Below are 144179 nucleotides of genomic sequence, written 5' to 3' on the forward strand. Positions count from 1 at the left end.
GCAAGGAGAAGGGTGAGTGAGGGCCCCCACACAAAACAGCAGTGCTGTGCCAGGAACAAAGATCCCAAGTGGAGGTCAGCAGCACAAGTGGCTGTCACCACGTCAGCCCAGCACTCCAGAGGCTGAGCACTTCCAATTGCGATTCAAATCTGCCATGGAGTTCATAATGTTTATTTAGGCATTAAAAGCAATTTCCCAAGCACATGTCTGTCACATTTAGACACAAAAGGCTAGCCTGTAATTAGGACGTATATGACCTCACTTGCTTTAATTGGGAGAAGTCAGCATCCAATCCATTTCCCAGATAGAAGGAAACTGGCATTAGGAAGTTTGGTGTCAGCTGGTAAAACATACACAATACCTACTGTAATGGGCCCAATTCATCATCAGTCCCTTCACCATCAGGACTTTGTCAATGGTTTGCTCATCAATTTGTTCATGCACCAACACATGAGATCAAGAGACAGATACTGTGTCAGAGAGAATGATCACACAGCAGAAAAAAAAAAAAAAAAAAAAAAAAAAAAAAAAAAGGAAAAAACCAAAACAAAACAACAAAAAACCACAAAAAACAGGACTAGCAATTTCTGCTTTGGCAAGGCAGCAGGGTGAGCCCAGGGCCAAAGGCAAGGTTAGCCCAAGGGGCTGCTAACTTTGCACCTGCTTATGCAGGTCAGAATTTAGCCCACTAGGCTTTACTGGAATTTAATGCACAACACAAAGGAAATATTTAAGACTGAAAGAGCCCAGCAACAGCCAGTAGAGAGGAAAAGTCCATTTGTCATAGGAAAATGCAGCAAAGAACTCTGAATTCTGCTACACATATCCTGCTGCAGAGAAGGTACAATTTTGGCCCATTCGAGAGCTGACAGCCACACCTCTGCCTGCAGTGCACTGCTCCTGCCTGCGGGAGTGGCCAAGAGCCACCACCCACCCCAAGCACAGACAGACCCACCTCAGGGACAGACAGAGGTGGTGTCAGTCATTCCAAACAGAGACCCTCACCCTCCAAAGAGATCTGTGCTCAGGCCCACAATATCCTGTCTACCAATTTTTTCAAAACAGGGATGAGGGTGGGAAAAAGCTATTGTATATAAACTACACATAATTTCATTATTAATATTTTTTTACTGTGATAGGAACAGAGCTTGCAACTCTGCTACACCAAGAACTGGAGAAGTTCAAGAGATGGGGCAAAGAATGTGCGAAACAAGCTTTAGAAATGAGAGAGGGTCACCTTCATCACTAAGAGCCACTGAATGTCAAAACCATGTCCTCTGTGTTCCGGCAGAAGGACACAAAGATTTTCACACCTTTGAAAACAGATCCCAGGTCAGTCACTGCAGTTACTTTTGTTGGCTTTCCTGCTTCAGCTCCATGAAAAAAATCATCTCCATTCCCTCCACAATGAGCACCCGTGCTCTTCAACTAACAATATTATATCACCAGGAAAAAATATCGATTTTTAATGCCTCAGGAATTTCCAGTATTTAAAAATAAATATAGTAAAAGTCAGATAGAAAGAAAAATCAGCAGAGAGATAGACAGGTTTTTACACTGGTTTGGGATAAAAAACTTAGACCTCAGAACATTTTCCAGCGTTAAATATTTTTTTCCAATCTATATCAAAAAAGTACCAGCAGACTTCCACTTTTTTCTTTTTTCTCTGTCAGACCAGCTAAATACTTGGTCTTTCCTGGCTGACATATTTCACTGGGTCAACAGAAAACATAAAGGAAGTCAGACAACTATTTATGCACAAGGAAATGCATCAGGAAGGTGAAAATCAAGGAAAAAGACACCGAACTATGTCACATAATTAGCCTGAATTCTGTTCTTAGCACAGTTAATGCATTCTAGCACAAAGAAACTGGCTTCTAAAAGACACTCAAATGCTGCACTAGCTGTAGAAGGCCTCTTGCTTCCTTCCACTCCTAATTCCCTCCCTCATGCCTCTGCAAAATAACCTGCTTCTCCATATTCCTTCTGTTAGTTTCTGTCTGCTCTTGTCCTGCTTTGGTTTTCCTCTGGCATTCCAGCTCATGGGGGTCACCTCGTACTGGTGTCCCAGTCCCTCCGGAGTCCGTCTGGAAAGCCTGGCAAAGAGGAAGAGCTGCACGGGTTACTGCAGCGTGCCTGATCTGTATTCTGAGCCACAGCTGGGGGACAGACCCCAGCCAGCCTCCAGCCACAGCTCCAGGATACAGAGCCGGGCCAATGAGGGAGAGATGCTGGCTGCCTACTGTTTCCAGCAGACATAAAACGCAAGTCCCCGTGTGTGCTCCCAATAAAGAGGGGTTGGAGGGGTGGAATTAATAGCTGCTGAGCATATCGTGCGCAGGATTGATGGGTTAAATAAGTAACAAACACAAAAAGCATACAGAGCAAACATGCAAAGGGAGGCGGGAGGAAAGGAGCAGACACTGGCCTGGAGGGCCTCCTGGAGCCCCTCGGTGTCTTGGAACAGGCAGGGCAGCCCATGGCCACGGCACAGCCTCCCCAGGAGCCGCTGCCACTCCAGCTCCGCGCCAGCGCTTGCGAAAGCCATCGGCACCAGAGCCTCGAGCGCAGGGGCTGCTGCTGGTGGGGAGGGCAGGGATGGCATTGGGTGAGCCTTGCAGCCCACAAACGTGTGCCTGTACGCTGGGGGAGCCCCAAGGGCTTGGGGAGCGGGTGTCAGCCGCAGGAACGCAGTGCCTGGCATTGCACGTGGACAAGGAGTGGAGGAGAACATAATTTCTTTAAACTCATCTTGCATTCAGCCAGCTGCATATAAATTTCTCTCTATCTCATCAAGCTCTCACTGTTTGGCCTCCTCTGACTGATATTGGCTCATCATACTTAATCTAGGGTGAAATTTCCTCGTCTGAGCTAAATTACTCGCAGCCATCAAGGGAAACGATATTTATTTTTCGTGGGGCTAATGACCTGTCCCCCGGACCCACCCACTGATGGTTATTTACTAGGGCCCAGATGCTTGGGCTCAAAATGAGTGCTAATGTCAGCGGGGGCCATTCCTCATCCAGGGCTCTGATTGAATTGGAGCGATCCCATTGACATTGACTCGGTGACTTTTAAGGCCATTACCCTCAGCAAGAGATGAACCTCTCATCATTGCTCCAACACTGACAGCTGATTAGCGACAAATTACAAGCGGGAAGAACCTAAGACTTTGTTGGGTGAGGGAGGGGAGTAGGGAGAAAGCAGAGGGGGGATTTGGAGGAGGTGTGGGGAAAGCACGGAGTCAGGGAACTTGGAGCGAGGAGTACAGGTAAAGAAAAGAGTGGGAGGGGACAGCAACACCTAGAAGCTGATGCAGCTTTGGCTAGATGTAGAACAGGGCCCACAGCCAAAGGTTGCAGAGAGGCAAAGACACGTTGTGACTGCAGGGAGCCAGAGTCAGAGCAGGGCTGGGAGGAAGAACCTCCACTTCCAGTCAGTGTGTGAAGAACAGACAGCAGGGCCAAACATAGCTGGGGCAGGCAGACAGCTTGGTGGCAGCTGTGTGCCAGCTCTCAGGAATCACAGGTCCTGTGAAAACAGAAAAGCCTCCAGGAAAGGAAAAGCGAGAGCTGCCTGACAACTCTGACCTGCATTTCAGTTAAGGCCCTCATTCTCAGTGTTCAGACAGCGACACCAACACAACCAAAGGTAATGTCACAGTGACCTGTTTTGCCAAGCACACTGGTACCTGAGTTTCTCTTTTCACTGCTTTTATATAACAGAGGGATAAAGTTTTAATGACTCCAGGTCACACAGTTTTGCTTCTAACCACAGAAACACAGACACTTCAGCTGTCAAACATGGGAGCAGCCAGGAAATCACACGAGTCTCCTGTGCGGGCTCCCCAAACAGGGAACAGTGGGTAGGTGTTAGTTTTAAAGCTAACAGAGAAAGATACCACACCTTAAAGAAAATGTTACCCCCTCTGCATACAGATTTCATCTGGATGATTTGTGAAGCAGACTATACTCACCCCCTAAGTAAAAGGGAGTATTTTCAGTGACACCATTAATAATGGAGCTGTCCTGAAAGGCATTACAAGGAGGCTTGTTGCTCTGCAGTACTGCATAAGCAGGCTCACCACACTTTACAGCTCACAAAACACCAGGCCCCACACCAAAGAACAAGTGTCATGAAATACAGATGAAGAAAACGCTTGCAAGGCTGAACCGCCACAGTCACAACTGCCCTCTCTGAAATAAAACCTGGCTCTGGGTACTTGGCGAACAAATGCAGTGTGCCTAAGTGCAGCCTGTCGTCTGAGGTCTGAAACCCCAAACGCACCTTCAGCAGCGGTCACAGCAGTTTGAATCTCAGGCCTCAGCTGAGAGACCCCAAGCCTGTGGCTGGACCTCCCCTTGCTCCTGCTTTACAGCTGCATCCCACACCTGTTTGGCACTGCTTCCAAGGAAAGGCAGATAAAGCAGCTGCACTGGTCTCCCCCTCTATGCTCCACAGCAATTCTTAGAGTTGATCTTACAGGTCTCAAGAGCTCACTAGGAAAGGCAGCATACACTGACACCCTAAAACCCTCCTGGAGAGGAGCAATGAGCAGTGCATTGGACCGGCCGTACAAGTTACTGTGTTTTATGGCACCTGCCATCTCAGCTGTGCTCGTGCAGGTCTAAAGCTACTCCATTTCACTAGATGCAGATCCCTCACTGCAGAACTGATGGGGCTGCCATCAGGCTTTGGCTAGAGATGACAAGCTGACACATACTTTGATGCAGTGACCGACCAGCAACCCTACACAGTGCTCCTGTCGTGCAAGTCTGGACAGGACTCAATGGCCTTCCTCAGAACATCCTCTGAGGGAACGCAGGTTGGCTTTTTTGACAGGAGCATAAACTACAGCAAGCATATCGGGATGAAAGATGTGCTAAAGGATGAATGTCTGATCCTCATGGGAAGTTCCCTGGCTTTAAAAGATCCTAGTTGCAAAATTTCCACCTCAGAGAATGCTCCATGAGCTCATCACCCTCACTGAGGTTTTCCTCATACAGAGAACTCAGACTGCCACAGTTAAGCCTTCCTTTTACCTAATTCCCATCTGCCTATCCAGACCAGTCCATCAGTGTGCAGGAAACCCACCTGTCCCTTCAGCACTGGCCAGCCTGCTTTGAGAGGAAGCTCTGCCAAACCACCACCTCCCAGATCTGCAGCACTACCCTCTCCTGAAGCAGGACAACAGCAACTTGGAACACTCAATAGGAATAAACTTCAACGGACAGAAGGCTGGGTTTGATGAGCTCTTTTGGAAGGGAATGCAAAGAAAAGGTTCATCAGATTGCAATAATATTGAGCAGATGTGGTGTACAGGAATGCATATGGCTTCCACCCTAAGAAAATCTTTCTCCAAGAACAGGACAGAGGAGCTTTCCTCCTTAGAATTAATCTCCCCAGTAAATGCAGCATTGTAGGGGACCCATCATCTCCTAGAACAGGAATCTAGGTAACTGGAGCAAGTCTAGTTGTCACCTGGTTAAACAAAACACAATCCATTCACCAACTGTAGCATCACAATACTTGGGCAGCAAACTGCATCTCAGAGCTCACAAACAGTATAAAAGATCTCACATCGACCCTTTAAAAACCCTACACATTAAAAGGAAAAGATTACTTGCAACATGTTCTGAACAAGCCAAATGACACCTGCTAGTGGGAGGAGGTCTGCGCCAAGCTGCCAGGTAAAAGCAGCGTGTCTCTCCGGCTGTGGAGCACAGCAGGAAGCTGATGGAGTGCCTGGCTGCCTGCGTGTGCTGCACAGTTGCTGGGGTGGGTCTGTCCGACCACGCATCCAAACAGGCTAATGCTCCCCTTCCCAGCCTGATTGGTCAATTTAGGTGACATATTTTGGGCATCTCTGCTTACTCAGTGACTGCAACTTGTACCCCGTCCACAAATCCCCATCTGCAGCTACAGATGGCCCTGTTTCCCCCCCCCCTTCCTCCCGTCTCCATTGTGTAGAACAGCTCTTGGAGGCTGCAGAACAGAGGAAGGGATGCAGGATTGCTGTGCTCTGCCACACAAGCCAGACAGACATTAAATTCAACACAAGTAAGGAAACCCCAAACCTGCAAACTGTCCACTGTGCAGCCAAAAGTCCCTTTCTCCAGGTCTGCCTTGCATGCAAAGCACAGCCCAAGAGCAGCAGTTAAACACTGTAGTAGGATAAACCATGAAAAAATCCTGCTGAGTTTTTAACTGTGCAAACTTGATTCTTCCTTTAGTGTTTAATAATACTTTATGCCAAACTTCGCAAAATGTTCTCTTCTTCTGCATCTTATGAGGAACAGTAAGACTTACCCCAACCTGGGAATAGTTCCAAAGCCCGGAAGATCTGGCAAAATGCCACGAGGAAATCCACTTTTATTTCTCTTGCAAAATACCTACCTGCCTGTTCTTATGCTGCTTCATTCCTAACTTCATTTTCTACTTCACTATTAACAGTGACACAAGATAAAAAAGACCTGTTTCACCACTCATTTAGTCTCATTTCTCATAACCTCTAGTGAAACAGGACCCAGACCAGGGGAAATGAGCAGAGAGTAAAAACACAACTGTTTGTACATACACTCACCTCTTTCAAACCGCCGGCGCTGCAAGGAGGAGGGAATTTACCTGTACAATGCTACCTCATGCTGGGCTGTTGATGCTGTCAACCAAACTGTTCTCAAGCCCCAGGGCTTTTGTCTAGGAATGTGTTTGTTGTTATTCTTTTGCCTAGAAGAGTGATTGTGGTTATTTTTCCATGGTTATCATCACTGTTACCTTCAAATCAAACAAGCAAGGCCCCAGAGCCTAACCATGCTCCAGTTCTGCAAGAATTACAAGTGCTTTTACACTTCAGCTGAGGCAAAGTAAAGCCTTGTCCTCCTCCCTACATTGTCCAAGCGCCTTTTTGCCTTTGCTGTATTTCAGCCCTTTACACTACAAATACTTTTTTTTTTTTTTTTTTTTTTTTTTTTAGCCTGTATATTTCAAAGTTCTGTGCTTATAGAGGCCCACCTTAAGCAGAGTTAGTGCATTTATTTATTTATTTTACATTACCCCTAGTCTGAAAACACATTTCATATGATATTTGGCCAGCTGGGCCCAAAACTATTAATCCATTTTTAAAATGCAGACCATTTTGTTTTTAATCACACACTTTTATTTTGAGTTGGGTGCACTGTAATCCATGGAGTTCTGTAATTTTCCACTTCATTTATTTTGGATTTAATGAACTGGTAATAATGTATATTTCCAACTGAAATTACTGCCTGAAATGTGAAGCAAAAAGTCACAAAAGTAAAGAACTTGGGCAAGGAACGTTGCTGTCTGCAATTTTATGGAAATAAATTGAGCAACATTTTATTTTATTTAATGTTGAGCAAGATTAAGATCTGAAACTATAACAGAGTGAAAGCCATGGTTAAGTGCTGATTTTCTGTTTTCAAAAGCTTTTTAAAAATATTTTTAGTGCTTACCATTGTGTTAGGCTGAAGAAGTCTTGGTGCACATTTGCACAGCATCAGTTGGAGCCGTGATTTTTAACTGCAGAGGGCAAATCACCTCATTAGAGCCTCAGGTGTAATTCGCATTGCAATCAACCCAGGAAGACTCGGATGATCCACCTCCCAAATCAGGCTCTTATCCTCCACTTGGGCAGCTAGGCCAGAGGGGTGATTTTGGAAAGTTCTGAGCAAGAAGCTTTGAAAGATGCTTGAAAATTAAGCCACTTAATTAGATGTACAAATATGGGGCATTGTTTTGTACCTTGAAGTGCATTCTTTGATGGCTCCTAGATGCAAACCACTTTTCCTCTGCTCCAGAGGAGCAGGAATTTCATGCTAAGCAATAGCAACCAAAAATTTCACCTGTTAAATGTGCGTTTAGGTCCAATGTGTATTCTTCTGTGTGTGTATGCTCCATCTGGGCATGGACAAAGGACACCATCATGTTGTTATGCCTACAAAATCCTTTTTGGTTTGCCACAGAGGGCAAGGATCAGGTGTGTACAAAGTAGTCTTGCTTTGTGTGAAAACACGTGAAGCATCCTGGTTAATTTTAAAATAATCCGAAAAGTTGCATCTTCTTGCATAGCAGCTATTTAAATACAGCAATAGGTCCATGACCCCCACTCTCCATTCCTAGTCAGTGCCACAGAGTGCCAGAGAAGAGGCAGTGTTTCCAGCAGCAATCTGAGAAAAACATTTGAATGGTTAGCAGGCACAAGCCAAACATTGTGTTTGGAATGGTAATCCCAGCCGTGATCTAGCCCAGCCAGGATGTGTCATCTAAAGCTCGAGAGAAAACTTGGCAAAAAATCCCTAGGCTGTCTCTTTAATGGCAAAACTGCTTTTAAAGATGATTAGTTTAAAATATTAGTTTAAATGCTACATTCACAGTCCTGTTCTGCAAACTGTAAACAAAAGCTGATTACCCGAAGACATTTTCCTCTGTAATTAGGTTCACTCCTCAGTTTAAAAAAGCCCCACATAACTTGTAAGGAAAAACAGTCATGTGGTATATATCCCCTGCTCTCCTCAGAGCCTCTGAATAATGTGACTGCGCTAATTGGTACCCATTAGGGCAGGAATCAGAATCCCACTGCCCCAAACACGCTGCCTTTTCCTGATAATTACAGTGCTGGCAGACACCCCCCCAACAATTTCAGGGCTAATCACAGCGAATCCTGTATGTAGTGTGATGCTGCATTATTCAAAAAAGTAATGAAATTCCAGGAAACATCAGATGCAGCAGGTACACGAAGATAATTCTGTTTTTATAACCAATTTCAGTCAGATAAATACTAGAATCCTTTCCAATTTTCCCCCCATGAAACTAAAGTGTCACTGAGATTTACAGCCCCCTCAAGTTCTCTTTTCAGAGGAACATTCATTTACATAAACAGATAATCCCAGATAAAAATTTCCATTAGACAAAGGTGAAATGGATCAATTTTCTCTGCCAAGACAAATCTTAAATCTTGAACAGATAGGGTCATTATTACACCAGGCCCATTTCAGAAATAATGTGTTAAAAAAAAAAAAATCAGCCGATAGCAGCCATTTCCAGCTTTCCAATTATCTTTAAGAAAAGCTTATTCTGTGGACAATAAAGCACATTACTGCACAATATGATACAGTCCATAAAGATCACAATGTTTTATGAAAGGTTAAAGAAAGCTCAGCACATTTAGGGGAATGTCATAACCCACAAAGTCTTTCAAGACTTAACCAGATCCCTGCGCAGGCCGTGCCAGCGCTGTGCTGCAGGGGCGGCGCTGCCCTCCCGCCATCGCAGCGGCGCTTCTCGGGGGGCACCTGGAGATTGGGGGTCCATGTGCCGCCACACACAACAGATGGGCTGCCCCCAGCTCGTCTTCCCTCAGGAAAGAAGCGGATTACCTGTCCTTTCTCAGCGTGCTGGGGGAGGATGAGACGGTCGTTGATGACACTTAGCACACACACGGGGTCCCTCTGCAACTGTCCTCAGGACCAAAGGGCTCCTCTCAGCCCACAGGGACATCTGGCACACAAAGAAACATGGAATGAGGTCACTGTGCTGCCTCCTCCTGCTCCACCTCCACCCCAGGATGGGCTGGACACTAACGGAGCAGAGGCAGAACCCCAGCCTCTCCTCCCCACCACAGCCCCCTGCTCCCCACACCCTGCTGTGGCCTTCCCTGCAATGCCAGAGCAGAGCACCCAGCTGTGCAGCACTCCCCCGGCCCCAAGCTCCAGGGGGAAGGCCAGGCAGTTGGGGCAGGAACACCCTCCTGCAGCAGGGAGGCCACGCTGCCCTCCTGCACCACACAAGTTTGTCAGGTCCCTGGGAATGGAGTTTATGAGGGGCGACAGCAGCAAGGAGAAAGTGCCAGAAATCACTGCCTAATAGACACAGCAGTCAAAGCAAAACAAGCAGCAACTTACCTGACTCGATTTTTCATCCGATAGGAATCGGATTTATTTGCCATTTAACTAACTACCCTTTACAGACATCACAGGAGGAACAGGGAGAGGAGTGGTATAGGAGTGAGGGACACGTGGCTAGTGTCAGGAAACAAGGTCCCATCACAAGAAAGAACCTGCAAGAAGGCTTTATCCTGCTCGCTGCCAATTCCCATCCTGCAGATCCCTAAGCCTGCTCAGGAGTGCAGGCAATAAGGCTGAATAAATCCCTGGGAGAGATTTAGGCATCACAGGAACTTCAGAGCTGGGGATGTGCTGTCACTTGCTCTGAAGTAAGAGAAACAGGAAACGAGGCAACCAAAGGCACATCTGGATGTTCCTTTCCAAAACCTTACCCCTACCAGAGCATCAGGCAAAGTTATTTTCACTCCTTTGCTAAGAGCACCACGAGACCACAAGGTAAACCCAACAGTCTCCTGAGTGGGGACCTGGTTCAATGACTTTGTATGAGGTACTTTAATTCCTTTACTGTGATGGATCTTCTGGACCAAAAAACCCAGTGGGACAGAAGCTGCTTGGCATCATTTACCCTTACAGCAGCCAGCACCCAGGACCTCTGGCTTCTCTTCTCCCTGGCCATCACCAATAGATAATGCCAAAACTGTAAAGTAACAGTTCCTCTGTTCCTTCATTCCTCTGTGGAAAGAAGGCCACCATCTAGCTAAATGCAAAAAAGATGTGAAACTGCACAAGCAATTTTTTAACTTCTCCTCAAGAGTCTCCTGGTTCAGCCACCAAAACCAGAGACATACCAAATCTGAAAAGTCTAATGTTATGGAATCCCTATTTGCTGGTAAAACAAATTACCACATGAGCAGCAATGAAAAGTTCCTTCCTACATTGCTAAAAATGTGAGTACCTTTCGGTGACACCGAAGAAAAAATCCTGACAGGACACAGCTGAGCCATTGGCCTGTTCACTACAGCTCTATCAGCTCACCAGAGAGCTGGCAGCACCAATGCTAGATGGAACTGTGCAGGCTGCAAAGGATTAACACCACCCTGGTATCAGTTCTCATCAGATTTTTCAAGCCATGTTTGTGCTTCTATTTCTGTCCTACAGGAACATGACAGAAAGCCTGCTGTCACCTTCTACAGCTTGAAACTAATTGTAAACTATTAAAAGAATGACTCTGTGCAGAATTCTGAATGACTACTGGAATTTTAACCAAAAACCTTTTGTTTGAAAAAATTTCCTGTAAAGTAAATAAATGCCCCGGTGCCAAACTTAAATTAATCACAAGGACCACATCTGCTTTATCCTACCCCAGACAGCAGAGCCCATAAATGACAACACTTGTTTTCAACTTTCTAAACTCTCTTATCCCATGTGTAAGTAGAGGATCACTACAGCTCACAGAGCAGGCAAGAAGGAACAACGAAGATCAGAAGCTCATGACTATCAGCTCTCTCAGACACACACAAACACCCAGATTTTACTCTCTGTGGCAGATAAGAGGTGAAACATTTTCAAGAGGGTCAGTGTTTGACCTGCTAGTAGGTTTAGGCAGAGGAAAACAGATCTTCGACAGGCTACATGATTTAATGATCACTGCATAAAAGTCACTGTACAGGAAGGACTTGGGTTACCCAAAGAGGGATCACTGGATCACCTTTCAACTTGAGACTTGGTCCCAAACACTTCTAAATAAAACAAGATGACTGCTATAACCCAGAAAAAACCCCAACCAATCCAAACAGGATGTCCTACGAATCAAGACAACTGTGGCAGATCACTTTGGGGTCTCATTAGCCCCATCATGCAACCTTTCAGCTGAATTTTGAGTAGCTAAGGATGTAGAAATCACACAAAAAGAAAAATAATGTAGATGTTCAAAAGCGTCAGGCGATGTCATTAAAGCTGTCAGGAGCAGCAATCAGCATGGCTTCAATACACAGAATTTGCAGCTCACTATAAGACAGTACGTGGCTGACTTCATAATTTTATTAAATTGCTTTAATTTTGAGCCGAGAAAATCTTCCAAGTAGAGCCATACTTCCTTTAACTGCTACTGGAAACTTTTTTAATGTGTGGAAATACTTGCTACTGCCATCACTGGCATATCAGTCATAACATCTAATGGTGTGGAGATTGTTGCCTTATAAAATTCACAGCTGGGTAGCTACATGGCTCAAGGCTAAAACCTATTCTAAAATCCAGTATTTTAGGAGGGAGAATGTTTATTAAAACATTTTGCCCATTAAAAATATATGGCATATCATCGGTCATTCCATGTGATGCAGTGCCAGCCCTTTTTTAGGCAGTCCGCTTGGGACAACTGCTGAAAACCTGGCAAGCCTGTTTGACAAGTCCACATCTAATAACTTACTAGTCCTTCAAAAAAACCCCAAGCAACCAAACAAACAAACAAACAAACAAAAAAAAAACACAAACAACCCCCCCCCCCCCAAAAAAGCAATTCCAGCAGCCTGAACGAAACTCACCAGTGCCCCTGACATAGCATGCCCAGAACTCGCTCACACATAGAGTCACAGTTGGTCTCTTCACACTGACAGTCACAAACTGACATGCTTGCTTGATCTCCTCATGGCACAAGTTACACTGAAATAATAATGAGGCTGCAGGTTTTAGTTGGGGTTTTTATAGTTGTGTGGGGTTTTTTCTTTCTTTCTTTTTTTTTTTTTCTTTTTTAAATGAAATGTGGTAAAGAGAGAAATGTTGATAAATATTCTTTCAGCAACTCCAGGGGCATTTGGCATCTACTTCCATGAGCTGATGCATGCCTTAACTTGGAGAACACAAGGATAAATACTTTGAGGCTCAACAAAAAAACCAAGACTGCTGTCTCTTTGACCATTCCCCTAGCAGTACTCTGTAAGGAGAGCCACTGGCACTCCACAGGAAGCATCCCCCTTGTCCTGGGTGGATTTCCCTCTCCAGTGAAGGAGAGAAGTCAGACTGGAGTCAGCAGGATCACCCATGGAGGGACCAATCACCAACATGAGTGACCAAGTTCCTCAAGATTTCGAAGATCCCACCTTTGAAACAGCTGGCACATCAATCGTTAATTGAGAAAATGATCTGAAAAGCTCTGACAAAGTTGAAAGGACTCAGACACGGAGAGATGGATGTGCAGTCAAGGTCATCTGTTCTTCCTGGCTGTCGCTGCCTATCCTGCAGCTCCCACTCGCTCCAGCTGGCAGCTGCAGGTCTCACTGCGACCTGAGGAACCACAGCCCTTCCCAGCTGCCTGCAAGACATATTTCTGTTGGGATTTTGCTTCCTGCAGCAGCAGGACCAACAAGGCCAGGCAGCAACAAAGAGGTCTCTCTTCCCAAATCACTGACACGGGTTCTGGACAGCCCAGGCTGCCTGAACACAAGCAGGATGACACCTTCGATGTGAGGTGTCAGCAATGTTCAGTGTGGTCTTTGTCCCATCAAGCCCAGCCAGACCCCTCACAGGTGGCAGAGTTACCTGCTCTTCCTATTTGATGTGCAGTAGAGAGGGAGAAGCAGTTAAAGTCACTTTCCTACTGCAGGAGAGGCTCTTCTGGGAAGTTAACCCTGTGGCCCTGGGTCCTATGGTCCCAAGAAAGCACAGCCTGTCCAGTATGTCCTGGTTCTAGTCCCAGCCAAGTCTTTGCTTTGGACTAACTCTCCAGCAAAAAGAACACCATGTTTTATACTTGGAACAAAAATGTCATCACTGTTAACATCCTGGAAAATAACCCTGACCACATTGCACATCCCCTTGCAGGAAAAAGCACGGATACTGTTATTCATACATGTACTATACAAACGTTCCCAAAATGTCAGTCTTCTCTAAGGACCCTAAAGAGACTGAAAATTAAAGTGCAGTTCTGGGCAGGGAAGCAACTCTACTGAAAAGAGACAGAGAGAGAAAGAGAGCCCATAGCTGTTCCGAGCAGCCTTCCAAGTTCTATATATTAACTAAACCTATGCACCAAAGCCATGTTTTTAACTACTGTCAGCACTGCGGAGTCACTCCAGCAGCAATCGAGCAAGCTGTTCTGCCTCATGCCTCATCACAATTTCTCACACTCCGCATCAAAGCACCAACATTAGCAAATTCAGCTGCCCTTCAAACTCCCCGCTCCAGTCAGGAGGAAGCATCTGCAGCCATTCAACTCCTTGCGAGCCTGCTGAAAAAAGTCCCAGCTTGCCAGGAGTACCCAGAGTAGCCAAGCCCGATGGCTCTCCGTGGCACATGGCCCTAGGACAGGCAAGGGAGCTGAGAACAGCTCCACATCCCCACGCTGCTCTCGGATTCCCACTCCAAACCCCTCCCCGGCAGCATGGATCATCTGCAGGCTTTCAGGAGTCACTCCTGCCATTCGGCACGTCGGCGGGAATCAGATCTCAGTGGGCCAAGGGCACACTTCACATGCTGATCCGATCACTTCCCAGTGACACAGCACAGGCTGACACGACTGTGACTCCAGCACCGTGTCCTCTGCAGAGCGCAAAGCTTTCATTCCAGCAGTCACTCCGACGGCAGAACACCGTCAGAAGGCATCCATCAGCTTAGCAGACTGTAGGAAAACAGGAAGCAGAAGCAAGATGGGCTTTGGGCAAGAGCAGCAGAATTCTAACTCCTCACAGTTCAAATGTGCAAAGCACAGACAGGGAGTCCAATCGTTGCCTCATTTTTCCCAGAACATTGGGTTACTGTCATTGCAAGGTCACAGAGAAAGGAGGAGCAGAAGCAGAACAGAATTCTCGAGACTGGTCAAAGCCAAGTGCTCTGCAGCCACTTGTGGGACATGCTGGTGAGTTTTGTATGACTGATGAGATACAGTACACAGCAGGATTTGTGAAAGGAAATGGCAAGGAGGGTGCTACTGAAGAACAGAGGAAATTTCCAACAGATGCTTCTAAGACTGGAAAACAGTCTTCTGTGGACCTTGCTTAATGTTTCACAACTTTAAAAAATCAACACGTTAGCTTAAATATGTGGAAGTAATAGATTACACAGTCAAATAATTCGATGAAAAAAGGGAAAAAATAGGTAGGAAAGCAGGTTACCAATTCCCTTCCCTCCCTTCTCTGCAGAGAATTTTTAGTCCAAGTAATAGCTGAAAAGGAGAATTCCAGGTCTCCCAGCCCCACATGGAAATGGGACTGGGGCATCTACTAGCATGAAAAGTGGACAAACACAAGGCATTACAAAATAAGGGTTTAAAAGCAATTGCAGGACTTGTTATCCTGTACTTGGCCCTTCACTGACTTCCCAGCACATCCTAATACACAGCCTCCTCCACGGCACTTAAAAGTCTCAATGATTTAATGAAGCTAGACAGAGAATGAGGATAAAAGAGGCAAAATGGCCTATGTATCTTCAGAAGATCATGGAATTCCAATTTTAGTAATCAAAACAACTGAGGAAAACCTTTGCAGAGACTAAGTAGCAAGGGGAAAACTTCAGTGTGGCAGGCAGGTGACAATATCCATGGAGCAGTGAACCAAAAAAGACAATAATTTCCTCCCCATTTCCTGGATCTTTCTGGAGCATTTCTGGAGGCAAGGCAAACCTTCACTTTGATATCACCAATGCTCAAACTACACCAGTGCTACTTAGCAGAGATTGTGGCATTTAGCAACACAGACAGGAAAAAAACATGATTTGCATGTGTTTATCTTGGCAGATGACAAAAAAACAAGCCAAAAGGAAGTGCAGTGAGATCATCCCAAATGCCAATACCCAGACCTTGTTTGGGATTAAAGCAGTGCTTCATAGATCAGATTAAAAAGCACACTAAAAGTTTGGAAGGAGTTTTGGAAAAGGCCCAATTGATTTCAGCATAGAAATCCTCATCAGAGCCAAATGAGAACGTGTGTCTATGGTCCTACTTAGAACAACATTCAAATACCTGGAGATATCCATCAGCACCAGTGAGGCTTTACAGCAAAACCCACAGGATGACTTTACAGAAGGGCTGGTTTGACTTTTAAGTGCCTCAGAAACACAATCCCCTTTGGTGAATTCGCTGTCCAACTCCAACCAGGCGAGAGGAGCCTCAGACTTCCACAGGAACGGTCTGGTTCTTTCTTTAGCAAAGTCCCGAACCCATGTACTTCTCCAAAATTACCTAATGGACCAAAGTTGTCCTGGAGTTTCACCTTCATTATAAATACATCAACTAAGCTTACCCCACTAGAGAAACAAAACATCTCTAGTCAAAATAACTGTTCTCAAAATGCCTTCTCTCGTGGCATGAATTCCAGCTGTGATGAAATTTCATGGGCAGACTGGAGTTAAAGAGAACTTTAAATATGAGAAATAAAAACCCCAAATCTGATGTGCTTAAATTCAGGACTCCACAGAAAGGACTTTTTTTCCTCTACCATTTTTTTTTTCCCTCTACCAATTTCACTGGAAGCAGACTGTTGTGATAGGAAACACCACCCACATGATTAAGAATCTTTCCAAAGCAGCTTCTCTCTTTCCTGAAAATCCCTTAAGCTCTCAAAAAAAATTTTATTGTCCCCATACCACTTCCACCTTCAGAATGTATCCAGAAAAAAAAGCCATTTGTCAATTACTTCCAGTTCTTTCAGTTCAGGACTCTGTTATGCTGCACAATTGTTCACGTGCATCTGCTTAACGTGGAGGGATAAGATGTTGCTAAACTGGCAGCAGAACAGCGGGCTGGGCAGGAGAGGTGCCTTCTCCATTGTGCGCACAGGGCGGTTCTGCTGACGGCAAGGCCTCACACAGCAGGAATAAACCCAAATGCCATCCCGGCTCTTGCTATTGGCAGCGGTTCTCTTATCACCAAAGAGAATTTATCACACCACTGACAGATGCTGAGATTCAGAAGCTGGAGCTGAAAGCCAAAGGGATTGAGTCAAAAAACAAAAAAGCTCCCTGAAAAAAAAAACATGGAAGAAAAAAAAAAAAAGTAGGAAGAGTCCTACCAAACCAAGTCACTTCAGTGACATCACAGGGCATCTCTCCATGGAGAGAGGAAAGAGAGCCGAGCCCCCACACAGATGTCAGCAGGTCTGTCTGCAGCACTCCTGGAAGCTGCTCAGTGCTAAACCGAGGAGCTGCAGGAAACCACGGAGAACTTGGCCACAAAATTCCAAGGGGGGACAGTGGGAGAAGACCTTCAGGGAAGACAACCTTGAAATCAAGCTCTCTTGGTATTAAAGTCATTATCAAACACAAGATACTTGCATTCCTAGTGTTCCCTCATGAAGGGAATTGGTGGATCAGAGCTGTCCTGGCATTTCTATTTGCATACACACACAAACACACTCTCTTTCAAAGCCTTTTTGACTCCTACAAGGCTACAAGTCTTAGTTTTTTGTGTGTGACTCCACTGCCTACCAACATCCAGGAATCCATTGCACAGCTGCTGTGGCTACTTCCAAGAACTGGAGACAGGATTCCTGCGTTGTACACAACCAGGGGCTCCCGATGTCAAGCATGGCCCGGTGCACACAGACACTTCATGCACATGAACAGCTACATGGTCTCTGTGCCCATAAAACAATGCCTATACTTCATCCACCAGTTTAGTCAAATTGCTGGACACAGCATTCCAATATGTCCAACCTGCTTCCTGTCCCCGGGGAAAACACAATTGTTTTTCACAGGCAAAGAAACCCTGAGCTGTCCACCAGCACTGCTGTAGGCACAGTGCAAAGGAAGACACGCAGCGCCTTCCACCAACACTCCAAGGTGCATTCTCCTAACTAAGGCAGCCCCGGGCACTCATCTGACTTTTCCGGAAAACTCAGAGCAAGCTGAATTCTCCCACAGCAGCAGATTCCAACAGTGGGGAAAGGAGTCCCAGAGCACCTCCCGTTTCCTTACTTGTAACGTGGAAAGCCCCTGAACAAAACTCGGGAGGAGGCATTTTGCAGGGCGCTCCAGAAGAGGACCAAACTGGGAGCCACCCCGATACTCCCTGCAGGGGCGGCCCCGCAGCATGAGCCCAACTCTACGGAATGATGCTGAGGCTGACGGGGCAGCTGGCGGGCCCAGGTGAGGCGGCAGGACGGGCGGTAGCGTGGAGCAAGGCTGACACCTGCAGGGAGCAGCCGGGCATGAGCGGGGAGGATGCCCCGACCCCCATGTGCCTCGGGTCCTCCTGTCAGCCACCTCCTCCAGCTCCGCTGCACGGCCGGGACGGATGGGGAAAGCAGGGCGGAAAAAGCACTTTCAGTGACTCAAAACTCAGCACCGAGAATATTTCCACCCTTCCAGTTTTAAAATTGAACCCCTTTGGAGTTTTCTCACATTCTGCCATCAGCATTTATATCTATCTGGGATCATTGTTCTTCACCCCGTTGCTCCCTGGAAAACCAGATCATAAATGAAGCAGGGCAAAAACAGATCCTGGGGATCTCACACAGTCCGGCCAGGTTTCCTTACCAGCTCGGCTCTAGGTTTCCAGTGGCAGAGCCCCACACCTCTTGTTCCCTAAATAATTTTAATGTGGTGCAGACACACAGTAGCAGCTTGAGCTGGTGCCTCAGGAATGTCCCGGGTCAAAGGATTCCGTGGGCTGAGCCCCCAGAGTCTGGGAGCTTCCGAGCCATCTCAGAGCGCCTGGTCACCCGTCCAGAGCCACAGAGCCCCGAGCCCTTGGCCAGGCCCAGGGTCAGGTCACAGCTCCTTGCCGAGGGCGCCGGCGATTCCTGCACCCTGGGCACAACCTGCAGCTGCTCCCTGAGCTACCTGCTCTCAGCGTGCTCCTCAGCAGGCAGGGAGGGTGAACTGAGACAGGCTTGGCTCCTGGGCGACCTCCTCAGCCACCTCTCTGAAAGCCTTCCCTACCCTCTTATCTGGACAGCTGACTCCAGTCCCAACAGAAAAGTATGGAACCTCTCAAGCACATTCATCTTTTCGTCCCAATTAATCTCATCTGCCAGTAAAATTCGAGATCCGGTGTAGGAATTAGGGCAAGCTACTTCTTACCCAGGAGGGTCAATTTAGGTCAAAGCTACCTCGCACAGATGGCTAATTTCAATCTCTTACACATACAACACAATTGTTCAATAAACTCAAAATAAATAGCGTAAGTAATTAATTTAAAGCTGCCCTAATTGTTTCTCAATTTTCCCTATTAATTTAACCTATAACACTCCTCCTATCGGAACTTCAAAGCTCTAACTTAACAGCCAATTAAATCTTCTTTAAGAAAAAAAAATAAAAAATGTGCTGTCAGTGCTGATTTCTTCTGACTGAACCCCTTGAACCACTTGGGAGTTCATTTAAATTGCACCAGGCTTAGAAGCTAAGCACTTTTTGCAGGTATCATGTTCTCAGTAAGCTAATGAGACAATGGACAATTAAGATTAATTAAGGTTTTTAACTCCGTATCAACTTTCTGATCACCCTTTGGCTTGACAAAAGTGCTTGGATGCTGAAGCAAACAAGAAATCCCTGGGTCTGTCAGCGGGAGCTGGCAAGAGTGCACACAGTTTTCCCCCAGCTCACAGAGGTCCAGGGCTCTCTCCTCCTGCCACCACAGCTCCGGCTGAAGGTCTCCCCACAGAATGCGTTTTATCTGTGCTTCTTCCCTAAATTAGCCTTACTAACTTCATCAGCTTCAAGCTTGGGTGAATGAGAAATCCTGAACCAGAGAAGTAGTGTGGAACAGAAAAGAGAAACTAAGTAAAATAGAAATGAACCATTCCGAGTCAGACTCCAAATACATCCCAGGAAGTTGAAATACAAGCAAGTATCTTAAAGCTAAGCCTGTTCAATTATTATTGCGAACAGGATTCCTCAGGGAAACTCCAAGGTCCTGGGGTTACATGAGGGGGAAAAAGGTATCCAGCGCGCAGAGCAGCTGAGCAGGAGGAGGAGCTACCAGCAGGTCTGCAGGGGCAGGAGCAGCAGCACTCTAAGGACACTGACAGGAAGGAATCTCAATGAATGATTGATTGGTACAAATAATCAAGAGCTGCTGCTGACCTAATCCAACTTAATTTGGGGAACCAAATGGCGTAACACAAATCTGGAGGTCAGACAGCACAGCTGGTTCTGTTGAACACCTGGCATTGACTGTCAGTGTGGATCTTAAACTCCCATCATCTCCATCTTTTACTTCACACTACGCATCTCTGCCATGGGAAAACCCCACACACTCCTCACAGCATTTGGTTTAATGAGACCAAGCACATTTGCAGGGGCCTTCCCAGCACAGGACTGGCAGGGAGTGCTAAGTGAACCAGGATTACCCTGTGGAACACTTGTCTGCGACTTTGAAACCAAAAATCTTATTATACCTAGGGAATTACTGCTTTTCTCCCCCTACTTTTTTTTTTTTTTTTTTTTTTTTTTTTTTTTTTTTTTTTTTTTTTTAAGCAAAAAACTCATTAAAAGCAGCTGTACACAACAGACAACTTTTCGTATTGAGGCCATGCAAACTTTTGGAAGAATCTTCCTCACTAATAGGACCTTTTTGGTACTTCATAGAGTACACAGGGAAACACCTAAGATGCTAGTAATCGTGATCTCAATTAACCAGAGATTCCTCTTGCACAATGCAATTGCAATTCCCACAGGGAATAACACCCTTCTGTGTTGTTAGACCTGACAGGTGTGTTCCTGGCCTCTCTCACTGAGGTTTGCAGACTCAGGCCTACCTGAGAAGTAGAGAAGATTCCTGAGAGGAAGGCCTGACTGGCTCAAAGGCATGTCTGTTGTTTCAGAGGGCTGACGGGTACGGGCAGTCCCCATGGGTTCAGAGGCTCTGAGGAGTCCTGGAGGGCCCTGGAAGGTCTGATGCACCCCAAGGCTCGGAGGCATCCAAGGTACCTTAGGGGATCCCAGAAGTCTGAGGGGTACGGGAGGGACTGAGGCACCTCAGGGTGTCTCAGAGGGTTTGAGAGCTCTGAGGGGCCCCAAGGAGTTCTGGCAGGTGTGAGGCACCCCAGGGGTCTGAGGAGTCCAAGGCACCTCAGGGGATCCCAGAGCTCTGAGGTGCCCTATGGGGGTGCCAAAGGTCCGAGGGACTCCGAGGAGTCCAGGAGGTGCGAGGAGTCTGAGGCACCTCAGGGGGTTCCAGAGGCTCTGAGGGGCCCTGAAGGGTTCCAGAAGGTATGAGGGGTCCCAGAAGCCTGAAGCACCCCGGGTGATCCCAGAGATCTGAGGACGCAGGGGGTGTCCCAAAGGTCAGAAGGCTCTGAGGGTTCCCGGGAATCTGAGGCACCTTGGGGGGTCCCGGAGGTCTGAGGGCTTTGAGGGGTCTCGGGGGGTTGAGAGCCCTGAGGGATCCCGGGAAGCTGACGGCTCTGAGGGGTCCCGAAGGACTGAGGCACCCCGGGCGTTCCGGCGGCTCTGAGGCGTCCCGCAGATCCGAGGAGCCCAAGGCGCCCTGAAGGGACCCTGCGCCTCCCGGGCGCCACCTCGCGGTCATTTCCGGCACAGGACGAGGCGGAGCCGCGCAGTGACGCTATCGGTGGGCGCCGCTCGGTGACGCCATCACGGCCGTTCCCGGCGCCGCTCCCAGTCCCGATCCCGATCCCGGCCCCCGGCCCGTGAGGGCGGCTTGGGGCGGTCCGATGCGGCGGCAGGCAGGATGCACCAGAAGCTGCTACGCAGCGCGCACTACATCGAGCTGGGCAGCTACCAATACTGGCCGGTGCTGGTGCCCCGCGGCATCCGGCTGTACACGTACGAGCAGATCCCGGTGTTCCTGAAGGACAACCCCTACATCACCGATGGATACCGCGCCTACCTGCCCTCCCGCCTCTGCATCAAGAGGTGAGCGCGCCCCGCGGCCCCGGGCCTCCGCCGCCCCCGCCGCCGCTCACCGCCTGCCCCGCCTTGTGTCTCCTCTCCCTCAGCCTCTTCATCCTCTCCAACGAGACCGTCAACATCTGGAGCCACCTGCTCGGCTTCCTGCTCTTCTTCACGCTGGGCATCTACGACCTGACGGCCGTGCTGCCGGCGGCCGGCGCCTCCCGCGAGGATTTCGTCATCTGCTCCGTCTGCCTCTTCTGCTTCCAGGTGGGCGCCGGCTCCAGGGCGGTGTTGAACCCCTCCCGCTGTGCGGGCTCGGGTCGCTCCGGGGACAGCGCGGTTTGAGTGGCATCGCTCTTCCAGGTAAAAGCCGCTGTGGTCGGGTCGGATTTGACCTGGAATAAGCTGGGGAAAACTGAACACAGCTGGCATAGGAGAGAGTCAGTGGTAAACAAGTGCGTTTGTCCACGCAGTGTCTCAGAGCTTCCGCAGTTTCAGGGGGGGCCTGACGCGGCTCCAGGTGCCACCACGTGCTGCTGGAAAGGCCAAGCACCGGAGCATGGAGATCAGCCGTGGCCTGATGGCTGGGAAGGGCAGGAGGGCTAGTGGCCTGACTTCTTACTTGTCTGTAAAATACATGTTTCCACAGCAGACTTCCAAGGGCCACTGCAGTGCTTGTGAAGTGCGCTGTCCTTGAAAGAGCACAGAGGGCTAAAGGCACTGTTTGTGTTCTCTGCAGGGTACAGGATGACTTTGTACAGCCACAAGTGGGGAAAACTCCCTTGCTGGCTGAGAAAGCACTACTCTAGTGCTCCTCTGTGCTCCTGCAGAAGGTCACAGAGAACCAAACACTTCTCAGGGAAAGGATTTTAAGCCAGCCTAGGAGCAAACAAGCAGCCTGTGCATTAGGAGTTAAATTTCCATGTGTTCCCTCAGTAAAAGCACACAGTGGGTCCTGGGCAGTCAGGGCAGATTTGGGCTTTGGGCTCTGCCTGGGGCAGTTTGGCCTGGTGGAATTCATCCCCCCCGTACTGGTGCAGATGTGCCTCCCTGGAGCACTGTCAGCTCACTCGGCCTCACGAGCCCACTTTTCTTACTTGTGCAACTGGTTATCAAGGTTTGCAGTGTCCTGCTCCTCCTCCCTGCTGCCAGAGAAGCTTGGTGGCTGGCTGGCATAAAGGGATCACCAGTGCCTGCACCAAGGTGCACTGCACAACATGTCATGGGCCGGGCGCCTGCTCCAGCTGCAGAGCTGAAGCTTGCTGTGCTCCCTGTTCCTTTGTAAGGAATTAACCCTCCTCCTCTGGCCCTCTGTGTAGGTCTGTATGCTTTGCTCAGTAGGATATCACCTGTTCTGCTGTCACCGCTCTGAGAAGACCAGCCGGCGCTGGATGGCACTGGATTACGCGGGAATTTCCATCGGGATCCTGGGCTGCTACGTATCAGGGGTGTTCTATGCCTTCTATTGCAGTAATGTGAGTCAGGAGCACATGTCCTTGCAGGGTTTCATTTGTGCGGTCTCACTGTAGTTTCCGTGCTGGAGGAAGAGGGCTCGGTACAGGTGTCCAAATAGAACAGGAGGGAGGAGACAGGGATAGGAACTGGAACGCATCCCTCTGACCTCAGCAGAACTGAAGGGACAGGCAAATCCAGGTTTTCCTTTCCAACTGTTGATTGCACAAGCCTCAAGAAAATATTTAAATTTCTCTCAAGGCAGAGAAACTTTACAGGTCCTACCTGTACCCAGTGCCTGAGGCTGATCATAGGATGTTTCCCATCACAGGTACTTTATTCAAGCAGCGTTGTCCATGAGGTAGCTGCTATGAGGCAGAAACAACCTTGTTTTCCCTCCGTCTAATAGAAGATGAGTAAATGAGTTCCCTCTCAAGGCCTGCCGTGGACATGGCTGTCCAGGAGCTGAACTGGGCTGGTGAGGCACAGGTGCATTGAAAACATTTGGTGCAGGAAGTGCTTGGAATAAAGGATGTGGTGCCAGGTGTCCCCAAGCAATAGATTCCCTTCCCCTCAGCACCAGCTGACAAACACAGGGCCCTGCACAGAGACCCACCACTGGCAGGGACAGCTTGAGGTATCGCTGCGCTCAGCCACTGAAACTTTCTGTCTAGAGCTGACTTTTGCACTTCTTTTGATAAGAAACCCACAAACTTGCCTTTGTTTCTTTTTGCCCTCAGTACTGGCGCCAGGTGTATTTGATCACTGTGCTGGCCATGATCCTGGCAGTGTTTTTTGCTCAGATCCACCCCAGTTACCTCACACAGCAGTGGCACAGGCTGCGCTCCATCATCTTCTGCTCCGTGTCTGGCTACGGAATAATTCCCACCATCCACTGGGTTTGGCTCAATGGTGGTGTTGGTGCATCCATTGTACAGGTAAAAAGAAAAAAAAAAAGAAAAAAGGAAATGAGATTCCCTTTTGCATTTCACTTGCCATTTTCCTCTTACACTCGGGGAAACAACAGGGAAGCAGGAGGAGGTAAAATTCCTCTAAGGACAGAATTCTTTTAGTCGATATGATCCAAATGGGAACACAGAAATGGGTTGAGAGGGGGTAAACGGCTTGGGAAGCTTCATTCGGCTGTGCTGCCCTAAAGCTGCACGGTGAGAAGGAAAGCAAGGTCCAGGTGTGTCCATGCCTGGGCACAGAGCAGCCTGTGTGGGCAGACCACACCCTCACCAGGCAGGGGGCCAGGAGCTGAGGGGACTGTGGAACAGAAGGAGCCTGTCAGGCTGCGTGAGATCTCAGAGCTGTCCACCTCCACAGCTCCAAAGGGCAACCAGAAGACACTGGGATAGATGGGATGATTAGTTGTCTCCTCTTCTGTTCCCTAGGATGGCAGCAGAAATCAGCATTTACCTGCTCAGCCGTCTATCTCCTACACAATCCTCTAACAGCTCTTTCATGTTACTATTTTCCTGTTTGTTTCACCCCTTGAAATTACGCTATGAAAGCAGCAGCCCAGTACAGCTAAAGGCAGTCCAGAGTGCGCTGGTATGAACCACCCTGAAACATCATGGCAGTTACCCCAGGGACTGAAGGAAACACTTCCTTTTCATAGTCAGCACAAACTGCACATGCCTGCGCTGGCCTGGATGGATGACTGTCCCTTAGGGTGAGGGTTCAGCCTGGCCCAGAGCTGCTGCTGAATGTGGCAGAGCACCACTTGGAAATAGATGTGGCCTTTCTATAGGACATTTCACACTGGCCCTCTAAAAATCATATCAATAGCAGTTGTGCCCCCACACTACCCCATTTGGCTTCTGGGATAGCAGGATGGTGTCTACAGTACACGGTTTGTTTCCACACTTGAGAAAAATGGCCCACTTTTGGTAACAAAACATTCTGCTACCAAAATCCACCTGGTGACTGAATTGCTGGTTATTGACCACCCAGTGTGAGCAGTCTTAGCGGGCTCCGGTGCGGCAGCTGCAATCCCAGTGTAAGTGGGATGTGCAGTGCAGTGTCCCTCACCCTGGCTGTTCAGTGCAGGGTCAGGGGGTGGCAAGGGACCTTTCTCAGACAGGTGCTGTGTCTGCTATCAGCTGAACTGAATAGCTTGGGTGTAGGCTGGAATAAAAGGTTTCTTCCCACTCAGGCTCTCCCAGAGTTTGGCATGTGCATCCCCTTTGGATTTGTGCATAGCTGACCACAGGCAGAGAAGGAAGATTCAGTGTTGTCATACTTTCTCCTGCTTTATCTTTAGGTACATTTTTTTCTGTTTTTGCCTTCTAACAGAATAGGAGAGCTCCCTTTTCTTTTGCAGGAGTTTGCTCCGCGGGTATTTGTCATGTACTTCATCGCTGCTGTAGCTTTTCTCTTCTATATTTCCAAAGTTCCAGAAAGATACTTCCCAGGTAGGAAATTCTCTTCTGGCTGTTTTGTTTATTTTTCTGCAGTTAAGCTTCCTGCAATGTCACACTCCTTGCTGTGGGTCCTGAACTTCCGGGGAGAGGACAGGCTGACCGTGTTCCCTGTGCAGTGTTCCCATGCAGAGTAAAAGAGTGGGAGGAGACAGACAACTTCCATCAAGTTCGTTAAAGAACTTTCCCTGCCACCCCTCAAGGGCAGGGTATGGCGGAGCTCTGCAGGAGGCTGATTGCACTGCACGCGCTGTGGCCAAACTGAACAGCTGAACTCCATGCCCCTGTTCTCCCCCACAGGCCAGCTGAACTACCTCGGCTCGAGCCACCAGGTGTGGCACATCCTGGCAGTGGTGATGCTGTACTGGTGGCACCAGTCCACAGTGTACATCATGCAGTACCGACACAGCAAGCCCTGCCCCGAGTACAGCGCGGACTTGTGAGCCAAGGTACGGCTGTTGCCATCCTCGGGGAGCAGGATACTCTAACCACAGGCTTCAGGAATCCTGGCCTAAACCTCAGGTCGCTGCCCCAGAGTGGGTCCTGACCAGTGCAAATAAAAAGCAGGGATGTGATGCCAAGCACTCCACTCACCTCTGCTGCTGCACTGGATGAGGCTCTGTGGAGCTGCTGGGCCCTTGAGCAGTTTCAGGGCAGGCTGGACTTATCCCTTCCAGATCCCTTTCCAGCTCAGTGTCACAATCTTAGTAGCCTCAAACCATCAGGCTTTTGTCAGGTTTTCAGTCTGCTTAGCATTGATCTGGATGTTGTGGGAATCAGACGAGTTGCAGACGAGTACACATGCACAGCAATTTACCTCATTTCCCTGCTGTTTCAGAGGCAGCACAAGAGGATTCGTGACTCCAAGGGCCTGGACCTCATGTGATGAGCTGTACTGTCAAGGACTGAGGCAGTTCCTTTCCTGACTCCTGGACTGTTATCCCCTTGCTGGGACAAAGTGTTACTGCAAGCTTTGATAAACGCAGCGGCACTGCCTGGGATCTGAGGGGCATTTCCTCCTCAGCCAGTTCCTGCTCTGCAGTCAAGCACCAAACAGCAGAAAGCTCAGCTAACTTGGCATGCAGGATGTTTTGTTGCCTGGCAAACACAAACAGCTCAGCCAAGGGTACTCAGGCCTGGACAACAGGTTTTTGGATGGTGTGCACCATTAAGAGAACACTTCTGACAGTGTGCCTGTAAAATTGTAGGAACTGTGGGAGCCGGTCCTGGATCCAAACCGTAGCCCAGTGGGCTGTGCATCCTTCAGCCTTTGCATGGAAGATGTTTTTATGCTTCAGTGTTGGCACAGGAACATACGAACTGGAATTCAGTGGATTTGTATTCTGCTCTGGACGAGCTCTTTCCCATTCCCTTGAAGATCAGATCACATGACATCCAGCACACCTGGATCTTCATTGCGGATCTTAAAAACAGCCTCCCCCAACGGGGGTCGTGCCATTGCTTGACGAAATTTCGCTAGACCTCTTCAGTAATCCGGAATTGGTATTCCAAAATATTCTAGGAGTAGCACTAAGCCTCCATGTCCATGTTTGTTGCTGTTTTGCAATCAGTGAACCTTCTGGGGATGCAGATTCCTGACCTTTGGCCTTTCCATATGTGAAGGATGATACTGCATTCACAGACACTGCTGTCCAAAAGGGCTTGCTGCCATAATCCTGCCACAGTGCAAAGGCTGGCTGGAGTTTCAGGGTATGTCATGGAACCATCTCTTAAAAAATGAACACCAGGGAGCCATGAAATACTCTGGTTATTGCATAGCTGCAGCCCAGCAGAATTAAGCTCCAGGGGTGCCAGTCTTCCAAACAGCGTTGAAATCCTTTGAACTTCGGGTTAGAGGCAACGATGCTGTTGGGACTCATCCTGAGTGGCTGATGTCCTTGTGGAGAGGGCATCCCTGTAATCCACTGGGAGAGGCTGGCTCACTGCAGTGACTGCCTCAGGGCAGGCAGGCTCTGTTAGTTGCCTAAAGCTGCCTCTCCCTGGGTTAAGGCAGAGGAGCAGGACTTGTTTTCTGGTCAGGGTGTGCCAAGGAGACTTGTAATGGAGGTGGAAGCTTACAGATAAGCACCTGAACTCCTCGGGCATGGAGAGGGTAGGATACTAACTCCTCCTGATGTGCTGGACAGGGATGCTGTCTTTAGGTCAGAGGGTGGTTTTGGTGCTTTTTTATCGGTTTTATTAACTCCAGAGACAAATAGTGGCAAAACTGACTCTGCATTAATGATTCAGCTCGCAGACCTTTAAGCCTTTCAGTGTAAGCACTGATTTTTTTATGATTTTTTTTTTTTTTAACTTGACAACCAAGCAAGTTTCAAGTGCACTAATGACTACTCCTGAAGCCTGACAAGGAACTCGCAAGTATAAAAGTCTGTTTTCCCAGTGTTATGTGTACAGTAATACCTGAAGAATGTGTCTGTGCTCTGAAATAATACTGACTTTAGCATTCGCTAATGTATTTTTTAAATGGAAATTAACTACTCCAGCAGTTTTCACCAGATAAGGAAACTGATTGCCAAGCTGTGCATTTTTACCTGACACAATTTATCAAGCTGCATGATGGTCTTTGATGTACATACTGAACCTATAAATAAATTCCCGTCCATTGGCTTTTTCCTTGGAGTAACATCATTCCTGCATCTCATGCAGTGGAACAATAGATGTCGATGGCTCAGCCATGGAACTTGTGCCACATCCTGTGGGTTACAAAGACAGATTTTTGGGGGAGAATCTCTAGCTGAATTTGCTGACGAACTCAGATTTGCAACCTACTACCACTACTCATTATTAACAGAGTCCTGTTGCTGCTTTATCTGTTCTTGACCATTTTCATTCTTACTTCAGCTCACCCAAGAGTAAAATCAATACAAGGAGCATTCAAAAAACCTGCTCCAGTAAACAACTGCAGATAGGGGCTCACACCACATTATAGTTCAGTCCAGAAGTGCAGAACTCAGTCCACAGCAGTGGCATTGGGAACCATACATGACCTTTCTGCAGTAAGGCTTTAAGGAGTAGCACTGAACCCAAGGAATTCAAAATAACACATGATCCACAGATTTTTAACCAGTCGGACACAGCAAGATGACTGGACAGCAAATACAACTACTTCAAACACTTTTTAAGAGAGCCACAGGTGCTTACAGCTACAACATAATTCAGCAGCAGCAGCACTGCTTATATTGAGTAAATAAATGAAAGCCTACACATGAACACTTCACAATGCAGTGTGGAAGAGACCTGCAAAGACACTTAACAAGTTTTTTTATTTAACAACTCCAAGGATTTTATGATATACATCAGCTTCACAAAAAAAGTTAAAAGTTCTCGCTTTAGTAGTACACAAAAAAGCTTTAGAAACTCCAAGTCTAACAAGAAATGGAAGTGTAGTTCAGGCAAGTGCACTTAAAAGCTGAATGCCAGCAATTTTAAAATAGTATTTATGCTCTTTAATACTAGGTGATGCCTCAGTCGTAACTTTAGCCATACATACAATCTCTTTGATTTTCTTTCAAAATAAGCACTATGGAACAGTAACACAGCAGCCACCCTTGGTGCTTAACTCATATTCACTCAAGTCACAAACATGATTGTGGCTGCTGGGTTACCAAAACCACAGCAACTCCAAGGGGTATGTGATGTGTGCGAGCATGTGTATATTTTATATATACTTCTCATATATAAAAATACACGATATAGTATAAAAAACTCCAGATAAACTCTTATTCTCACAGTAGCAAATATATCAACTTATTTTCACAGTACTCGGTTTTACTAACTGGGACACCCAGAGTGATTATAAGCTTTTTCCTCCAACGCTGGTGCTCACAGAGCCCCCCACCACACACAGGGCAGCCAAAGCATTAATTATATTAATTACACACCTCAGGGCCCTTTGAGTCTGCAAACACAACTATCTGGTTTTTCTCTCCATCTCCACAACCATTAAGGGCTTCATAGTACCTTGGGACAGACGCTCTCTCCAGCAGCTGATCCTAGAAGGTCTGTGCTTCAGTCCCTCAGCATGCTGAAGGAGAAGCTGTAAAAATCCATTGGGATTTCTGTCTGGAAGCAAAGTGTCAACCCCTTACTTTGCCCTCTTGCTACCACAGGCAGCACATAAGTGTCTACTGCAGCAAAGGCTTTCCTGATTTTATGTTGTACTCCACATACCCTGAAAAAAGTCAAAGGATATCCCATTCTCTGACAGTCACACATTTAACCTCCTTTGAATAATGGAGAGTGGTTGAAAATAACCCCAAACTTGAGTTCAGTTGTGTATAAACTACATACACCAGGCAAAGTCGGCTTAGCGGGGTGCACCAATCTCCCATCGACCACGAGAAAGGATAAAATAACTCTAAAGAGAAAAAATTACATTTAAGGAAAAACCTGATTGGTGTCTCCAGTATGAAGAACCAGGTTTGTTAAGGCCATTAGGAGACAAATATCATGAGCCATAACTCGTGCCAGCTCTACAGAGTCACTGGGGTCTGCAGTTTGCCTTTGCCTTACCTCTCCCTTCAGCTTTGCTGTGCAGCAATGTAATTACATAGGAACCTTCTGCCAAAACTCCTGCAGCCCTCCTCAGCCTGGAGTCCCAGAGTAAATCAACCATACGTGAACACATCTCCTATTTTTAATTTACCTGATCACTTCTGCCCACACTGGGCCTGCCGGTGCCCAGCCTCCTCCCCACATGTCCAACAGCCCCCACTTCTCCCAGGCCCTGGAGCCAAGCCCCAGTGCCATGTGCATTGTTAACCCTTCCCATTGCTTTCCCACTGGGAAGGCAGCAACAGCGTGGCTTTGGTGGGGACCAGCCACATGTAGGACCACAGTTTTAATCTCATTTTGCGTCCACCCCAGTGCCCCATTTGTCATCTCACTCTGTTCCGAGAGCTCTTCAGGTAGCTAACAGCTCTGAAGGACATTGAGAAAGGCAGCTCCTAAGCATGCACAGAGGGAAAAAAAAAAAAAAAGAAGGGAAAAATACCTTTAACCTGAGTGTCAGAAATGCTACAAAAACTGGCATGTGCTTCTCACAGCCTTTGGCACCAAACAGGTGTGAAGAGCAGTAATAAAGCCCGGAAAGTCCTGTGTTGAAACATTTCTACTCAATCTCCCAAGGGCTTAACTTCTAAGCCTGGAAAAGGCACACTGAAGCAGGCACAGCTGGAATAGTCCACTTACACCCTGTGAGAAATGAAACTGATGAAGATAAAGGTAGCTATCTATACACCTATGAGGTCCATTCAGATTCCAGGGCTAAGGGAAGCGATCTCACATATAACCTAGGGGGCATTTCATCATACTGATCCCAAAGGAATCATGGGATTTGTCTTCAACGTGTTTTCAGTGAATATTATAAGGGACCAAATCCCACACCTCAGAGATCTCAGGATCACAGATCTCCTGTATATCCAGCAGGAGGCATTGGGTGAGGGGGGGAAAGCTCACAACCCTGAATATTTCATTTCATCTGTGATGGGGAGACATGAGGACACCTGGCCACAAACAGTGATGTCTTACATGTGCAAACACCAGCCTCAGACTCCAGTGGAGCAGGACACAGAGGTGAGACAAGCTGAGGAACCAGCTCCTTCCATGCCCCTGTAAGGATGGCCATGGAACCCAGGCATGGCTGTCCTGAAGGGCACTGTCACTGCAGGCGGTGTCCATGGGTTGGGACAAGCTGGGAGGCAGCAGAACTGTCCCACCTACACACACCACCAGCTTCTGCACCACAGGAGGCCAACCCTGTGCTCGGCAGTGTTCACACCTCCTCCCATCACCAGAGGCACCTCCCAGAGTTCCCTCAGCCTCCAAGGGCCTAGGTAGCAGGGCAGGAGTCCTGCCCAAAAGGCTCTGGGGTGAAATGCAGCTCAGTGGTCCGGCAGCCACCGGCTCCTGCTGGGACACAGCCGGGGCAGGGAGCATCTCCAAAGCTCAGTGCATTTAGCAAACCCTAAAAGAGCATTAGGTTTCAGTCAGTTCATAAAACTGTTGTGGTAAAAAACCAACAGGTTTGAGAGAATACACATTTTCTTTGCAATAAAAATCCAAGAGGAAAACAGACAGAAATCCCAATTGCTAATCAAATCAATGCAATGGTTGTACCTCACAGTCAACTCTGCAAGTCATCTGAAACACTCTGTATGTGCCCAAGGACAGCCCCTCTTCCAGCATGATGAGGAGTCTCCTAAGTGCTGCAATCCCAGCCATGTCCCTGCTGGCTCACTCCCCTACACATTCAGTCTTCTCACGGATCAGTAAATGACCTGCTTCTTTAGTTTTGACTCTACATTACCAGTTTGCTATTTTACATTAATGGCACTTACTAGAGGAAAAAAAAAATAATTGACCATTTAGGCACACAAAAAATAATCTGCCTTTCATCTCTGCAGCTGCATAGAAGTCTGAGAGGTCCCAAGCCACAGCTGTGCTCCACAATTCTGGGCCACAGACCCTTGAGGATGTGGCTGCTTTGTTCTTATGATTATTAAAAGTAATTTTCACCTAGGAAGCAAAGACTTGGCCATTTCCAGCACATGATCTGGATATCAGTATATCTTGGTTCTTAGGTGTGCTGAGACATGACAAAGCACCACAGTTCATCAGCCCCCTGTACATATGGAAAACATTTTCCATGTGCTCCCTGGAAAGGAGGAGAGCTCCACCTCCACCGAGGCATGTGGCAGAGGGAAGGAAAGGCAACACCAAAGTGCACAATGACAGTATGTCCCAGGGTCCCAAGTCAGGGATTCATATCCAATTCCTCATTTCATTCTGGGAGCCATCTTCCGTAAGGAAACAACATTCCTGATTTTTTTTTTTTTCATTTTCTCAAGAAGGCCCAAATCAGAATTAGCCATTACTTGCAATTCCATCATGCACACAGACCGCTGCCTCCTCAGCCTGAACAAGCTGTACAACCCAGGCCCCTGGCATTTTAACCACATAAATTACTCCGCTAAATCTTTATTAAGGGACTTGGAGAGGTGGAGTGGGGGAAAACCCATTGGAAGCCTCTACTGTTTAGAAGGGAATGGAGCTGCTCCAAAGGGATCTAACTCCAGTGCCTGCTGCGGTTGGCCCTGTGTGCTCTGCACGACCAGCTCTGTGAAGGGCACCGCACCAAAGTCATCTGTTTTCAGCCCATCCCCACCATGAACAGCCCCGTGCAAGGAGCTCTGCCTCGGCCTGCCACCCACGACTACTGCGCCGTGCTCCCCGCAGCTGTCCCCAAAGCCCTGGTGCTGGGCATGGCGCATCAGGTCCGGCGGGTGGAAGGGTTTGGCTCCAAAAGGATCCAGTAGGGTCTCGTCTGTCTGTAGAGGGTTGGCTCGATCCTTGCTGTCAGACAAGGCCACACTGATGTTCTCCTTGGAGTCTGAGATGGTCAGGAACTCGTTGCTGCTCTGGGAGTCCCTGCGGCCGGCCTTCCTGTGCCGGCGGGCACGCTCCGGGGTGCGGTAGCTGGGTTTCAGCCCCTTCTTGGTGGTGGTGGGGGTGCCGTGATGGCGCTTCCCGTTGTTCTTGGACACCTCCTGCTTCATGCGCCTCTGGCGGGAAGAGAGTTTCTGCAGGTTCCGCTGCTGCTTCACCTTCTGATGCTGCTGGCTCCCCGTGATCTCCTCGAACGGAACCAGCCCAAACAGGTCCTCCCTACTCCCAGCAGACTTGGGGAGAAGGGACGGCTGAAATGGAGTGCAACCGAAGATATCCACGCTCCGTGGAGAGGTGGGGGAGAGCAGAGCCTCCATCCCTGACCCCTGCCCATCTTGCTGGGGCACTTTTTTGCTGAAAGGAGCTTTTATGAAAACATCGAAGTCATCCTGTTCTTGGCTTTTCCCAGCCACTTGAGAAGAAACGTTTTTGTCCATCTCCTCCCTTGCCTGAGGCTGCAGAGTGAAAAAGGGCACAGCTCCAAACACATCAAATTCTTGGCCAGAGTTGATCAGAGCGCTTGGCACCTCAGGCGGTGACATAGGCACTGAACTGGTCTCTGTGATTTCACTGCTGCCCATACCATCTCTGAATCGAGTGCTCAGGAGCCCTTGCGCATATTTTTGCTTGGTTCGGTCACAATCAGAATCAGAGCTCTGCTTTTCTTCCTCCTCTTCTTCCGCCTCTTCCTCAGAATCCATGAGGAGAGGTCGGTGGCCTAAGTTCTCTGGTTCTGTATCATTGTCATCATTGAAGTCTCCATTCTCTCCATGCAAGACTTCTTCATCCTCCTGTTCTTCTTCTTCCTCACTGCTCTTGGGAGAAGGAGGATCAGACTCAAAATCACTCTCTGACTCCTCACCAACTTTTGTCACGTGTCCCTCTGCACTTTTCCTCCCCGCTCGGGGATCTCTAAATGCATGGCTCAGTTTTCCAGCCTTTGTTGGGGTCCCTAAGTTAGCTCCTTGATTGCTGGCTGAGTTATCCAATTGTCTTCCAGGGGAACCTGCAGGTCCAAAGAAAAAAGCAAATGAAAACTTAAAAACATACAACAGCAAAACTTACTCCACGCACCCCGCAGCCACACATCCCAGCAGATGATGCAAACATAATCAAATGCAAAAAATCAAATCTGACATTTCAAACAACACTCATAAAATCAACAGCCAGAGCTGCCAGCTTTACTTCTAAAGCACAAGGTGGCTGGAAATACAGTACCAGTATTTAGGGGGCATACCAAAGGGCTAATGGACACAGCTGATCTCTAGAGATAGCTTTTCAAACCCAGTCATTATACAGCCACTTTTCTCTGGGAAAACAGGAGACAGAAGGATTTAAATACTTTAATTTTCTATATTATATTTTTTTAAGCTATTTTTGTAAGTGCTTCTGCTTTGATAGTCTGCTCTGACAAACAATGCTCTAGTTGCAAGAGCAGCTCTTTCAACTTCTGCAGGAACTGAGGCACAACAGCTCTTGTTTTTCCTCATGTCTGAGAGCAACGCTTGCTGCTCTGTGTCTAAATGCAACCTGTCAGCTCAGCTTCTCGATGGCAAGGAAATCTATCTACTCACTTTCCTCTGCCAGCTTTCTCCCCACTATTCACTGACAGCTAGAACTGAGAGAACAATTCACTGATGAGTCTTTTGTGGTGTAGTTGCCTTGGGAACACTGGAAGCAGTAAAAATTTTGCAGCAGTACAAAAAAAGAGATGGCAGGAGCAGGCAGAGCAGGGGAAGCTACACAGTGGCACTGGCACCACTCCCCAGAGCAGGGGAGGCTACACAGTGGCACTGGCACCGCCCTCGTCACTAAGCAAATCCATTTTCTCCCTGTGTCAGAGCCCCGTGATGTGGAGAGATGCTTACAGGAGTGTAACTGACTTGGATTTCTACTAGAAGAGAAGGAACAGGAGGAAAATCAAAACACTCAAGTCTCCACTGGGTAAAGCACATTCTTCCTTGAGATGTCCTCTTGGCAACAGATAAGGTGCATAATGTTACGTGTAACACCAGCAACAGCAGCGAGGATACACCTCCTGGCAGGCACGGAGCCACTGCCCAAAGCCTGTGTGCCACTCTGCCCAGAGAGGCTGCCACAGGCACCCTGGCACCAGAGATGTGCCCCCACTCACATCTCCAGCATCTGACACCAGCTGGGGCTGCTCCTGTTCGAGCAGTTACTGGAGAACTCTACCCACAGCATTGCCCTGGACCACTGACCTCACCCAAACAAAACTGGTACCTTCCACTTACGGCTTTGTTAGGCAAACATTGACATTTAACCCACTCCATGTGTTCAAGATTGAAAAAGCTAGGGATGGCTACAGGTATCTGCTCTTTCTCCAAAAATCATCTTCAGCCAGAATCCAGCTCATAGCTCTTCTTCTTACAATATATGAAATATTTTCTCAGCTAATTCCTTCTTTCACAAGGAAACTAGCATGCAACTTCCAGGCCAAGCCAGATTCTTTTCTTTCTATGCTCCAGTTCACAAGAGCCATTTCTTCCAATTCTAAAGGGAATTAACAGCGATTTCCTCATCCATCAGCTTCCTCACTCCTTTGCAGTTGCACTTAAAATAATCAAAATTCAGCAGCAATACAATTTATGTAAGGATTTAAAAACAAGATGACTAGAATGACTAAAAACATCAGGTGATTAGGACTTTGAGCTGTTTCTTCTTGCCTTCTGGTGTCAGATTGCTTCTTATCTACTGTAATTTTAAATGCTACATATTTGCTTTATCCACTAAATTAGAATCTGGATTATTCTGCTGCTTACTTTAGATTTCCCAAAGGTACAGCCTTCACATTGCACTATATGACCCCCCCCAGCCTCCAAATCCTGCTGTTTCCAATATTTACTGGAACACTAATGTTAGTATAAATGCAAATAGATTTAAAAGAAAAAGGGACTACTTCTAGGTTAACTGTTAACACCACTTACACAACAAAAGGCCCAAACCTTTTCTCTATGTCCATATCCACAACAGTTTTTACAGTCCCACAAAATGGTTAGACCTTTGCACTTAATCTCAACATGCAGTAAACGACTAATAAAGCAATTTTTTTTTCAAGGAAGAACTGAATCATAATGTTATCTAATATACCTGACTTCCCAAAAGGTTTAAATATTATTTCTCAAGTGCTGCTACAGTCAGAGTCCCTAGGAAACAAACTGCAACAGGCACTGAGGAGACAGAACCCTGAACTTCCACCTAGAGCAGCTGAGCAGCTTAAGGGGCTGTCTGAGGCACAGGAGGTGCAGCTCTCAGCCCCAGACCTCTCCAGACAGATGGCACAGCAAAGAGGACATTTCCCACAGCACCCTGGCTGCTCCAGCACCCCAACAGAGCCACCTGTTTCTCAGAACTGTGATTCTTGCTGGCAACACACAGCAAATGCTACTGGGAATCAGGCATCAAGACAACCCAGCCTTTCCACTCTAAGGTTTCCTCTCTTCACTCTAACAAGTACAACCTTCAGAGAAACTCGGATGAAGCCAGGAACTGACTGAGCAATCCCTCTTGCTGGAGACATGTAACCACAGCAACACAGAAGCCAGGTGTTTTCCCCATGTACTTGGAGCTCTGAACCACTTTTCAAGGAGAAGCTGAGCACCTTCCTGGCTGACAGAGGCAGACACAGGGGAAGGGCTTGAATAGCTAACAATACCAAAAGTTTGATGTATGTGTTGATTTTCACTTTGCCCACAGCGGTCTGTCCTGGCCCTGGTCAGTTCTGTGGGCTCTTGCTCTACTGAGGGCAATGCCATGGCAGGCTGGATACAGCACACACCAGCCTTTGTGCTGACAGGAATGAGGCAGCCCACAGGAAAGGGAAGCTTAAGGTGTGGATTTGTAAACATCTGTCCCTGAATGTGAGAAAACACTGTACAAAGTATCTTAATTTTGGGGCCACTCAAAGACACAGCAAGAAGTTTTTCCTGTTCTTAACACCACCACAGCAGTCTCTAACTGCATCTCAGCTCAGCAGTGCTTTCTGAAGGTGATTTCCAAATTTCTAGCTCTTCAGCTGAGATACTCCTTCTCCAGTATCTTTACCAGAGTTACCAACATGACTTGCTTATTGCAGCAGAAAACCAGCGCCTAGGTATTATGTACAAACTGGGAGCTATCCAACAGTGACTAGAAACTCAAAACCTCCACTAAGGGCTCACTATTCTCAGAGCTGCAGAGCCAGCATGCATGACCCTACACTGACAGTCACCTGGAAAGCAGGCAGCACACAGCAGATGATGCTGTGAACAACTGCTCCCCATACGTGGGTTTGAAGAAAACACTTTTACTCCAAGGAGTATCTCCAGAATGGTGACATCACTGCTCCCACACTGCAGTGTGTCAGGAAAGAACAAGTCTCTTCCTTTACCCCTCTGGGTGTGTTGAGGTTAGCCACCTACTCCAAGCAGAAACTAAGATACTCGTCTTGCACACTTTTAGCCCTACCTGGCCAACCCCAAGGGAACAAACCATCTCTGCACCCACCTTTGCAGCTGCAGTGGCTTCAGGTTAGGCCCAGGGACAGGGATAAAAACTGCAACAGACAAGAATCAAAACCAAACCAAAGAAACAAAAATAGCCTCCCTAGAACTATCATGTTTTAAACTAAGATAGAAATACTTTTGTCTTCTACACTACAGTTGCCCTTTTCTTTCACTGCTAATGAAGTTAGCAAATTAAATCAAGAGCACTACACACAGAAACAATCCCCCAAAAGGGAAAAGTCCCTGCTTAATGACAATTGAATGCTCTGGCCAAACAGATTTCCAGACTGAATCAAGCGTTGTGTCATGTTGATTTCATGCAATCTCGTCAGGCTACACTGCTGCAGAGACCTTCAGATACACATTTAGACGGCAGTGCTGCACACTGGCGCGCAACATCTGCTTGCAATGCGCTGCTCAGATTACCACACTTCTAATCAGGTTTGTAGCTTGTAGGGAACAATTGTTCTTTGCTCAAATGCGAGCCAGGTGGAACATCTTTAATCGTATAAGAAGATCCCAATCTTCAAGGAAATTTTCTGTTCCGATGTTCTTTTTCGAGACACAAGATTATAAGAGGATGAATTCCCTCTAACAACTGCAGTAATTACATGCCTTCTGCTGGTTCCTCATTTTAGGGTATCGCGAGGGTAGCCCAAGAGCGGGGCGTAAGAGCTTTAAGCTCCCTTGGAATTGGGAACATACTGCCACCATCATTTCATAACAATTTGCCACATGTCAGCCCGTGGATTATCAGCGGGCTGCAACTAAATCTGCACCAGTTCTCTAACAACAACCAGGGCAGCAGCTGCTCAACACTGTAATGGATTTACACGTCTTACCACCTCTATTTTCAAGAGGAACAAAAATGGAAGAATACCACACTCGTGCCTGGCAGCTGTTGCTGACATTCTTTTAAATAATTACTCCAGAGATTAAAGTGCAATATAAAAAAAATAGTGCAACATGCCCATAACTGTTGCAAGATTTGAAAAAACTTTTTAAAAATTGGTAGATCATTTTGGAGAGAAAATGCAGACCCTTGGCAGAGCCCAGACATACCATTTATGTATACAAATATACTTATGATGGGTGAACAATTTCAGGTTACTTAGGAGGTGCCATCTAGAATAGCTGAAGCTTAAGATGATCTTGATACAGGGAAATGTCCTGCATTCAGCAAGCACCATCAATAACTGAAACCACAGCCAAGAAGGTACAGAGTGACATCAGCAAAGCTTTCAATGAGTAAAGATATTGACAAGAACTTACTCTGCCAAGTTACCTAAACCTGAAATGTTTTATGACAGCCGGATCACTGAACAGGTCTGGGCATCTTTAAACAATCAAAATCAGCTATCAAAGAAATGTTCATGCTGGCAGGAGCATTTTTCAAGTTGTAAAAGTGGCTCAAGTCCTTTTTGTTTCTTATGGTGTGCTATTAATTATTTCTTCCTAAATTCTAGCAAGCTGTTTCTCACTTAAAGGCCCAGACAGCAGTGGTCCCAGAACTCCACAGCCACGGTACAGAACTTGCATTGGTTTGAAACCCTGTTAAAAGCCATACACAAAGAACAACTGAATGAAGAGTCATCCCCCACGTCTGTTCCTGCCAGGACATCCCACGTTTCTGCTGTGACACAGTGCACATCCGCCAGCACCTACTGCAGCCGGGGCTTCTCAGTGCTGTGTTCAAGGCTCCAGACGATTCCCATGGCACTGCTGCCTGGCACACAGCCGGCTGGTTTTCTGCAAGATCCACGCAGCTGGGGCAATACACACCATACCACAAAGCCCCCAGTATTCCAAGGCAGACACCTGCAGCGACCGTCTGAAGACACCACCACGTCGCTGAGTCAGAAGGAAGCTGCTACAGAACTGGACTCGCTTTTATTCAGTCTCTGCACAGGGAACAGGGCCGCAGAGGCTCGGAAGGGGTTATCCACGGAGGCTACAAAAACCAAGTGACTTGATCACATCTACAGCATACATGAGCTGTACAACACTGAGCAGAACTGTTAACGAGATCACCTGAACCAGAACCCTTATCCCAAGATTTAAAGTCAGGCAACAGCTCATGGAGATTCGTCCACAGGAGCCAAATGCTTGAAAGAGTTTCAGGCAACACTTGCCAACATCTCCACTTTTCACACAGCCCATCCATGTAATTTTGAGTGTTACCTCCATTCTTGTACTCCTGGGAATCACAGTATTAAGCTGAGGGAAGCAAAAGGCCATCCTAAGCTGGTTTCATCCTACAAATCATTAGTGTGTATAAATTCAAGATGACCAAAGGCACTGAGTACAACTCACCAGCCAACTGTACTCTATTCATGACATTTCCTTCTTACATTTGAGAGCAGCACAAAGTGTGTTTCTCCTGAGCTTCTGAAACACTTGATAATAACAAAGGGAATTTGAACACAAGCTGGTTAACACACACTTGAATCAAAAGCTTCCATTCCAAAATGCTGACCACAGGAGATTTTTTTTTTCCACTGTCACCATCCAGTTCAGGCATCCCAGAACCAGGATCTGTTTTCCACATGTGAAGTGCCAAAGTGCCTAAGTGCCCCAGTGCTGTCTTCTTTCTCTTTCATTAAGGAGTTTGCAATGTAGAGTTTATTTCTACCAGATCAAGCACTGGAATTCTTTCCCAGGCCAAGTTTCTTTTCCAGTCATCTCAGGTCTTAGGGTACTACTATTTTCCACAAAAATTCAGGCATGAAGTAGTGTGTGTAGCAAGTTTACTTGTGAGAGTGCTTTTAATAGGATGCACACCAAGGGTGAGACACTGACAGCCTCCACAGTGTTTCCCTATTCCCCAGACTGAGAGGAACCCAACACCTGAGAGATTATTTCACACCCCTTTCCCTCTGCGGATGCCAAGGGACACAAGCGTTACTGCTGACTCTCCATTCCCACCGGACAAAAATAAGCACAGAAGGTCTAACAAGACAAGCAGCTACAGCCCATCCAGTTCCAGGTTTCTTCTCCAGGTGACCCTCGCAGCAGTGCCAGCCTGAAATGCACTCTCAGCTCCACAGGAGAGATCCCAAGTCACAGCAGCCCACAGGCTTTCTCAGCGATGATCGAAGGTTTCCAATTGCAGCCTCTGCTGCTCCCTTGCCTCACCTTCCCAACACCTGTTAACACACCTGGTGACACTTACTTTGCCAGATGAGCAGCACTTGATGCTGGCGAGTCCAAAGATGACACATGATACTCATCACCGTGCTGCTCTCTCTCTGACAGGAGGCGGCTAATTACTGAGGGAAGAGCTGCTTTCAGCAGAGAACCCTTAAACCTCCAAAACAGGAGGAATTCTCTGGGTGACTCTACTCAGTCACAGCCCACATACACGATTTAGATGTCAGACCTATACCAGAGCAAAGAAAACCAAGCAGAAAAAACCCAACCTTTGAGTTTGAACTGTGGTCAGTAACAGCAGAACACAACTTCAGTAAGAACTGTCACTTTTCAAGAAAGTCAATTTTATTTACTTGAAAGATCATGTGTTTATAAGGTCAACGTTTCATCTCATTGTAATTCAACAAGTCAGAACTCAGCGGTCAGAGCCCTGAACAAACAGTGCTAACACACTCCCCATGTGGCCTGAGACACGTTACAAGAAATGAAACTTGTGCTTTAACAAGATCCAAGAGTCTCTCTCACAAACGCTGGAATTGAACTCAAGGTGTTAAACCTCTGTTCCACTTGCCAAGCAATCACCTGCCCTCGGAGGCCATGAGTAGGGGACACAGGTGGTTTACTTCTTAGTTACATGTTTCACCATTGCAAGGAACAAAGCAGAAAGAACAGGTCATACAACAGTGTTAAGTACATGTGGAAATCAAAATATTAGGGAGGGACATTTGTCAAGTTTGCTCCAGAAAGCCCTCAGCTGGAAATTAAGTATGTCCAAGTCAACAGCTTTCTCCTTCTCTTAGCTGTCTTGCAACACCTCTTTTCAAGACATTACCAAGAACAGTTCAGTGGGGAACACAAAGCAGCTTTTAAAAGATGAACATTGACATTTAAAGATTTATTGTACCTGATTTGTTTACTAAGTGCAATTCACAGTTAACACATAATTAACAATACCTTTCTTGAAACCAAGCCAGTATTTACTCGTGTTTAAATGCCAGTGACGAGTCCACAGGAAAAAAGGCTATTGAAAAGTACACAATTTTTTCCCAGTGCTATAGCTATCAGCTTACAACCAGCTCAACATGTCTCAAACAGCCTGGTTTTTAAGTCACGACTGAATTTCTGGGGATTTATCCTCCCCTTAATAGAAGCAACTGTTTGTTTTTTTTTTTTTTTTCCCCTTTTTAGTATGTCAAGAATTAGAGCTTGGATTTCAAGTAACAAATATAAAGCACAAGATACAATACAGTGAGGACATCTGTTACAATCTAAAGCTATATTATAACCATCTAAGAAAAACAGCAACAGTCAAATGCCCTTCCAAGATGTCAGGTGAGGAAAGCAGTAAAATAACCTCAGGACACAAGGGTATGAGTACTTGGCAGGAGACTGAGTACCTGATGGTCCCCATCTTAAATGGAGTGTAAACTATTCCTATTTGTTTTGCATGTGCATTCAGGCTCACTTATAAGTCAAAGCAACCTCTGGAATAAAGATGCCAGGGAAACCTTTACAAACAGCACCTGCAGAGCAAGCCCTTCTTCACTTAAATGGCTTCCACACAGCACTGAACTACTGAACATGAACAAGCTGACAGAAAGCAAATTTGTCCTGAGAGAGCAAAACTAAACCACAAACTAAGAACACAATCCTAAAGCAAGCAGAATGAATTTAGGTCTAGGGACAGGAGCAGCCACGGGCACAGAGGGATGGTCACCAAAGGCTTTGCTGAACACAACAGCGTTACCCTGTCCACCCTTCACCACGTGGAGCACTGGAGCACCTGCAAGCACTTTGCAGCCCTAGCAGGGCATCTCCAAGAAGGCAAGATCCAAGTGAAAGAAAGCACAGATATACCACCTTAGGCTGACCCCAGCTGATTTATTTTAAGGCATGTTACCTGAGCTTTTGAACTTCCATAAGAATGGTCTTTTCAAGTTATACTAAGGCACCTTCATCACAAAAGAACTCGCAAAAGAACAAAACCCAAGTGGTTCCAGAAGTGACTGATGCTCCTTTTACCATTCAACTACCGCACAGGCTTCATTTTGTCAAAGGTACCAAAATAAACACTAAAGTGCTCATCAACCAGATGTTAAAACTGCTGCTTAAGTTGCAGGATGATGCAGTTTCCCACTCACAATGCCCACATAACACATTATTTTTACTTCCATTCAAGGTAAACATAGTTAAAGCTCAACTGAAGAGCAGTAATGAATGGCCACCCTCCCCATGTATAGGCAATGTAAAATGTGTCTGTTTAACTCAGCTTGTACCAAAACTGTGCATTGTGATGCGTAGAAGCTTACTGTCTTCACTTGGCTGGACAAACGAACTACAGAAACAATGTGAGTAAGAAGCAGACTACAGGGAAGTAGCAAAATTCAGCCTTAGCAAGGAATTTGCCTCCAGCAAAAGCACTTGTGGTCCTGCCCAGGTGATGCCCATTGCACCGGCCCAGCAGAACCACACCTTACACAGTCTGTCCCAAGGCTCCACAGGCACCAGGAGCTGGATGGTTTTAATTGGAGGTAATGAACACACCAACACATCCCTTCAACCCATGTGCTGTGAGAGGCAGCCGAGCCCTTTGCCATACTTTGGTCACCGAACTGCTGCGCATACTTCAGCAGATACATACACCTACAGCTACGAGGTAATCATGTCACAGATGCAACTTGCCTTGCTGAGAAATGAAAGGAACTGAACCAAAGGGATCTTCAGGAGGACTTGCCTGTGGAGCAGCATGTGGCTCCACATTCTTATCTGAAGATGCTCTCCTGTCCACCAGCCTGTCTGTAAAAAACAAAATGAAACAGAACAAAAAATAAAGTAAAATAAAATAAAAATGGCAGGACTTACACCTATGCAAAGCTATGCACTGTACAGGGTGAGGGAAGAGTATCTTCTCTGGCAAGGGGTTTGACAAAGGCTTGTAAGAAGCACAGCTCTTGCCTGCACAGCTGGTCTGGGCAGCTCCTTCCTATTGCAAGGAGACAGGCAGAGTGCCTGGGAGGCTCTGCACCCACACCTGTCCCGGGTGATCCCGGGACCTTTGTGAAATGCTATGAGAGCTGGGCTGGGTTTTTTTTCCGCAGTGAAAAAGCAGATTTGCTTTCTCGGCTCCCAATTCTGCACAGATGATTCAAGGGTTACAGGAGCTGTTTGAGAAATCTGCTTCTTCACAATGCTGTCAGAAATGCAGCAACCGATGTCGCTTCTGGCCCATTGCTAACTGATGATCACAGCAACACCAGCAGGGAAAGAGCAACAGCCAGGAGCTCCAACGCTTCACTCTGTGTCACAGCTCTCCATGAAGGTGCTTGGTTCAGAAATCCATCCAATTGCATGTTACCTTCTACTGCAACCATTCTACTAGGAAAACACTCACCAAGCGTAAGCAATGTGTTCTGTCCTAGGAATTGGATCCGCTTTTACAAGAGAAGTGATTAATCATCCCAGCTGTAGCCATCACTAAGCCCCTCAACACATGAAATCTGATGGTAATGCCAGCCTGACAAATGGTGGCAACTTCTTCATCCTCTAACAAAGGCTTTATATATTTACTTAGGTGTTACTGTCAAACATGTAAGCTTTAAAAACATTTGCCAGATTTAAAAACATCTTTAATTTATGTATAAAGCATCAACAATAACAACTGGGCTTCTGAGAACAGAAAGAAAGGATTCATGTTTCAAACACTAGTAAGCACCACAAACTTACACACCACTGTATGTGAGTTGTAAAGTATGGAACAGCAGTTGGCTCTAGTAACAGAAAAATAGAAGCACTGATCCAATTTACAGCTGCAATTCTCTTTTCTCTAGATGGCAAGAAAGTTACCTAGTACACAACAGCCTTCTCCCCCTCACAGGACATAACCCACATCTAAAAAGACCTCAGCCTTCAACATTAATACCCACCTAAAGAAATTCCAGCAAGCGTTACATGGTTAAAGACAATTTTATAGGTACGAGACTTAATTTTACAGTAAATCTCCTGATCTCACTATTCCAGCCAAGTCTGAGAAAGTTCCAGTAGACAACATGAAATATAATTATTTCTGCTTTGACTGCAGTAAAGGCATTAACACTGCCATATACACTCATATGATCTTTGGCAAAACACGCTCTGTATCAAAAAGCCAGGTTAAAAGGTCTCTGAAGGCTGTGACGTGCGTATCTACGTGCACACACAGACACAAACCACCAATCCTCCCCCTCCTCTGAGGGAGGCCAAGCCCCGGGAGCTCGGAGCAGCTGTAAGGCAGCCCCCATCCATACAGCCAAGGCTGCCATCTGCTGCTGGCAAGGGAGTAATTTGGGGTTATTTCTGTATCTTCTCTATGTGCATGACTAAAATCCCAAATGCTGGTTACTACTGAGCAGGGCTGTGCTGTTGGGGCTTAGTTTATTTTTCAGATACAGCCAAATACACCCAGCTCTCCTACGCACTGAATTACCTTCAAGAGCTGAGCCCAAAATATACCTTGGTTATCATCTTCTTTGGAACTTGCATTTGTTCAAAATCTGTGGCTTAACCAAATCAATCTCATCCAACTCAGGTAAGTACCACCAGCAGTCCAGCAGTGACAGATTCTGAAAGTGGGCGGTGTTGTGCTGACCTTTGATACAAAGGAACCTGCTCCAGATTCACCAGTGCATTATTTCAAAAGACAAAGGGCTGCATTTGGAACAAGCATGCTTACAGATATTCAATTCTACTACTGAATCAAATCCTTAACTTGGATTTGGAAGCAATGCTTAATTTCAGCTAGTACATTAGCCATTTTTCCCAGCTACCAGTGAGACATCTGACTGTAAAATATGTGCAGACTACATTCCCATCTCAAAAACAGGAGTCTGATTCGATCCACACAGGATACAAGGGAAAACTATCAACCAGAGTTGCACAAACAAACCCACCCAGTCACCCTCCTAAAGGATTAACAGGTAATGCGCACATCCAATAAGAAAAATACTCAACTTTGAAAGCAGTATTTTTTTCAGTTACTCAAAATTCAACTTTACTGTACTTTTAATTGTAAGAAACTTGCTGATAGACAGCCAAGCATATACAATCTGTTTTTTAACATTGTCACATCTTCCAAGTCCCCTTGATAAATCTGATCTCAACAAAACCAGTTACAGGAAGAGCAACTAACAAGCATGTGTTCAGCAATTAAGAACAGAAAGCAATTCCAAGTAAAAACCATTGAGATAACCGACTTCAACGAGGAAAAAGTTTATTCAACTATTGCCATATCAGTACAATTAACCAGCCCTTACATGTAGCCACTCAAAAAGGACAGTACAAAACATTAACATAATGTAATAGATCAATTTTCTTTCAGGCATTTTCAAAGGACATATCAGACCCACACAATCTTCTGCCCTGGTGTGCAAGAAAAAAGCTGGAAAGGAATAAAGCAAGCAGCCAAAATTCTCTTCCCATCTGACAACATACCTCTGCTGTTGAGAGCCTCTTGGGCATGAAGGTGACACAAGCAGTGTAGAAGAGCTAAGATACTACCATTTCTGCAGTAATTGAGCCAGTAACTACCGATTTCAAACGGTGAGTTCCTATTGCACGTTTTCAAAAAGGAAAAGGAAAGGAAGACAGGCCCAACCGTGCCCTCAAATGCTCAGAAAGAATGTTCTGTACACAGCCTGCACAGTCCTTGGACAAGCAGGTGTTGGAACTGCTGAACAATCACAGAGCCCTCATTTACTGGGAAGCAAAGTAAGCCTTCAAGCGTCCCTTACTTGATCTTAGCAGGTCAAACTCTCTGTCCAGCAGCTCCTCCTCTGTCAGCTTGGAAAAATTGTCCTCTCCAAACGGGTTCCAACCTGACATATCAGGCGGGTTACTGATGTTCTGCTTCGGGTAATTGGCAACCGCTTCAGCATCAGGAATACCTGACCTGCAGAGTCAGTTCAAGGAAGCAAATAAAGAGAAACATGACAGGCTTAGTTATCAGGGTCAAAATCTGAGACACTTCATAATGCCAAGTCCTACACACTACCACCGAACACGCACTGTCCGGCTCTAAGTAATCTCTTACTATCAAAGCAAGTAACTTCTGAGAAAAGGATTTGGCAGTGCTAATCACAATTAGTAATGTAAGCCACAAGTAACCCCCAGGCTCAGCTGAGCCACAATTCTCACCTGTTTGTAGGGTAGGGAGGATCTGCCACTGTTCCACCATGCACTGGGAGTGACCTGGGATAGGAGATTAAGGCTGGTGCAAGGTCTTGTGGAGAAGTGATATATTCAGGGGACTGCACCTGCTGTGCCCGCTGCTGAGCCAGCATCTGCTGCTGCAGGAGAGTCTGCTGGTACTGCTGCACCTGGGGAAATCAGGGCTGTGTTACCAGAACACACACGGGCTGGCTGAAACTCCCCTGCCAAGTACCAGTGCTGCTCTTGTACACAAACACACCCACCTCCAGAACATCCAGGCACATAGAAACCACATCAACAGGTCAGTCAGGCTGCTCCTCTTTTCCAGCTTACTACCACTTTGATTTTTGTAATTATTGCAACCCAAATATATGCTACTGCAGCACTGCTTACTTGCATTCTCATCATACCCTATTCTGACATCTTAATACAAGATTCCAGGACAATTTCTCCCGGTCTTTAAAAAACAGGCTATGGCAGTTAGCTCTATTGTTTTTCAAGTAAGAATTGGACACCGCAGCCTTCAGTCACTTTGCTGAGTAACATTTATTTGCTGCTGTGGCTAGTACTGAAAACATTAACCAAGTATGTTTCAAATGAGCACAGACCTTCTTATGAAACTTGGGATAGATCCCATCCCATTATTAATACAAGTGTAACTCTAGACGAACTAGTTTGGATTAACTTCCCAACAACTAAATATCGTTTTAGATGCCAAACTGTATGCTATTTACCAAGTCCACAGCTCAGTACAACTAGCCAGACACTTCTCTTACTGCATCTACAGAAGAGATTTACAAGCACAGGCCATATTTTAAGACTGAACCATCTCTGTGACGTACCATGGCAGGATACTGTAACTGGGCAGGCTGCTGCTGGTACACAGATTGCAGCAACAGCTGCTGCTGGACCATCTGCTGGTGCACTGCTTGGTGATACTGGAAAGACAAAAAATTGCTTTAAAAAGTCATGACGCCCCCTCCAAAACAAGCAGGCATTGTAATTAATGCTTCATCTACCTATATCATAGACTATCACATCTATGAGTCCACAGTATTTTTCAATTAGGACATCATATAATCAAGAACCAACTTGCAATTCCATCACTACACTTCAATCACTCTGTTTGGAAGCTTTTTCCTTCCCCCGCTCCCCAGACAATTCTTAACTAAACAAAAACCAAAACACCACAACAAAACAACAACAAAATCAGACTACATATTCAGCTCTGGTGCACATACAACCATCTTACTGCAAGCACAACATTGTGACCCATAATCGCTCCTAACACTTATCCCCAGCTCCTTTACACACAGGTAAACCTTGAAGTCACACGGTGGTGATGAAAAGTAAAATGGAATTCAGGGTCAAACTGCAAGAACACAGCAGTAGGCAAGCAATTTTCTACAACAAACATTACAGGGCCAATGAAGGGACAAAGCAATAGCAAGAAGGGACAGGAGTTCTTTTAACTGGGAAAGTACAAGCAGCAGCGTTGAACTGGCACATGATTCCAAGGGTTATTATCACACACAACGAGTCTCAGACACTCGTCAAACAGAGCTGACTGTACCTGCTGGATATAAGCATCCTGCATGGCAGGCTGGTGCTGAAAGTGGTGCAGCTGCTGCAGTCTCCAATCTCCCTGCTGCAGCTGCTGGAGGACCCTGTGCTGCTGTGGGGTGGTCCCTTGGGACTGTGAGATGTCTTGTCCGTTCCCTGGTCGTGTGGTTCCTGTGACAGACAGGAACACTACTGACAACCAGACCCCTCAGCTTCAGTCAGAGCTCCCCCTGGAAGTTTTTCACCTCAAGCTGGCACTGTTTGTCAACTTCTCTTCCCAGTCTGACAAACAGGACACCTGGTAGATATCAAGTTGACTTCTTTTAAAGTAATTCCAGGCCTGCAAATGAACCATTTTTATGTGCAAGATGCTGGAAGCTTCTCCAGTCTCATGACAGCAAGCTGGGTTCCAGACTCCTGCTTTACTGACACTTAAGTTACACACTTAAGTGTAATTTAAACCCTTATCTCAAAGCATACAGCTTCCAACATTCAATACAGATGTATTCTGAAATTTTTTTCCCCTACGGAAAATATAAGCTCATCCAAACTCCCTTAAACAGAACATCTGATTCATTTTGCCATTCAATTGCTTTTGCACCTTTTAAGAGACAGGTACTACCATAAACTTCCCTTTTGCACACTGTTTCATATTCTGAAGTGCCTATGAAAGATCTGTTCCTTGTCATAACAGAAAAAAATTGTAAAAGTTGGATGTTATGTGGATCCCACCTGGTAAAAAGTACTTACACCTGGGACACAAACTTCTCAGTGGCCTTTTGAGACTTTTCCAATAACATCCCTGAAACTACTCTTCTGCAGCAGACACGTAACAGCACAAAATGCAATTAGAAAGTGCTCTAGGTACAAATATCAACTATTTAAGTGAATATTTATCAGAGCCATAACTCTTTCTGAATGAGAAAAAGAACAAGGATTTTCAAAAATCACTCTACTGAGTCTCCCCTAACTCCTCCTGCACCCACAGTGCCATGCGGAAGGCATCTGTAAGTCACGAGAGAAGTGACATGGCTCCAGCCTACAAATGCCACCAACATACTGATGCTATCTCGTAACTTCTTGAGGCACAGGAGAATGTTCTTCCTACCACAACAAACCCAGTTTGATACAGAAGGGCTCTGTACTTTTTGTGAATTATTCGCAAGCCAAAACAAGCATAAACTTCTGTCTGCAGTGGGCAGGTTCCTGCCAAAACCAGTGTTAAGCACAAGGAAAAACACCTGCACAATCTGCATTTAGTTTTTGTGGCACCTTAAATTTACAACTCACACATTTAGAGTCTTTCATAAGGGACAAAAAGTTGGTTTTTGGTATATAAAAATGTAAGACTGATAAAACTGAATTTTAAATATTATTTCTAGCAGAAGCGAGAAAAAGAAGAGAGGCACAGTTGCTTCTTTATTTTGGTCCATCCTTAGACTTTAAGTTACCTTTTTGCCCACGATTAGCAAATTCCCCAGGAACTTGTACTTTGACAGGAGTTGCTGAGCTCTGGATTGCCAGCACACTGGAAGGGGCAGTGCTTGAGTTGGCCTTTGGTCTTTGTCGTGGTGCAATTGAGGTTTCTGTTGGTCCAACCGCATCTGTTATTCTGAAAGGGAAATTTTTCACCAGAGAAGATACTTGATGAAAAGACAACTATAACTACTTCAAATTTGACAGAGTGCATCTCTTAATAGCTGAGTTATGTCTTAATCATGTGCTACTCTACTTCTGCACTGCACATAAGTATCTTAAAATTCGTTTCCTAAAACTCCAGACCTGTGCTTGAGTCCACAACCCTACAATGAGAAATAGGACTACAGTTCATAAGTACAAGAAATAAGAGAAAGGAAAACTTTACATGTTAGGTCAAATTATTTCTACTTCTACTGATTTCTCATTGTTTTGTTTCTTTTTTTTTTTTTTTGCCAATGGAGCTGATAATTATAGCTGAATGGAAAAGTATCCAAGTCACACATGCTGGCAGATTCAAACCCAAATAACTTCCATTAACAAGGAATTAAAGAGTAAAGGATTTATCCAGCATCAGCCTTAAGTGCATACACACTAGATCACAGCATAAATCAGAAGCATGGAGAGGAATTTCCAAGGTTTTGGGTTTGTTTTTAATAGCAATGACAAGAAGGTATTTTTCCATAAAAACTTCAAATTGCCAAAAAAAAAAAAAAAAAAAAAAAAAAACCAAACCACCCCTCCCAAAAAAAAAAAAAAAAAAAACCACCAAAAACCAAACCAAACCCATTTACCTTCAAAATATCAGTTTCTCTCCCTAGATTCTCAATAAAATGAAAAAAGAAAAGGAGTGGAATCCAAACAGACTTGAAGCTCTTAGAACCATAGTTTATCTAATGACTTCTCCTGAGGTAATATTTCATTTATTAACAAGCATGTGGAAATAGATTTTAAACAAACATGTAGGTTAACAACATTAGGAGAAAGAAAATGTAAAGTCACATCCTCTGCTCACCTCGCTTTTATTTGGCTTTTTCTAGCAGCTGCCTCACTAGCTGTCATGGGTTCAGGAAGAGTTGAAGGGACAGGAGAATTCTTGGGAAAAACAAATTTGAATAAATTAATAAGACAAAATCCTGAAAGAAAAAAAACTCATCAAGTATTGAAGAGGAGTACTTGGATTCAAGACCTCCACATTACAAGGCTTCATGCAGAACTCACAGCTGTAGATGAAAAAGGGTTTAATTTAATAGCATCTCTATATCCTCTCAATGTACTGCAGAAGTAAAGCAGAACCTGACTGGTCTGACTTTTGTCATCTGCCTCGCCTCATTCACACTGCCAAGTATCAGTAAGAAGGTACAAGGTTCTCCAAGCACTTTTGTGTGACTGCACAGAGACTTACTTCAGTCTCAAGCTCTAAAGCAAAGCCCCATCTTTGGAAGAAACTTTTTAGCACCCTCTGCCCTTCCACCAGAACACAAATACCAGCAAACCATGCAGCAACAAAGCTTCGATGGGCTTTTAGCTTACCCCCACCTCAATCACATTCACAAATTAATCCCACATCACCTAGACTCTGTCTTACAAGGACTAGGGCGGTTTGGGGCAAAGGAGGAAATTCATCATCTCTACTGGCAAATGCACATAATGAATGCAAATCTAAAGCTGGTCACAAATAATAGAGAGAGTTAATCATCAAGTATTTCAAGACTTCCTGGTGTACTTCAGTCTGTGTTTCCAAAAGGCAACACTCAAATTTACTGAGAACTTCCTTCTACATTGATAAAGGAAAAAAAGGAATTCAAAAGCATCTCAGAAAATTCACTCTTCTGCCTCTGAAGACAGAGATTACTACAACCAATACCTGTTGCAAACTCAATTTTGAGATGGATTTTTCCCAATACTTACCTTGAGAACCACTTTATAATACTCAACATCAGCTAAATGTCCCCAAATTCCACTGCACTGCAGATGTAATTATATCTGTGAAGCAAGTGATCTTGGAGACCAAGCTAAGGCCTCCATGGAAAGCAAGGGTAAGAAAGCAGGCTGACTCAAGTACTGCTCTGTTTGCTCTCCAACTCACTGGAGTCTTTCCAATGAACTAACACAATTGCTAAGGATGCCTAAGCAAAGGGTTCATCCAGAGCAAACATACATGCTCCTGACACTCCATTTCCAACATTAAGCCTCAACAAGGTTAATATCTGTAAATTTCATATGGATTGCATTAAGAGATTACTAATGGCTAAAGTCCTAGGCCAGGTATTGGTATGGTGTCAATATAGTCCACAAAGCTATGCCCTCAAAATTAAAATCTTTTTTTGTTTATAGAGAGCTCATACTGCATGTACACAACATCAGCATGACAGGTTCTCTGCTCTGTGTTACATTTAGGAACCAGGCATATGACAGAATTGACATCATCTCTCAGCTCATCTGACAGACTTCTCAATACTACTGACGTAACACACTGAAAATACAGAAGGAAGTCAGAGTACTTACATTAATATTAGACACTGGACACTCCTTTTTGGCAATTTTAAAGGCAAAGTAAGACACTTGAAAGATATCAGGTCTCTGCTCTTGATCTGGTTCAAGCATATATCCTGCAAAAATCGATAAGACCTATCACTGCTAGATCACAAAAAAACCTTTTGAGACAGTATAATACCAGCAAGGAAAAAATCCAGCACTTCCAGCATATCAGCTTACCACCATAAGTGTCATTTGCACTGTTATCTTGGGTTTGGGGGATTTTTTGTAATACTTTTTGTCAAGTCAAATAATTTATAGTATCAAAAACAACTGTAGAACATGTATGCTGCTTGATATGCTGATACTCAGCTGTGCAAAAGGGAGCTAAACTGAAGTAAGAATTAGTTACTGCAGAGAGAAACAATACAGAATCAACTCACCACACTAATATTTTCCAGGATTAATAAAAAAATTCAAGGTAGTTAAAACAAGATTGACAGATCCTACTACATCATGCTAAGGCTTTTATCTATAGGTTTCATTGACTATGAACAATTTTGCATATAAAAAAATACAGTTTCATGAATAAAAGGATCTTTCCCTGACAAGACATACAATTCCCTGATGTTCCCTCTCCAACGTTTGTTTCCCATATCAAAAGGTTTGGTGTTTTTCCAAGAAATCGAAGTTACTTGACATTGTCTCCAATACACCACAGTATACATAATCAGGCAATCTTGCCTAGATAACCAGAGAACCCAAATAAACAATAAAAACCACTTTCTAAAAAAACCCCTAAGCCTCTAAAAACAGGTTCTGCTATGAAGTAAATTAACAAACTATGAAAACATAACTTCTCACTTCTGTTGAGCAAAGTGAACTACATTTGTACAAATGTTCAGTAGAATAGCCACACACATAATTTTACAAAAAAATCTTCCATAGGTTGATAAAATAATTTTAGAGAGATCCCAGAATTTTACACAAAAGCCATTGTGTCATGTTCTGTACAGTTCAGTGCAAGTTTAATTTTTAACAGATTTTACAAAATAGCAGATTCCAGCACTCAGTTGCAGCACCATGACACGGAAGTAGAACACTCACTGAAGTGACTCCTGCCACTTGATTCTGAAATGTTAAATTCATGGGCTGGGGCATGTTCAGCTTGCTCCTCCCCAGCCCCTGCCTTGTCAAAGAGCAGAGATGAAGCCACAGTCCTTGAAATACCTTTTATGACCAAGTGCAGCTTTTTATGACTCCCACTCCAAATGGAAAGAAGGGAAGTTTACACACAGGCGTTCTGCCTCACCTACATATATTCCATGTCAGTACTGCTCATCTTGGCACAGCCATTCACTGAATTAAAAAAATCTGCATTCACACCCAGGAGAAAGGATTAAAACTCATACTTTGCTAAAAAAAATAGTAACACTGTGACAGAGAAAAGTACTTAAGTAATTTGAAAATTCATCTCATTTTGTCATCTCATTTGGCAGAAGGCAAGTGCTTACCACCATAACTGTTGTTTCTCAATTGTGAATGTGCACTCAAAAAAGTGGTTTGGATTTGGTATGACCTATTATATAAAAGCATAAACTATGTGCTCAACACATCCATAACTTATTATAAGAGCTCCTACTCAAACCTTTTGAATTTTTCGTATGCTATCCATCTCACTCTTTCAAGCAAGCCTACTCTAAGTTGAAAACAAAGACAATATTGATGATTACCATAAATATTAGCTCCACATCGCTGTGCCTAGGTAACAAATGAATCACAAGCCTCAGAGTTGCTTCCTGTCCAAAATTCTCTTTCACATGCTTTGTGCTTCCAAACTTTTGCCAGAGTTTATGTCTGACGCTTGGGGTTGCACAGAATTTTCCAGACTTTTGTTTTGGTAAAAATCACACAACTACTATTAAAATTGTCCCCAGTGCAATTAATCTCAGCATACTGATGTTATGTTAAAGCTGCACTTCAAATTTACCTAAGCACAACTGTCCAACTTGGACAGAAAATACTGTCAACAGTCTGACATTCCACAGAAAATAACACACTTAAGGGCAAAAAGTATGAACAAATAGAGCTAAATAATAAATACGAGCACTCTTTGCATTCCCCCTATTCCTTTGGGATTTAGACACACCTAAGGAAAAAAAAAACCACCCATCCTTGAGTCCCAGATAAACCAAAAGGTTTCCTCAGCTTCAACAACGTTCTTGGGCAATTGAGAGGCACAGCTGAACGTGGCAAGTCTTTACACAATGGTGCTTAGCAGCACGTGCTGTGCATTGCTGGCTTTATGAGATGGAAGAGTTGCTGCCAGTGCTTGGGTACTTACTTATCAAGCAGTGAACACTGTGGGAGTACTGTGAGCCATCCGGGATAGTAAAGCTTCCATCGCAGATGGCAACCTGACTCTCTCCAAAGGGAAGTGAAAAGAAGCAGAGCTTATAGAGCAAGCAGCCCAGCGCCTGTAAAGGAAACACAAGCCCTGTGAGGGGATGAGAGCGAGCCCTCGCTACAGCAGGGCAGCACTGACAAGATGCTGCACCCTGGCCACAGTGGATGCTCACACGCTGTGCAGGAGCTGCACTCTGGAACACAGCTGATGTGACAACCTGACGCATCCAAAGCAGCTCTAACAACACTTGCTCTTCCGCTGATTCTTGTAACAGACCAAGCACAAAACCGGAGTGCACCAAGAGCTGCATTCTCAGTGTTGTATCACCCACAGATATCACTATGCTTTGCACTAAATTTTTTCTTCTCTGCACATCAACTAATAAAAATACCTTTCTTGATCGCGCTGGCAACAGATTCCCATAAGAAGTCACTGGGGGCTATCAAGTAAAAACTAGAGTCAACATAAGAAGAGATGTTTTAAATCACATCCCCCTTTAAATGAAAATAAAATAAAGCACAGGATTCATTTTATATACAAAAACAAAACTACCCAAGATACCTCTACTGTTCTGCATTCTATAGCTGCCCAATATATTTCACTTTCCAATAATTAATTTTTCAGCCACTCGATGCTGGTTTTAATCCCCCCCTTTTTTAACCAGTCCCATATATCATCCTATCCCATTTTTTGCTTACCCAGATATCTGCCTTGGTAGTAATTGGCTTTCCTCCGTACAGATTGATCATCTCAGGAGCTCTGTAGGACAGTGTAGTGTACCTAGCAATATAAAATAGAGAGGCCATGGCTAAACATCTTGCCTCAGAACTGCGAGGGTGTTTTCCCGAACCGCCACGCACACCCATCGCACGAGTCGCAGACACGCGCCTGGAATTGTCTTGCATGATCCGAGTCACTACCGCATTTGCAGCATCACAAATAATATTTGCAGCAGCAACATGAACTATCATACACAAGTATTAAGTCAGGTAAAATTCCCTTTTAGTGTCATTCCCCCAAAGCCCAGACTTTTGCCTGAGTGACTGTGCGTGAGCAGCCAGTCACCTGACCTGGGATAACTGCCAGTCCTACAAGGGCTCTCCCTATTTCACACTGAAACCTACAGAATGCAGATTTCAAAACACTCAGAACACTAACATCCCAAAACAACTGCTAAACTGGTACTTCAAATACTTCAGAGCTGGAAAAAGCCTGTATCACTTCATGACCTGAAAACAAACAGCCTGTATTGACCCCTCTGCAGTAGTTAGCCCAGAAAGGCAAAACCAACACAATACAGGTTTTCAAGAGTGTGTCTAAGAAAAGGCGAAATATTTTTCTGATCAGCCTTAGGAGAACGGACATGGACCATACTCTGCAAATGAGACTCTACATAAATCCACTGCAGTGCTTATTTACATCAGTTCTTGATATCTTATTTGCTTAGCAGTACTAAAACAGCACAGATTAAAAATATCCAACTCCTAAAATGGCCAGGAGCCAGACATGTGTTTTTGAACAATTTACTTTCACAACAGCATGCTTCTTCCCAACAGTTTTATTTTTAAGAACCTCAGTTTTGAAAACCAATCTGTGAATAAACAAAGGAAACCTTATCAAATAGTTCCAGTCTTTTACTATATTTATGTCAAAACTAATTCAAGATCAGCCATTAATTTCAATTTGTTAGTAAAACATGCACACCACAATATAATACACGGAGTTTCCAGCAGCACAGTCATTGCTTATGACAAATCACCTACAAGTAAACTTACTTTTTAATTTCTTCTTCAACCATATTAACACCATCTTTTTGAGGGTTCAGGTATTTGTTAGTGGCACTGCCAAAATCACAGAGAACGTAGTTCCCATTATCATTTAACAACAGATTCTCCACCTTGAAAGAAAATCAAGGCACAAAAAGTAGGTCAATATAAAAGCATTTATTTCCAGGCTAAGCATTAGTCGATGTTCTCACACACAAACAGGAAGTTTTCCGAAAAATCAACTGCTAAACTTTGTTTGATGATGTCTTATGGTTAATGTCTGTTTATACCTCCAACAGCAAGCTCCCAACTAGAAACCTGTATTACAGAAACCTCTCCTATATCCTCAAACCTTTTCAAGCAGATCACTGATTTCAGCCTGTGTTTTCTTACAGTGAAGGTCATACCTTCAGATCCCGGTGAACTATAGGTGTTTTGCACTGATGCAACCGGGCAACGGCTTCACAGGTGTCACAAAATATCCTCATTACTTCTGACTCGGTGAAGCCTGTCTGCAGACGCTGGTTCATCTGGTTCACAACTTGCCCAGCTAAAGAAATAAGAAAAATTTCTTTCAAGTAATTCCTATCAGGTACAGAAGTAAAGACTTAGTTATATGCATTAAATCCACAAATACCATGCCACAAAGTTTTCCACGGTTACTGTACTTGAACAAAACTAACTTGGTTTTCCAACTGCACACTCTTGTATTGCCTCAAACAGAAAATTTATTGGCTCAAAAGAAAAAAATGTGTTTGAAACCAACTGCTGCAAACACAAAAAAAGCATGCATCACACCAATAAGTCACCTCAAAACTGTCTCTTGCATTAGATCCTTAACTCTGTCAACCAATTGAGCTCATGAACTCATTCTCTAGACACCCTCTCTGTCTTTCTGGGAGACAAAGGAGGAAGAAAGGGGAGGCAGGGAAGGAGGCAAACAAAGCCCTGAACCCATCCTCCAAGGAAGAAGACCTCCCTTTGCCTTTTCATAGGTTTCTTTTAAGATTGGGTATCAATACTTCCCTGTTTCTTGCAGTAATTTTACCAGACACCACTAAGCTCTTCCTACCACAATGCTCACTGCAGACAGATGAAGCAGGATTCTTGCAGAGATGCAGCAGGGCCTTGCTGGCATTCTGTCAAACAAGGATGCTCAGAACACAGAAAGCCTACTACTGTCAAGTGCTCTGGCAGCTGACATTCACAGGGCTATTTCCCAGGATCATTAAGGAAAGAGTACTACCAAGGAAGTCAGAACTGAGCTCCCACAAAGGTACAGAAATTCACCCATAGAAGCAGGGTAAAGGGACAAAAACGTGGCCATTAGTTTTCAAGTTCTCCTTACTCCATTCCCCAAAATGAACATTACGGTTGTCTTTGGCTGCTTATGGTACAGATTGCACAAGCTGTAATGCTCATTGGCTTCTACTGCAAATATAATCCACATATGCCTCAGCTCAAAGTATTTGTTGAGCAGTACAGACCACGGATAGCTTCTTCCTAGGCTCAAAGTATTTACTTTGTACTTGCAGCACTTGCTCCAGTATCACCAATTACTCGGGTTAATCACCACCTCACATGAGGAGGCTAGCACCCAGTCTCCCTAGATTTTAGACAAACTTCACAAGGTAAACTCATTGGCAAGTTTATTCCACACATATGTGACCTGGGGGAAAAAAAAAACCTGAAACAACAGTCCCTCACTTAGGTATTGTTTCAAACAAAGTTATATTGTCGAGCAAGAACACAGGGCTAACAGCTTTTTGGACAGCATTGTCAACCTCAACTTTACTATGCCCATTTGTAGCAAATCACTGGTCAGGTAAAGCTTCTTCAATATTTGTTATCTAAAACAAAAATAGCAGTAGGAGAAGAGTGGTTAAAATTAGCTGATTATTCCTATCGCGTTATGTTCCAGGTATGTGTTGCTTAGCACCACCAGCAGAACAGCACAACTGCACTTTGTACATAGAGAATTAATTTCCATATCTGTAACCAGATTTGGTTACAAAGCTTTGTGAAACTTTTACATGTTGCCCAGTGCCTAGGTAGCAATGCCAACAGAAAAGTGAAACAAACTACCTGGATTCCAGTTGTGACACACAGGTGTTAACCTCTTATATTAAGGGAACAGTTTTAAGTGAAGTCACAGGTGATAGTACAAACATTTTCCTCTGGAAACCCAGGCAATGCCTCTTACCTCGACAGTACTCCATGAGGATGAGCACCTCCCATACGTTAGCACTTAGTGAGTTGACAGCACAGTCCAAATAGCTCACAATGTTCTTGTGCCCAGATAACTCTTTCTGAAAAAGAAAATGCACATTACACTTCAGTAGCGAGAAAATGAAGAGCGACTTTCAGTTGCCACTGCAGCAGTGGAAGAAATTCCTTTTGCCTGGGAACCAGACATACTGAGCAAAGGGAATAGATGCATTTGATTTGAGGTATCGAATACATATCTAACGCCAGCATTGGTTTCTGTAAGCACTGCTGTAAAGTGAGGACCACAGGATGAGAAGCAAGGTGTTTAGAAACATTGGAGCAGCATTTGATGCGTGCACAGCTTACCATAATGGTGATCTCTCTCTTGCAGACGTTGAGGTCTGGCACATTATTCACACACATGCGCTTCAGCGCGCAGCGGGACCCGCTGGCGGTGCGCACCAGAAACACGGTTGAGAAGCCGCCTGGAGAACACAAGGGCAAAAAGAAACAGCGACTTGAGTTTCTCGGTGTTCCTCTAGTCAACATCACTACATTCTAAGGATGAGTAACAAAGACTACGTTGGTCATTGAGTGACTAATAACAAACACTTCAGAAGTTAAATATCTGTTACCTCAACCCACTACTTTTAAACCAAGTATGTGACAAAACCATTGAAGTCTCACTATTTTTTTACCACATCACATCAAAGTATTAGAAAAGCGTTTTCACATTCAAATGAATTCATAAAGCACAGAACAACTACATACTGAGGTATCAACCCTGAAGTACTTAGAGCAATTCAAAAACCTGAATCAAGTGAAGGTACATTAATTCCCTAAACCCACACTCTAATATATAAAAAATTAAATATTTAGAAAAAGCACTGAGAGACACTGAAGAAGTCGTGTGACTTTTCAGGTTGGCCTCAATAGCCTCCCTGGAGCCCCAGATAGCACAAGCAACCAGCTCTAGAGAAGTGTTTTTATTTAAATCACACTGAATGTGCATCGTAGATTAAGCATTTTCTAACAGCCACTCCCACCAGGAGCATTCCTAGTCCAACAGTGGCATGAACTGGGAACCACACAGTCGAGCTCCCTTACCAGCATGAGGGATTATTTCTCTCTTCACTGGTAGAGAAGAATCAAGGAGGCAGGAAACACACACACAAGTGAAACTACACAGAAAGTACTTCCCTATGCTCAGGAAACCAAAGTAAAACCCAGCACTGCTGTTTTAGCTGCCTCCTGTTAGTCCTGCCTGCTGCTCAAGGAGGCCACACTGGCATCACCTCGAGGCTCACGTGCACATCTTTACCACGGTTACAGGAAATCCACCTCACGGGAGAGCTCATGCAAATCCCTGCTTTCCTTAACTGCTGGCTCATCAAAAGCCAACCAGCACCACAGGAACTCTGCATGAGGGCAGGAGCTCAGGTATACCAGTGTGACACAAATATGTAAATTAAAACTATTAACTATCAGATAATCAGGCAGCCAATTGAAACGCACACGTTTCATGATACCCAGCAGCATCTGCAAGCCACGTTTATTAAGCATAATGCACCTCATTTGATGCAAGTCTCATGTGCTTGAGCAAACAAGCACATAAAGCCACTCAAGAAGATAAGTTTTATTAAAGAATTTATCTTCAGGATTAAGTATTTATTATTTTTTAACGTGATTCTCATTTAGTCAAACGACATGCTAGGCTGTCAAAGCAGAATTACTGCCAAGTTTAATTCAACAGCTTCACCCTAGTTAACACAGGGCCTTCCTAAAAATCCACAGGACACCGACTCTTAACAGCTCAAGTTCTTAATGTTGAACTCCAGCTGGGACTGAAATGATCCAAGAGTGCTCCAACCTGGGGAATTCTGCCAGAGTGATGTGCAGACCATAGCAGAAGAGTTTTTTTACTATCCTCACAATAAAACTACCTGGTTTTTAAGCACCACTATTTGACCAAAAAAGATAAAGCAGTAGTCAGGTAAAGCAAAAGGTTCGTGATTAGAAAGCAATAATCACATCTTGACTTTTTAACCAGTTTTATAGCCTAGAAATTCTCTCTGAGCAGCAGGAGGATGAAACAGAACTCCAGCTTTCAAGTTTCCCGGAGACAGCTGTTCCAATGTACACAGCCTGAGCAGATATGTCTAGGTGGAAACCTTCAGTGGAAAGCAGCAAAAAGCCCCAAAATCCTCAGCCAAGTGCTGCTCCTGCCATTAGGTGGCGATATCAGGCAGCAGTTGAATCCCGGGGCCTGAAAAAGCAGACCTGGTCCTGTTTTGGCAAGAAGCACATCCCTGACCTTGAATGGGTTTCCATCAGTAAATACCACCGCTATAAAAATCCTTTCCTCCCAGAATCAAGGGGCCCAACCCTGAGCAAGACCCGACTCGGTAAACTGTCCTGAGCTCATGGGTTTTCTCACTGCTCTCCTTCCCGTTCTCTCCCCCATCCCGCTGGACTGCGCGGGGCTCAGTTGCTGTCTGGTGTTCAACACAAAAAAGAAGCTTCATCTCTTTCGGTCTTCTATTTCCACCAAAGTCACTCGAAGTTGAAACCCTCCAAAGGACAGCCACATTGCACTTTTCCCTGGAATGCTTAGTAAGAAGCCTTTCTACAGCATCTATAGTTATATGAGCCAATAGATACTTAGCAGAATTAAACTCCTTAAAAAGCCTGCATTTTTCTTACCTTTCTTTCCGTCACCTTAACTATGCACATTTGGAATCTCATTATCAGCTTACCAGCAATGATTTGGGCTTTTTTTTCTGGGCTAGTTATTTTGTTTGCTTTTAATGAAATTCTACATCAGCCACATGCGTTTGGTTTTTTCCTATGTGTATTTAAGGTCAACCTTGACTAATTTCACAGGCCTCAACATGCCATTTACACTTTATCATGTTACATTCCTGAAACACCAACCAGGAAACAGTGGAGCTGTCAGAATTCTAAGCACCCAATTTGCTTACTCAGGTAGAACAAAATAAGGCTGAAAAATCTCCCATCAACTTTACCATCTTTCAGACTGCCAAGAGCCATTTTCTGAATAAAGTTACACATATTACCTATATAGAGACAATGCCATTTTTTAAATCATACAGATTTTTTTTTTTTGAACATATAAAAGCACCAAATGATGTTTCTCCAAGTAGTAAATCCCTTGACTATTTATTCAAATCTCAGACAAACAGTACAGAACTTCTGGCAGAGAAGGATTTTAACTCTATAGTAACACACAGCAATCACTAATCACACCTGTAAAAGCTGAACCAGGAATGGCAGCTACTACACTATAAATGGTTCCTTACTAATCCATTGAAACTTGGCTATTTTGGAGAGGTGACTGAGTTTTTAGCACCCATTTCCATTCAGCCAAATAAACACTCAAAAATGTTTTGATAAACTAATGATTATATAAAAGTGTATTTTCAGATACAGTATTTACATCTTGTTTCTTCTGTATATTTCAAAACCTGAAATGAATGAAGAAATAAATGTGTAAACCAACAGATCCTAGTCGTTCCCGTGTGCCTACGCAATGTGGACAGTTAGGTATTTAGCAACTTCCTCAACAACTCACTCTAATCTTGGGCTCAGGAGGACAGTTTTTGAAGACACAAAGCCTTGGAGCTGTGAGCCCCAAGAGCAGCTCCAAGGCCAACATGACTGCCTCCATTACTGCACAGCTCCACAAGTTCCACACTGGCTTTACAGTCCCTGTGGAAAGCTGATCTTAATAAAGTTCAGTGTAAAGCTGTTGTTAACAAAGCCCAACAACAACAGCCAAAAAGGACAGTTTATTTCTAATTTGAAGCCGGCTGCCAAGACAGGCTCTCAGCTTCACGTGACCCTGGTCAGGAGACAGCCTTGTGTCCCTCTCCACACAGCCAGAGGAACAGGTTCAAGTGCAATTATTTCCCTGGGAGCTGTCTACCCACACATACCCTGCTAACCCTCCTTTTCCCCAGTTTTGCAGCAAGACAGCTATCCATCCACATGCTATTTTTCTTTAAAATACCAGGTCTGGCTTTTTGGCATTCCAGATACTCTCCCACACCATAATAATTTCAGTACATTCATCTGTGTTCTGAATAAACTTCTGCACTTAATAACACTTACACTGCTAACTTACTCTGAGAATCACTTGATGCCTGGGTCACTTGTACACGTCTGCTCCCTGTGAATTCCAGAGACAGATCTTCAAGATCAGGCTGACCTGCAGCCAAAGCCGACCCACCTCCCAGAACTGCAAAGTCTTCCAAGAACTGCAGTTGCAAACCCAATGCCCTAGAGAGAACCACTTGATGGACTATGAATCCACTCAAAATACAGAATAAGATCTGTTCAAGCACAAACACCTTGAAACGGGCTCCCAGCAATATGAACAAATAAAACCTTACTGAAAGTCCTAATGATGGAGAGCAGCAACACTTTATCAAATTTTTTAAGTATCGGGGGGGGGGGGGGAAGGGGCACAAAACAAAAACCAAACCAAACAAACTAATCACAAAAATAACCCCAAACATCCCCTCTCCCCCCTAACTGTGACCTCTATAGCTTATGTGGCACTCAGACACAAAGATACCAGTGTCCAAAAGCAAAGAACATAAAGAAGAAATTCCAAAAAGAACTAGCCCATCTCCACAAAAAAAGCACAACCTCACGAAAAATAGCTCTTCATTTCCCATCCGCTTTTGTATGGAGCACTGGCAAAGGCCCTTTTTCAACTTGCACCAAATAATATATCTATGTGCTGTTTTACCAGGAATTTGGAGTCAACTTTCTGCCACAGTTGCAGGCAAACCCATGCCAAGGGCTGTTCCCTGCAGCTCAGTCTTGATCCCATCTTCACGCTGTGTGTAACACACACCGGCATTCTGGCTCTCAAGAGTCCTTCCATGACCCTCATACGCTGCTACGGTGCCACAGAGCCCCCTGCTCCATCCTGCTGCTCCCTTTCTCTTGTGGTGCACTGCTCCAACATCCGTAACTCTGTGTGTCCATCGGCATCCTATTGGGATGGTTCCACTTGTACGATCCTCAGAACCTCCCTCCTCTCCACAAGGACAGCAGTCCTTCCCCCCAGAGGAACTGTCTTCTGTCAGGCAGCATCGATGCTGCATCGCAGGCACATTTAGGAGTGGCAGACTAAAAGCATACACAAGAAATATCTGAGTTTTGCATAGAAAATATTAATTTCATTCTTGAAGTTTTCTATCTGTTTTTGATAGCAAAACATTTAAAAACGCACAGAATTCAAACATTTGAATTTCTTATCAGTTTCCAAACACCGTGTGATTGTCGCAGGAGTATCTTTTAATAGAAACTTAAAATGCCTTTTTCAAGCCTTACGAAAAATTTTTGATGAAACGTTTAGGTTATATCACACGTTCCATCAGAGAAGGAAGTCACAGTTCTGTCTTCCCATTCCTGAAGCACCTCTGCATGAGAAGATATGGGGATATCCCATTACTAGAAGTCTGTTTTCCAGCAGTGCAACACAAACTCCTGCATCAGCTAGTGGGTATCTTATAGCACACATCAGCTTCCAGACCGTGGGCTGAGGAGCATCCAGTGTTCACCATCCCAGAACACTGCCACACTCTGCTGGCTCCAACACTGCTGCCTCAGTGCCCCAGCCGCTGCCAGCCCTGAGCATTCCAGACCTCAGGAAGGTGCCACATGTGACCTGGCCCCTCGCCCTGCTGTGTGGCTGCCAAGCCATAACACCTGTGTGTGTGTGTGCTCACTGCCTGGAAAGCAATGGAAATCGGCCTTCTTGCTGAATTAAGGCAGCGTTATCTAACGCCAAACATATATACACATCCACCTTTTGTACATTTACATCTATGCTTTTGTGTGTGTGCACATGGGCATGGGCATTTTTAGTGAAGCTTACCCCACGAGCGTCAGTCGTGAACACGAGGCTCTGAGACACAGCTCCACCCGGAAGGATACTCGACAGATGTTGCTCCCGAGCTCAAGAGCCCAGCATTCCCCAAAACAAGAACAGAAATAGCTCCCTACTTCCAAAACATTCCATTCCTACACACACATTTCAGAGTTCAGAATTTCTCCACTTTATTTTAAGCATGCAGACAATGCATTCCAAGGGACATACCACTGCTCCCTTTCCCACTGCCCACACAAATTCTCACCATGTAACAAGCTGCCTATCAGGGCTAGTTTAGACAAGTAGCACTGTTTCTCTGAAATCGGCATCCGCTCCTACAGCAGCACTGGGAAAAAACCAGCTGTGAATCACATCCCAGCAGGACATCACCGCGCAGCCACAGCAGGCAGGTCTGCCACGCACACCTCTGCTAATGGTACTGGTACCCTGCCACAGGCACATATGCTTGGATTCCAGTTCTCCCAGCATCAGCTGCAGGCCAACATCACGAAAAAGCTCTGACAGAAGCATCAGAGACTGCCTGGGCATCCAAGACACTTAAGTTACTGAGTGAGCTGGGAAAACTGAACTAAGGTCTGCTATCGACTTCTGTGAAAAGTTTCTGTATTTATTAACGCCCATGCAACAGACATGCCCAAGGGCCAAACTTGAGATGCTTACGATTTGGCCAAGTGAAGAGCGAAAGGAACAGAGCTCGGGTGTCTTGCAGTACAGCCCACCATCACCACACCCTGCTTCTCCGTGTCCAGGTGACTCGACAGCCACTTTTGGCTAATGCTTCCATGGCACCTTCTGCCTGACAGCCTCGGCTACTTGAGAAACACCCATTTCTTAAAGCAGATACATTTCCTCACACACTTGCAATTCCTGCAGTAATCTAAGTTTAAGGAAGATGAAAACAGATAGACTAAAAAGCTCATTTAATGCATGCTCAAAAACACCCAAAACCTAAAAAAACCCAAACAAAACAAAACAACAAAAAAACAACACACCCCACCAAGCATTTGCTACACCCTGCAAGAAATACATCTTATGCACCCACGACAAAACATCTGGAAAAAGACCAAAAACCTCTCTGTGTTTCCATCTTCAATCAAGCTGCTTAACAGTTAGTCACAACCACTGTACTCTTTGATGTATTACATCATCACCGCCTCTTTTTGTTCACTGGAAAAAAATAACCTAATGCATTTACCTCTACAACTATATTTAACAGAAGCTCGTATTTAAGTTAAGTAATACTTCCTTTCTATCTATAAGGAAAGGACCAGAGAATACAACCAGCAGATCATCAACAGTTCAATTTATTGACTGTGAAAAATATTGTTAACCTCTATTTACTCCTCTGTGCTTTTCACACAATAGCTTTTCAATTTACCCAAAACATTGACAAGACACCTACAAAGAGCATCCACTAGCACAGTTTACAAAAAAATATCCCAAAACCTGAAAACTTCGAACAGCAGTTTTATCTTCTACATGTCTTTGTTCACTGAACTCATCTCCAGCAGTAGTTTGGTAGTTTCTGACCTGAAAACAGAGTGAGCTGAAAAACCACAACAATGACACGATCTGTGCACACAGGCTCGACAAGCACAGAGTTCGCCATTCTACAACGGTGAGGTTAAGAGGATAAATTCATTTCGGTTAACAGATTAATTTCAAATGTCATTCGCTACTTTTTTCTATAAAGCTTGATTTTAGGTCCAGTAGAGTCAAAAAATCAAATATAGTTACAAATTAGTTAAATCACTAGGCAGATATTATATAGCCAATATAAAAATACCATGACTTTTTTGGAACCGAACTTAATTGTCATACCATACAGTTACCAACCAGTTAAGAAAACAAACACCTTATCTTTACCAAACTCTTCCTTGCTCTCTAGTAGGTCTTTCATCTTCCTTGAAATTACTGCTTTAACTGATCTCAGTGTGGAAGGCCAGGAATGCAAAGCAAAGCAGGGCTCTCTAACCTACCCCACGAGGAACCGCACTGAATGCCCCCCGAGCCGTCGTGGCACGGGAATGAGGCCCCGCACACAGTGCCCAGCGGCTGCTGCATGGCATCCTGGACCAGCACCACTCCCGGCTGCTACACAAAGACAAGAGCCACCAGGCCCTGCAGACACAAACCACGCCGTCCGTAACGCCAGCGGCACTTCAGACTGAGGCAGATGGCACGGGAAGATTCTCTGGTTTCCTCCTTTTCTAAGGCAGCTTACACATATAAATTAGTAAGAGGAAGGAAGAGCCTACAGTCTCACCCACCTTCACATCTGTGCACAATTCACTGACCATTTCATCTGGGAGCAGGACTAGAATCAGACTGACTGACTGGAATTAGTACTGTAACACCCAACATGAATAATTAAGAAAGATTTTCATTATCTTAACTCATAGTCTTTATCTGGGGGCAAATACTGGTGTATGTCTAAACACTGGCATACCCAAGGAGCACGCAGATACGGATTTACCTAGCATAAGAACAACAGGGGACCAGTAAACTTTAAGAGTACAGTATCTGAGATCCAACCTGCTTACACAAATAAATAGAATTGTAAGCCATTTTAGACAATAATACTGCCTTGGCATCTGTATGGGGACAGGCAGTTCCTGAACCTCTATCTGGTACATGGTGAATAAATTTGAATGCTTCAAATTGCATATAAAGCATCTCTCAAGACTTTGCAGCACTTTGGTGCTTGGTATTCCAAAGTTCACACTGTAACATTTAAGAGTTTTAAAAGATACACTGGAATTTCCTAACAGTCTAAGCAGCTTGATAATTTTAAATAAACAAGCTACGCTGCAATGGCAACAGGACTCCAAATAGCCGAGTCAAGATGATCAAAATCATTTACTATCTCTCATACACCTCCCATGTTTCAAGGAGCCACTCAACAGTGGTAACTCAGAACAAGGCAGTTATTTATCAAACAGACTGATCTGGAAATTTGTGGGTTTGGGGAAGTCTCAGAAAATAAAAGTCTTAGGACCCAACCACCGTCTAAACTCAAAGATGTCCTTGAGCAAAAGCCTCTTCTTAAAATGCAACTATACAATCTGATAGTCAGTTTAACAAAACAGCAAGTCATAATAAAAGCATATAATTTTTAATGGATAAATCAAATATTTGAAGGAAGCACAAAGCTGGGAGAATAATACTGTAAAGTCGCACCAAGATGGAAGGAACTTGAAGACTACAAGACTAAACCAAGTAAAATGCAGCACACTGCTTCCTTTTGAGTTGCCAAAACAACAAACTCGCTTTCCCATCTTCAGATTGCCTAAGAAGACTCTGGAGAGCCCCTTCTGGGATCAAATACTCCTCCGGTTGCTTCCACAAGTCCTCATGAAGTAAAAGCCAAGTGATAATGCATCTAAATTCACAACAAGTTGAAGGTCTCAACTCTACAGATGCAGACTGTGCTACTGAGCTCTACAGAGACACAGCAAAGCTCAAAGGATGCAATTATTTCACTTGTTTTTCTCCAAACTATTTCTTTTCCTGCACATCACACACAAACCAGAACTGATCCCATGTCTAATGCTGACACACTAAATTTCATTCACTCTTCCTATTCTAGTCTCATGAACACACAATGCATTCAGGTCAGGTTCTTGTACATAAATATCAGCAGAGTAGAATTTAGTGCCTTACATTCTTTAATGATCTATTTGCTCTGCACCACTTTCATAGTTATATGCAAGTTAATTATCCAGAACAAGAAAAAAAACTGGTTTAGCAACAATTTCTCTAAATAAAAGCACACTCACAGTTTTTCAACCTGCAAGAATTGCAAAGGAACATAAGAAAATGTCATATTAATCACTGACTTCCAAAGCTATTTTTTGTTCCATAAGAAGCAAAACGCTGCAACAATTACTCATTACAACTGCGACTGAAAGACAAGATGCACAGATAAAAATCTGTGAGAGTAACAATCAGCCAGAGTAACAAATTTTAAAAAATTAGTCAGTTTAACAGAACTGAAATAAACCAGGGATTGGACCATGCCAATGTTTTGGTACATAATTGGTAGAGACTTGCCTATTGAAGTTTCTAGGCACAAGAGGAACAAATCCACCCATTAAAATAACATGCAAGTTTGGAAGGAAACCCAACTACACATGACTGAATAAAATCCTAGCTTGCTTTGTGTGTGGCAATTAAGGCACAGCACGGTACAGAAGGGATGAGGAAGAACCCATCACAGAGCCAGGATGTACCAAACTCTACCTGCGTCTCTTGTACAGACTCATGACTCGGAGCAAATCCCTTCATCTTTGCTTCTCCATCTGTGGAGCAATGAATCTCCCAAGAGTGATGTGATGTTCTTCACAGCAATACCAGCTTTGACACCTCCTGAAGAGCTCAGAGATGCTCACTGTCACTTGAGTCTCTATAATCATTTCTTCAGTACTTTCACCACTAGCCTCAGAAGCAAAGCAGACCTAATGACCGGCAAGGCTAAGGGAAGCCTCTTCTGCCTTCACAGGGAGAACACTCCGAGTCTGCCAATATTCAGTTCCACTAGAAAAGAGTGCTTTAACACCTGATGCTCAAGGACAAAGCAGCATATTTTCCCGCTATCCAACCAAAATAAGCATTTCCCCATTTCATTGAGACAGTCCCCCAGGATCAAAGCTAGGGTTTTTTTATTTCCAGTTGGCAGCCTTCACTTTTCTATTTTCCTCCACCCTGCCTCTGTTCAGAGACCCAGTTTCACAGATGAACCCACCCATATCTGAGACGTCTCACTGGAAAAAAGTAAGCAACCTAGAGAAGCGTGAGCAAGGAACATGTGAATACGGAAAGGAAGGCAAAAGTTCCTACCTTCTTAACCAGGAGACAAACACTGAAAGGGACTGAAATCCATTCCCAAGACAACCAGGATAGCAGGAGAAGAGGAATTCATGCTCCTTTCTTGCCAGCAGCTAGACAATGATGCAGAGGAAGAAACTCTCTCCTTGGAGGAGAGCAGGGGTTTCCCGATCACCGCATGTCTCCATCCACTGGAGGAGAAAACGCAGGACAAGCCGTTTCTGCCGCAGCACAGCCGAGATGGCGTGACCTGCACGGGTGCGCTGCTGCTTGGCACCACCGGGACCTGCCAAGTGCCCTCACACTGCCAGCTCCAGGCATCACCAATAGGCAAATAGCCCACACACATCAGGAAGCAGCTGTTCATCCAGCACATTAACAGTTTTTAAACTAAGCCTATGAACACAAATGAGGAAAACCTTCCATTTCATAACGGATGCTTGCAAATCTAACAGTTTCTTAGGAAAAGGACAGCATCTGAAGCAATCAAGCTACAATCAGGCAAGTGACTGACCCTAGCTGTGTTCTGAGTTACTCCCCAAGCTGTCACCCAACCCTCACATTGCCCTTTGGCAGGCACAGAGCATTCATAGTGTCACTTAACACAGCTCAGCTTACAAACACCAATTCCTTCGACTGCCACAGCATGCTCAGCTGGGATATTACAGAGGCAAAAAATAGCTACAGCAAGTAAAATATAGCACAAGGTTAAGGAATTGGGAGAATGAAGACAAACAAAACACTGTAAACCAAAGCAATGCCAGAGATAGGCGGCACAACCTGAGCACCTCCAACACCTCCCCCCTGAACCAGAGGTGACATCTGTTCAGCTGCAAGTGAGACACCCATCAAATGTGCAGATCTACAGAGCAAACCAGCATCTACAGCTGGAAAGGCAGCTGAGCTCACACCGTTAATATGCTTATGCAATACAACATGCTGATTCTTCCCTGCTGCAAAAGTCAAGCAGGCCAGTGACTGCGCTGTTCCCTAGACACTGAGCCCCATCCCTGGTGTTAATTCCAGTTCTCCACACACAGAACCACTGGAGAAGCCCTTCCCCTGGGTAACATACGGGTTACTGACTGACAGCTCTGCTACTACACTAACAATGGCCCAGAGAAACACATACCCTCTTCCCACAATTACTGGTTCCTAGTTAATGCATGTCTGAAAAGGAATTCTGTGGCTTTTATCCAACAATTTTTCTTTTCCATGCTGACATGCAAAACACTGAGATTCAATTAAAAAAAAATCAGTTAAACCAGTAAAGCACTCCAAAAAAACTTTAAGATCCTGCACAGCTTCTTTTAAAGCTATGCCATCTCCTTCTCAGACACAGCTAATATAACCTCCATTCTTCCATGCTGCCTTACCCTGTGAGAGTGTACAAGAGCTTTTTCCTGCAACACACCAGCACACAAACCCTCCCCTTATGACTACTGTAACATTAGCATACTTCACCAAAATGCATCTGCAAGGAAAAAGGCAAGTAGATGGCACATGCATTGGCACATCTGTCTTTCCTCAAAATTTGGCAAAAGAAAGATGGCTTGAGTTTGTGTGTGATATTAACATGATACTGCTACAAATCAAGTTCCTTCTCCTGTAACCATCTGACTCCTGGCCACTAGCCTGAAAACTTAGCTCAGAATTACTAGACTCCCAAGTACTTCCCCTTTATTTAACTACTTCTGGCCACACAAAAATTAAAGGGATAACATCCTCAAAAAAGGATAAACTGTGTGCAGTTAGCAGAGGTGCAACACAACCCGTCCACATACACACAACGCAGGAAGGAGTGTCCGCAGGGCATGCAAGGACTAATAACTGCATAATCAAAGAGCATTAGACCACGTGTCCTAAGAGCTGAACTTGGCCCTAGCTGTACAATAGATGCCTTTGTCAGCCTACAGATGTTTCCCAACCTGTTTCATTTCTCGACCAATGTCCCAGAGGCACACAGGAGCTCTGGAAACCACAGCAAGAGCGACTGTTCTGCCCCAGTACCACCACAGTGGCCAGCACACCAGATGTGTGACTGACTGAACTGAGTTAGAGCTTTCATTCTGTGTGCCACGTTATATGAAAGTAGACATTTACCTGCATACTGCTGGAAGACAAGGATCACATACAAATCCCCAAACTGCTTTTGGTTTGCCTGCTCCTTACACAGAACAGCTACGTGCTGCGCTAGCCAAACAACGCTCCTGTTTCATGCTGTGAGCTGCCTTCCTGAGGCTCAGGAAGTCCCAAGAAAATCCCCACATACGACAGCACAGGCTCCCCATCTTTCACCACCCACAAATCAAAAGCTGGTCTAGGATCTCAGCACCTGCCAGTCTGCAGATACACTTGATGTAAGGCAGCCGTGACTATTTTGGGGAGTGTAGAAGAGCTTTGCGTGTATTGTATTATACTTTCAGCCAAAACAGAAGTCAGTCTCAAGTACTCACTCTGCTTTTTCTCCCTTCTATCTTGAACTGGAACAAACCGTATCTGCTACTTCAATATTAGCAAAGCAAAACTGTTTGAGACAGAACAACAGGCTTGACCTTTACAGTCATGTGCAAACAGATTCAGAAATGTTACACTCTGGAAAAAAATGGACGTGACCAAACCCAACTCAAATTCCACAAGTTAGCTTTCCAGACAGCCTTCCAGCTCATAATCCACCTAAACAACTGAACCAGATTACAACTGAAAATAAAACAGCAGCTTTCACAGAGCAGCAAGTCACATGCAATAACCCACTTAATGAAGACCTGTACTGTGCCTGTCACCTCGTCTCATAGGAGAAGACTCGCACACCACAGCCACAACAGCAGCAACGCTGCACTAGGTATATTCATAACATCTGCCACAGAAATAAGCTCTCCCAGAGTTAAAATCTGCAGCCACACCGACACTGAAACACTTGGAAGTACTAAAGTTCACAGATCCATAACAATGGTACGTCTCCAGAACAAAGGACAACAAACAAGCCCCACCTTGACAGGAGATGAAGCAGTGTCAGCTATACAGCAGCCTACTTCCAAATTTACAGCAGGTGCTGGAGCCGCAAATCCTCACAACACCTCACTCTGGGGACCAAAAATGATGGTATGAGAGGTTAACTGAGGTGGGGGTTAACAAAAGCAAAGACAATCTTATGCACAACACAAAGTTTGTTTATCTGGATTACAAACTGAACTGCTATTGCTGAGACATAAGGTAGAAAAAAACAAAAACCATAACAGAACATTCAAGACTACCCTAATTTCAAGAGAGGTTTGGAAGAATTTAAATAAACAGCATGACCATTTACAAACGCACAGCACAAGAGCTCAAAACAGGATTTGGTTTCCTCTCCATTAAGGTGACATTCTTCTTAGGCCTTGACTAGAACAGTATGAATGTAAGAGGCAAACCAAATCATAAGAGTTGCCAAATACTTGCAAAAATTACACACAATTAAAGTAGGACAGCAGAACTCGCAAGAAGCTCATCCATCACTGGTGTAAGAGACTGGAGGAATGGCTGACTGGCTCAAAATACCCAGGTGGGAAGTGTGGGGGATAACAGGGTGACCTCTGCAAAACTGGGGCAGCCAGTGCTCTCCCCCTGCCCCTTTGAGACTCTGTCAGCCTCTGGTCCACACTATAATGGCAGGGACTGACCCAGGGCCGGCCCCAAAATGGCAGGGACTGACCCAGGGCCTGTGTTAATCCAGAGCTGTTGAAAGGTTTTGTCCAGGAGGAAGTCAAGCTGACCCCCAGAGTGGGTAAATGGGGAGAAAGCCACTGACCCTCTCTGGGTTAATGACCAGTTTGTTATCAAACCTCCTGAGAATTTGGTTGCTTCTCTGCACACCACCCATAAGGAATCAAGCTACCTTCCCCTAAACCTGTCAAGCAGGCTGGGGCTTTATAACTGGTTTGCCAGTAATGACTCCAAGAGGTTGCACTGTAAGAAAAATTATAAAAGAGAGCATACCATTTCCAGTTTTATCAAGCTTTTTTTTTTACTTTCTTTTCCGATTGAGAGGCCCCATTTCACAGAAATCTACGCTTGAACCACCATATTTACTAATCAAAGCAAACATTCTATTCTACAAACATGAACTAATGAACTATTAAGTACCTAATGAAGCACTGAACAAATGAACTTTACACCACTTGAGTGGCTTTTTCCCTGCCTCTCTAGTCCTAGACACAAGGTCACTTAGAAAAGCAACGGCCTCCTAAGCTACAGCAGCAGAGGCTCAACACCACAGAGCTCCAGGCTCACCGCTTTATCAGCACAGATGATAAAAAATAAACCACTGTACCTGCTATCACACAGCTTCTGTCCACATATACCAGGGCAAAGGAGAGTCACAACATAAGACCAGTACCCTGCCATGTTCACAGTTTCCTGTCCAGAGCTGAAGAACTGCTTTACATCCCCTCTGGATACCCCTGAGAGCAAGGGGCACACAGAACTACCCACTTCTCTCTTGAAGGTGCCTGACATCTCACCTCCACACTCCTGAGCAATCCACTGGCTGGAGAGAGTCTCAGCTGCTGTGGGGGGACATTACACAGCACTGCTCTATTTCTGTAAGATGCAACATCATATGCCCCACGACTCCATTAACCAATTCTGAATGAAAACAAAAAACAGATGATGACCATCCTTGCCCATTCACGATCAGCTTCCAAACCAAGCCAGCTGAGTTTGAGAGGGAAGTCGGAGAATCTGCTGCCTTTTTTTAAAACAGCTGTAATTGCCTCTTCCTTGCTTCATCTGCTCTTGTTAAAAACACACCCATATACTCAATTACAACACTTCCCATAACCTCTTTGGTCTGCTCGTGGTACAAAGACAACTTAGAACCTCACAAAATCTTTATTTATTCAGTTTAAACATCTCAAACCCTGCCAAGCAGTCAAGACAGTAAGACAAACAAGCATCTTCTGATGCCCACCTTTAAAGTAGGCAGAAAAAACACTTTTACTGCAGTTATTAAGCAAAAAGGACTTAGTGAAGTCCAAGTCAAGACAAACAACTACGTAAGTAGTATCACTGTGTCAAGCCACAACTTTCTACGTCCTGCCCATGTAACACAAAAATATTTTGAGAAATTGCTAATTTTCACTTTTCTTCTCACTCTTCACAACATAAACTGTTCTGCACTGACATTTGAGATAAATTTTAAAGCACGTTTCATACCTGGCCACTTCCAGTTCACTGCAATTTCTGAACTGTAAAATCTTTTTCAATACTGGAGTTCCCCATGCACCACCTGTAACTTTCAAGAGAGAAAACGCCCCCGTATTTTTATTAGACTTCCCTTTCCAAACTTCAGCTGCATTGCAAATACTCTGGTTCAACAAAAAGACAGAAAGACAAGGGCTTCCCTCTGTATCAGTCATTCATTCCACATCTTTCTACCTTGCCCTCAAAATGGACAGAAATTAATTTTCACAATCAAACTTGAAACCCAATTAACTGCATCTTTCCCATCTCTGAGAAATAAGAAGTAAAAACACATAGCTCTATCCAACAACCTACTGACCACTAGGTTATGGAGGCCAAGAAGTCACCACAGAAGAGGTGTGTTTCGAACAAAAGAAACCATCTAGCAGCCTAATAACTACAGCTCTTCACCTTCACACCTTCTTAAGTCAAAAAGATGCATTTCCTTTAGACAGCATTATACTTTATTCAAAACAACTGGATTATAATGCTCCACACTTCTGCCTCTAGAACACTGCAATAAAACCATTTTGTCAAAGACTGCAGAAAAACACCTTGAGGGCAACACCTGTATCAACATAAGAAATGTACCCAAAGATCCATCACTGCAGCCCAGGAAAGTCATTACAATCCCAGTTTTTTGGTATCACTACTGCCTTGCTAACACTACTCAGAGCAAAACCTGCAAAGAGGGTGGGGGTTTAACAGCTTGCATAAAACAGACACATAATGCTATTAACTCTAATAGCCAATAAAAATACAATATGCTACACCTCTGCTAACAGAACACTGAGCTATTAACAAATCTATTTAAGAGGAGATATACAGAACAGACTGTATATCTCCTCTAAAATAGATTTGTTAAGTTCTTTAGATTCATTAACTTAATCTATCATTAATGCTTCATAACACAAGCTCTAACTTTGATATTAGCATCTTAAATGCTATTTCATCAGCACTGAGTAACAGGAACTACCTGACAATTTTACAAGCCTCAGTTAAACTGGTTTCAGAAACGGAAAGAAAAAAATGCCTTGTGCAAAGAGGACAGGGGAAAAAAAAAGTTCTCTCCTCTCCCCTCCCAAGAGAAAGATTATTAAGCAGAGGATTTGTAGAAGTGTTCAGCACTAATTACAGGTAGCAATATGACTAATGTAACAGCAGTAACACACAATTCTTACTATTAATTGTTACTGAGACAAGGGATTGCTTGTCATCAGTTATTCCTGGATAAAAAGCTATCTCTTGATCCATAAACCCTCGTGTCAGTTGGGAGCACCCAAGTGCTGCCTGGACACTCAGCCACAGTGCCCTTTTCCCTCCGGTGGTGGGGGGCACATACACACGCTGTTACAGCCCAGCTGCTTCCCCGACACTCAGAGGAGCCGTGAGAGACTGGCCCGCCCTCCCTCATGTCCCTGTTTTCCCAAGCCTGCACCTCCATCACCTGCTCCAGGCCCCTTTGGGTCCTCCCTACGGACCCGCCCCAGGGGTAGCTTGGAGACTTCTCTCAAGATGCGGCAGTTTTGCACTGCCCCAGCCTTTATCAGTTCTCGCCCTAAGCATCCATATTCAAGAGGCTACATAAAAGCTGAAGAAAAGAAAGCAACAGAAAACATCTTTCAGACTCGAAAGTAAGAAGTTAATTCACACACCAGTCACATGTTAAAATTTGGACTTCCCCTGCCCCCAAGCCCTTAAGGGCTATCAATTTGCTTCTGCTAGCTACAGAAAGGAAAAAAAACAAACTGTAGTGACTCTAAACACAGAACATTTTGAGAAAACTTTTAATGATGTGCTATACTAAACAAAGCACTATGCAATTTCTCACCTTTCAACTACATATGTTCTCTGTGTTACCTCCTCAATTAGTTCAAGAGCCTATTGTTTGGTTTGGGATTTTTTAAAATTTTTTTTTTATTTTAAAGTCTCTATCTTGCCATCAGCCCTGCCAAGACATGACCTTCTGTCAGACCATAATGACTTGGAAGCAGCTCCCAGCAAGGACCAGCCAGACTTTAGGCAATCAGGTATGCAGTTGGCTAATTCCTGACACCATCTTCACACCCCAAATACAAAATACTGCATCCTAAATACTGAGTACCAAATCCCCTTTTCTATGAAAATCATCTCTAGACAGCTATGAAAATGTAAGAGCCACTTACATGTTCCCATTTCAATTAGTAATATATTCTGCATGCACTTGTTAAAACCGTATCTTAAATCTCCAAGAAATGCACATGATCAGTGAAAGTTTACTAGTATATTTATGCATAAACATACTTACGCATAGGCTAAGCAACACATAGACAAAAGTCATAGAGATTAATTATTTTACCCACAACATCCAAAGCAGTGTGTTGTAAACATTCAGCAACTGTGAAATACAGAGGACTAGCCCTGAGCTCAGTGACCTGGGAAGCGAATTACACCTTAGACATCACATCAATTACCAGCTCTGGGAGATGAACACCACACTGTTTCACTCGCACAGAGCAAAACTCAAAAATGGCTATTTTGATTGTGTCCCAGGCCAGCACCAAGTGAAGAAACACAGCTAAGAAATCCAGCCAGCCCCTATGGCTACAAAAATTCACACAACTCTTCCTTGGGTCCCAGTGGAAGTCCGACAACACAAAGTGCAAGTTCACCACAAGAAGCACAAGCCGAGCACCCTTGCAGCGACGGGAGGCTCTACAGCACAACCTGCCAGCACTGCACCTCCACTCGTGACCGTGACACCAATCTGCTGCCTTACACCAAGGAAGACCACGAATTTTATTCTGTCGGGTTTGTTTTCGTTTTGTTTTCTTTCAGACTAGGGAGCAAAAGCAAAAGACGCAGGCTGACAGAGGCGCGGGTGACACCCCACCCCCGCCTCACTCACCCAAGGCAGCGAGCCGGGGAACTCCGAGCGCCCAAACGAGCCCCCGGCCCAGGGAGCGGCCGAAGCAGCACAGCCCAAAGCCCCGCACCCGGCTCATCGCGGGCGAGCGACTCCGCGGGGCCGGGAGGGCCCGCACCCGGCCCGTCCCCACTGCCCCTGGCCCGTTCTTACCTTCGGCAAGCGGCTCCTCGGGGGTCACCTGGTACCGCCCCACCGCCAGCGCCCTGCCCAGGGCCACGCCGCTCCCGGAGCCACCGCACGCCGTCCCGCCGCCGCCGCCGCTCCCCTCGGACTTGGGCATGCGGGAAAACTTCTTCATGGCGAGCGGAGCCCCAGGAAGAACCGGGGAGGAACCGGACGCAAGCGGCGGCGAGGGGGTGCCCCGCTTCACATGCCGGCCGCGGAACCCGCTTCTCCTCACCCGCCGCCGGCTCCTGAAGGGGGGGGGAGGAGGAGGAGGGGAGAGGAGGGAGGAGCAGCAGCCACAGCACCGGGCGGCCGGGGCGGCTGAGGGGACGCCGCGCGCTGTGCCGGGAGCGGCCGCCCCGCCGGCGCGCGGCCTCACGGCGCAAGCGCGACCCCGCCCCTCGCACAAGCGCCCGCCCGGCCGGAAGTGCGGCCGGCCCTGCACGTGCGGCGGGAGCGAGGCGCGGCGCGAGACCGCCCCTCCCTCGGGGGGCGCCCCCGCGGTTTCCCGCCCTTGGGGCGCCGCGCGCTGCCTGAGGGGAAATGGCGGGAGGTGGTGAAGGGGACGTGCCCGGGGGAACACGCAGTCGTAGATCTCCCCTCAGTCTGGTCCCTCGCTGCCCTCACGGCGCCGATCGTGCTCCACCGACCCTGCCCGCACGCCCTCGGGAAGGAGTCTGCGGGGAGCAAAGCGGTGTGGGGACAGTGTAGTAATGATCGCGATGGTAAAAATGGCTCCGCACGCCCAGGGCTGTGGAGCGTCTTGGGTCTGTGGAGTGCTTCCAGAAGGGAAACCTCAGGGGAGTGGTGGAGTCTCCTTCTCTCCAGACATTCCAAACTCACCTGGATGCTTCCTGCGTCACCTGCTCGAGGTGACCCTGCCCTGGCAGGGGGGTTTGACTGGATGATCTCCAGAGGTGCCTCACAAACCTAACCCAAAAATCTGTTTATCTGGGAAATACGTGTGAAAAGCACTGATGACGAGTATGAATTCCAGTGGTGTGTCTCCACGTATACTCTACGCAGAGGTTTGAAGGTGACTGAAAAGAAGGGGTAAAATGATAGGTCTGAACAGAAAACCATCAGTAGTGCAACTTAAAATGTACATTTCCCCACTGCTGAAGTGTACTGGCCATGTACATCCCTACAGACATTGACAAAACAAACCAGGGAATTTGCCAGCCCTGATTTACAGTGCCCAGGCCGATTTCACACCTTGGGAGTCCCCTCCATGGCAAATAAAAGATGATTTTTGTGGGGTTTTTTTCCTCCTTACCAAATGAAAACATGCAGTAAGACCAAAACTGGTAAGGAACACTCTATCAGTCTCTCATAGGAATGAAAGAAGCTGGATTTTTGGCATTGACAGTGGTAATTTAACAAAACAACCTTTCCCGTTGAACACATAGGTTTTAGATGGATATTACACAGCCATTGGTTCAGTAATAACTTTGTAAAAGTCTGAAGTGCAAATCTTCGGGCTGATGTTTCAGTAACCAAATTAGTTTCACCTTAATCACCTGGCCACACTCTTAGTCAGTAAGAAAATGACAATGTTTCTGTGCTGAAGGGACAACCTGTCACATATGGAAAGCACTGATAAGCCGTTTGCATGAGCAGTCCCCTTTCTGAGGTCGCTACTATCCTGTCGGTAACAGCAGATCAGTTTTTCAACAGCATACAGAGATTAATTTGCAGTTTTCCTTGGGAGTGAAAGGTATTTTCAGTGCAGATGAAAGGGAGTTCTCTGAGAGGGATGACATAAGCAGCAGCGTTGTGGTAATGAGGGAATTCTTACAGTGAGATATGCCTATGCCTTAATGATCTCTGAGAAAAAATGCAGCTAGGGGGGAGGCGTGAGAAGTCCAAGCTGCGGCAAACATCTTGTTGGACTGAGAAAATTGTAAGATAAGAACTTATAAAAGAAGTATGCAACCTTGAAAAATCTAAACCTGAAGACTCCGTCTCTTCCTTCGGTTTGGCACAGAGCTTTGCAGAGGGCAAAAAAGACTCTAAAACCACCTGAATGCCGGGGAATTTAAACTCCTGCAAAAGGAGCCCCTGACAACTGCCGTCTCTGGGTGGGCAGAAACAACTGCCGTCCCTAAGTAGGCAAAAACAGCTGGCAAGTAAGTGTTTGAGCAGTGCACACTGAGCTGTACTTGCCATCATGTAGTGCCTGCAGGTCTGGCTGGTCTCCTGTCAGGAATCTCCAGGGGCCACCACTCCCTTAGTGTTCCACAGGCTTAGCACCAAATGGATTTTTCCTGTGAGATGCCAGCATGTCTTCGTGCCCCTTTTGTTTAAGCGTAAGTCAAGGAAGTTCAATAATAGAGAGGATTTTGACAACTCACTTAAAAACACAGGCCTGACCCTCCAAGGAGGTAACTGAGCCATAATTTTAAATATGTGAATAGGCCTCCTCTCTTTTATTTAAATCCTCACCTGAGCAGAACAACATTGTGACATTTCTAGAAGCTATATTAACTTCCAGAAAGGAGGAGTTGTGAGTTGTCTGTAACTAAAGGTATGAAACCCAAAGTAAACTTTGTTCTCCCTTACTGAGGTGAAACCTCTCCATTAGTTCAGGCAGAGCAGACTCCTGCATCTGCAAAGTGCACAACAAACCCCAACTATTTAATGCAACACGTGTTTGGCAGTGTGACAAACAGATTGGAAAGGTGTTTGTACTACTTAAAAAACAAAACAAATTTTAATACCTGGAAAGCACTCACAAGCAGTTATTTTCTGGTTGATGTAAAACAGTAAATGATCTGAGGAAAAATCTGGTGATAACAGAAGATCAGAAATACAAATCCTGAAGTTAGGAGAGATCAGCTACAAAGGTAGAGAAAATGGGGAATCTTAATGCAGGGGCTGCATCGAGGCCAGAAGATCAGTGATCATCTGGTGGGAGGAGGGAAGGATGATGACCTATGGAATGTTTTTTTTCTTAAACCTTCAACTTGATGAATCACGAAATCATAGGAGAGACTCAGCTTTCATTTAAAAAAAAAAAAAAAAAAAAAAAAAAGGCAATATGACATTGGAGCCAATACTGAACTTTCCCTGCATAGTCACCTCTGTAAGTCTCCACCACAATATTGGAATATTTTGCTTCTTCCTTCCTTTTATTCCTTGGGGTCTAAAATGTAGATACATTCCTCCTTTTTAAATAGTTGTAGAATGGCAGATCTGTATGGCATATAAATGATCCACTTCCTGGCTCTGTTCAGCCCATAGCAGACATTTTGAAGGTTCTGTCCCAGTTAGTGTCACAGGAGCAGGTCTGGAGAGGTTTTTAACATAGCAGTAACTGTGTTCTCCATGTCCAGACTGCAAAAGCCACTGCTTGTGTAAGAGAGTGTACCCATAACTTTATTTCTGAGCATTGGAAATCTTGATTCTGCCTGACTCGTGGCCTGCAGGCAGCCTTGAGCACCTGCCTCACCTCAGACAGGTGTCCTGTCCGTGGGAGCGGAGCAGGGCAGCTTTGTGTAGAGTGATTCACCTCCGTGTGTGAAGAACTTTGTCATCTATAAAATCAGCGCAGTGTTTAGCTAGACCACTGTAAAACCTTTAAAGTTTTATGGAGGAAAGCTCCAGCTGAGAACACTGCTTGAACATGAAACACCGGATATTTCACGTGCACTTGGAGCGTGAAACGAGGGACGCACGGGGAGGAGATGCAGGTGCTCTTCCGCTTCTGCAGACAACCTGAAAGAGATGTGAGACTGTCAGGTCAGTGATCCAGTTGCCTATGCTGAAAAAATATTGTATGCATCATTTTACTTCACTACCATGAAATCTGCAAATATAAAGAAGGGTCAAGGTTGTTTTTGTAGCAGCAAATGGTCTTCCTTTCCTTGCCACGGGAGCACACTCTCTGAAGGCAGTTTGCTCTCAGAGTCTTCTGCTTTTTGAGAGCAATAGGATGTGATTTGTTCCAAGGCAAAGTGTTTTCTGAAGAGGCTGTTACATGCTTTCCAGATGGGCTCTGCATTATCTGTCCATACTGTCGGGGTACATTTACACAGCACTGCCAGCAACAGGAAGTTGCTAATGTGCTCGCTCGCATGGTTTAAAATGCCTTAAGGTGAGCTGCCAGATTTTCAAACAGAGGTTCTTCTGTTTAGCATGCCAGATATTTCTTAAAGAAAACATACTCTATTTTCTCTTGTCTGTGATACCGCTCAGTTGCCCTATTGGCACAGAAATGATGTTCTAGTTACATTGCAGACTAAGAGAAACCAGGTTTTGCTTCTTTCCCTGGAAGGGGTACCAAGTAAAACAAACAAACAGATGGTTAAATTACATCCTCATTATGAGGACACTTTATATTAAAAACTTTTGTCTGTTGATATTGCTGTCAGCATTCAGATAGATAATTATACGTAGCAATGCCAGATGCGTTCACTGATGTTGTTTCCAAATGGAAGGTTGTCCTGGTGCATGCCGACGTGTCGTACACCACTGTCTAGACATGGCCAAAATTACTCTCAGCCTAGATTGACACTTGTTATGGAGACAGAGATAAATCTGTAACACAGTTTTTCAACCCACTCAACATAGTGCAAAGGAAATTCTGTAACCTGAACTAAAAATGAGCCCAGACAATAGAAGCATATTACTGTCTTGGCCTACTAATACAAAGCACAATTATTTTTGCCTTTACATGTCAAAATGAAAAATGTGCAGCTTAAGTGATTAATTTCATATTGCAAATGAAGAAAAAATTGTTCAAGAGTGGAAAGAAACACCCAGTTTCTTCATGCAGGAGGTGAGCAAAACAGTTACCTGCTAGAAAGCACAGCCAGCTGCCAGTGGTTGAGCCTTGTGTCCTTGGTTCCCATCTACTCAGCGAAGAAACCATGCTAACGTGATGTTGTGGCCACACAGCCCAGGCTTTAACAGATCACAGCATGTGGGAACAAACTCTAAACCTGGCTCAGGTCCCTTCAGGTGCCCAGAAAGGTAAGATTTTTATGTGCTTCTCTCTTTAAATACGTGATACAGCATCGGCACCAGAGTTTTCCTGTAATGCTAAAGTTTATCAAAAAATGACATAAAGCCCCCAGAAAGTCAAGAGTTGCTTTTATTAATGTTTGATACATTAGGTCTAACATACAGGACATATTTCGACTAAAATTTGGTTATGGGTGAATGTCTTGAATTGCCTTTGGGGTTTTTCCTTTCCTCTGGTACTCTGTTTGTTGGGGTGTGTATGTGAACACACAGGTGTGTATAAACACACTGAGAAAAGTTACATTTCTCATGTAGAAAGGTAATGACCAGAGCTGAAACTGATCCTGCAGACCAGACAGCATCACGTGCTCAGACTCAGGCTATAAATCTCTGAGCAGCATATGCTGCACTCACATTACTGAGACACAGCACGGCCTGCTCTGCCGCTCATTCACTGGGTGATGCTGGAAAAAATCCCTCTGACTGCCTCTTTGTAAAATGAAAGCAATACATGTCTCTGGAGTCCCATTTACTGACTTCAGTGGGAGTTGTGCTTGACAAAGCATTGAATAAGTGTAGGTTTCATCCCCGTATCAGCCTATGTTAGATGACTTGGTGTTATTCTGAGTCAGCAGCTGCTCAAAACAGCTCCTTTGAAACCTTGGAGTTTCCCTTTAAGATCTGGTGAGATCAGTGTCATTCAGCAGCTCATTTTACTTCCTCAGCATTTTCTCACTTCCGCATTGTACATACTGGCAGCCGTGATCAGATTGTTTCAAAACAGCCCCGAATGCAGATTTCTAAGCACCTGGCCTGATCTCACACCAGCAAGTGAGCCAGCAAAACATCACTACGTCAGCAGTTTCTCTGGATTAGGGTACAAGGGGGCAAAAGATGACCCAGACTCTTTTCCAAAAAGTATAGCACAACATTCTGCAAATTGTCGAATTCTGTTACTTTTTGAGGCAAAAAAGGGTGTTGTCAGCAGTGTAGGGAGCATACACTGTAAAAACCCCAAATCATTCTAAGAAAGCTTCCCAAGGAATGATAGGTTTTTGGTTTTCACCATGCCCTCTTTTACCAGTGAAGTAGTAGATGTTTGTCTATCACATAAAATTGCAGTTTCACATGTATCAGAAGATACAGTGCAAGAGCTCTGTTCTTTTCCTCCTGCAGTTCTGCTCTCAATTTCAGAGGAGTTGTGCCTGCTTTACACCAGTCCAAAGAGAAGGGAATCAGACATTCCATCTTCAGGGCTTTTGTTTCAAAGATAAATGACTCTGTTTTGCAGCTCTCCCTGTGGCTTATTCCAGAGATCTGCTGCCAATTCAGACTGGCTCAGTGTCAAGACTTGACACACAGCAAAAACAGTTGAAAAATAGCAACGCTCCATCTGATCGGCTAATTTGAAAGTTTTGTGCACTGGGAGGTGGAACACTTGGGAAGGCAGCAGAGCCACTGCATTTTTAGGTACCTGTTTCTGTTAGAATGCTCTGCAGGGGTTTACTCTGTGTGTTTTGGACAGGAAGCAGATGAATCCAGAAGCTTAAACACTGAATGAACGGGGAGGGAGAAAAGAACCAGCTCATTCCTATAGAACGCATGCAAATGTAAATGCGGGGCCAGGCACAACACATCAATGTGTCACTTTTGGACAGAAGATAAACTGAAGGTCAGCTAAAGCAGTGCTGCTAAGACTGGTGACATGCAATTAAAGTCTCTTTTGTAAAGAATGGTCTTGTTGCAGAGTTTGGTACCCCTGCAAAGATTCACAATTGTTTTATAACTTTTCAAAAGAAGAAAAACATTTGCTTCCTGCCTTAGCTTAAAGGCACTAAAAGAAATAGGGCCAGATTAATTTCCTTTGGGACTTTTCTAGTGATCATCAGAAAGAAACATCTCCATAAACGCTTAGCAAATTTCACCTTCATCAGTAATCAAGTCCACACTGGTGAATATAAATGCTTTAAAATGAATCAGACACCATTTCCATGGGGAAATTTTATTTAACATCAAGTGCAGAGTGGACAGATTCACACCTTAAAGTAGTTTGAACATGGTATACTGTTTTGGAAACAAGTTTTAAGTTGGAGTAACTATTTTATCAGAAGTAACTCCTTGAACTACAGCATGTGGGAGGCAAAAGAGTTCAGCCACAGTCAGAAACACGTCAGCTGTTCATGTCATGTTGTAATGTGCATAACTTCTTAAAGAACTATTCAGGCCACGAACTTAAGCTTCAGTCTAACACCTGCTTCGAAACAAAATCATTGCTTAAGTTCTCTACACAATTTTGAGTGGAAGCTTCACCCTGCAGAGTCTGTATACGTAGTTACGGTTTGTTGGGTTTTTTCCTTTTGCTGTGGGTGTTCAGAGCTGCTGACTAATCAAAAGGAGAGTCTCCTGCTTCCCTACTCCGGCAGCCAAAGAAGAAACACAGTAACAGGAGTGAGACTACATCTCCCATTGTCAAGGAATGGGTTGTGGTGCTGTTGCTTAACAGCATGCAGAATTCTATTCCACTGTCATCTCAGCTGTGAGAGGTGCTAATTAATTCAGAAAGATTTTTTTTTTTTCTTTTCAGGATGTGTGTGATCAAACCTAGCTGAAATGTCAGCTTCCACATTTCAAATCTGACAGTTAAAAGGAAACTAAAGAAAACTTTCTGCTTGTCAGCTGCTGAGGTTTGCTTGAGGTATACATAGAAAGCAATTCCACATGGGTGTGTGTCTCTCACCTCCCTCCTCCCCTTTTTAAAAAACATTATCTTTTAGTACTAGGACTGCATTTCAAATCATCTAACAACTGCCTGACAAAAATAAGGTTTTTTAGAAACTATTCAATAAAGCACAGTGTGAAACTCCCACTGTGGATAAGGAACATGATATGGGTCTGAAGCTTGTTCTGGCCACCCCAGCTGCCCATCAGCTTGGAAATGGCATTGAAATCCTTCTCTGCAAGGGACATCTGGAATCAGCTGTGGGACAGCACGAAGCATGGTCACAGAGCAGTAACTCAGCTCTGAGCCCAGCCTCAGCCAAGTAATTTGGGATGCTCAAATGTTCCCAAGGGATGGACAACATTTTCTGCATTCAAGACTGTAGCAGAGCAGGAATGTTACAATTGACAGATGGGTAAATGTACTATACTCTGATGACTTCTGTGGCAAGTGTTATGTAATTACTTTAGGAACAACCTCTTTTTATTATTAAAAAAAAAAATAATCCCATCATCTTTTACCCTACATCCAAAGCCTTGATAATACTGGCTATCTGAACTTACCTGCTCCTAAAAGCAGAGTTTGTCCTGTCTCTGCTCTAAAGTGCTGATTTCTGCGTCCTTGCTGATCTGAGGGAAAATGGTAGGTCATATGGGAGAATTTAGTCAGCATTACACCATCAGCCTCCTCCTCCCATTCCAAGATGCCCACAACCCCACATCAATGGCTCAAATGTGCTTAAAATGGGCACACTCTCTGTTCAGTTGTTATTAAGACAGCAAGTCCCAAGTCAATCCTTAAACATGTGGTTTTTCTTTTTTCAAGCAGAAATATCTTAGCTTACCCGATTTTGCATTTCTAGGATTCACTTCTTCAGCTTCTCTTTGCCATCATGTAAGAGGACTATTTATAATTCCCAGAAAACTCTCACTTAATTATAAGATTTCCAGAGCAGCTATTCAAACAAGGAACAGCTCACATGAGATTTGTGGTTTGTAGTGATAGAGTCAATGATACCAACCTGTGGAGTGTCTCTAGCTTACATTCTTTAACTGACATAACAAAGGGTATTTTTTCCTCTGTAAAGCACAAAATCCTCCAGAAATGGAAGTGAAAGCTGCACGAGACCATCTACTGCCAGAAAGAGAAAGCAGTATCAGTCACTCTAGATAACATAGCGGACTACCTTCCAATTAAAGGCCCATTCCCTGGGAGGCAGATGCCTTTTACCTTGGACATGGAAATCATCTAGTAGTCTCCCTCCTGCATTACCTGAGGTGTGTGCAGACAACCAAGATTCTTATAAGCCTTTCAGGTAGAAGCTCCAAGAGTGTCACATAAAGAAGAGACAAAACAAAGGCATAACAAATCATGGCTTTCTTATGAGACTGAAAGTAATGTGTGTTGCTGTAGAAATATCTATTTTATTTGGATTTTGAGTTCTTGATACTTCAGAAGATCCTAAGGCAATTCCCAAACCACAGCCCTAATTATGAGGTTTAAGGTCAACCATGGGCTAACTCACTGGGGTTGGAAACAAACACTGTGTTTTGTTGCACATTTCCACCCACCCCTCCCTAAGTATCCACAATCAAAGCCTTCCAGAGGAAGGAGTCAACAGATTGACGTGGAGATCAAGTTGATTGTTACTGAACTGCATTGCAGCAAACAGGAAAACAGCAAGCAGTGCTGCTCTTTCATCCCACACTGCAGGTAAAGAATAGCCCAAGCCATATTTGACTAACAGGAATCTCTACAGCAAAATTTAAAACCTAATGTAATTGTATTGTTGGGATGCTCTTCATACCAGTGTTGCAGTGCCAGAGGGAGGCAAGAGAAGTTTTCCATTTATTTCTGAAACTATGAAAAACCTCCACCAATATTAAGGGTGAGATTTGAGTTATTTAAAGAATATAGACTTGGTATGCAGTGCTCCCCAGTGATGCTTGACACCCCAGATGGGAATCCTAAGGCTTAGGCAGGATCAGTGAAATTGCTTCTCCTGACAAAGCTTGTCTAAAACTGTTTCCGTTTTTCTGACCTGTGTTTTCATGTAGTGATAATTCGCAAGCTGTGGGTATTCAGCTTCACTAAAGGGACAAACAAAAAGCTTTCTGCTGCAAAACAGTTTAAGCAGTTGGGAGGGAGAACTTAGGCCTCATCTCTTCTTTACAAAACACAGCCTTACTTCTCATATTTATTTTGAGCCATTTCAGCATTAGTATATACCTTGTTTTTGACCTGTTATGGGAGGATAATACACATGATCTGTGCACTCAATGTATTTCACCATTTTAATGAGGTAACATTGTTATCAACAGCATATTTCTTGTTTTAATACTTCGACCCTGACAGCCTTTAGTATGTCTTTAATAGCCCAGAAACAGTCCTACTGTGGGGGGAACGAGGCGGTGAAAAGCAAGCCTGAAACACGAAAGCCTGTTTCAGCTCACCAGCAGCTAGTGCCAGTGGAGCGCTGCAAGCTGAGTGACACGCAGGGCTTGGTTTCAGACAGGTGGCGGAGCTGGGAAGGCAGAAATCTTCCAGGCATAACTCCCATTAACCTCTGTACCCGTTTCCAAAGGGAACTGTCATTTCCCTGTTGTTAAGTTTTCGTCTGGGCTGTTGCTGACAAGCCATCAAAGCTTCCAGCCGGTCCTGCTTACACAACCAGTTGGACAATCATAGGGGAGAGGACAGGAGCTAGACCTGAGAAGGCTTTTGGCCTCCTGCTGTGCTTAGATTATGATTTAATGCTAAAAAGTTGGCATGGCAACCAAATGCTTGGCAACAAAAGGCCAAGGAATGGGTCCAAAAGAGGGCCAAGCAAAAAGCACTGCCCAGCTCTTCCATGGGCAGACCTGTGCCCTACATACCCATCTTGTCAGCGCTTCTGTAGCAGCCAGGGTTGCAGTAGAAGAAGGCATTATTAATAAACTAGACAGGTCTGCAATAAGTGAATAGCAAATTTCTCCAAAACACTTGAAATGGACCCTGGCGCCTCATTCAGGCTCCTTTTGCTCCGTCCACCAATTGCCACACGTTGCCAGGAGACGGTCTTGCTCCACAGGAGGACTCGCCACTGGCTGCCATTGTGCTGTCTCTCTATGTCCCCCTCCTCCCCTGTCCTGCTCTTGCTCTCTGCAGTAACAGAAGCCCGGCAGTGCTCTGTTTCTCAGTTCTGACACAATAATTTAATTTGAAAGTTTTCAAAAGCTTTTTGATTTTTCTGCGGTGATTAACTGAGAAAAATCCCCAATCTGCACAACTCCAGCTTGCAACACACAGGCTGGAAAAGGGACGCAAGTGCCTTAAAGGGTAGGGCTGATCTGAAGGGGGATAAGTGACGTACACGGTGGAGACCACTTGTGTGCTGCATGAGCACCTTGGTTGCATTTTTTGAAGTCCAAGGTATTAAGTTTGGGTGCCTGGTTAGGGTACACAAGTTCCATTTAGTCTCACTTGTGCTGGGAACTTTCTGTAGTCCTTTAAAGCATGCCCTTGGCTATTTAAATGTTCCCAGGCTTTTTTGATCATATAGGGCTTCAGAAAGCTCTCTTGCCTTTGGATATTGGCAAGCTTAGTCCCATGCACATCAGAAAAGAAGTCATTCATTCTTCAGCTTTCCCAAGGCACTTCCCTTGTACCCCTAAGGAAACCTTTTGAGTATAGACTCGGTACGGGCCAACACCGTGTCACCTTCCCGAGTCTGCTGGTGTCAGTTCTAATCTCTTGCTTCAGAGAGCCGGGCTGCTAAGCAGATAAGTGAAGTTAAAGGTTAATCGGTTCCAGGGTTGCTTTGCCAAACACTGTGAGCCAAGGATCATTTTATGCTGCCATTTGGCATCATCTTCTGTGATCAGAACAAACTGAAAGGTGGCAGTTGAGGAGGAGACTGCTGTTGTGACAGAGACCTTGGCGCTGAAGGGCTCCAACACAACAGTGTGGCCAGGGCGTAATTAGAGAACATAGTAGTTCAGCTTCTTCGAGGACCTTGGAAAGCAGACAGAAAATGAGTGGGGATTTTAATGTGCTGTTTGCAGTGACTTAATGACACGGCCTGTCCCTGTGCCTATGGGGAGGGCAATTCCTTTGCCTGTTATTCTCAGCGCTGAATCCAGACTGAAGCATCATGCTGTCTCTGTCTGGATGAGAAATCCTTCACTGTGTGCAAGCAAATTGAACTGAGTGTCCAATCGCTATCACTCCAATACTTCTTCTTCTAAGTCAAACATTCCTTTTCTCTGTCTGATACTTCACCATCCCACCTCTTTCCCTTCCCTATTGTCAGAGATTTCCTAATTGGAGTGATAGCGATTGGACACTTAAACAGATACACATCTGCTCTTCCCCTCCGTATCATTTAACACAGACAAACTGACACAAAGAAAATAATTTTAATTAAGTTGACAGGCTAATTAGACTAATTTATTTCGTTTCACCAGAATTTCACTGTTCTGTTTCCAATTCACTCTGGAACTATGGGACACATTCCCCTCATTCTTCCTTCCCATCACTAGGAGCAGTGACAAATGAGCTACATCTTGTTACTCTTCTGAGACTACACAGCTGAAAAGGACATTGGAAAATAAAGCATCAACCTCACTGCTTCCAGCTTTCACAATCTGAACAGAGGAGCTGTCTTGTGATCCAAGAACACAGGAGTGGATTTTCTATCAGCAATCCCAGCTCCATGCCTTACTAGCTGAAGATAAATAGTTGAGATGTTCCCTTGTACAAAATGGAAGGGGAATTTCAGACTACTCAGTCACTCATGGTGACTCTCCACGGTGACAGGTGATACAGTGCAGCTGAACTGGTGTCCATAAAGATGCATGGGGAGCACCAAGCTGCTCATTTCACTCTCTCTCACCATGCAGTCCTAATGACCATGTTAGTAAACCAAATTAGCTGTGCTTATAAGCCTCACTTACAGCTGTTTTGTTTGTAGAGCTCCATGAGGTAATTGTAGCTTGTCCTGGTTCATGTGAACTTACTTTCAAACTCTGCTTTTATGAACATGTGGTACTACATACAGAAACCTTTCAGATACACCAGAGACAGACCACAGGCCTGGCACAGATTAACTGCAGGTCCCCCAGTGTGTGGAAGGGTTGTTTACCTGTCACTGCCTGCCCATCCCTCTCCTTTTGTCTTTGATTAAAGATACGAGGCACACACTGACCAGCACATGGACAGCCAGAAAAGTAAGTGCAAGGAGGTTCACAAGCACGCACACATACAGCTGAGGCTTTGTTCAGGTCCTGTTTACTCGCAGGGCGAACAGTTGAGCATTGTTTCTGTTTGACAAATTGCAACTGTCCAGATAGGAGAGATCTAGTTCCAGCTGGCTAGAGCTGCTTGCATGTTCTACCTCCTCCCTTTCCCTCTTCCATAGCTCACGAATCCATCTTACCTAGGAACAGAAATAACAAGTACAAGCTACTTGTAAGATTCCTTCCCACTTGGAATTGACACTGACCGCTTCAGGGTCCCTACTCTGACTGCTAGAGGAGGTAAGATCCTTATGAAGCATGGTTCAAAAGGTGAACTCACACTTGCAGGTGTCCCAAAGACCTTAGGGTCCTGCACTTGTGTTATGATTAGGAGCAGTGAAGAGAGACCCTTTAGTAGCCCCCACCAAGTGCTCTCAGCTTGTCAGGCACTGGAGAACGGCAGACACTTGATAGTGTTGGAGCAGAGCCACAGGAATCTCAGAGCGATTTACCACCTAATTACTTTTTTGCCTTGTATATCTGATGCAGCAGAGACTGATTTTCCACTGTACTACACCAAATGTCATGTACAACTCTTGATCCCATTCTCAGAAAATGAGTGTCAGAGCGCTCTATTGTCAGACCAAAGTTGCTCATTTTCTGAGAGACAGACAAAGTAAGGCCAGAATGCCATTAAGTGCTGGATTTACATCCTCTTTCCATCAAGTAAATTATGTTACCTTTTTCAAGAAAACTTACTACTTTAGAAGGCGATTGAGCCTCTAGCACAGCAGAAGAAACAGCTGTCTCAAGGACTGTCATCTCAAGTCTTCACAGAGAAGGGGTCGCAGAATCAGTTTGGTATTAAATGGCGTGTTAAAGATCTGCAAAGATAATACAATGGTTCTAAAAATACAGAACCAAACTGGAATTCCTGGATTAATGAGGCCTAAAGTCTTACTCTTAAAGACATCAGTGTCATATGAACTCAGGTGAACAGGTGCTTGCTAGCTTCAGTGTTCAATCAGAAAGGTAGATTCAGAAACCCTAATCCATTTTCCAATTTATCCTACTTATGTAGGTAGCATTTCAAAACTAGTTTCCATTTCATTTTTTCCCTTCTGTAATTAAAAGCCAGTGTTCTTTACCTAGTGCTGAAATGCCTCTAAATAGACACACACACAAGCAAGTCTTTGAGAGCATAATTTAAAGCTAAATTTAAATTAAGGTCCCATCATCCAGAACCCTGACCTTTGACTCCTGACCAAACAGTAGGCCTGGATACTGAGTGCACAGTTCATGTGTATATGGTTTGTGCTTGTATATGTAGTTAAAGTAATGCAGTTTAAGCACTATAAAATGTGTCACAAAGTTCAAATGTAATAAGTGGAACATAAGCCCCAAAATTCTTTATTTGTTTATCCCACCATCAGTACACAAACCAAGGCTGAGTGTAATGTTAACATTTCTGCTGTATTTCATTTAATGGGCTGCTTTAAGCGTCTTTGCATGCCAGCCTTGTGTGCGAGAACACTAATTTACCGTTTAGAAGGGGAAATTGTTCTTGTGGGCCCTGTGAGGGAAGGCGTGCTCAGCTTCAGTACTGTGAGCCTAGCTCATATCAGCATATCTCATGATTGCCCCTCTTGCTTGTTCCTCCAGTTGCTAAGAATTCTGTAGATAAACTTCACTTTATCTGAAGGGAGGAAGTTGCCGCTGGATGCAGAGTCAGGAAGGACGGCAGGCTGTTGCACACAGCAATAGCTTTAGAAGAACAGTAATTTTCCCATGCAGATGGGGAAACAAGACTGTTAACCACCCATGTGCCATGCCACTCATCCAGCCTGTACCACTCCATCAACCTGAAGAAAAGGCCTTTTCCCGTATCATTTACGGGGGGGATAAATTAGTGAAGCTCATTGGTAGCCTGAGGTGACAGAATTAGAAATCTTGAAATTAGAGGCTATGAGGCAGGGCCTCTATACCTTGCACTGCAACAGGAACCAAGCCTTTTCCTCTGCTCTCAACTCCCTGTATAACCATAACTGGTTGGGCTTAGTGATTAGCAAAGAACACAATGTCCATGAGAACTGATAGCTGCCAGTCCAGTTCAGCTGTCTAGGGTCAAGGCAGCTGGAGAAAGCACTGTATGCTCAGGAGCTGATCACACAGTTGTTTTGGGAGTCACTCAGGCTATCTTTGGAGGACACTTGGAAGATTAAGCTGATCTGAAAGAATGCAGACAACCAGGACATTCTCTTTTCACACGTGCTCTGCTCAGTCATCCTTTCTTTTGCTCAAGTAGGAAGTCTGAAGGCAAGTGATAGCACATTCCATATTATGCTGCCAAGCCCTCAGTATTTGTCAAAATTATACTTTTGATGGATGGCTTCTATGGCAGTAAAGCTATTAAATGGCAACATCGCCAAGCTACAAAGGTAGATGGTACCTCCTCGTTGCAGCTGCTAAGCAGATAATTTAGGAGGAATGAAAGAAAAGAAAGAGGCCTTCAAGCCTTCCAATGGTTATCTCCCCATTAAACTCTTCTTCCTGGGAGGGCTGAAACAAGCAAACAGATGCAAGGGTATGTGCCTCCTGAAACCCAAAGACAAGCCTCCCTGTTATGAAAAACTTATAGTGCTGAATTCCAGCACAGTATAATGCAGGCAGGTAGCCCAGAGATGGCTCTTCTGTAGGAACTGTAGCAAGTGGATCAGGATCTTGTTTACGAAGAACAGCCACTTGAGTTCGGAGATAGTGACATTGAACCTCAGAAGCTGGGAGGACTTGAAATATCCCCAAGGATGTAACATGTGCGTATCCCAAGCTTGTGTCTGCTGCTTTATGGGGGAGTTACGGTTCATAGTTTGAAATATCATTTTAATTTTTTTTTTGCTCTAGGATTAAAATCCTCCAGGACTTGCTCACCTTAAAGAACCAAGGCTCATCGACTCAGTCTTTACACAACCAAAAACTTACCACTTAGCCAGCCTCTCAGAGGCATTATATCTACATATCCTGATAAGATAAGGATACATCAAAGGTATGTTTAACTCTCCAATTGCCTCTCTCAGCTCCTTTAGCTTTGTCCCTGAAGCATTGTTACTTTGAAGTGCAACTCATTTGCTCCCCACTTACACAAGTCCTTCAGGGAAATCTCTACCTTGTGTTAGGTGCAGTCTGTCTGTCCCTCTGCCAGAGAAAAGTTACAGCAAACCCCTACCTGGAGCCTGGAAGGAACAACATGCCATAATCTCTTCTAAGCATGAACAGCCACCCTGCTCTGAAGTACAAGTCACACAGCCCATGGCTGGGGTGTCACCTCACTATTCTGTTGGTGCAGTGCTCCCCCAACAGAGTTCTTCTCTGGAGAATAGCATTATTTTTAATGATTTAGAACAGATCTGAACTTAATCACATCACTGAGCCCCTCTAATGCAACACACGTGTGTAACTGGTAATCCCAGCTGGTCTCATTCCTGGAGCTCTTTGCTCTCAGTACAAAATCATTATCTTTCATCCCTTCATAACAGTTTGTCGGCTGTCCCAGGCAGTATTGTATACAGGTTACTGGGTGCAGGGTGCTTGGGCTAAAGAACAGGCAGCTGTACCCAAAGTTCAGTGATGCCTCCCCACAGCTGGGACTCCATTGCATAGGTAGCCACCTTTCTTGAGCCATAGAGTCTACCAGAGCAGCAAAGCTTCTTTGTGACTGTGATACAATCTTCCATTCTAAGGTCTTGATATGCTTTCTGGACAGAACATGGCTGGCACAACCAGCCACAAAGTGACTGGCACAACCTCAGTGGCAGCCTCCTGGTCACACAGGTTATTATGTGTGACCTCTCATCCAGAGGTGTTTCAACTTATTCTAAAAGCAAAGATGCCCAGTTAAGCATGGGTGAAGGATGTTTCATGCTTATGGAACTCAAAGTCTCTCTGTACATGTGCACCAAGAGACACAAATACCTGCTTATTTCAGTAAGTCCTCTTCATAATTATACATTTCCCATATCAAATTGAATATCTGGAAAAAATGGCTTGACAATGAAATCTTAAAAACTGCTGGAAGCTACAGAAAATTTTTATTTTCATCCTTTGAAACCATCTTGGTATTCAACCATGCAGAGAATTCAGTGTTTGAGAGGTTGGGGTTTTTTTTGTTTTGTTTTGTTGGGGTTTTTTGGGTTTTTGGGGTTTTTGGTTTTTTTTGGGTGACAGAGAGGGAGTTGCATTTCCCTCCATGCACTGAGCACATGGACACCAGAGGTCCAAAAAGCAAGATCCATTCCAGACAGGGAAGGGAAAGGAGGGGGCAGTGAGAAGCGTGGAGACAGACCACGTAGGCAAAACAGGAAGTTCTGGCTGAAGAGGAAATGCTTCAATGCTATCTTAAAAACATTTTGCTCTGAAACTCCATGCAGCTATAGAGAGGTGAAAGAAAAGCAGCTTTCTGCAGATTCAGCAGTCTGAAGCTCACATCCTGCCACACGCGGGCTGTTGCCCCTTTCCCTGAAGAGGGGAAAAAGCAGCTTGTGCTGCCCCTGTACGAGCAGCTGGAGAGAGGAACTGGACTCCCAAGAGGCAGCCAGAACACAGACACTTCCATTTCATGTGTGCAGACTGCTTGTGTCCTTTTGAGTAGTTTCCAAAAGTAGTTGAGGCACGCTCATAGTCCTTCAGTAGCACATACTCTTCTACTTTAGAAGCAGCTTGTCCAGTGACCAGATCAGCTACATCATGCAGCATCATTCCCAGTCTGTTTTTGTCTGTCAGGATCCTGCACAGGGGAATGTGGTTTGGCAGCAGCCTCAAAAGCCTCAGTGACACTTCTCTTCATCAGATTAATTTCCCCAGGACTCTCAGAAAGTCTTCTGACGTAAAGATGTTAAGAAAAAATGGATCAACAGGATCACAGTGAACTTATCTGAACAGTTCCATTTAGAAGTGATGTACTGTTCATCTGCTTTACCGTATTTTAGTGCCTGTGTAACTAGAGAGGAAGCAGACTCCTTTTTAAGGGCTAGGAGATGAAAAGTGTGAGCAGTAAGAAAAGGCCAGAAGTGGCAAGTGTCTAGAGACAAGAACAATCCTTGTGTATTGGGTTGTAATGTCAGGTAAGGCACAGATATCACTAATGCCTTGCATGGTCGCAGCCACACAGCTCCTTCCTCTGTGAATTATAATCATTACAGGCATTTATGCCTCAGACAGCCTTTCTCTGAGCATTCAAGGGTATTCCCCATGAATGAAAGACAGGATGAGAATCAATGAGCACTGTTCTTCCTAATTCTGACATCTCAAGAAATAATTGAAACCTCCTGGACCTCGGTTGTAACTTCCCATTTAGTTTGTTAAATGCCAGGATGCCTCTTGTGCAAAAGCAAGTCAGCCTCTTAAAGCCAATTTAGATAATCCCATGATCCATGGGACAACAAACAGGCAGAATTTCTGAGTACAAAGATAGCCCTGTAGTCAACATCACTGAAGCTGAAAGACTCTTTGTGTTGTGCAACCAGTATCATCTGTGAGGTTTCTCAGAAGCCAGTGTAAGGAGGCTCACTCCAGCCTCTGTTTTGTAGAGGGTAAAGCTTTCTTGCCGACTGTGCAGGGCTCCTCCAGCACAGAGGGCAGCTGCAGTAAGGCTCACACATGCCCAGACACACACGTACACACACATGCATGATCCACCCGAACTGCTTTTGTTGCTCTGGGGCTTCAGCAAAGCCTGTTATCCGTTTTGCTGAGTAGTCTTCTTTTTCTTTCTAATAATGGTGAAAGGCAGTTTTCAGTTCGCCATTAGTGGTGATCTCAAAATGACAGGCCAGCGAAACATTGCGTAGACCACAAAGGAGTGTTGTCCTTGGCAGCACGCCCAACTCTGTCATATTAATGCTCAGCCAAGAGCTATTGTCCTTGACAAGTGACTCTGCACTGGCAGAACAGGATCCACTGCAAAAGAGTTCTTCCCATGTGCTACGCTGCTGGTGTCTTCTGAGCCTTTAGGAAGGCTGAAATATTTGCCATTGCTTGAAAACCCACATCCCCTAAACCCAGTTATTTATTTCACAGAGCTATGGGGCAGCAATTGGGTATTGGAGAAGAGAAGCCATTCTGCCCAGAAGTTAGCTACAGAATGGCACTAAATGCACCCAGAAGACATCTAGGCTAAACAAAACCAAGTGGGCTGGGGGATAGTGAGGAAAGGGCATTCACACTGTGCAAGGGTAAACAGCCAAGTGAGCAGAGTAGGCAGCACACAGCTGGCTGCTTTACAGCTGGCTTACAACAGAGGGTAAAAAGCACTTTGATGACTACTACTACTAAAACCCCATGTTTTATCAACACTGAAATATTCTGTCCGTGCTCTGCTTTGTTAATGTCCTCTCATTTGTGATCAAAGAAAGTGCAGGTTCCCAAATATGAGATTGAAACATTTTCTTTTGGTGATGAACAAATCCTTCTAGTCGCAGAAACCCTCCCACACAAAACTTTCCTTCTATTTATCTGTGACTTCCAATTAATAAATGCTTTGTTGTAAAGTAGTCAGCCCTCCTGAGTCGAGCAGGGCACGATCAAACTGCTTAAATACTGACAGTAAGCATTTCCTTTTGAAAAAAGAAAATGAAAGAACATGATGTGAGACGCAGAAAACTTCCCCCATGTAAGAACAGATCTGAAGGGGATTCTGGGGAGCCAGTGAGACCAGAGAGCTACAGCACTGGCACGTTGGGCACTTAAACTTCAGGTAGGTCTTCGCTTCTGTCCAGGACCTGCATGTCAACAAGGCCTAGAGGAAGTCTGTGCGCACTAACTTTCATCAAGGAACAGAGCTACCTGAGTGTGTCCAGCTTGTGTTTAAGAGAGATGACCTTCCCCAGCAAAAGTTAGACCTTGGTTATGGCTGCTTCCTGTCAACACACTAAGCTGCTGAGCCCAAAGGAGAGGTGTCCCCAGCCAGCGTGGTGCACAGAAGCCCGCTCATCCTTAGGGGGCCCTGTAGGCAGTTCCTGCAGCAACCTGGAAGGTGTTCCCATGCTCAAGGAGATATTCGTGTTCCCTACTAGTAAGTTAGAATGTGGTAAGCTTGTGGTCATGACATTCTAGTCAGATAAATGCAGGAGCTAAAAGGACACCCATCCACGCTATGCCATCTGCTTGTGAGGGCAGAGATCTCAGAGAGTGAAAAGTCAAATGGTTCCAGTCTCCACTCATTTGTCTCTCAGCTGAAAACTTTCTGGTGCCTTGTCTCATTCACAGGGGAATCTCACCCCTGTAACTTTCATTTTGCTATTAACACAGAAGAGGAAAGGACACATTCTTTTCATTCTTTTTCATTCTGTAAACCTTGGAACAAAGCATTGTGTGTCTGTTTTATTTAATTTTTGATGTTATTATCACTTTCTTATTTGGGATATTAGGCAAACGTGCCTTTCCCTGATGAAAGAGTGAGAACACCCACTGCATGTCTAAAGCAGTAACATAAAAGAGAAGCTCCATAAATGGTTTTGCTCTGTTTTTGAGATGGAATCTGAAGAGGAGGTTTGTGAATGAAGTCTGAGTTTTATGGAAATGCATTACACTTGTGGACTTTAAAGAGAAATCTGTGGTTTCTGTGCTCTGCCACTTGTAGCTTTTTGGTATTCTTTACATAGACCTTTTCTCTTTTCATACTTAGACAAGGTTGTGCTTCCTTTCCCATCCCAGGGGATTGCCAGTGAGGTTTGAATAGAGTAATTTCTTTTCCTATGTTCAGAAAGTGTTACCATTTCTTTAGCTGAGTCACCTATGCATGATCGGAGCTTTAAAGACACAATTTCCAAAGGTGGCTGGGGATTTGACTACTCAATTAAACCAAAAGAAACTGAATCTCCCAATTCTCAGAGGTGCTTTGGGAAAATCTCTTGCTAAATGTAGCAGCTTAATGATGATCTAAAGATACATAAAGACATTTTCATCTCTTCTTACTGAAAAATCAAGGGCTACTTCCACACAGTGAAAACTTGACAGGCATTAAAGAACATCAAAAACTCCACAGAGGCAAATCTTACTCCGTTTTTCTGGACCGCAGCTCAGTTAGTAGCCCTATTGTTTTCTTCCTGAAGCCTGGCTAAATTACAGGGCTAGGGCAGTACATCTGCTGTATTTCGGGGCTGCCTTTCCACAGGAAACATAAAGAATGGCATGTCAGAGGTCTGCAGCATACTGTTAGGATACAGGAAGTGTCCATCTGGGTCAGGTGGTTTGATTCAAGTTCACATCTCGGTATTTCCATTCCTATTCATAAGTAAAATAAGAACTGGCACTAGAACACTGACACGAAAGCTGTCAGAGCACTAAGGGCACCAGGTCGCCCTAGCTGCCCTAACCACCCTCTGCCCACTGGCCCAGCAGTCCTACTTCAGCTCAGGCATTGGCTGCTTCTATAAGAACTATGCTGTTTGTTTAGTTTTATTAGTTTGTGTCCTGCTGTCCTGACTGTATTTCTGGGTTGTCCTACTGCTGCAGAATGGCCTGTTAGAGTTTAGGTGCTGCAGTTGCCTTCATGAGGCTGGCTGTGCCCTGGGCCTGCTCTCTCAAAGCAGTGTGGGATGTGCCCCCGTGGCTGAGGGCATGACCATGTCTGCAGAGGGTTAGCTGGACATCCCAGCTCGCCTGCTCCCGCTGCTCCTTTGGACAGGAGTGCTGAGTGCTGACCGGACACCCATCCCTGGCAATCTGGTAACAACAGAAGGGCTTCAATAAAACCCCTGAGAACCAGGTTGTCCCAGGCACGAAGTGCCAGGTGAAGCCTTAAATTTTAGCTTTCATGTTTTCCAGATTCTGTGCTGCCTAGGGGTGTAACTCTGAGCCTCATATTAAGTGTTAGTAAGCTCTCTTCACAGAGTAGGTAGACAAAACAAATCCTTTTCCAGCTCCAGACCAAGGACAACTGTTAGAGGGTTTCAGGCCCCCAAGCATAAACAACAGTGGACTGAAGAAAGAAAAACAAGAAGCATGGGACTTCCTAATCAGAAGCTGTAATTGGATAATTAACTCCAATGTGCAAATGAACCAAAACTCATGAAAGTGTGAGACCTCATGACCGGTCAGCCATTTTGTGACCATTTTGGGTCCATCTTGGGTGTAGCCCTGGCTCTTGTACTGACCAAGGTGGATCCTTTAAGGCCTCTTAATAAATACCTACTTTATTCTCTTAGCTCTGTCTAGTCTCTGTTCCAGGTCAGCCTTCCCCAAGGACATCACTGTATTTACCAACATACCGTAAGCTTAGGAGCAGCTGTGAGAGGTTTTCATTGCTCTGTAAGTTGTCATCACACTCTGTTGTCTGGTACATCCAGCATGAGTCTGTAATCACTCCAGAGGACCTAGCTATCCTGTTGCTATTTACATATTTGAAAGATTTTAGTTCACAGTTTTGTTTGGTGAAATATTTTTTTCTCTTGGTCCCTTGATTTGTTTCATTTAAAGCTGTACACATGAGCTTGGTGAGTCATCTGATTGAGAAACATGGTGAGAATCAGAGCAATAGCTGGTGGGTTTTCTGTTTATTGATAGCCTGTATTTCCCTTAGCACGATCTATAAACAAGAGATGACTTATGGAAAGAAATTTTGTGGAAAATTATGGATATTTTCTACGTAAGGGTTGTCTGTGACACTCAGAAAACATGATTTGCACAAATTCCGAAGTTCACACCATAGCAGAGGATTGCAAAACACATCCATCTGGTAGCTCTCTTATGTTTTTCTAGGCCAAATCTGTGATTTGGCTTCAGTGATAATACAATCCAGATGTTGGGAGCGAAAGTATTTACGAAGCAGAATAACTTCCCCTTTTTTTTTCAGTGATAAATTCACTCGATTCCCCACACCTTGTGAGAACGGAACACTATGAACACACTATGCTGAACAGTAGCAGGAAGCTCTGCATCTTATTAAAGGGCTCACTTACACAAGTTGCTGACAGCCACCCAATAATGACATCAAGCTTTGTTTCGGTGTGGGAAAGAGGGAATTTGGATTCATTTTACAGGCCAAAGCTTCTTGAAGTCTGGTATATTCCCTAAGCAGGACACAAGTTGGGGTGATTTGCTGTGACAGAGTATGCAGTCTGTCAGCAGTCAAGTGCTTAAGGGACAGAGGAAGATTTGGGATTTATTTGCTTGGAGAATATCACACCTAATTGATAAGGAAATTCCTTTTTTCCCTGAAGCGGGCTAGCTAACATGATTCTGCATCTGTAAGCTTTCTACAGCACTTGGCTTTTGCTCTAGATCATTCCATGGGTGCGTTCTACTGAAGTTTACACAGTTGTTAAATGCTGTCACACCAAGTCCATTCACGAGTGAAACTGGGAGCTGCATCCTGTTGCCCTGATAATCCAGGTAACTGCTTCTTTGACATTGCATCGCAACTGGTTGTAAGTGGAGTTTACTATAGAAAATATGGAAATATATAGACCCATGTTGCTGGAAAAACATTGCTAAAAAGATAGCTGTTGGAGAACATTTAGGGGGATAGGCAACAAAGCAGCAGGAGTGGAAGGTTTTTAAAATAGCCTGGGACTTGCTGTAGGCCTCTTTTTTTTCTGTGCAGCTCAGTGCATACTGCATTTGATGGCTCTCTTATAAGCATTATTATCTGGACTTCTGCAAGCTGAAATTAGTTGACAATACTGGTAGCCAAAGCTATTGCCCTAACAGAGAACACATGTAGGCAGAAATCCAAATCACACTCAAGTTGTAGAAAGGCTATCTCTGTTGCAGTACAACTGACAAGTTGCACCAGGAAAATGCAGGCAGTGAGTTAATCTATCTTCCCATCTGCTGTCCATAGATTTCAGCCAATTTTAGCCAGTGGTTGCTTTTAATCTATTCCTTGTACCAAGGATTTTTGTCAAGGTGGAAGTCAGACCAGTCACTGATTTTTCAAGAGGCTTATTTGGTTTTATTAAATCTTGTGCAGAGTTAAATACAGGAACCCTCGCTACAAGGGAAGGAAATTGTTTTACAGACCTGGTCTGTAGGGAACTTATTGGAGATGGCTTTTAATAAAAAGCATCTGGAAGGATGCCATGAATTAATTGAAAGGCCGCCCCACAGAGCGAGGCACATGCTAAACCAGGAGGATATGGATTAAGCCCTGCATTGTCAAGTACAGCCATGAACATGTCATCCTGTGACAGCAATTTTCTGGCCCAAATGGGTACCTGCCCCAGCAAGTCTTTCCTGGCTCCTGATAGGAATATTTTTTGGAATGCTGTGAGGGGCTTCCCAGCTGTTTGCCTGCAGTCAGGCCTGCCCTTGTAAGGGCTCCACATATCCGAAATGAGACTCACAGCTGGTGCCTTGCTGTTCTTTATGTTCAAGAGGAGATTACAGGACCTGCCAGCAGCACTCTGGGGACACATCTTGGCAGCAGGCTGTGTGCAGTGCTGGACTGAGTAACCTGGCTCTGCTGGAAAACCCCTGGAACCAGGAAAAACTGTGCTGCCTAGGTGGGGCTGGGAAGATAATGGAAGTTCCTTAAGCAGTCATTGACAAAAACGGCTAGACAAGCTTCTCCTGCCCTTGTTTTTAACTAAGTGCTTTGGTTTGATGTTGATTTAGGAGTGACAGCAGTGCTGATCCTTTCCCTTATCTGGTGTGGTAGGCATGAGCTCTGTAACTGGCTTCCTATGATCAAGGGTGGGCACACGTTTGTGGCAGCAGCTCTCCTAGGAGAGAAACTGGGGCCTGGATCGAGGAGTATTGTGGAACTTGGCAGACAGCTGTTTCTCCAAGTTTGATGCAGTGCCTCACATTCCATTCCCAGCAGGTTTCTTCCAGTGAGGTGACACCACCTGGTGCCAGCCTGTGAAGCTGCCTCTTTCCCCGGCTACCGCCACCCGCTAAGAGCCTGTGCTAGTAGTGCACTAAAGCTCGGGCAGGGAAATTCAGGCATCAAGGACTCGAGTTTCTCTTAGCATTCCCATGTCTGGGGGGCAAGGTTGCACACAGGGTAGGGGTTTATGCAGATGTGCTGAGTGCCTTCATGAAATCCTGACCAGATTTGGCAACTGGGAGATAAGAAAGCAAGTACTTCTCTGCTCTGCACCTGGTCTGGAATTTTGTAGATGATCATAAGATCACCAGCAAATAGGAGATGATTGGTGCCAAACCCCAGAGATATAAAATCATGCCAAGGGGTGGGGGTGGGGGTGAGGGTGGGCAAAAAGTGGGAAGGTGTGGAAGACTTCATGACTTCTTATTACAGCTGTAATAGATTTGGGGAAAAAAACAAACAAACAAACAAACAAACAAACAACCCGAAAAAGTCACTAACAAAACCAAAACAGCAACAACAAAAACCCCACAACTCACATGACCTCCCACCACAGTAATAGGTATTTCCCTTCTGTGGTAGCCTGATAGATGTAGGAGTTTTCTGGAACACATTATTGGAAAGGGCTCCTTTATACAGCTTACCTCCTTCACTGCTAGAGAAAACGATTCAGTGTAGCAGCAACTTAAGTAAGAGTGAGGCATAAAATCAGAAACAGATACTCAAGCTTGCTATAAAAACAAGCAACAAAGAAGCTCTGAAAAACTATTGTTATTTCTAGAGAGTTTCTGTGAGCATAAACACCCAAGATGAAGTGGAAATGACCATGCAGAATCTTCAGCCATGAGAGGATAGGTCTTGCAACTTGGTTCACATGAGAGAAACAAAAACCTGCCCTCATCATCAGCTGGGTCCTAGGGAGCTGCTCTGTGAGCAAGGACAGAATTGTGGGCAGCTTCACTTCATCTCCACAGTCTTTGATTTATGTTGGATAGAGCAATGCACTGCCATTAGCTAACTGCCATCTACCTGCATTTCAAAATCTCCTTATAAGGATTTCCAACTGTTTTTGCTCTGATAATGGATATCGGGACAATCTGGAAACTTGCCTTTAAATATCCAACTGCATCTCCAGGACTGGTGAAATCTGACTGGCACTTCCTAGCATGAGGCAAATGCATAAGCAAGCAGAAGCAAGATGTCATACACAGATATGAGTGGAATTATCGGAGAAGAATCCAAGGTCCAGGCAGTTTGCTGGCAAAACTCAGCTAGAAAATTTGGATTGGAGGAAGCTTTTCCAGTTCCGCAGCTCCAAAGTTATGTCATGTTTCTTTAATGCCGTACAGCTACTGTAGGGCTGGTAGTGCTTTCAAAGAGGTTTTTACCTTGCAGGCAGACACAGACTCTATTTGGCAGAACCAGCCTCCGATAATATTTAAGCACAGACCACGGCATGTGGCAAAACAACTGTGAGCAACTGCCTGGAGAAACCCATTAAAATAAGCAGCTGTTTATTCTGATGCTTAATGAAAAAGCAGTTAGAGTGTTGCAATTTTACACTTAGTGAAACATTCAAGAGCTCTTCAAGGAAAATGACAGCAAACTGGGGTAATAAAAGTTTTGTGTTTATCTAAACCTTACCTTCAGGTGCCTCCTTAGAGCTTGTCAGCACAGGGGCCATGCGGAGCTCAGAAGTGTCAGACTGCCCGAGAGGGAAAACAAGTCAAACCACAAGACAGTAAAGCTTGGGGGAGCATTTCTGTCAGGTACTGGAACAACAGCTGTTGTTCCAAACATCAGGTTTTGCTGTTGTTAATCTGGAACCCCTTGGTGGGTTTTGATTGTTTGTTTGTTTTTGTTTGTTTTTGGTTTGGGTTTTGTTTGTTTGGGGTTTTGTTTGTTTGGGGTTTTGTTTGTTTGCTTGGTTGGTTTTGTTTGTTTGTTTGTTTTTAACCTAAAAATTGATGTGTGGAGGTAGAGATACTTGCTTTAAAAAAAACCAAAACAACAAAGTTCTTGGGTTTGGGGCATGAGAGTTGGGTAGAAGATAATTCTAATTATTTCAGTGGAATTCATAATAATGAAAGTGCTCTAGAATGAACCTGCTCAGACTCACTTATTGGATGTGGGTTTTCTTTTTTTTTTTTTTTTTTTTTTTTTTTTTTTTTTTTTTTCCTTCTGTTTGTTTGGTGGTTTCTGTTTTGTTTTTGTTTGTTTTTTCCCCCTAATTTACTAAAGGACTATATTCTTAGGAAGCTTGCTAGAGTTAATTGCTTGGTAGAAATGTAAGGTCAGTGGCCCCTGTTATGGTTTGACTGGCAGTGGTTTAAACAGATCCTCACAAAATGAAGCAGCGCTTTAATTGTAGCTGATGCTTTTAAGTTTAAATGAAGCTTTGTTTCCTGAGATCATTAGGATACCAACTGCAATTTCTTTTCTGAGGAAGTCAGGTCCAGGGATATTTTAGATTACCCTGAAAAAATTCTCATTTAGACTACAAGAATGAAAACACATATCTGTGTAAGGATTTGCCCCAGGTCACTTGAATCTAGCTTCATTACTTTCGCAGAGCCAACTTCCTTAAGAAGATGTGATTCAGGATGGAGAGTTTCCTTGGAGGATACATGTAGCTAACATAAAAGCTGCTTATGTACATATATTTGCAGAATATCCAAATAAATCCTGATGTGAGGATCAGCACTTGGAACAAATGCAGCGATGCCAAACTCTTGAGGGAAGAAGGGGCCTTGGAAGATCCCAGAGGATACTTCATCGGTGTCTGAAATGGGTCTGCAGCATCTGTGCATATGTGAGGACTACGTCACTCTGTCTCGATCATGCCAGTCAGTGAGCCAAGGCTAGAAATCAGCACCATTCTCGACAGTTAACACTTAATGGGAACATGAAGAGGAGTGAAGTGTAGGACACAACCACTGGATTCCCAGAGGAAGACCAGACCCATCTCACCGTCACTGGACCCTCAGAGAAAATGACACCCTTCTACAGGATCATCTCTGCTCCTACAGAACCACTTCTGTCACTCCAGGAGGACTTAACTGCTACCAACACCCTGACCAACAAGGTGTCAGGTTGTATTCTCACTCTGTCAGTGTTTTCTTTTTGTTTGCTTGTTGTTTTGTACTATTGCATTTTTATTTTTAATATTCCTAGTAAAGAACTGTTATTCCTATTCCTGTAACTTTGCCTGAAAGCCCCTTTATTTCAAAGCTATAATAATTCAGAGGGAAGGGGTTTACATTCTCCATTCCAAGGGAGGCTCTGGCTTTCTCTGGCAGACACCTGTCTTTCCAAACCAGGACAGCTGCGTTGTCTGGGAAGCTGTCCGACAGAGCCACGGCTTCTCAGGCAGCTGGTGAGTGGCTGTGACCTTCCTGGAGATGTGCAGGGGCACACAGTCCTTCACAGGGGTAAAGGAGACTTTTTCCCTTTGGCTCTGAGCTTCCGCTCTCAGTTATTGCAGTGCACTGTTGTGGACAGCAGGGCTTTGTCCCACCCAAGTACAGGCAGCCACGTTCGTACCTCTGTCCGTGACACCGCCACTGCCAGGACAAGCCCCGCTCCCTCCCATGACCGAGGCAGGAGTTGAGACACACAGCCTTCCCAGTTGCTCCCCATTTCCTGTGTGGGTGACCACTCCTCCTTATCTTCTGGAAGAACAGATTGCTCTGGATTACTTCCATTTTTTTGAGAGAAACTTTGATCCTCCAGGAGGAAGGTTTTGCCCAGCTCATAACTGTTGCCTGCTAGGGTCCGGCTTCCCACATCTCCACGATGCCGGGTGCCCTGCCTGCCCCTCTCTCCTGGTGCCTGCTGCAGAAGGCTCCTTGCAGGCAGCCCGGGCACAGTTCCATCCCTGTGAAGCTGGGGAAGCTGGCACGGCCCAGGGTGCTGTGATGAGGGAAACTGAGACTTGTCCGTTTGATCTGTGCCTGCCAGGAGATTTGGGTTTTCCTCCAGCCTTTTTTTGTTTGTTTGTTTGTTTGTCTGTTTGCCTGTATTTCTAGGTTTGTTAGAGTTAGCTTGATGATAACTTTGGTTTCTGTTGCAGTTTCTTCAGTGCAGGTCTCATGGGGTTCCTCATTCTGGGAGTTTAGGGGATGAAGTCCATCCCTGTGTCCCCAGATGTGCTGTGGTCAAGCTCCCTCACACCCAGGATATGACGGGGAGGCTTTGCCTGGGGTAATTCTTGTCCCCACAAGAATTAACCACCCTGGTGTGGTGGTTCTTGCTCCCAGCACCTGATGACCATCTCAGGGGGATACTTGCTCATGAGGATTTTTCCAAGGCTTGTGCCCGGCTAATGCTCCATTCCCCAGGCATCAGGGAAGAGCAGCAATGCCTCTCCTAAGGAATCGTGAGTGAACTGAAATCGGCAGAACCAAACCAAATTCGGCCAAACCCAGCGAGCAGCACCAGGTTCAGCCGAACCTTAAGAGCTCGGCCTCGTCACAGGCAGAGGTGCCACGGGCATCGAGCAAGAAGGAGCCGTGAGTGCGGCACCTCAGCCGTGGCAGCGGCCCTCGCTCAGCCGCGGGGCGCGGGCCCGGCTGTGCCCGGCGCATAGGGCTGCCATAGGGGCGCTTCCCGCAGTCCCGGCCCGGCTTTGGCAGGATGCGCTCTAGGGGCGCTCTGGGGGCGCTCCCCGTAGTACCGCTGTGAGTCCCGCACGGGGCGCTCGCACGGGGGCTCGGGGCCGCAGCGGCGCTTTGGGCGCGGGTGGCGCCGGGCGGCAGCGGGGCCGCAGCGCCGGTGACGAGGCCCCGCCCGCGGCCTTTTCCTGGCGGGATGGCAGGACCCCGGGAGAGGCGTGCCCGGTCCCCGCGGCGGCGCTGGGCTGTAGCGGGGAGCCGGACGCTGCGGATGCACGAGGCGTTCCGGAGCTCGGGCCCAGGGTGAGCACATGCTCTCCCACCGCGGGGCTATCCCGGCCTGCAGCCTCTCCAGCAGGAAATTGTGACGTGTAGAGAAGGGAGCCAGGCGGTGCTCCGGAACTTTGTACCTACACAAGTGTTTTCCAAACGTATTCGAAGAGATTCAGCAGTGGGGAAGCTGCAGAGAAGGCTGCCCGGCGCAGCTCCCCAGAATGGGTCTCCCCCGCTTGAGCTCTCGCAGAGGATGGGGCAGTTGCAGCCACCTGGTGATTCCTGCTAAGTTCGATAACTCCGGGGAAGGATTTCCTGACTGTCCCCGTCTCCAGGCAAGCCGAGCCTTGCTGTCCAGAGGCTGTGCCTGGGCAGCCCGGCTCGGCGCAGCTCGGTTCCTGCTCCCAGGCTCAGGGCAGGGAGGCAGAGCCATCAGAGTGCGGTCAGGCTGGAAAGGGGCAGCAGCCAGGGGGAAGCCGGGGAGGCAAAGCCCCTTCACCAGCCCTGGGCCCAGCCCGCCCAGGAGGAGCTTCTGAGGGGCACCGGGGGCTCTTGTTTGCCCCAAAAGCTGCAGCCGTCAGTGGGGCTCAGGGCAGTGGCCCGGCCCTTGCAGCACTGCAGAGAAAAGGGGCAGGTAATGGCCCACAGGGGTTGGCTGCAGTCCTTAAAAGCAGGGTTTGCCTTCACCACTGCGTTTTGCTGCCTGCAGGGACCTGTGGCGTGGGTTGGGAGTTCCTGCTCTTGAAGGCAAGAGCTGCATATTACAAGATGCGAAGCCGCAGCCTCCTCCTCATCAAGAACTGTCTCCATGCAGGAAACAGCACAGGGGCCTGGCTTCACGAACATCAGGCTGTGCTTTTGGCACCCAAAATCAGCCCCAGGGCTTGGTTTCAAGGCCCAAAAATGCAACACATAGGCTCTGTTTGCAAAAAGTGAAAACACAAGACTTAGTTTTTGCTTTTAGACCCAAATCCACAGGACTTAGTCTCCATTTTCAACTGCGGAAAATGCAGGACTTAGTCCCTTTCTGAGCTGCAAACCCAACCCCCTCAGCACATTCCAAACACCCAAAACACGGCGTTTGGCATTTAAGAGCCAGCACCACAACTCTGTTTGCGACCCCGTGTGTGATGTAGCGGTGGGCAGCTGGAAGGGAGTGTTGCCCACCCACCACCTCACATCCAGTTTACGGGAAGTGCTTGGGGACTGGGATGGAGGCACCCTCCGTGCACAGAGGGTCCTGTCCTTTGTCTCTGTGGGGCAGCACTAGCAGATGTGGGGAATCACTTTATTCAAGTTTATCTCACCTGCACACAAAGAGCGAGCTGAAACACCTCCCGCCCGGGAACACAGCCCAGACAGGTACATTTCCATTTTCCCCCTTTCCAGGGGAAAATCCCTCGCTCAAACCCCACACTCCTCCACGGGTACCATGTCCCGGACACCCCCAGGAGGAACCTCCCGCCTGTCACCCAACCTCCATCAAAGGAAACCCCCCTCACCCGCTCCCAAACCTCCCCCGGGGAAAGCCCCAGGCGGCAGCGGCAGCATCTGCTGCCCTCCCCAGCCCGCGCCGCCTCCGGGACCCGCCCAGAGCCGCAGGCATCGCCGTGGCCGCCACTGCCCAACCCGCGCCGGGAGCGGCAGAGCCCGCCGGCCCGAGCAGCGGGATGGGACTGTCCCCGCTTCCCCTCGCTCCCGGAACTCCTCTCCCGGTCCGCGGCAGCTTCTACCCCCACCGGCCCGGGGAGGCTCGGGCCATGGACTGCCCCGGGCCCTGCCAAGGCTCTCGGCTCCCGTCACCCCTCACCAGCTCCGCGTAGCCGCTGCCGCTCCCTCCGTGCTGAGCACGGAACCGAAATACACGCCACCACCGTTCCCGCCGCTGCGTTTGTGGCCCCGCGCAGGCCCCGCCCCGGCCCCGCTAGCGGCCCAGCCACAGCCCGACCCCGCCCCGATACCGACACCGGCCCGCCCCCGGGCCGGCCCCGCCCCGGAGCCCCCGAACACCTGTGCGGGCGTCCCGGATTCACCGTCCGGGGCTCTGTACGAGAATCCGAGGCCGCTGCTGCCCCGGGAGAGGCGGAGGGCCGCGCTCTCGCCGCTCTCCGTCCCGGCTGCTCGTGAGGGGAGCCCGGTGTTTAACGTGAGGGAGCCGCCGCTTTCCCGCGCAGCGCCTCGGCCCGGCACGCGCCGCCTTCAGGGAGCCGAGCCGAAAACGGCCGAAGGCAGCGAGCGGCTCCGAGTTCAGCCGAACCGAGCCGAGTTCGGCCGAACCGAACCGAGCTCAGCCGAACCCAGCCTCCTGCTCTCGTGATCATCAATGAGCGCGCGTGATGGGCTTTTAGATCAAAGCATTTTCCCTGTTTATCTTCCTGCCTCTGTTTTCCTCTTCCCTTCCCTGTGCTGTTTCAAACCGATGAACTTCATACCCCAAAACTGCTCTGGCTTCTCTTTACCCTCCAGTAAATCTGCTTTTCCCTGCTTCTCTCGTGTCCCTCTCATTACTTAACAACCCCCTCCTTAACTTCAACAAACCATCCCTGACCCGTAAGCTTTGTTATCTTTTTTCCCAAGTCTTGGGTTAAAATAAATAAAATAGAAAGAATTCTCTCTTATTAGTAAAACATTTTTCACCTCTGGATATGCCTGAACAGCACATCCCCATCTGCTGCCACCTCACTGAACATGTCACAAGCACATCAGTCACCCTCCTGACAGTATTGCTCCCAGAGATTTTCCTTTTTCTGGCGTCCAGAACGCATCAAAAGGAGTAAGAAAATGCTGTCAGCATAAGGAGCTGCAGCATTCATGGGAAGGTCCCCGCTGGACAAGTGACACAAATGGCACAGGGAGCATTTAAACCAAACCAAGTGACAAAAAAACCTCATTTGGTTCAGAGAGAGGATCCCTGTAATGAAATCCACTGAAACAATAAGCTAAGTGATGGAAATTCAGCGTTTGGCTGTGGCCATCATCTTCTGGTATGCGATGTTATTTTCTTATCCAGAATAGTCACAGACCAAAACAAAGAAAGGCATTTTATATCCTAATCTTATGGAGTGTAAGTGCAAATGAGATTAAATTAGAGAAAATCTGCCTGTAGCCACTTATAAATTACTTTTCCATCACTGAATAATTGTTTTTGTAATGCTGGCCTTGAACTACAGCGTGTGAACTCACCAATATGGGCTGTTCTGGCTTGCTGCAGCATTGCCTTTACACAAAGCAAGATTATCTTGGGCACCTCAAATAAGGTGAGAAAGAAAAGTAAAATGTCACAGAAAGGACAGGACAGTGACTGCTGAAGCACCTGGTCAGCAGGGAAATGTACAAATTCAGGTAAGATACATATTGTACCCACTGTTTCTGTGATTAATGGCTGCGGGTCCAAACTCGAGTGACCCCCATTTCCTCTGTCACCTGTGTGTCCTTGCTGTGTTTCCTTGAATGTCCCATAACACTTGGAATAAATTCTTCCCCTGCTCCGGTCTGTATTTGTCAGAAATGGTTCATTTAAACAGCGCAGCACTCACGAAAAACCAACCACACAACAGTCACAGCATGATTTCACTCACCCTAAAATCCTGGCCAACAGCATCAGGTCTGTGTCCTATCCCAGAGCTGTCTTCCAGCAGTTTTCAGTCCCAATTCAACAAGGCAAGAGAAATTAAAAGGATTCAACTCTTGAACATCAGATGGTGGCAAAAATGGCTTATTTTAGGAAGAGTGGATGTACAAAGGGGATTGGAGAACCTCCCTGGAAATACCTCTTTTCCATATGGGCTGCGCAAGAAATTATTTAATATTCCAATACTTCTACTTGGAGGCATGCCCTGCTGCTTCAAGGAACTTTCTTTTGCACCTGGAAGGCAACTGTCACTTAATTCCTACCTCTTGAGCGTGAATTATTCTTTTATTTCTGCCCTCTGTAGTCCCTTGTCCCTAACCATTTTCCTAGGCAGGATTATAAACGGTGCTTTGAAATAACACACTTCAATCAGCAGCTTGACCTTTACTTTCTGCACTCACATCCCAGTAACGTGATTTTGGGCAGTGTAAAGTTTTACAGTTTGATTTACTCCATGCAATTTCTAGGCAACAGGCTCTGCACGTTCCGTTCCTCCCTCCCTTACCTGCATAAGACAAAGGCAGCCAAGGTAAGCCACAGATACCAGGTAAAAAACAACCAACAGGAGGACAATGAGCTGTGCACAGATTTATTTTCTTTACATCTCTGTAATCTGAGCTCTAACATTCAACACAACTCAGCCAGAAAGGATCTGACAGTTGTCTGCTGTGCCCTGTGTGGGGCTGGGCTGGACCCAAACTGCATCCCTGGGGAGGCCACGAGCCCAGCCCTCTGTGGCTGCAACTCGCGGCCTCTCACGGAGCACCTCTCAATTCCCTTCCAAACAGAAAACACAGGAAGGAACACAATCATTTATTCCAACTACAAAAAAACCACTGAGATGCCTTTAAGGACCCAACAGTGTTCAGTCAGTTCTTACTTTGCAGCTCACGAGGTATTTCAGCGATAAATTCCCTGTCATTGCTAAGAGCTGAGCAGCTCCTAAGTGGGAGGGTTTCCAGTTATGTTTTTCTAACAGCAGCTCAAAGCTTAAGCAGTTCAAGCACCCACCAGCCCAAAGCCAGTGGATTTTAGGCATCTCGCATGGATATTTTATAACTTAAATGAATGAAAATTCTACCTGCAGTCTTAAATATGCAAATATCTTCTGCCATTTGGCTCTACTGAAAAGCTTTCTGCTAATATATTAATGCTAATATGTTTCCTAACAGAGGGATAACCATATTCCTAATCTGCATATTTTCTATCAGCACACTGGTTATTGCAGTGTTTTTCTATGCCTGACTCTTGGTACCAGGTCGTACATCAGCAGGATTTGAAGCCTCGGGCTTTTCAGGGAATTTTTTACCTAGGTTCCAAGTCAGATTCAGCATCTGTTGTTTGGGCCTAGTGCATCTCCTCAGGTGGTTCCAGCCTGCGCCCCAGCGCTGCAGGAGTGGGGGCAGTTGCAGTTCAATGGTGAGGAGAGACTCTGCGCTCTCCTCAGTCCCAGCCCAGCAAGGACAGCCCTTCGGCAGCCCGGGCCTTCGGGAGGGGCCGTTCCCAGCTGCTCCCAAGGGGCCATCCCATCACACCGTAGTCTCTGTCTTTTTAACGCTTCGACTGTAAAGGTGTTGCTGTATCAGGTTCTTCTCTCTTACGTACCTGAGAGGGAGAATGCATTCAAATGACCTCGGCAAACTTTCAACCCAAATTCCAATGAGCTGGAAAAATGGCAGCCAACACAGGCAAGTTTGGCATTTTCTAAACATTTTCTGGACACTTTGGTTCAACATGATTATCGGATTGCCCTGAGCTCTGTGACACCTCGTTTTATGTCTGTTTACCTTGCAACTGTCTGCTGAATCTCCTGGTGCTCTTCTTCATCTATTCTGTTCAGAATCGATTCCAGAAAGGGAAGATGAAATGAAATGTACTGAGCCACCTGGCAAGAAGACAAGAAAGGCACTACTAACTATGGTCATTGAGAAAAATCCCATGAACTATAAGAAGTTGAGGATATACGTACATCACTGCTGATCTCTTCCACGTCCCCATCCATGAGAAAGAACTTGGCAACCTTCTCAGAGGGCCCCTGCAGCAGCCTGTGCAGCAAGGGAACATCTCCACTCCTCAACTGCTTCTTTTCTGGAATTTATAAGCAATGTCATAAAAGATGGAGCATCCCACAGGGGCTCTATCTACCACCTGCAGCCACGTGCCTTTTCTCCTGACACGGATCCCATACTGGCTCAAGTGCAATTATCAGATACCTAACAGGTCCCTAATATTGTGCCTTTTTTAGTACCTTCTCCCTCAGTTCCCTCCTATTCTCTCAGGTGTTCCCATCAATAAAGATCAAATCTCCCTTTTCCTGAAAAAGTATGAGTAAACTGCTATGGAAGTAAAACCTTTCCACTGAACCATGAGTACTTTGAACTCAGCATATGCAATCCAAAGCTGACAGCTGAAAGAGCCCACAGTACAATTATTCAGCTTTTCCTCTCTGGAGGAGACATCTCTGAAGGGTGTCTGAGAAGGTAAAATACCTCACCACACACAGAATGCACAAACAAGGACAGAGGCCTGGAACGAGTCCTGTTACTCCAAGGGGCACATTCCACACACACACACAGAATGATTAGAGATGAAGTGGGCAGGCAGCAGCGGCTGGCTTACCTCCAGACGCATGGATAACGTAAAGTGCAAATTCACGGGGGCTGTTTTCTATCTGTGACAAAAAAGAAAATCCATTCAGACTCACAGATCTTCCCAGCACTTCCCTCTCAGCACATTTTCCCTGTGCCTATCAGCTCAGAGATTTGGATCAAAGTCTGAGACAGGGAACCAGCCTGTAGAAGAGTTAAAAGATACTGGACCTGGATAAGATAGGAAGCTGTGCTGCCATGTTCACTGTCCCTGTGCCAGCCCTGACCCTCGTGTTTCCATGCTGCCCAAATCAGTAACGCACTGTAACTCCAGATCTTTCCTGCCTGGTTTCCTTGCAGCATCCTTAACTACTTCATATAGCTTACTTCTCCCATCAAATGTGGATCTGCAATTTGTGTTGCCATCAAGGTAAACCTCTGTGACCTACCCTCGTGCCTGACAGCCACATTAAGAAAACAGCAGAGCTTTTATTCCCTACAACTTTACACCCTGCTCTGTAATTTCTCTCCTTATTACTCTCAGAAGTGAAGTTTTCCTTTCAAGACACTCCCAAGTCTTACTAACTACATGAAGTAATTCTGCAATAGCGAAGTCCCTAGACAAGTTAAATGGGAAGTCTAAGGCCATTGAAGTACAAATTAAACACTAATCAGCCATGAAAAATCAAGATCTTTGAGAAATATGCAGCAGCAAGGGCAAAGCTACTTCCGACTGCATACATTGTTGGTGGGAGATCGTTCCAAAGGGGGAAAAAACAAAAAAAAAAAGTAATTTCAGACAATATGGCGCTGCCCTTGAGCAGTACTTTTAACTCTAACTTTCCGCATCTTTCCATATGCCTGGTTCTAGATGAACGCACGTCCCAGACACCCGCGCTAACCGGCTGTTGCTCTACGCGAGCCGCAGTTCCCGGGCTGTCCGCGGGAGGGCAGCACCGCCACGGACAATGCGCAGCCTTCGCCGGCCCTGGGAATGCCGGAAGCGCGGAGTGGAGGGGAGCGGCTCTGCGGTTCTCCGACCGCCGCACACCATGCACCCAGTGTAACTTTTCTGGCCTCTGAGGGCCATGAGACACTAATAAAATAAACCAAACCCATGCGGGTTTTGTTTTTAACACTCTACTCCGTGCACTATCCTCACGCAGTTATTCCTCATCTTTACCGCAGTGCAGGAGTGCAAACGGGAATGAACATTTCTAGAACACGGCCACACTTCCTCCTGCCAGCACACTTACCTTAAACTTACGAAGCAACTGTTCTATCACTTGTCTGGTTCTCATCTGGCTGTTGATTCTTATCTTGGTTTCCGATCCAAAAGCCGGAGTGAAAACTGACGTCTGGGAACGAGAACGGTCGCACCAAGCGAGCGTTAAGGCAATACTCACGGGACAGGGCTCCTTGTCCCTCAGATGACAAAGCCAAGTCCAAAATTTCTTACCTCGTGGTTGTAGAAGTGGCCATTGATTGAGAACCTGTGAGTTTCCACCTCTGTCCTGGTTATCGTGGGGAGCTTGGTCCTCCTGCGCACGGCTGCGGCATCGCTGCTGGTCCGGGGCAGGGTGGCACAGTCGAGCTCCTGCTCCCTCCTGGACTTCAGCGTGTGACTTTCATAACATGGATAACCTGGACAGAATTAAAGCACACATCCTGTGCAGCTGCTCGCCACTCCCTGCCAGCACCCCCAGAGGAAGCAGGCTCTCGGTGACGGGCTTTATTTACTATTTATCATTTGGGGGGAGGGAGGGTGGAGCAGGAAAGGAACAAGGCATAGGCATACCATGAAGAACAGGCTGATTGCAGCGGTTGTAGTTTGCTGTTTTGTTCCCTTGGGAATGATTTCTTTGATAACAACACAGCTCATTCGCACCAGCTGTTCCCCAAGTCACCCGCGCAGCCCTGTTGGCCCCAACCAGCCCTAGGTCGGTGTTTCCCCAGCTTGCAGTGTATGTTACACAAAGAGATTTCCCTTCGCTGGTAGGGAAGGCCTGATGTGTGAGATTTCTTTTGCACTGTCACAGAGCACAGAATTTTTTGTTTACATGAGAGCACCCATACTAACTCTGCTCAAGGTCTGGCTGCTCCTCAGCAGACTTCAGTGTATCCCCGCTAATGTGATGGAGGTCATCAAATTCTCCCCAGCGAGTCATTCCCCTGAAAGACCAAACATGTAGTTAGCATTGACTGCTCCTCATTAACTCAGTGATCTCAGTTTACCTTGTGGCCAGGGTTCATGTAATCATTCCTATCCCTGCTCAACTTACAGACATGGTTATTTTAGTTTAAGTCACGATAAAATCAGGTATTAAAATATGGTATGACCAGGGATCCCAAATGTAACGCATCCAATTCAGAACCTGTTGAACACCAACCAGGACATAACTTAAACAACTTGCAGTAATTCCTGATCTGTTTTACAGCAACACCCTGGATTCATCACACGCAGACTACCAGGCAAGCACACAAAACACGTGTGTCATTGTTTAATAGCCACAGAACACAGGTCTGTTACACAGGTTAAATTACACACAGCCCCTCCCTTGTGCTGTCCGAACCAGCTGTGTATGAGAGCAGGAAGTTCCATCCAACCTTTCAGAAAAACTATATTCATGTCAATATTTCCAAAATCATTGCCTAAACTCTTCAGCATAAGGTCTTCAGCCAGTTACTGCTCTGATTGAGAATAAACCAATCTGTAGCCCAATATTAAAAATTAATTCCATGTTTGTGTGCATATATATATGTTTATATATATATATAAAAATTCCAAACAACATTCAGCTATCCCGAATTTACATGCCAAACAATATCTTGGTTGTATTCCACACATTTACCAAGTTCATTTAAGATCAGGCAGCCAAGCTGCTCTGCATACCTTAAAGCATGTCAGGGCAGCCCCATGTTTCTGGGACCATGAGTTGATGTTTACTTTAGGATACAGATTTCCACCAGTCAGAAGTTTTTTAAGAGCTGTACATGCAGGCCACATGTACCCCACACCAGCAGACCTGGTCAAGGTAAACCAAGAGCCAGATTTGCCTGAAGTTCAGGTTCTTTCCTAGTTACTCCTGTCAAAATTCATCCCAGAATTTCAACAGCCAGAGACAAGGAAGAAGACTTTACTGGAACTCCACAGCTGCAAAGGTGGCAGAATTAAATCCCCACTTCCAACATGTTCCGCATGCAACCTAAGACAATAAGTAATTAGAAAAATAAATTCTGCGATACACAATTTATCAGGGAGTCATTCAGGGTGAGCATCGGCTCTGCCTCTGGATTACAAGATCCAGATTCAGCTCATCAAATTCACCATCCAAGGTTGAGGAAACGGAGAAGTACACCAAGTACCTGTATCAGCTGAGAACAACACAGTGGGATATAAGTGTCATCGGCGGCAGCTGGAACAGCTGGTCTGTGGGCATCTTAAGGGGTTTTTACACTAAATTTTACGCAGACAAAGCCGGTATTCATTCCCTGACTTGAACTTCACCTGAGCAGCAATGGTTCCACACCTCACATACCTGGGAATGTAAGCTGGGACAGACAATCCCTCAGCACTTAGCTACCAGATTTTGGCTTCATGCTCTAGTGTGTGCACCAAGATGAGGCCTTTCAGGGGACACCAGTATCAGGTGTACGTGGAAACAAACATGTAGGGTTTGTTTAGGTCTTTTCTGATATTTTTACATACATCAATTTCCCAGTCCTTGTATAGGAATAGCCAATTCCCATGGAAAAGAGCAGCCTCCTCCAGCTCCTCGGCCTGAGGGCCAAACAGAGATGCTACAAACACACACCCTTCTGCCCAGCAGAAGCTGCTGAAAGGCTCTGCTGTCCAGCAACCACCACGGCCTTTGCGGAATCTGGGATATCCAGTGCAGCCAGCTGTATCGACTGAAACCACCACAACATGAGCTATCTTGCAATGCTAGCCTCCTTAGAGCAGTTCATACACTACCTTTTACAAGGGAAAAACCCCACATTCTCTGTTGACTTCAAGGTTACAAAAGAGGGTATCTGCTTCTCATCCTGAATTTTTAATCGGATAGGATGTCGCACTCCCCAGAATATTGAGAGGATTCCTTCAATGAACGGTGCGCTTCCTTCTTGCTGGAGAAAAACAGTGCAAGAGTTAGTACTGCATAGTAACAGAGTAAAAATAATCAACTAATAATAATCTATCTCCCCTCAAAGTACACAGGAATACAGTGAAATTACTGAGGCTGACACAGCCCTGGAACAGATTACTTGGAGAATGTGTAACCTCAGTTTTAAGCAATTTCCAAAACAGTCAAAGCTGCAGGCTGACCTGATCAGCTCAAGAAACCAGTTCTGGTTTATTATATTAGATGGAATATGTCATGCAGTAAAAACACCACAGCAAGCCCTGGAGTCCAGGGCTGTGAGGAGAAGAGAGCGCTAATTTGTGATGTCCAGATTAGTGGAGTGTCTCACCCCTAAATCCTTACCTGATTACATGTCAGCTGCAGATTCTCTTGATCTGAATAGTAAGAGTTATAATTCTTCAGAAGAGAACTGAGCTGCTCTCTAGAATAGAGATGACAATGAAAAAATATTTTTTAACATTCTGTAAAATGCAGGTGCTATGTGGCAGGGTAACACCCCATAACTGTGCTATCCACATCATCCTTGTATAGGTTTATTTATGATCCATACATCGTTTTCTGAGAGTAAAGTTTTGTCAGGTTACTGGGTTGCTCCTGAGTTCCTTCTTTAAAGACCAAGAGGAAATGAATTAGTCCCACATGACCTTAATAACACAGCCCCAGAATAATTCGTACTTTGCACCTCTGTAGCAGTCATGAGGAGGAAGCAAACAGAACAACATCCCCATGCACCAATGCTGCAGGTTACTTTAACCAGGCTACACCTGGCTTTCCCTGCATGATGGCTTCCATTCAGTTTTAATAACTGCTGCAGATACTTTTCTTATCTCCAAACACCTACTGGATGTCTAACATTTCTATTTCCCTCTGCTTGTGAAACAGAACAGATTTGCACCACGTCTTTGCTGAGGGGAGAAAGGTCAGAAGATAAAGAGAACCTCTGCAAACAAGCAAGGAGTCATGGTGACAAAAAGCCAGCTGCAGCTCAGGCTATGGAGGGCTGAACAATGACAGAATCAATTGAAATGTATTTCAAGGCCATCGAGAATGAAACACTCCTCCACACAGCATTTAAAAATGACATAAGACTGTAATTCAAGCAAGCAATTCCCACCAGCAGAGGTGGTTAACCATGGGGAACAACTGCATGGAAGTGTACAAATTCTTCCTTATGGACTAATGATTACAGTGGTTTCATGTCCTGCCTCGCAGTGATGTGTGAGGACACCAGGTTTGTTTCCAAATAGTGCCTGTTACTTCCACGTTCGTGTGAGCTGTTGGAACAGCAGGCCCACGGATCAAACACATGGACCCTGTTGCTTCAGAGAGCCTTTTCCCATGGTGAGACCAGAAAAGATCAACCAGGCTTTTACCTAGCAGCTAACATGTGGACAAGGGTTGCACCCCTAAACTCAAGGTTCATTGCATTCCCTGCTAATCCTGTGGATGTAAATTATTTACTTTACTGCAATTCCACACACAAAAATATTTTTAACTAGCTTTATCGACTGGATTCTAAACAAGGATTTTCAACATTTACTTCAACTTACTTTGGTCTTAAATCCTCAGAACACTGGTGGCAAAACCCCTTCTTTGCTTTGGGTTGAAATAGCTCATTACAGGTTCTTTGTGTCTCACGAGCTGTGAGGGACCGCATTCAGGTCATCCCACCAAAAGGGAATGCAAATAGATTTGGATAAGAATCAGATACAAGCCCAGTTCTGATCATGCTGGCTACAGGTAAGCAAGATTAAGCACGTCTTGGCCCCGCACACAGGCAAGCTCCAGATGCAATTTGTGATTATCAGGCAAGTAGGAGACAGGCAGTTCTGTCTGACAGATATTGCGACAGACCTGCCAATCCTGCTCACTTCACACTCAAGTCTCTTTGTATTTCACAGCATTTGGCAATAATTTTATTGACAGCTGTTATTTCACAAGTCTTTTTTTGCTAAGTAGGAAGTTGGGAAGGTGAGCTCGCTGAAGATGGATTAGAAATACATAGGGGACTTGGGTCACACTCTGAGGCCCACCTATTACTCTTAGCCCATGCTGGCTGCAAAGGCAAATAAAATCATAGACTAACAGCAGTGAGTGGTCTGGTAAGGGTCATCTGTGAAGCAGATTCTCTTTCTCAGAGCAAGCTCTCAAGATTTTCACACCGTTTCTCGCCTTGTCTAGAAAAACTGGCCATTACCTTCCTCAGAAGTCTGCGTAAGTAAATCTTTCAGGTTTCAGCCTTGCATTAGTGCAACCAGCAGTGACAAACCACACAAGCAATTAGAAAAGCCCTGAGGGAGACATTAACAGCAGCCCACTCTGACTTGTTTGTCCTTGTGTAGTAGAAACATGAACGGGAAAAAAACAATTTTCCTTCTTTTTGCCCCAGAAGGGAATATGTGCACCAGCCTAGTTGTAGAAGTAGTCTTACTGTAACACATCTTCCTACTGCCCCAACCTAGAGACAGATGCTATCTCTGCTGAGTTTGGTGTCTGGAAAATCAGCAGCTGTTGCGCTGCAAGCAGCTTTGCGACAACAGCCAAACACAGCCATTAAGAGAAACCAAAGCCACGAAACTGGCAGAACAACTCACCCCAAAAACATAACATGCACTGCAGATTCACCACTTTTCTTCACCAGCAAAAGCAGGATACAAAGGAGCTGCAAGGCCAGGTGCTCCAGCGGCAAACCACAACAGAGCCCAGGCTGCTCTCTGGAAACACTAACCCAGGACAGCTCACCTGTGCCCTCTCCTGCCCAAGCCCTACACACAGTCTGTGAATATTTATGGCAGTTGTGCTGGAGACGCAGCAGTTCAGCCAGCCAAATCATCCCACAAGCTTTGGTCAGCCTTTTGATCCAGCCATTGTGCAATTCCCAAACAGCAAGCTTGCCCCATCAGCAAGTTTCACAGGATAGAACTGGAAGAGAACAGCAGACTCAAGGTATATATGAGGGATGACAGCAGGGAAATTGCACTGGAAGCAAGCTTGAGTGCATATGGAGTGTCAGTGGTTCTTGAAACACTTATCTCCCTTTTTGCAAGGCAAAGAAAGTTTAAACCACGGCTGTCATGCAGAAAGGTCTCAACTGGGATGTGCATTTCATCCCATGAACGGGCAAGGATATAGGGGAATAAAGCCCCAGAGACACTGCTTCAATTGGCACATTTACAAACACCTTTGGATGCCAAGTTCACACACATTAATTGCCTCTGACACAAAAGCACCGCATCTCAAATTAGCAGCATAAAGGGAACAGCTCTTGAAGAGAAAGGGAGTGATGCATCTGCTGCCTGTGTGCTCTGGGCAAAGCCCTGACACCCTTCCTTGAAAAGGGAGAAAACAGCATTGCTTAGGCCACATAGGAAAGTATCCGGATTCAGGAACACATCTCTACTGCAGCACAATAAATTCCATTGCAGATCCCATCCCAGGCTGAGTCTACAGGTAGGTTCTTTCCCATGGGAAGACCAAGAGCAATGGAAATGAAGAGAGAAGAGAGGCCCTTCTTCCAGCTCCTGTGCTCTTGTCAACAGGGGAAAAACAATCCCATAAGAAGAGGGATGGAGCTAAATGCCAGGTGGCTCAGTTTGGGGCAGAAGTAAGAAAAATTCCTCCCAGGGAGACTGACTGTGGAAAAGCATCCCACAAATGACAGTTAGACTGCAATTCCAAGCTTTTTTTTACAAGTAGGTCACTTCCCCTGACCAGAGCAGAGAGCTGGCAGCCCAGAAGTCTTCCTGCACACATACCCTGCAATCCAGGGCAGCCAAACTCCAAGCTGCAGACAGGCAGAGCTCACGCCTGGAACTTATGGTCAATTCCAACAGATTCCCAAGAGGGGAAGGTCTTCTTCCCCAACTTGGCAATTTTATTTCAGAATCCTGTAGAAGGGCTGTTCTCCTTATGGAACAAAAATCACAGACCCTATTCTTTTAATGCCATGTAAAGGCCAACTCAGTTCTGTAGACAGGTTAAACTAACTAAGGGGTATGGATTGCTGTTGGTACAGATTTAGCTCCCTACAGGATCCTGTGTCAAGGAATAAATGTGGAATAACTTGAAAGAAAGCAGCAAAGTCATTAAATATTCAGGGGTTTAATAATTTACCTGGTTACGAACTTCTCTTCATTGATGAAAACAGAAGGCAGATGCTGTGCCTTCATAGTCACTTTCTTCATTTACTCAGAAGAGATGAATCTAAGCAAAAGGTCAAAAAAAGTAAACACATTCACTACTGCTACAACAAAAGATGGAATAGTAATTAAGCACAAAGCTTTATTTGGCCAAGTGAAACAGGCTGGGACACTCAAGCTGAGGGCTCACTACACCACATCTTGATGTACTTTGCCTTAGTACAGAAGTTATTTCCCACTCCTAATAAAAGGCCATAAGCCATCCCCATCAAGTATATAACAGTACTTTAAATCCCAAGGACTACATCCACCAGGACTTTCTCAAGCAGTTTTAAAACTACTTCAACACCAGGATTGTGCTCGAGTTGTTAGTCTGAGACAGCAGCCCATGTACTGGTCAGAATCCACGTGCCCACTATGGACAGAGCATTACCCAGGGTCACCGAAACACACTGTGACTCAGCAAACCACCCTCATCCAGGTTCCTAAAACTAGGCAAGGGAAGGAGTGTTGATGATTAGCAGTGCTCCTGCAGCACACCAAGAAAGCAAGTGGAATAGCAAAGAGAGAACAAGACAGAAATTTCAGGGAGGTAGCAAGACAATTTACAGATTTCCACATTGGGATTTGAGCATATTATGCAGGCAATGAGCCAGACCCACGAGACTTCAACAATGTATTCCTCAATAAGCTTAATTATGGAGTCTAGGCTCTTTCCTTCACCCTCAGGTACCAGAACAAAAGAAGACTGAGGAGTTAACTGAACAAGTGGCATCACACATGGTGGGGAAAAAATCCTCAAAGAATCCCATGAAAAGCAGTAGCATCTCCAGAGACTGCACTGGAAGTTGATAATTCCACTTCCATTTCTCTTATCTGGGCATGATGACAAGGGAATTTGGCTCACAGCACTCAATGTCCACTGCCCCTGGGGACTGACTTGAATCTGATTTCAGACTGCATTGGACAGGGCCTGGTCAAAGATATCTGCAAAGCAGTTGATTGTTTATAGACCCAACGACAAGCAGTCTTCCAAAAACTTATTTAGGGAACATTCAACCTTGGACTGATCATGTCTGGGCAAAGAGTAAACACCTCACCTCTGTGAATCTGCACTACTGAGCTGCTTTTTTACACGTCAGCAATTTTCCGTAATCACAGATAAGTATCTTCTAAAAAACAACATATGTGGACAAATTAGAAGTTTTGCATATAAAAGTCATGATCTTCACCCTACAAAATATACAGGAAGTTATTTCATAACCCCTAAAACCAAAGTGCGCTACCAAAATGAGCTTTACCTGAAAGGCTGGTGTTTTTAGCAGTGCTCGATCAGGAGCTCCCTGAAAGGAGCAGCACTCCCTTTGTCCTTTGGGTGACATCCATCAAGACAAAAACATACCAAACAAGCCCAGGGACTTCTGTACACACATGAGTTTGTGTGTGAGGAACACACTGCTGTAGACCACCCCTCTAAAATGACTTCAGTAACCACTGGCCACGCCCTGAAACCTGATTTTATGCGATTTACTTAAAACCTCTAAGTGAAGCAGCTGCCTATGTCAGTGCAATTTCAAGCCATTTTTTCAAGATACAGAGGAGTTTATGTACTTTGGCACCTGAATAACTGAACACTTCAGCTTCCTCCCACCTGTCAGGAAACAACATGTTAAGAGCAGTGGATAGCCAAGTCACCTCTATTAACTGTAGAGCAGTGACACTGGAAAGCTCCAGCACCGCTCCACTGCTCGTGGCTGCACTCTTTTCTACAGTATTTGGCCTTAAAATGATTCATCTGAAAGAAAAAGCTGATCTCTGCACATGGAGAGAAGTGACCTTTACACCCACAAAAAAAGAGATGAACATTGTGTTTTGCTATGCAGTGGATGGCTCCTAGTAAATTATTTGCCTTAAACACCTAGAACAGATTTCAATCAGCCGGGTGCCATTAAAAGGCTGAAAATAAAGCTAACTGAAAGAGTGGGTGGTGATGGGGATAATTCTTCACCAATGCCTTTCTCTTTCTCTCCCTCACAGTCCCAACATCCAGGACAAAGCCTTCTCTCCTATGGCTGGTGGAGAAGCACAACTCTCACTTCCCTCAGTTACGTGACCTGCTGTGCTTATCAGCCTTGTACCAAACACTTCCACGCCACCAGCTCACTCCAGAGGTGAACCTCGTCTCCCTGCACCCTTCCCATGGGCACATTCTGGCTGCACACCTCTTACAATGCTTATTTTTAACCAAGCCCTGAACCTGCCACCACACAGCGACTTCCCCAGCACCAGTACCTGACACAACAGATGTCAGGATATTTGCACTGGCGCTCCCTAAATCCACAAAGCTGTTAGATTTTCCATCATCTCCTGCTATCTTGCTGCTTTCCATGTCACTTCCCTGTAGTCCTTCTGAGGAAGCAAACAGAAGTGAAATACCTTTTCCATTGCTTCCTTTGATTTGAACTGACCAAGCCACGCTAATTTTCCAGCCACTCCAACCATATCTGCCCATATCATTTATTCAAAGCCATCTCCTGACTTACTTGGTGTCTTTACCATTATGTTAAACTGGACTAGAAGGGCAGAATTTCCTCTGAGAGGCTACATCTAGAAAGTGTGATCGTGGCTGGACTAAGTTGCTGGCCTGAGACTTAACCAAGTAGAAACCTAATGCTTGCAGGAAGGCTGACTGAAGTGTGAAACACACAGTGAAGGGAAGAATGGAAAGCAAAGGGAAAAGGCAGGAGGAAAAGAAAACAGGAGCAGCTGCAAACTGAGCATCGCTAGAGGAGGACTGCAGCTATTGGAGGAGCCCAGGAAGAGCAAAAGGAAAACAGACCAGTGCACATTTCAAAGCTGCAAGAGCATCAACACATCGGGGCACAGGACAAATCTCACAAAGGTAATGAGCTGTACTTACCTGTAAGATTCATATGTTACCTGAAATGTAGGGGTTTTTTCCCAAAGAAAAAGTCCAAGTGTCAGTGCAGAGGCAGGTAAGAGGACTTGCTCCCTTTTTTTGAGTACAGTGATATTTAAGACATTTACTCAAGGTGACAGACCAGGGACAGTAGAGTGCAGGAATGACAAAGCAAAAGTTAAGAGCAAATGGCTACACAGATTTTTAGACAAGGATAAAAAAAAAAAGCAGCTACAGAGGAGGACTGGAAGGAGAGGGATGACCAGGATCCAGAACTGAGCCAAGCAGGAGCAGCAAGGCAGCACCTCAACAGCCTGGATGTGCTTTCTAGTGCATCCATATATTAAGACAGGGCTCGCAGAGTGCAGTGTGCTACACAGAGCCTCTGCCAGTGCTAGAGAAACTAAAACCCCAAACCTCAGCAAAGATCCCAAGGTATTTTGACCCAGTGCTTCCCAAAGCTCTTCCAAACCCACAAAAGCCAGGAGAGGGCAAACTCCTTCCATATCTTTTATAGAAGCCACAAGGCTCAGCTGTCTGTTAACTCAGCTATCAACTACACACACATGGAATATTTTGTACAGCACAAAGCTTTGCACCATAGGCACAACACCATATCCAGCTGCGTCATCTTCTAAACTCACAAGTGTCTGATATTTAGCAAATTTTTTCAACCATGATTGGTTTCTATAAAGATGAATTTAAAAATTGTTCAGAGAGATGAGCTCAGCATCAGCAGACTAACTTTACTAGTCACATACTGTAGTTATGGGACTTTGTGTTCCATTTTTTTTTGTTCTTTTTGTTTACATTACATGTCCCTACCACAAAAGAAAAAGGTGGCAATTAAAACAAAGTATTTATTCGGAACAATTGTGTATTCCCCACAGAAAAAAGAAAAAAAAAAAAAAAAGAAAAAAAAAGAAAAAATACTTTGGGCTTTCAGATTTCTTCACACCTTATTCTAATATTCTAATCACCCGTTCAGTACACAGCATTAAGAGCACTCCTTGAGTACAAATCACCGCATAAGCCGTCTGCTCAGGCAGGCTCGGAACGGGATTTGACAGAAACAGCAGTTAAGTTGGTTTATGTGAATATGGCCCCTTAACTTTCCCAGGCGAGACGCAGGAGACGCGCGCGCTCCCTCCTCCGAGGCACTGCCGGAGCGGAGCTCGCACACATCCCTTTCAAACACTACGCTACCCCATTTCAGCACGGCGAGTTGCTTTCTGTCTGCAGCCGAGCGGCGCAGGCCGTTCCCGGCCGCCGAAAAGAGCGCACAAGGTCACCGATGTCACCCCCAAATCGCAGCCGCGCCGAAGGAAGGGCACGGCGGGCTCCTGGCCGCGGGCACGCCGAGCAGCAGCGCTCCCTGCGACCCGCCCGCTCCAGTCTCAGCTGCCCCTCGCAAACCGCTTAGGAACTTCTGTCCAGCATTTCCGAGCATTTCTGCTTCCCTGCGGCACCCCAATGAGCCCAAGGGGGTGTGACTGGAGTTCCGGGCGGCTGCGAAGGACCTGGCTCCCCCCGATACCGCAGAACAGCTCCAGCCTTCCTTTGCACTTACCTGGGCGTGCGATCCGAGCAGGAGGAGCACGGGAGGAGTTTCACGGAGCTTTCCCCGAGCCCTGGAAGAGGCATGGCAGCATGGCCCTGGCGGACAGCTGCCTCTGCTGCTGCACGGGACCCACAGAGCTGTTAATTACTATTTCGCTTAACAAACTGGGAACGCTGGAAGCCCGGGACACTCCCCGCACCTCGGTGCACGTCGGGAATATTTACCTACCACTTTCCTTTCTCCGAGAGCTGACAGGAGCCCGCCCTTAGCCGCGGTTCCACCTCCAGGAGGCTCCGGTTAACACTTTAATCACTAACTTTACAAAGGGAGGCGACCTGCCGCCTCCCTGGAATCATCTGGTGACGCGCCGTGAAACATCCTGTGCCCAAAGCAATTGTTAGACTTTAACCTCCTCTGTTTCCTAATCCATTGGATAAAGTATGCTCTCCCTCAGATACATGCCCCTCTTCAGTGTCTGGGGGAATAAGTGGGACAGTCCATCAGATCGTGCCCCAGTGCAGATACGCGGATTTAGAACATCATGACAAATTGTGACAGCACAGCTTGATCCCTTAACTCCACACAGTTATTTTTGCTGAACCGTATAACACCCTTATGAATATTAGCGGGCAAGAGTTGCATCTGTAAGAAGGAAAGCGCTGCCTCTTACTTTAATTGCTCGGCAGTAAATTGCAAAAGCAGATGCTTTAGCTAGAAAAAAGAATCGAATCAAGACACACCTTCCCAGTTCCTACTGTTTGTCCATCTATTTCCAGCAAATAATTTATTCACCAGATCAATCCCGAAACAAGAAGTTACTGGGCCACAGAGAAGAGCAAGAAAAACACCAAACCTGAATTTGCCTTCACAACCAGCTTATTTCCCTGATTTATATCAAGTTACTTTTGCTTTATACAATTTGATGTTAGGGAGAGGCAGAACAGACTCAAACACTCAAATATTTGATTCCTGATCACATCCTATCCTGTGGTACACTTCTCGAGAGAGACAGACATGCTGCCAAAGACATACCACAGTAAGCCTGATATTTGGGATTAAAGTTTGTGCTGCAGTTTCTGGCTTTGTACCTTGAAAATATTGACACAAGGATTTAATTGGTATTTACAACGCTGAGAATCACTCAATACAGGAGGGAAGCAGTATGCAAGGGTTTTTTACTCAGCTCACAACAGCATAGAAGCGCTCTGCTTGGGCTGGGAGCTTCACGCCAATCTCAATCTCTGGAGCTGCTCTGTCTCAGCTGGGACAGTTGAGCACAAATCCACACTTCCACAACTTCCCAATTGCTGTAAAACCAGAGGTTTGATTTTTCCTGTCCCAGCTTCAGATACTTGAGCACGCTGCCTGATGCTCTGGGAGCAGAGAGCTGGAGCAGAGGGAAATAGCAGCCTGATCCCTTCAAATCCCTATGCCAAGATAATATCAAATGTCTGTTTTTGACAAGTCTGCCACCCTGCTGGACACTCACACTGTGAGGCTGTTGGGCACCAGGAGGTACCTGAGTATTTTCATGACTGAAGACCACACTGTTGGCTTACAACAGCAAAATGTGATGTTACTGCTCCACCTCCTCCACCAAGGATAAATCAGGCTTCACCCTGACACTAAACTTTTCAACCGAAACAAACAAACAAAACCTCAGGTTTCTAGGGATAGTTTTGGGTTTTTTTTTTTCCCCTTCAGGTTTTTATAACCAAGTTTTGAAAACCCAATGCTTGAAGTACTTAGATTCATGCAAAGATGTCTCAAAAAGAAATTAATACAACAAAGCAATAAAACCTCTAATTGTAATAAGAAACTAAAGTTCTCATTTCCAGTAAAACCAGGTGTGTTCGTCCTTACCTTGGCCTGGGCAATGTGGCTCTGGTTTGTTTCTAGTCTTCTCTCTCACTCTTGAACTCCTCCTACCAATGGACAAGTTTTGACCTCATCTGAGTCACACAAAATTACCTGGTGAGCACGTGGGAAGGACTGGTCAGTGCAGGCTGGGAACAGTGCAGGCTGGTATGGGGAAGGGAAACGGGTCTTTGGGGCCACAGAGCTTTACTGTCAACTCCAAGGAACAGAAGGCTTTGATCCCTTTCATAGAAATTAAATAATCAGTGCACAGAGACAATTATTTTTTCATCTTTCATAATCAGCATAGTTTGCGTGCCCTGGAAATCTATGAACAAGTCACAACTTGGTAATACTATTTCACCTCTTGAGTGAAAGGGTAATGTTAATTTCTTTAGAACAGGCGGGGAATGTTATGATCCTGTAGTCTTTATGGACTGTATTACACTTCTGCTCCTTGCATGATTAATAACTAAGCAATTTTAGGTTAATAAGTAATTGGAAGTTGGAGTTGAGCTACTTCATAACTTGGTCTCAAATCATTAACAAACACAGTGCTAAAGATAGGAGAGAACCTCTAACAGGAAAAACAGAGATTCCTTTTCTATTTTTGTGGTAGACAACCACAATAAGCAGGCCGCCGTGGCAGCATCACACACATGTGCTGCACTTCAGTGGAAGGACTTTGATAAACACAAAAATATTCCTTTGTTTTACAATAAGAAGGAAAATCCCCAGTCCTGTTTGCAAACACCTATTTCTAGACAACCCATTAACTTCAAACACAGAAAATTCTTCCAGGATTTTCTGAGCCAGCTACTCTAATGCAAAAGGAGAGCTTCATCTGAAACGACCCGAATTCAACTTAAAAAACAAGCGATCGATTCTTTCATTCTCGTTACAAATGCTACCAGAGGGGTGGCATGATCATAGGAACAAATCAAGAAATTAAACCTGAATTTAGGCTGCAGAGGGCCTCCCACTCCTTAGCAAGATTATTTTCTGTCATCACACCCAAGCGCCAACAGCAATACTTGTGCGCCAGGACATGTTCTGGAGCCACGACTGATAAGCACAGAAACCAGAAACTGGGTAACAGACACTTGCTCAGATAATGAAATACGCAGTGCACGCAAAGACTTGTGCACTGTCATAGGCCATAATCCCTCGGTGCCGGTTTTGCATCGATTGACGTTTAGCGAGCAGAGAAGAAGCTGCTAGCAGCTCTCTCCGTGCCTGACAGGGCCAATCAGTGGCTGGTTTGAATATTGACAATCCCTTAAACCAATTGAGAATACGCATCTGCGAACACACATGTTCAAAGTCAAACAAAGCCCGGGAAAAGCTCTCTCAGCTCCCCGTCTTCGAGCCGGTCGGGCCGGGCCGGGCTGCGCGGGGCTCTGCTGCGGTGCTGCTGGCTCCTTCCCAGCACAGCCTGCCGGTCTGTGCCCACCGCCACCGCCTCGGCATCGCTCGCAATGGACTTTGCTGAGCTGTTCTTTAGCCAGCTGTGCTGCGGATGGATGGACAAAACCAGCAGCAGCTGCTTTTCTTCTTTCGGCACCCCGCATGAAGGCAGGCGCTGAGTAAAGCGCAGCTCGTACAGGGCGGGCAAAGACCGCGTAACCAGCAGCGAGAGACACGGCGAGCGATGTCTCTGTTCAGAGCCGGGATGAGATCCACCTTCCGGCATTGTGGAACTCCAGAAAGACTGTTTTAATTGATAAAATGTGAGAAGAGACAGACTTGCGAACAGCAGTTCCCTCCCGAATTGGAAAAGAGAAGGGGTGAGGACACGTGGGGACATGAGACACGGAGTTCTGTTTAAATAAAGTTTCTTTATACCCTTTAAATTTAAAGCCTGCTTTGCTCTCCTATTTTTTCTTTTCTCACAAGAGAAAAAGAATAAATAGTTCTAGTGGGTGCATTGGCATTTAGACAACATTAGACCCACCACAAATCATTTGGTGGATTTGAGGGACCCAAGATCTTAGGGAAAAGAAGCAGAGCTGAAGTTGGCACTAACACACGTTCTAAAGGCTATGGTTTTAAATATCACATCAAGAATTGGAACCTACCAAACACTGACCTTTGCCTGCATGGAAAGCAGCTTGCAGTTCTCCCTATTATTATCCTCATGAGCCAGTGCTGGATGGGCAGGTCTGACCTAAGCGCATGAAACACCTTTAGTGATGCCTCATGGCTGTCGTTGCTTATCCACACCCATGAAGTCATCCATTTAATGTTACAGCACTTCATAGGGATTTTTACTGCCTGGAGCTACAAAATATCATAGAGGGCAGAACCAGAGGCAGAACTTTGCCCTGTCCCAAAAAACTACAGTAATATAGCTTGTCATTCCCATTTGAGCTCAGCCATGAGTAAAATCACAGCCTCATCACACCCAGCCACCTTGCACAGCACTTAAAAACTGTGACTTGGCCTCACTCAAAATTTTCAGATGTGCATTTTTCTTAAGTCCAGAAAACACAGTTTCTCTGATTTTTTTTTTTTTTTTTTTTTTTTTTTTTTTTTTTTTTTTCCCCTGTAAGCCATGCTATGTATCTGGATTATTCTGTCTTCAAGATACAAAATTCTTGGTCTCCCTTACTTTTGACAGCTGCTATCAAGATCTTCCCCATCCCCACACAACAAACATCTACCAGGGCCTTAGAGGATCCTTTTATGCTCAGTCACTCCTCTGAAATGACCCGTTGAGGCCATGTGACTGTAGCCCCTGACTCCCTTTTACCATCTACAACGACTTTTCTTCAATTTTTTCTCAAAGCAAGCGAGTCATGGTGTGGACTGTCTCCTATTTTCTATTTCTTTAAAAAATGTCTGTCCAGAACTGCCCTCAATTGAACAGTCACTTCCTAGAGTTCTGGGGAAGATTCAGATCTTAATCCTGAACTGAAATTGTTGCCATCATTCCCGGAAAAGCAGACTCAGCTGCTAGAGCTGGGACATCCTTGCAAAAGAACCTGTCGTTTTTTTCTGAGACTTCCATTTAGATTAGGTACAAATGTGCACTCTCAATTTGAAAAGAGTTACACATCAAAGCTTCTCCTGTACAGACAAGAGGACAGTTTGTCCCTGCAGCAAATCGCACTGAAATAAGCGTCAGCGATCCTTACATTTGTAACAATTAGTGCAATAAAGGAGCGGCAGACAGCTCTCTCTCGTTTTAGCTCTGACTGTGCAGCAGGGGATCAGAGGCTGGCGGGCTCTGGGGAGCGCGGGCAGTGGCAGTGTGCCTGAGCAGCCCACACCGCTGCGCTCACAGCCCCTGCGCACTGCAGGCATTCTTCACATCGTGTGCCCCACAGCTCTGCATTGTGTGCTGCTGAGCACAAATCCCTCCACTGATACCTCAGCCTGCCGGGGGAGCTGTGAAACCAGCCACACCCGAGACCTAAAAAATGTTCTTGTAGTGAATATTGGCAAGCAACAGCCCTGAAGCATTAGAAAAATTGTTCACAGAGAGAACTATGTAATATCTGTGCATTAGAGATCTATACAGACACTAGAGCAGATGACCTAGAAGCATCCATGGCACTTATTTATTACTTAGTCTCAAAAATATGAGCCCAGAGGGCACTGGGAAGGAGAAAGTGCAAAGCGGAACAGATCAGGCTGACTCACAGAGGTTCTGCCCTGAGCTGGGTGTGTTGAGGGGACCATTGTGACTCCTCTCTAAGAAAGGTCATGCTCTGACACAGACACTCCTCAACACAGCTCACTCTTCCCTCTGGAAATCACCCCACAGACACTGCAGCTGCCTGCTCTGAGTCGCTTCTGGCCTTCCATAATGCTGCTTTTCCCTTACAGTATCAAGTAACCCCTTGGAGCATTGTGCTGTTGAGCACATTTTACCAAAAATAAAATCATTTATATACTTACTGCATCACATTCCTATCCTTCTCCCAAGTGTCTGGTCATATGGATCACATTTTTCTTCTCATTCAGATATTCAAGGCCCAAATTCTTAGGATCCTAGAGCTTATGGTGGCATTTATATGTCCCCTCCAGGACAGAGGCGTTGGCATTTCAGTAGCACTGGAGGAAACAATTGAGGCTCTAATTTGAAGGGCCAAACCATCTTTTCATGCTTGGCTCGCAGATTTACCAAACTATGCTAGGCTTTCTGGGAATTGAGGGGGGCTAAATTTCGATTTTATTGTTGAGGACATCTGAATAGAAGGACACTTTCTGCCATAAAAGTGCTTTGGAAAAACAAATCCAGATGAGAGGCCCATGGAACACGGTGGAATATCAAACCACTATCTGATTCGGACTATGAGCTCTGCCTGTGCCTGTGTAAGGCAATATAAGCAAGTCAATATCTGTTTAGGAGGTGCTGAAATTCTGGGAAGATTCTTCCCTATGCTGTTGTTTGGAGGGTGTGGCTTCTAATTTGTAATTTGACCCGTCTAAAACTGTCATTCTCAGCCCTGTGGGCAAAACCTTTATTCTAGCCAATACACATGTCCTTACAAGTGAAGAATCTGAACGCACTGGGAACGCAGATTCAGCCTCTGAGATGATGTTGTCCTAGCTTTTAAAAAGCACGCAGGAAACCACAGGATACTGGGTGACAGAGCCCATCTCCAACAAGAGGATGGTCAATCAGCTAAAAAGCCGCAGAGGGTCTTTAGGATTGTTACCTGGAAGTTGTGCTCCCCCTGGTCTGTGCAGAGAGCACAGGTTCTGACAGGTGCAGGAACGGACGCAGCTTCAGGCGTGAAATGTTATGCCCAAGTTGTTGCAGAAACATGAACTGCATTGAGCAGTAAATGACAGGGGTAGCTCCCGGGTGAGAGCAAAACCTTCTCGTACGTAGGTACGTACATAGCCGGGGTGGAGAGAGCTCGCCGTGCGTGCCAGGGCCAGCCAGACGCGCAGATTTTGGCTCTGGACCTCGGGCTGCGCGTTCCGTGCCGGGGCTGCGGTGCCAGACGCCGCCACCGGGGGGCGCTGCTCACCCGCCTGGCGCGCTGCCGCTCCCGCCGTGCCTGTGCGGCGAGCGCGGTGTTCCCGGGAGAAAGGTGTTCCCAGCGTGGATACCGCCGCCTCGCGCGTCTGTCGCACACCTCCTCGCTCAAACACACACGGGGGAGAACTTGACCTCCCCGTCAGCCCGCCCTAAGAAGCGCTGTCGCGTTTTATTGTGCTGCGCTTTATGCAGCGACCCGCGGCAGGACAGGGAAGGATGGACGGAGGTGCAGCTGCCCTCCGCACGCCGCATGACGCGCGGTGAACACCCACAGCGGTGTTTCCCTGCCAAAGGGCTGCCCCTGTGGGGTCCGAGGCTGCAGGGGTGGATGTGAAACAGAAGAGGAGTCCATCCTCAGGGATGTCGGTACGTGTTCCTGCACGAGAAATAAGAGCAGGAAAAGGGCTTGAAAGATTCGGGTTTGGTTTCAAAGTCTACAATGGTTCAATGATAGGAAAGATAACTGGTCCTGAACAATACTACAGGCTGCTGCTTGGTTGAAGTTGTTAAAGAAGCACTTGCAAAGAGAAATCCCAATATTTCTAGAAAAGCCAAATACTATTAAAAGAAAAAAATCTGCACCAAAAATGCCGAGTCCCGGACAAAACAAGAAATGGACATGGCTGGTGAACCCTGTTCTGTCCTAAAGGCCAGATGCTGCTTCTGCCCTTGTGAACAGGAAAATATCCTTCCTTTTCGCCTGCAGATTTTTTGAGTTCCTAGGTGGGAAACAGCGCCCTCTCCCATCAAACACTGCAATCTCATAAAGAGGGATCCTATCAACCGGGTCTAAAATGTTTGCGATACCGGTACTGGGGGCATACCAGCATTGGGTCATCTCCAGGAAGTGTAGATACTGGTTTTCATCCCAGCTGTTCTCCCGGTCTGTTGGACGCTGTTTCCATTGGCTGCAGAATTTAAAATTGTGAGTTTCAGACCAATTATGACCCATCAGGATAACCTGAAAATTTCTTGGTTCAGGCCGATGTGTCTGAAACTGACACAGAAAAATGTTACAAGCGCAGACCTTGTAACAGACTAACAGCACAACGCGGTGCTTGTCTTCTAGAGAAAAGGCACAGCTAGGCAGTCAGCAGCTTGCTATTTCCTGGGTGGTTTGTGTGTGCACGCCGGGACTTGCTGCTGCAGGTTACTTCCAGTGTAACTTCAGAAATTAATCTGTTTCTCATAAAGCAAAACATGAGTACCTCTTTATCATCATTTCTGAGAGTCACATGGGCATCGATTTGTTCTATTTCTGTAAAAAGCAATCCTCAAGAAGAAAATTCAAGTCCATGTTTGGACACTGTTGGGGCAGAACTCGAAAATAAATGGGAAAACTTTTAAATGTGCAGTTCAAACCCTCTACAGGAGGCAACCATTTTATTTTTGGTGTTTGTCTCATGCATTTCACTGACAGTACTTCTGGCTGTTATCAATGTGTCCTGCTATTGTGTAATATCTTGTTCGAAAATGAATACCAGACCAAAATGTGTGGGAAAACATCTAATCTCATTGTGTGTGATGACAGGAGGAGCTACCTTTTCATTCTTTTTTTTGCTATAGTAGTAAAAGCAATTTCCCAGGGAGAAAAAATGTGCAGTAGCTATTAATAGTAAGGAGCTGCCTCTATGTAACATCTCTCACTTGGGAACATGAATAAATTTAGTGTAAAACTTCCCCATTAGTGACTGAAGTATTAATATTAAAAACCTAAGGAATAGTGAAATCCATGGACGAGGATTTTTCCCAAATGTTGACATGACTTTGAGTACCCAAGATTCAAATATACCAGGCTTACAAAAAAAAGAGAAAGTTCACTCTGAAAATCACACCACATCCAGGCTTTCAGGAAAACCAAAAACATTTGCAGCCAACAAATGGATCAGGAAGCACATTAGAAAATTTCTGCCACCACTGCAAAGGGATAGAAAATCAAGCCTAGAGCAAGCACACGTGATTTAAAACTGTTCAGTGTCTCATACTGAGCAAGGAACCTCACATAGGAAAGTAGTAAAGGCCTGTTTATATCCAGGCATGTATTGGAGACAATAAAAAAAAACCCATCAAGGATATGTCTCTAAAGCTCAGTTGTCATTTAAAGGTGGAAGGCCAAGAGATTCAGAAAAGGGTTTTCTGCTGTGCTGTAAGTCAAAGGAAAACTTCTGTATTTTACCTTTGCTGTTCAGAAATTATTTAGATTTGAGTTTTATTTCTGTTCAGAAGATTTAGGAAAAAAAAAATCTGACATGCAGAAAGGTCACAGAAGGTATCACAAGCTGAAACTTGTTTGCAGTCTATGCCTGAAGGAAGCTGAAGGAGGAAAGTCCGTTGAGTCTTTTCCTCCTTCAGTATTTCCATCCAAATCCTTTCACGACCCCTCAAACTCCTCTAGCAATTTACCTTCAGACTCCTGGGACCTCTCCATGCATCCCGTCTTGCCCATGGGTCCAGAAGTATGTTTAAGCTTGGGCTTTGGCAATTTTCCTGGTTTTGAACTTTGTTGGAGGACTGCTTGTGTTAGGTTCAGCCTCAGCTTTGAGTTTGCCTGGCCATGGATGGCACTGATCCAGGTGCCTGACCTGGCACTTGGTTTTCTGGCTTGATCTAGGACTTGCCTCATTGCCCTGAACTTTCCTGGTGATGGAGGCTCTTGGTTGAACCTGGCTGTGTTCTCTGGGCCTGCCAGATCTCCTTGCTCAGGTTCTGTGGGAAGGAGCCTGGGCAGTGAGGTGCCTGCCCAGCCTGCTAGTTTCAGGTGCTTGGACTCCCAGTCCCTTAGGGAGCACCTGGTCCTTCCTGGGCCCCGATATCCACCTGCTGGAATTTGCCCACTTGCTACAAACTTGAGCACTGACTCCTGGTAATATTTCCTGGGTGCTCTCTCATCTCTCTTTACATCTCTGAAGATGTAAAATCAATTGAAAATAAATGTGGAAAACTTTAGAGATTTTGATTCATGTAAGAGCAGGGGAGACATAAAGATGCTTTTCAGTGGATGCTGTGAATTCACTTCTGCTGTAGGTAGCAACATTCTCAGTTGGTACCCTGCAATAGCATCCCCTTCTTACTGGGTCTAGTCATCTAATGCTTCATCCTGCACCTTTTGAAGTGAAATATTCCCAAGGATTTCTCATGATCATTGAATGATCAGATGCTTATTGTATTCACCTCTTTCACACCTTCTGAAAGAGAATCATTAAACCTTTGAAGCCCAGAGAATGGCAAGCAATGCCCACAAGAAAGGAATGCATCACATGCCAACAGGAAGTCTTGACAGTGTTTTTCGCTTCAGGGATCTTGTTACTGCATGTGAGATGGGAGGAAATTTATCAGATTACAGAAGAGGAAAGTGGGACAGGGAAATCACCTCAATGACTTCAGTGGGATGAATAAGACGGAGGTGCAATCCCCAACAGTAGGTCAAATAATCCAGAAGAGAAGAGAAATAAATCATCCAAATCCCTCATTACAGGATTCATATCTGTGTAGCTTCAAGCAGGAAGTTCGGCTTTCAGGCACTACTATGAAAACAAAATGGGCTGCGTTGAAACAAGTGTGTCATTGGAGGCTGAATTTCCTGGCTCTAAGGTGTGGAGCAAAATGATAATCCACCTCAAATCCTTTTTCTTGTGATAGTTTATTTGTTTATGAAATGTGTCGAGGGTGAAATATGTTGCTTGAATCCTTTCCAAAGGAATATAAGGCAGATCTGTCCCAGAAATGAAGAAAACAAGACACTATTTTTCTGAGTCACAGATTTACATGATTTCTTTTTAAAGGGTTAATGTGCCAGAAACATTAAAGATAAGATTATGTACCCATAATTTGTGTTGTTTCACACAAAACATACAGAATAAAGTTGGTGTTTCCTTCAAAGGCCTTCTAAATCTATACTTCCAACTACACCTGGTAACGCCCAAACCCTACTTTTGAAAGAAAGAAAACCCAGTATCACTTATATTGCCCGAGGTCTGTACTACTTGTGTTTGAGATTTGTGCAAATTCCTTATTTAATCTGTGTAATCCATGGCAATCTTCTACTCCTGTTTGTTTTGGGTTTTTTTTAAATCAAATATATGTATATAAATATTAAAATATTAATCATGAAGATCTTAAGGCCTCTAACTTTTTTTCATACTGTATATTTTTGTGTTTCTTTTTCTGAACCTCTAGAAATTATTCTGAAAGCCTCAGTAACTCAAACCCATCTCCTTGGGAGACAGGCACCTTCAATCTGTGCATCCATGTAATTGTGTTGAGGAGAAGTCAGGCACAAAGAAACAGAACTTCAATTGTCGGAAATAATTAATTTGCTTTGGCAGGACCTTTGAGGACGACAGTCTCATCTTTGATCCTGGCTTAACCAACTATCCCAGAGTCAGAAACCTCTGCTCCAAAGCCAAGAGCTGCACTGAAATCTCCGTGGTTCCAGGTTAACACTTTAGGCACGGTTCATTTTCACTGAATCTATCCATCTTCCAAATCACGTACATGCAGGAAATATGACTTACTTGCTGAATTTGTCTTGGGTAGTCCTTGTGATTTTCTTTCACAAAGGACTTGCCTAGGGCTGAAAGCTTCTAATGGGCCCATGCTTTCACAGGCATACTTGGAAAGTAACATACTGAAGTTCTCTTGATTATTGCTTTTCCAGATACCCAACAACAACTCCAACGGTAATTAAAAATGTGAAAACCAGGCCATTTATTCAGTGGTACAACTTTAAATGCGAAAGGCCAGCCTGTTAACTTGCCTGCGGAAAGTTACCATCACATTCCACACCAAGCAGCGCTAGCTGGAAAATAGGCATATCTCAAAGTGAGATCACATCCTTGGGCTGGGCCTTAGAGAAAATTCCTGCTCCTGGGCAGGATGACACCCTGCTCTCCTGAGAGAGGGACCACCAGGGCTCTTTCAAAATGACGCTGTCCTTGCGTGCGCGCCATCGGTGCAGAGGAGACGCCGCACACAGGGCTCCCGGGATGACACAGCAACGCCAGGACATTGCAACACGATGCGGGGAGGGTTTGATTGTCTTGCTGGAACTCATTACCGAGTTCCTGCCTCCAAGAACAGGAATTACATGAAAACGGCCTTTGGATGTCCCAGCATTAATCACTTTGAAATGAGTGATAGCTGGTTCACAGGTTTGAGGATGAGGCCCTGAAAAACAGCAAAGGTGCATTGTACTGGCCTTGTGCAATTCCCCTGGGCAACAACTGCTCCTGTGCCTCCAGCCTGCTCTCCTCCCTCTGTGCCATCACAGACACCTGCAGCACCATGCTCTAGCTGGAACTCTCCAGCTGGGATAGAAGATGTGCCCTGGAAATCATCCCAGTATGGTCTGACTGCTTCCTGAGCAGCACTGAGTGCTTCATACCCTCGCTGGCTGCTGCTGAGGTTCACGGATCCAGCACACTATCAGAGATATCCAGCACTTCTTTAATTTACACCCACTGCTGTTAGCAGGAAGAGCAAATGTGACTGAACTTGTCATGAAATGAAGTGACCTATATGTCAGTAAGAAACGTTCTGTGATAAGAAAGGCATTACGCCTTGAAATTCCATTGTGTTGTATAATTTAAATTCATGGTGCCTTGGTTCGTAAAGGCTGTAGAGCCATTGCCACTAATCCTTCAGATATTTTCTGTCAGATAATACAGTGTCTCGGATGCTTCATGCAATGGATCACAGTAAACAATTTTCCAGGCTGTTCTGTTACACTAATTGAGACATACAGTTTTGGGTAAGCCATTCAGATGTTTTTATTTCTTTTCCAGTCCTGGTCTCTTCTTCCCACCTTTGCAGTGCAGCTTTTGCACCATTTCCTCAGTTATTTCCCCACCAGTGTCCTAGAGTCAGATTATAAAATTGATCCCCTCAAAAAAAGAAGAATCACCCTAAAAGCAAAATGACCAGCATTGAAATGAAAGAAACCTACCTGTAATGACAAGCACCTCAGAAATCTCAGCCCATCCTATTCCCAGGTCTCAAAGTCAGTTCCAAAAGCCCTTCACTGAAAATCCACTTTGACTGCATGTTAAGGAGAAGCTCTATTCTTTTCTGAGTTATTCTGTTGAAAACATAGTAAAACGGCACAGTAGCCGTAGAATGGGAACTATCTTTGGTGTAACATAACTTCCCTTATTGTTCTGCTTAAAGGATAAAATGTGATTTTTGGTATCTTCAGAAAGGGAGGCAATTAGTTGTCTGAACTTCTGCCACTTGGCTTATGTTTCTTACTGTCAAAAAAATCACATATGCACTCAAAAAATGTGTTTAAAAACCAAATTGATTTGCTCTTATGCTTTCTGCTCCAGACACATGTTTTTCATCTCGAATTTCTTTTTGTAGATGATTACCATGGTATTTGGCATTTCCTTTTGGAATGGGCTGTGAAAAGGATGGGACATGCAGTGGCTTATATGGAATTACAAGCATTACTTTCAGAGTGCTTGAGATGAGTTCAGACCATGACACACAACTTTGTAAACAGGGATCACAAAACACCCAATCCAAAAAGTACATGATGAAAAATTCTACTGTGACAGAAAGCTTTGGACAGGATCTGACTATCCATTGTGGCAAGATTGTTTACACCAGAGCGACAAAGAATACAGCAGCTTTTTCATTCTGAGTGTATATTTCAGGGCTTTGAAGGTCAATAAATGGAGCCCATCTTGAAAGTGGACCTAAAAGACAAAAAATATCAATGAGGCTGCACAAACACTCTCCAGAACTCATTTTCTGCTTCCTGTCCAATTCTATACCTTAAAATTGAAGCTTTATTACTTAAAGTTTATAATAAGAAAGGCTGCAGGTTCAAGTGTGATCTGTAGCTATTCCCTTTCCCACATCTCTGTGATGTACTTCAGGAACTTGTGTGAAAGGTGAACAGTGACGTTCAAGTCAACAAGTGAACATCCTGCTCATCTTGCAACATTAGCTGGAAGGAAATTGTTTTCAAACTGTGGTTTAGTAACTGTTCTTTGATCAAAACCACCGGCACATCGCTCTCACTAAAGTGCAAATCAAAGCCTTATGTACTAATAATTGTGCACCACCACTGCTGCAGACCTGGTAATCGTCGTTCAGGACACTATGGCCTGAAAACTCTTTGTGTCCCAGCTTGTAGGAGCTTCCTCGGCCTGCTCTGCTTGTGCAGACTTCTGTCACTCATCACACTCCATGTGCTGTCAGCACCAAAGGTGCTCTCAGCTCAAGAGTGTCAGTAAAACTCCTGTGCAGTACAAGAGATGGAGGTGCCGTGTCAATGTGCTGTGAGAGTCTTACTGGATTTGGTGGAACAAAACTTGGACAAATGCCTCAAGTAGAACAGTAAAACTAGAATAAATGAGGAAATTCCTCTCAGAAGAGAATTTTTAAAACCTCATATGAGGCAAAAAGTAGGTGAAGCGTGAAATCTAACCGAGAAGAAATGCTCCTGGGTGATGTGCATTTCATATTTACTCTCTGACAGTCTATGAGAAACTCTTCTGGAGGATGTCTTAGTAGCCAAGAAATTTCTGTCCTCTAAAGCTGCCGAAATCATGGGGATTTTGCAGGAGAAATAGAAATGTCCTCTGTAGAATGTGTGTGATTGATGGGACAAACCTTATGAAAGGCTGCAAGTGACGTGCAGTCACACATGCCACCTCAGAAATGAAAATGATAAAACAGTGTCCGGAATCAAAGCTCATAATGACTGTTAGCAGTTTCCAAGCTCTCAGGTGTTTATTACACTTTAAAGGAATGGGGAAGGGATATGGTTTTCTGTGGGTGATTAAACATTCGGCTCCATGCCCTGTGCTCATAATGGATAGTTTCCTGATTAACTATACTGGGAATTGGATGCCTCAACTGGTTGGACCTAACAAACAGGTATTGTCAGACTTTCGGGAAAAAGGTGCTGGGGAAAATCAAATCTTTGATGCAAAGAGAATCCAAGCCCAGGAGGAACAAACATTGAACCCTAATACCAAAGAGAAGGTAGGGTGGGAATGGCAGAAGGAGAGTAGAATTTTTGAAGTTCAGAACACACTTTAGGAATTGCTAAAGGTATAAGCACACTTGCAGTTCTAACCGTGACTGTCCAAGCCAGCTCAGAACTCGGTTGATGGTGGTTTGGTAAACATCAGGCTCAGAGGCCTAAGTCAGTCATGCAGAGGTAGGATCTACCTCTGATGAAGAAGATTGATCTGGGTAGGAAGTGATTAAAAATCGCTACTTTAAATTGTCCAGTCACTTTCTTTTGAAGAGTTAAAGATTAGCCTCATCCTTTTCTCCCAAGTGCACTAGGAAGTTAGTGTGCAGAGGAGATTTGATTCAGTGTGTAAATACTAAGATAATTAGGCAGAGATTTACACTGCTGAACAATGGTGTTTTAAATTTCAAATTTCTCACAAAATCTGAGATCGTTTATACACATATAGAGCTGCTTTCCAAAAGTGCTGTCATTCTACAGGCAATCTATGGAGGCTTAAAGCAGTATGAATTCTGTCTTTGTATCACTGGGCCTTTAAAAATCTAGAGACCTACTTGTGAGTGCTTGGAGAAAATCCAAGGTGCAAGTTCCCAAACACTGTGTCACAAAAGTATTCTGGTTTGCTGTTACATACCTGTGAGGAAAAGGAGAAGGCAAACAGGTCATGCCTGAAGCATTTGTTTGACCTGCTTGCAAACTCATGATCAGCATTACAAAATTCACTGGAGTTAAAGGAAGTTCTCTATGGCAGGAACTGCCAACAAATCAATATAAGGTAAAACAAATGATTATAAAGTAAATTATTCTCTGGGGTTTTCCATTTCATATAGAAATGAAACAACATGAAACAAAAGAAAGGAGAGGAAAATGTAGTGACAAGAAAAATCAATTTGATTTCCCCGAAAATCATTACCTTCCAGCACAGTGTTCCCAAGCAGGGAAAGTAGATGTTGGAATTTGAGGCCAATGCACTCTCTTTGTCTCCTCATAGCTATTGTGCTTTGCACCATCTCAGCGCCTCTGAGTTCAGGACCTTGTTCTCTTTGGATCTACATCCAAAGCTGAAGTGTGGCTCCACTGATTTTAATTTATTTCAAATTTACAACAGTAAGGGAGTGATTAGAATTGCAATGCCCATGGAATGTAGCATAGGGTGGTTAATTCTGCCTTGCTTAAATTCTTGAAAATACTGTATCTTTGGAAGAGCTGTCATTATTTTATCCTCCTTCCCCAAGCAGGTAAACCCTAGAACACAAGCTTCTACTTTTGGAATAGCTGGGGGGATGGATATATGCTGGCAAAGAGAAGGTTGGGGAGTATGGGAGGGGAGCACAAGCAAGTGCTACTCCTAAGTATCTTCTCCAGTCCTTTTCCTATTCTCAACTGCTCCTTCTGCTCAGTCCTGGAAGCCTTGGCTTTGTCACACTGAATAAAATGTTTTTCTGAGTAACTCTTTTGTTCATGTATTGTAATAGGTTTTCAGTAGCATACGATGATTAATGAAAAAAGGTATCTATCTAATAGGAAAGACAATACATGGTGATACCACCAGCTGCAATACTGGAAAGTCCCTGAGTAATCCTATTGCAATTAGTTTTTTTTCTTGAAAATGCAACTAATGCAATTAAACTCGTCTCTTTTGTTCTTTGAAAAAGTCGTCGCATGCTGAGTAGCCTGAACACCCTGACAATGTTTCAGGCAGCATCCTGTCCATTTCTTCTTCTTTTTTTTTTTTTCTTTTTTTTTTCCAATACTACTTCCCTTTCTGGAGATGATTTCATTTCCTATGCAGTTATTACATACATGGGGAAAAACCCAGGAATACACAAAGACAGATATTTTCCATCAAAAGTAAAAGGCTTTTGTTGTATTGTTTGTCTGCCAAAGGGCACGGAAAGGAGGGATTGCAATTTTGGAGTCCTTCAAACTGCTGAAGAGTGTGAACCAAGTTCTGAGTCAACCAGAAATATTCTGCTGGAAGGTCAGGGACTGATGAAGCAAAGCTCAACATTGCCATGAGTGAATTTTAGATGTACAGCTGCAAGCATGGAGTATTAAATGCACAGCACTAAGACCCAGAAGAGCCAGGGCCAGAACACTGGGAAATCAAGCTGGCTAACAGAAAATTCAGGAGAGAGAGAGAAAGAAGTGCTAGCAATGGGTTTAGGTGTGTGTGATATAATTGTGTTTTCCTGGAGCAACTGCTTGTGCAGCAGGGACATCCACATGCCATGTGCTCTCGAGACAGAACTCCAAAGCGCTTCTCCTGCCTCTGAACCAGAGATTTCACCAGCAGGGCAGGTGGAAAAAAACATTCACCAGCAGAAATGTTGCAACTGTGCTTCTCTGCAGCAAGAATCATGGGCTGCACAGAAAATACAGGAATAGGGATCATCATCTCCTGTGCTGTGAGGAAGTAGTGCTGTGGTACAGCAGAGCTCTGCCTCTCATCCTTGTTCTCAGAAGACTGTGCAATTTTATGACTAATTAATACTCCTTTCTTAAAGCACTTGCCCAGTGACCTTTGTAACACCTGCCCAGTGCTGGACTGATATGGCAAAGACCCTCCACTCCACACACAACACTTCTAAAAATGAACAAATGCTGCTTCTTTTCTTAAAATGAGGGTAAATACCAAACACAAGCAGTTTCAGGAAGAGGAGAGGAGGCACCCACACAAATTTCGGTGAGCTTCTCCTGAGACAGAGGGCTCAGCAAAACAAGTTAGGCTTGCAGAATTAACTAAACAAGAGACATTAACTAAACAAAAGAGAATTAATAGTTTTGGACAGGACTGATCAGACATTGCAGAAGCTCATCAGAAGACAGATACTGCAAGTGAATCTCATGGTTACATTTCTAACTATAGCCCTTTATTCTATATTTTTCATGTAAAAGTCATTCAGTGTGAAAGCTGGCAAACTTAAAATCTTGGGGAGTTTGTTGATATTTAATTAAGGAATAGCAGGGG

The 144179-nt window shown here is 45.2% G+C and overlaps 3 protein-coding genes across 7 annotated transcripts; 1 reads left to right on the plus strand and 2 right to left on the minus strand.

Moving 5' to 3' along the window:
• The first annotated feature begins 21385 nt into the window (after positions 1–21385).
• PAQR3 (progestin and adipoQ receptor family member 3) lies at positions 21386–28159 on the plus strand. 2 transcript variants are annotated; one of them, XM_058420569.1, is made up of 6 exons: positions 21386–21668; positions 21752–21914; positions 22967–23122; positions 23840–24037; positions 25429–25519; positions 25826–25974. In XM_058420569.1, exons 1-6 carry the CDS (start codon positions 21484–21486, stop codon positions 25966–25968), a joined length of 936 nt encoding a protein of 311 aa, XP_058276552.1. In that variant the 5' UTR covers positions 21386–21483; the 3' UTR covers positions 25969–25974. The 2 variants fall into 2 exon arrangements, with proteins under 2 accessions (XP_058276552.1, XP_039921233.1); XM_040065299.1 differs by lacking the exon at positions 25826–25974 and adding an exon at positions 26364–28159 and having other exon boundaries at positions 21396–21668.
• BMP2K (BMP2 inducible kinase) lies at positions 28125–78129 on the minus strand. 3 transcript variants are annotated; one of them, XM_040065295.2, is made up of 16 exons: positions 77760–78129; positions 59095–59213; positions 58724–58829; positions 56928–57070; positions 56530–56651; positions 55453–55534; positions 54692–54824; positions 52378–52481; positions 50885–50964; positions 49845–50005; positions 48404–48564; positions 47673–47768; positions 46816–46997; positions 46413–46570; positions 43330–43443; positions 28125–33998 (listed from the first exon to the last, which is right to left on the minus strand). In XM_040065295.2, the coding sequence occupies exons 1-16, from the start codon at positions 77905–77907 to the stop codon at positions 32575–32577; spliced, it is 3333 nt and encodes a 1110-aa protein (XP_039921229.1). In that variant the 5' UTR covers positions 77908–78129; the 3' UTR covers positions 28125–32574. The 3 variants fall into 3 exon arrangements, with proteins under 3 accessions (XP_039921229.1, XP_039921231.1, XP_039921230.1); XM_040065297.1 differs by lacking the exon at positions 77760–78129 and adding an exon at positions 69494–69616; XM_040065296.2 differs by lacking the exon at positions 43330–43443.
• A 33461-nt stretch (positions 78130–111590) lies between these two features.
• RASSF6 (Ras association domain family member 6) lies at positions 111591–126618 on the minus strand. 2 transcript variants are annotated; one of them, XM_040065653.2, is made up of 11 exons: positions 126378–126618; positions 121862–121951; positions 118091–118169; positions 117580–117731; positions 115684–115775; positions 115063–115247; positions 114860–114961; positions 113635–113686; positions 112985–113103; positions 112803–112900; positions 111591–112620 (listed from the first exon to the last, which is right to left on the minus strand). In XM_040065653.2, the coding sequence occupies exons 2-11, from the start codon at positions 121930–121932 to the stop codon at positions 112545–112547; spliced, it is 1026 nt and encodes a 341-aa protein (XP_039921587.1). In that variant the 5' UTR covers positions 121933–121951; positions 126378–126618; the 3' UTR covers positions 111591–112544. The 2 variants fall into 2 exon arrangements, with proteins under 2 accessions (XP_039921587.1, XP_039921586.1); XM_040065652.2 differs by lacking the exon at positions 126378–126618 and adding an exon at positions 123499–123572 and having other exon boundaries at positions 111600–112620.
• Between the last annotated feature and the right edge of the window lie 17561 nt (positions 126619–144179).

This window comes from Hirundo rustica, chromosome 5, assembly GCF_015227805.2.
Source record: "Hirundo rustica isolate bHirRus1 chromosome 5, bHirRus1.pri.v3, whole genome shotgun sequence".
Classification (NCBI taxonomy): domain Eukaryota; kingdom Metazoa; phylum Chordata; class Aves; order Passeriformes; family Hirundinidae; genus Hirundo; species Hirundo rustica.

Bases quoted from the DNA above. Each gene is read 5' to 3' on its own strand.
- PAQR3 (XM_058420569.1), top strand. From the start codon at position 21,484: ATGCACCAGAAGCTGCTACGCAGCGCGCACTACATCGAGCTGGGCAGC. The intron at 21,669-21,751 runs GTGAGCGCGCCC...CCTCTCCCTCAG, and splicing joins TCCCGCCTCTGCATCAAGAG to CCTCTTCATCCTCTCCAACG. The intron at 25,520-25,825 runs GTAGGAAATTCT...TCTCCCCCACAG, and splicing joins TCCAGAAAGATACTTCCCAG to GCCAGCTGAACTACCTCGGC.
- BMP2K (XM_040065295.2), bottom strand. From the start codon at position 77,907: ATGAAGAAGTTTTCCCGCATGCCCAAGTCCGAGGGGAGCGGCGGCGGC. The intron at 56,652-56,927 runs GTATGACCTTCA...TTTTCTTTCAAG, and splicing joins TAGTTCACCGGGATCTGAAG to GTGGAGAATCTGTTGTTAAA. The intron at 52,482-54,691 runs GTAAGTACCCAA...CGATTTTTGCAG, and splicing joins CAGTGTTCACTGCTTGATAA to GATATATGCTTGAACCAGAT.
- RASSF6 (XM_040065653.2), bottom strand. From the start codon at position 121,932: ATGAAGAAAGTGACTATGAAGGCACAGCATCTGCCTTCTGTTTTCATC. The intron at 117,732-118,090 runs GTAAGGATTTAG...GTTTTTCTCCAG, and splicing joins TGCAGCTGACATGTAATCAG to CAAGAAGGAAGCGCACCGTT. The intron at 112,621-112,802 runs GTAAACAGACAT...TCTCCCTCTCAG, and splicing joins ATTCAGCAGACAGTTGCAAG to GTACGTAAGAGAGAAGAACC.